This window comes from Ranitomeya imitator, chromosome 2 (assembly GCF_032444005.1).
Source record: "Ranitomeya imitator isolate aRanImi1 chromosome 2, aRanImi1.pri, whole genome shotgun sequence".
In the NCBI taxonomy this organism is placed as follows: Eukaryota; Metazoa; Chordata; class Amphibia; order Anura; family Dendrobatidae; genus Ranitomeya; species Ranitomeya imitator.
Window position 1 is genome coordinate 555,928,039 of NC_091283.1, and position 127,409 is coordinate 556,055,447.

General features: G+C 43.5%; 1 protein-coding gene across 5 annotated transcripts; it reads right to left on the bottom strand.

The window, feature by feature from the left end:
- Positions 1-17,134: 17,134 nt before the first annotated feature.
- RBM12 (RNA binding motif protein 12) lies at positions 17,135-116,135 on the bottom strand. Of its 5 annotated transcripts, XR_011318403.1 has the most exons (5): positions 115,944-116,102; positions 105,506-105,588; positions 93,960-94,103; positions 27,641-27,774; positions 17,135-19,254 (listed from the first exon to the last, which is right to left on the bottom strand). XR_011318403.1 is itself a non-coding variant. In XM_069751993.1 (3 exons), exon 3 carries the CDS (start codon positions 94,078-94,080, stop codon positions 91,246-91,248), a length of 2,835 nt encoding a protein of 944 aa, XP_069608094.1. In that variant the 5' UTR covers positions 94,081-94,103; positions 105,506-105,588; positions 115,944-116,135; the 3' UTR covers positions 91,093-91,245. The 5 variants fall into 5 exon arrangements, 2 of the variants coding, with proteins under 2 accessions (XP_069608094.1, XP_069608095.1); XR_011318402.1 differs by lacking the exon at positions 27,641-27,774 and having other exon boundaries at positions 115,944-116,094; XR_011318401.1 differs by lacking the exon at positions 27,641-27,774 and having other exon boundaries at positions 93,915-94,103; positions 115,944-116,094.
- Positions 116,136-127,409: the final 11,274 nt, after the last annotated feature.

Below are 127,409 nucleotides of genomic sequence, written 5' to 3' on the forward strand. Positions count from 1 at the left end.
TTAGTTGTGTTTAGGATAGGATCAGGTATTGCAGTCTACAGAGTTTCCACGTCTCAGAGCTTGTTCTATTGTTTTTGGGTTATTGCCATATCACTGTATGTGCGCTGATTACTGCACACTGTGTTGCCTGATAGCACAGCATAACAAGTCCTGCCTTAAAAGGAGCAGCTAACATCGGTTTAGTGATTGATCCATTAACACAGGTGTGGGTGTTGATGAGGACAGGGCTGGCGATCAATCAGTCATGATTAAGTAAGAATGACATCACTGGACACTTTAAAAGGAGGCTGGTTATCTCTAAAGAAACATGTGCAGCCATCATTGCACTGCACAAAAATGGCCTAACAGGGAAGAGTATCGCAGCTACAAAGATTGCACCTCAGTCAACAATCTATCGCATCATCAAGAACTTCAAGGGGAGAGCTTCCATTGTTGTCAAAAAGGCTCCAGGGCGCCCAAGAAAGACCAGCAAGCGCCAGGACCGTTCTTAAAACTGTTTCAGCTGCGGGATCGGACTACCAGCAGTGCCGAGCTTGCTCAGGAATGGCAGCAGGCTGGTGTGGGTGCTTCTGCACGCACTGTGAGGCGGAGACTCTTTGAGCAAGGCCTGGATTCAAGGAGGGCAGCAAAGAAGCCACTTCTCTCCAGAAAAAAACATCAGGGACCGACTGATATTCTGCAAAAGGTACAGGGAGTGGACTGCTGAGGACTGGGGCAAAGTCATTTTCTCTGATGAATCCCCTTTTCGATTGTTTGGGACATCTGGAAAACAGCTTATTCGGAGAAGAAGAGGTGAGCGATACCACCAGTCTTGTCTCATGCCAACTGTAAAGCATCCTGAAACCATTCATGTGTGGGGTTGCTTCTCAGCCAAGGGAATCGGCTCACTCACAGTCTTGCCTAAAAACACAGCCATGAATAAAGAATGGTACCAGAATGTCCTCCAAGAGCAACTTCTCCCAACCGTCCAAGAGCAGTTTGGCGCCCAACAATGCCTTTTCCAGCATGATGGAGCACCTTGCCATAAAGCAAAGGTGATAACTAAATGGCTCATGGAACAAAACAGAGATTTTGGGTCCATGGCCTGGAAACTCCCCAGATCTTAATCCCATTGAGAACTTGTGGTCAATCATCAAGAGACGGGTGGACAAACAAAAACCAACAAATTCTGGCAAAATGCAAGCATCGATTATGCAAGAATGGACTGCTATCAGTCAGGATTTGGTCCAGAAGTTGATTGAGAGCATGCCAGGGAGAATTGCAGAAGTCTTGAAGAAGGGTCAACACTGCAAATATTGACTTGCTGCATTAACTCATTCTAACTGTCAATATAACCTATTGGTAGTCATAATATGATTGCAATTATATTTCTGTATGTGATATAAACATTAGACAAACACTAATAAAAAACAGAGGGCAGCAGATCATGTGAAAATATAATTTTGGTGTCATTCTCAAAAATTTTGGCCATGACTGTACAGGACGAGGTAGCGGGCGAAGAGGAGGACGAGGAGGATGATGGGGATGAGTATTTTTTGAATGAGGAAGCTTCTCCGGGGCCAATAGAAACTGGTGGCATTGCAAGGCTGGGTTCAGTTTTTTTTTAGGGAGACAAGTGACGTGGATTTGCCTGAAACTGCCCCTCAACCCAGCACAACCGCAGATTTGACAACTGGAAGTTTGGCCCACATGGCGGATTATGCCTTACGTATCCTCAAAAGGGACCCACGCATTATTAAAATGATGACCGATGACGATTACTGGTTGGCCTGCCTCCTTGATCCTCGCTATAAAGGCAAATTGCAAAAACTCATGCCGCATGAGAACCTCAAACAAATATTAGCAACCAAACAAGCAACTCTTGTAGACCGTTTGATTCAGGCATTCCCAGCACACAGCGCCGGTGATGGTTCTCACACGAGCTGCAGGGGGCAACAGGGCAGAGGTGTTAGAGGTGCACAAATCAGAAGTGGCGTTGGACAGAGGGGTTTTCTGACCAGGTTGTGGAGTGATTTCGCAATGATCGCAGACAGGACAGGTACTGCAGCATCAATTCAAAGTGACAGGAGACATTTGTCCAGTATGGTTACTAACTATTTTTCATCCCTTATCAATGTTCTCCCTCAACCGTCATTCCCATTTGATTACTGGGCATCCAAAATAGACACCTGGCCTGAATTGGCAGAATATGCATTGCAGGAGCTTGCTTGCCCAGCAGCTAGTGTGCTATCAGAAAGAGTATTCAGTGCTGCTGGTTCAATATTGACCGAAAAAAGGACTCGTCTGGCTACCCAAAATGTTGATGATCTAACCTTCATTAAAATGAACCACTCATGGATTTCGAATTATTTTGCCCCACCTTTCCCGGCTGACACCTAGCTTTCCTATAAAAAGGTCTCGCTTGTGGACTGGTCTTACTGACTGTTCCAATCTCTTAATTTGCAGCAGCTGTTTGTCCAGCATACGACATGTTTACACCTCCCTAAATGGGCTAACTCACCCCACGGGGCCGTGGTCTCGATCCTTTAGTCAGTGCCAGTTGTCCACTGTTTTTGGAGGATTCACATCTCTTACTGGTCTCTCCTGTTTGCTGAGCTTTTCAACAAAGATAAGTCCTGGCTTTGTTTTTGCTGTCCACATGCTGTGGGCCTTATAGTTCAGTGCATTTTCATGTTTTGTCTTGTCCAGCTTTGTCTGTGAATGATTTTTTGCAGCCAAGCTGTGTCTCTGGAGATGCAGATATATCCTCCATGTCTTTAGTCAGATGTGGTAATTTGTATTTTCTGTGGTGGATATTTTCTAGTGTTTTAATACTGACCGCATAGTACTCTGTCCTATTCTTTCTTTTTAGCTAGTATGGCCTCCTATGCTAAATCCTGATTTCATGTCTGCGTATGTTATTTCCCTCTCCTCTCACAGTCAATATTTGTGGGGGGCTTTCTATCCTTTGGGGATTTTCTCTGAGGCAAGATAGTTTTCCCGTTTCTGTCTTTAGGGGAAGTTAGTTCTTAGGCTGTGTCGAGGGGTCTAGGGAGTGTTAGGTACCCCCCACGGCTACTTCTAGTTGCGCTGCTAAGTTCAGGGTTTGCGGTCAGTACAGGTACTACCTTCTCCAGAGTTCGTCTCATGCTGCTCCTAGGCCACCAGATCATAACAGTACAACTGGCCAACAATGAGTTAACTGCATCTCAGAAGAAGGGAGGAAAGGTTTTGAGCCTTTTTTTTTTCCTTAGCCTATACTGTCTTTTCCTCCCTCTTAATCTCTGGGTGGCTACGGAACCTAGTAATAACATGAATGTTCAGGAGTTAGTTTCTCGTGTGGATCAGCTTGCTGCTAGGGTAGAGGGTATTTCAGATTATATTGTTCAGACTCCTGCCTTAGAACCTAAGATTCCCACTCCTGATTTATTCTTTGGTGACAGATCCAAATTTTTGAGTTTCAAAAATAACTGTAAACTGTTTTTTGCAGAGACCCCGGTCCTCTGGTGATCCTATTCAGCAGGTTAAAATCATCATATCCCTGCTGCATGGTGACCCACAGGATTGGGCATTTTCCCTGGAAACTGGCAATCCTGCTTTGCTTAATGTCGATTCTTTCTTTCAAGCATTGGGGTTATTGTATGATGAGCCTAATTCTGTGGATCAAGCTGAGAAGATCTTGTTGGCCCTGTGTCAGGGTCAAGAAGCGGCAGAATCGTCTTGCCAGGAATTTAGAAAATGGTCTGTACTGACTAAGTGGAATGAGGATGCCTTGGTGGCAATTTTCAGAAAGGGTTTTTCTGAATCCGTTAAAGATGTTATGGTGGGGTTCCCCACGCCTGCTGGTCTGAGTGATTCTATGTCTCTGGCCATTCAGATTGATCGGCGCTTGCGCGAGCGCAGAGTTGTGCACACTGTGGCGTTGTCCTCTGAGCGGAGCCCTGAGCCTATGCAGTGTGATAGGATTTTGTCTAGAGCTGAACGTCAAAGATTCAGGCGTCAGAATAGGTTGTGTTTTTACTGCGGCGATTCTGCTCATGTTATTTCTGATTGCCCTAAGCGTACAAAGAGAATCGCTAGTTCTGTTACCATCAGTACTGTACAACCTAAATTTCTGTTATCTGTGACCTTGATCTGCTCATTATGATCATCATTTTCTGTCATGGCATTTGTGGATTCAGGCGCCGCTCTGAACTTAATGGACTTAGAATTTGCCAGACGTTGTGGTTTCCCCTTGCAGCCTTTGCAGAACCCTATTCCTTTAAGGGGCATTGATGCTACACCGTTGGCTATAAATAAACCTCAGTTTTGGACACAGCTGACCATGCGCATGGTGCCAGCCCATCAGGAAGATTGTCGTTTTCTGGTGTTGCATAATTTGCACGATGATATTGTGCTGGGTTTTCCATGGTTACAGCTACATATTCCGGTGTTAGATTGAAGATCTATGTCTGTGACTAGTTGGGGTTGTCAGGGAGTTCATGGTCATGTTCCTTTGATGTCAATTTCCTCTTCCCCCTCTTCTGAAATTCCTGAGTTTTTGTCAGATTTCCAGGATGTATTCGATGAGCCCAAATCCAGTTCCCTTCCACCGCATAGGGACTGTGATTGTGCTATTGACTTGATTCCAGGTTGTAAGTTCCCTAAGGGCCGACTTTTCAACCTGTCTGTGCCAGAACATGCCGCCATGCGGAGTTATATTAAGGAGTCTTTGGAGAAGGGGCATATTCGGCCATCTTCTTCACCATTGGGAGCAGGTTTTTTTTTGTTGCCAAGAAGGATGGCTCCTTGAGACCCTGTATTGATTATCGCCTCTTGAATAAGATCACGGTCAAATTTCAATACCCTTTGCCTTTGCTTACTGATTTGTTTGCTCGGATTAAGGGGGCTAGCTGGTTTACTAAGATTGACCTTCGAGGGGCATATAATCTTATTCGTATTAAGCAGGGTGACGAATGGAAAACTGCATTTAATACGCCCGAAGGCCATTTTGAATACCTTGTGATGCCATTCTGACTCTCTAATGCTCCATCTGTGTTCCAATCCTTCATGCATGATATCTTTCGGAGTTATCTTGATAAATTCATGGTTGTATATTTGGATTTTTTCCGATGATTGGGAGTCTCATGTGAAACAGATCAGGATGGTATTTCAGATCCTCCGTAATAATGCTTTATTTGTGAAGGGGTCGAAGTGCCTCTTTGGAGTGCAGAAGGTTTCTTTTTTGGGCTTCATTTTTTCTCCCTCATCTATAGAAATGGATCCGGTTAAGGTTCAGGCCATTCATGATTGGATTCAGCCCACATCTGTGTAGAGCCTTCAGAAATTCTTGGGCTTTGCTAATTTTTATTGTCGTTTCATTGCCAACTTCTCCAGTGTGGTTAAACCTCTGACTGATTTGACGAAGAAAGGCGCTGATGTGACGAATTGGTCCTCCGCGGCTGTTTCTGCCTTTCAGGAGCTTAAACACCGATTTACTTCTGCCCCTGTATTGCGTCAGCCGGATGTTTCTCTTCCATTTCAGGTTGCGGTTGACGCGTCTGAGATTGGGGCAGGGGCCGTTTTGTCTCAGAGGAATTCTGATGGATCCTTGATGAAACCGTGTGCCTTCTTTTCTCGGAAGTTTTCGCCTGCGGAACGCAATTATGATGTCGGCAATCGGGAGTTGTTGGCTATGAAGTGGGCATTTGAGGAGTGGCGACATTGGCTTGAGGGGGCCAAGCACCGTATTGTGGTCCTGACCGATCATAAGAATCTGATTTACCTCGAGTCTGCCAAACAGCTGAATCCTAGACAGGCTCGATGGTCCCTGTTTTTCTCCCATTTTGATTTTGTGGTCTCGTACATTCCTGGTACTAAGAATGTTAAGGCGGGTGCCCTCTCTAGGAGTTTTTTTCCTGATTCCCCTGGGGTTCTTGAGCCGGTCGGCATTCTGAAGGAAGGGGTGATTCTTTCTGCCATCTCCCCTGATTTACGACGGGTTCTTCAGGAATTTCAGGCTAATAAACCTGACCGCTGTCCAGTGGGGAAACTGTTTGTTCCTGATAGATGGACTAGTAAAGTGATTTCTGAGGTTCATTGTTCTGTGTTGGCTGGCCATCCTGGGATTTTTGGTACCAGAGATTTGGTTGGTAGGTCCTTTTGGTGGCCTTCTTTGTCGCGGGATGTGCGTTCTTTTGTGCAGTCCTGTGGGATTTGTGCGCGGGCTAAGCCTTGCTGTTCCCGCGCTAGTGGGTTGCTTCTGCCTTTGCCGGTCCCTGAGAGACCTTGGACGCATAGTTCTATGGATTTTATTTCAGAGCTTCCGGTTTCCCAGAGGATGTCTGTTATCTGGGTGGTTTGTGACCGGTTTTCTAAGATGGTTCATTTGGTACCTTTGCCTAAATTGCCTTTCTCTTCTGATTTGGTTCCGTTGTTTTTGCAGCATGTGGTTCGTTTGCATGGCATTCCGGAGAATATTGTGTCCGATAGAGGTTCCCAGTTTGTTTCTAGGTTTTGGCGGGCCTTTTGTGCTAGGCTGGGCATTGATTTGTCTTTTTCTTCCGCATTTCATCCTCAGACAAATGGCCAAACCGAGCGAACTAATCAGACTTTGGAAACTTATTTGAGATGCTTTGTGTCTGCTGATCAGGATGATTGGGTGGCTTTCTTGCCATTGGCCGAGTTTGCCCTTAATAATTGGGCTAGTTCTGCTACCTTGGTTTCGCCTTTTTTTTGTAATTTTGGTTTTCATCCTCGTTTTTCTTCAGGGCAGGTTGAGCCTTCTGATTGTCCTGGTGTGGATTCTGTGGTTGACAGGCTGCAGCAGATTTGGGCTCATGTGGTGGACAATTTGGTGTTGTCTCAGAAGGAGGCTCAGCGTTTTGCTAACCGTCGTCGGTGTGTTGGTTCCCGGCTTCGGGTTGGGGATTTGGTCTGGCTGTCTTCCCGTCATGTTCCTATGAAGGTTTCTTCCCCTAAGTTCTAGCCTCGGTTTATTGGTCCTAATAGGATTTCTGAGATTATCAATCCAGTGTCTTTTCGTTTGGCCCTTCCAGCCTCTTTTTCCATCCATGATGTTTTCCATAGATCTTTGTTGCGGAAGTATGTGGTGCCTGTTGTTCCCTCTGTTGATCCTCCGGCCCCGGTGTTGATTGATGGGGAGTTGGAATATGTGGTTGAGAAGATTTTGGATTCTCGTTTTTCGAGGCGGAAGCTTCAGTATCTGGTCAAATAGAAGGGTTATGGCCAGGAGGATAATTCTTGGGTTGTTGCCTCCGATGTTCATGCTGACGATTTGGTTCGTGCCTTTCATTTGGCTCGTCTTGATCGGCCTGGGGGCTCTGGTGAGGGTTCGGTGACCCCTCCTCAAGGGGGGGTACTGTCGTGAATTCTGCTCTTGGGCTCCCTCCGGTGGTTATGAGTGGTAGTGCTGCTGTTTTCCGATCGCAGCATTTATCAGGTGTGTTCACTTTTTGCAATTTGGACTCAGCTATTTAGTCCTGATTGATCCTTTAGTCAGTGCCAGTTGTCCATTGTTTTTGGAGGATTCACATCTCTTACTGGTCTCTCCTGTTTGCTGAGCTTTTCAACAAAGATAAGTCCTGGCTTTGTTTTTGCTGTCCACATGCTGTGGGCCTTATAGTTCAGTGCATTTTCATGTTTTGTCTTGTCCAGCTTTTTCTGTGAATGATTTTTTGCAGCCAAGCTGTGTCTCTGGAGATGCAGATATACCCTCCATGTCTTTAGTCAGATGTGGTAATTTGTATTTTCTGTGGTGGATATTTTCTAGTGTTTTAATACTGACCGCATAGTACTCTGTCCTATTCTTTCTTTTTAGCTAGTATGGCCTCCTATGCTAAATCCTGATTTCATGTCTGCGTATGTTATTTCCCTCTCCTCTCACAGTCAATATTTGTGGGGGGCTTTCTATCCTTTGGGGATTTTCTCTGAGGCAAGATAGTTTTCCCGTTTATGTCTTTAGGGGAAGTTAGTTCTTAGGCTGTGTCGAGGGGTCTAGGGAGTGTTAGGTACCCCCCACGGCTACTTCTATTTGCGCTGCTAAATTCAGGGTTTGTGGTCAGTACAAGTACCACCTTCTCCAGAGTCCGTCTCATGCTGCTCCTAGGCCACCAGATCATAACAATTAGGCCTACAAGTTGGGTCTGGGTTGTAGAGACGGTGTCTGCCGCTCCAAGGTGTTCTCCTGGTTGCCTTTCCTGAGCTTCAATCTTCAGGCTCTTGTTAAATAGTTTTTTAATCAAACAACTGCAGTGGGGCTACTAGTTTGGTTGGGGCCTACTAACAGTGTCTGCCGCTCCAAGGTGTTCTCCTGGTTGCCTTTCCTGAGCTTCAATCTTCAGGCTCTTGTTAAATAGTTTTTTAATCGAACAACTGCAGTGGGGCTACTAGCTTGGTTGGGGCCTACTAACGGTGTATGCCGCTCCGTGCTGTTCTCCAGGTTTCCTGTCCTGAAATTCCATTTTCAAGCTCTTGTTAAGTAGTTGTTGAAACAACACTGCATTTGGCCTACAAGTTGGGTCTGGGTTGTAGGGACGGTGTCTGCCGCTCCAAGGTGTTCTCCAGGTTGCCTCTCCCTAGCTTCTATCTTCAAGCTCTTGTTAAGTAGTTGTTGAAACAACACTGCATTTGGCCTACAAGTTGGGTCTGGGTTGTAGGGACGGTGTCTTCCGCTCCAAGGTGTTCTCCAGGTTGCCTTTCCCTAGCTTCTATCTTCAGGCTCTCGTTAAATTGTTTTTAATATAACACTGCTTTTGGCCTACTTGTTTTGTTGGCCCACTAACGGTGTCTGCCGCTCTTTGATGTTCTCCTCCACTGAACAAACCAGTGCCGCCTGTTTACTTCTGTTACCAATTTTGAACTGCATTTAGCCCACTTTATTCTTTGGGCCTATATCTGTGTTTCCTCCTCATCCTGCCCATTGCCCAGCCAGTGATAGATGAGTCTGCTGGTACATTGACCCATAACGCAACATTCCCCGTGCACGCTACACAGCAAGATTGTGACCCTGCTGAAAGTCAGGTTCCCCTTCCCACATACCATACCACCTTACACGGGGACAAAGAGGAAGGTGCAGATGAAAGTGCAGGTTCCTTCATCAGGTGGGGGGAGGAATACTCGGCGACGTCACTGGCACAGGGCCCCTCATAGTACGCAAAAGTGTCGCTGCCAGTGGGAGGCGCCCCCGCCGTGCAAACACACCGCCGTACTTTGAGGGGCCCCTGTGCCAGTGCCAACGAGTGGGCCCCCCTGCTTGCTCAGGATCACAGCACTTGCAAAGTTTAAATACTTACCTCTCCCTGCTCCACTGCCGTGACGTGGTCCAGATTTCCTGGGCCCACTAAATACTTGAACCAGCTCTACCCCCCACAACTTTAGCCAAATGACCCCCAATTTCCAATGCCTTACTATTATAATAAGGTAAATTAAGATTGACAAGCTTCAGTAACAAGAATGGTTGTTTTTGCCATTAAAATGGGCACTGTAGGTGTTTTCCTGGCCTCCACTCACTGCCGACTATGCTCCCCCATTGACTTGCATTGGGTTTCGTGTTTCGGTCGATCCCCGACTTTTCGCGATAATCGGCCGATTCCACTCGACTCGACTTTTGAGATAGTCGGATTTCGCAAAACCCGACTCGACCCTAAAAAACTAAAAGTCGCTCAACCCTACCCGGCACTGCCGCCAGCGGTTCGGACAGGAGTGTTCAGCTGCATAGAAATACATGCAGCCGCACACTCCGGTCCTGAGTGCAGTGGGCAGTGCCGGGTATTGAGGCGAGAGACTAGCACGAGTTTCTCGCATTGCAGTTGCAAGTGTGACACCGGCCTAAGGCCATGTTCACACTATGCGGTTTTTACTGCGGAACCGCGGCGATTTTGCCGCTGAGGGTCCGCAGCTGTTTTCCATGCAGGGTACAGTACAATGTGGAACCGCAGTGCACATGATGCGGAAAACCCCCCAAAAAACCGCGCAGAATTGCTGCGGAAAAAAAGAAGGACCATGTCACTTCTTTGTGCAGAATCGCAGCAATTCTGCACACATAGAAATGCATTGATCCGCTTACTTCCCGCATGGGGCTGTGCCCACCATGCGGGAAGTAATGCGGATGTGCGGGTTATACCCGGGGTGGAGGAGAGGAGACTCTCCTCCAGGCCCCGGGAACCATATTTGTATTAAAAAAAAAAAAAGAATAAAAATAAAAAATCATGTATACTCACCCTCGGAAGTCTCAGCGCTGCACGCGGCCGTCCGGTCTCAGGTTTGCTATGCGACCAGGACCTTCGGTGACGTCGCGGTCACATGACCGTGACGTCACCGAAGGTCCTGGTCGCACAGCATCTTTGGAACCGGACCGCCGCCTGCAGCGCCGAGGAGATCGGGACGTCGGAGGGTGAGTATGTCATCATTATTTTTAACACTACTATTGATGCTGCATATTGCTGCATATGCAGCATCAATAGTAGGGGTAAATCCCGCAGCGGAACCCGCAGGACAAAACGTGATAAATCTGCAGGGATAACCGCAGCGGGTTTGCCCTGCAGATTTATCAAATCCGCTGCGGGAAAACCCGCAGTATAAAAAAGGAACGTGTGAATGTGGCCTAACAGTACTTTATTGCTACTTACAGATACCAGAGACATCAAGGAACATGGACTACATCAGAGGAGCTTCACCGGAACCTATTTTCATTAAAAAAAAATTGGCAAACGAGAGATAATGTGAGGGTCTTTATCCAAATTAAGTGTTGCTTTTTTTTTTGGATTACTGGGTTAGTAATGGGAGTGTCTCATAGATCACACTCCTTTACTGGAACCAGATGTTGATGCCAGTTGACATTACACAGCTGACATCAACCTCAAAAAAATATTACCCCGATTGCCACCGCACCAAGGCAATTGGGAAGATCAGAGCAAAACATCAGAATTGGCGCATCTAATGTAATGCGCCAATTATGGGTCAGCTGCAGGCTGGTATCTTTAGGCTTAATAGGGGCAAATATCCATGAACCAACCACACCCGACCCACGTTTTGCACCACACCAGAATGAGCATTGGGTATGGTGGGTCCCCGGTTACCGTCTACAGGTAATTATACCTTCCTCTGTTCTCGGCTCACATGGTAGGCACTTGCCTGTGCCACACGCCGGAACACCAATATTTATAGATTCTATTTGTTTCAACTTTGCTCTTGTATTACACGGTGTCTTGGCTGTGGGTCCCCCAATTACCTTTGTATTTGTTTATACTGAGGAAAATTTATTTTCCCTCTAATATGGCATTTGAATAATGGTATGTATGTACATTTGAATAGTATTGTACTGGCACAGGAAATATATGCATACATTTGTATCTTGGTGATTGCTTGTCATTTACTGCTTGTGTTCGCTGAATCTAATTACACCAAGGAGACCCAGTTTCTAAGGGTTACTAACTTTCTGGGTGTACCCACCTACTTGTCTGTACAAGTGAAATTATTTATCACTTTTTACCTTGTTTTTATATCATGTTGTCAATAAAATTAACTATATTTTAATTGGTTATTTGACCGTGTCAAGCTTTTTTCTGGTGTTCTTAGTATCTTTTGCTTTATGGTTACGTGTGCATAGAGGATAATTTTGGTGTTTCTTAATTTAATAGGTTAAAGATTAAAAACACCCTTTTTGTGCCCCGTGAAAGGCAGTAAAGGGTGCAACTTTATAATATTTTTGGGGGGAGGGAGTGGGCGTACATTAATCTAAGCTCTTTTTCATATATTAACTCTCACTGAACTGCTTACAGAGGACAGTGTTGAGCTTCGCATCACCGAGTCTTCTATAAGACCTGATGCGGCTGGCCAATTACAATAATGACAGTAGCCAGCATGGTATTACTCTGTATGGCAGACAATACCTACATGTTTATTGGCTAACAGCCAAAAAACATGCGAGGCGGGGACTCTTCCATGGCGCCTGAGCACCTGCGATCCTCAATAGAGTAATAAGTATACCCGAGCACCACGCTGCTCAATCGAGTATTGAACAGTGGCGAGCATGATCGCTTATGAAACTGAAAGGGATAAGATACAGATTAAAATTAGAAGAAAATTTTTGACAGTGAGGCTGATCAATGAGTGGAACAAGCTGCCACGTGAGGTGGCGAGTTCTTCAGTGGAAGTCTTCAAAGGCTGGACAGACATGTCATGAGATGGTTTAATGATCAGGGGGTTGCATTGATCAGGGGGTTGGACACGTTGACCCTCGTGGTCTCTTCCAACTCTACATTCTATGATTCATCATTAGTTGATTACAATCTACAATTGTTTTCCTATATGCTTCCTGTAAGACACTTTTGGCATAACCCCTTAGGGTATGTGCACACGTCAGGATTTCTTGCAGAAATTTTCCTGACAAAAAAATGGACATTTCTGCCAGAAATCCGCATGCGTTTTTTTTTTCTCGCTTTTTTTTATGCGTTTTTGTGCATTTTTTCCCAAATGCATAGAATAGCGGGAAAAACGCAGAAAATCCGTAAAATTAATGAACATGCTACTTTTTTTTACCACGATGCGTTTTTTTCGTGGAAAAAAAACGCATCATGTGCACAAAACATGCAGAATGCATTCTAAATGATAGGATGCATAATGTATGCGTTTTTAATGAGTTTTTATAGCGTTTTTACAGCAAAAAAACCTGAACGTGTGCACATAGCCTTAAAACCTGTTTTGTAAGTCCTTTGCTTGCTGATCAAAGGACCTTGTATTGTAGCAATTTCTCTATGCCCCCATGTACTGGCCCTTGGGTAATTCTCTTGAGGGGGGATGGGTGATTTTATTTCTTTGGATCGATATATGCAAGAAAGGTAATTTAACTGGATCTGCTTCAAAGATGAAATGGAGACCAAGGTTATTCACATTGAGTCTATTAACAAAATTACTTAAATCGGCCATGCTACCCTTCCATATAATGAAAATATTGTCTATATAGAATCGTCCCATTGGTGCACTATTGGTATTGGGGATTGGTGTATTGCATAAGAGAAAAAAAAAAACTTTCCTCCTTCCAGCCCAGGAGCAAATTAGCATATGAGGGCAACCCATTGCAGTGTCCCTGAGCTGGTGGAAGTATTTCCTGTCAAAAAGAAATATAGTTTAGGTAAGGCAGAACTCAAGTGCCTTTAGGACAAAGTTGTTATGGCTACTAAATTAAAAAAAAAATCCACAACCATTAAACTTTTTTTGTGCAGAATAGAGGAAAACAGTTTCAACATCAATGCTCCCTAGTATCATCCTAATCAAGGGTAATCCCACCTGTTTTGTCTAGAAAATCAATTGCTTCACATGTTCAGGATTGCATCAGGATTTGGTCAGGATTTTATGCAGGTAAAATCCTGACCAAATCTGCACCTGAGGTCACTGGCAGGTCACCTGCGTCGTCCTTGCGCTGTTTCAGCAATGTAAAGACATACTGCGTTCTTAAAAGACGCGCCGCATGTCCGTTTCCGCGGGTATGCCGCATGCATCTTTTATTGCATAGTGTAGACAGGATTTCATTAAATCCCCTCCACTATGCTGTAACATCTGGACGCTGCGTTTTTGACACTGCGGCTCAACGCAGCGTCAAAAACGCAGCGTTTCCTGAATGTGGAAACATACCCTTACATGCACATAAGTTGACACAAATGGGTTTGAATGGCTACTAAAGGTTACATCCTTACATGTGACCTGTTTGCTTGCAATCAGTGTGTGTGCATAAAAGCTGAGCAAGTTTCTGGGATCCAGACAGACTCTCGCATCTTTTATTCAGCCACTGACATTTCTGGATTGTAAGTCATGGGTAAAGCAAAAGAATTGTCAATGGATCTATGGGAAAAGGTAGTTGAACTATATAAAACAGGAAAGGGATACAAAAAGATATCCAAGGAATTGATGATGCCCGTCAGCATCGGTTAAACAGTGATTAACAAATGGAAAATCAGGGGCTCTGTAAAAACAAAACCACGGTCAGGTAGACCAACAAAAATGTCATCCCCAACTGCCAGGAATGTTATTCGGGATGCAGAGAAAAACCCACAAATAACATGAGCTAAAATACTGGACTCTCTGAAAACTAGCGGTGTGGTTGTTTCAAGATGCACAATAAGGAGGAACTTGAAGAAACATGGGGTACATGGTCGAGTTGCAAGAAAAATGGGATGCATGGTCGAGTTGCCAGAAGAAAGCCATTACTGTGCAAATGCCACAAACTATCTCATCTACAATACCCAAAACAGCACAGAGACAAGCCTCAAAACTTTTGGAACAAGGTAATTTGGAGTGATGAGACCAAATTAAACATTTTGGCCACAACCATAAATGTTACATTTGGAGAGAGGTCAACAAGACTTATGATGAAAGAAACACCATTCTTACTGTAAAGCACGGAGGTAGATCATTGATGCTTTGGGGATATGAGCTACAAAGGCACAGGAAACTTGGTCAAAGTTGAAGGAAAGATGAATGCAGTACATGATTGCTAATTTGCCGATAATCAGCCCGGAAGCTGCGCATGGGACGTACTTGGAAGTTCCAACATGACAACAAACCAAAACACAAGGCCAAATCAACTTGTCATTGGCTACAGCAGAATGTGAGCCTTCGAGGGCAGGGTCCTCACTCCTCCTGTACCAGTTATGACTTGTATTGTTTAAGATTATTGTACTTGTTTTTATTATGTATACCCCTCCTCACATGTAAAGCGCCATGGAATAAATGGCGCTATAACAATAAATAATAATAATAACAACAAGGTTAAAATTCTGGAGAGGCCATCTCAGTCTCCTGACCTCAATATCATTGAGCCTCTCTGGAGAGATCTCAAGCGCTCAGTTCATGCTAGATAGCACAGGAATGTACAGGAACTGAATGCTTTTTGCCAAGAGTGGTCAGCTTTACCATCTGAGAAAATAAAGAACCTCATCCACAACTACCACAAAAGACTTCAAACTCATTGATGTTAGAGGGGGCAATACAGGGTATTAAGAAATGGGGTATGTAAATTTTTGATCAGGGTCATTTGGATGTTTTGGATTGCCATTATGATTTAAAAAGAGAAAACACAGTAGTTTGACAATAAATGGCTTCACCCAACACCTAACCGTGAGTGGAGAAAAAGTTTTGGTGTTATTCATATTCTCTGAAAAAAAGCCAAGAAAGCAAAAGTTCTGCCGGGGTTATGTAAACTTTTGAGCACAACTGTACAAAAATGTCCAGGTACCGAGTTAGACTATTAACTCCTGAGACAATTGGTTGTCCCTTTAGCTGCTTTGTATCCTTATGAATGATTGGGTAACCAATAAAATGTGGCTATAGCCGAACGTTGAAGAATTTTAAAAAAATCACGCTCATTCTGGTCAATGACGTCCTTCTCCAAACTTGTATTCACATGTTCTTTTAGATTAGACAAAAATAGTTTGAGACGATTGTAGGCTAATTTCTGATAGCCCATCCCTGCATCTAACAAGGCATAACACAAAGCAATAATCAGAAGTGGTCCATGATTACATTTCCACTTTTGTTAGACAGCTTAATGGTAATCTGATGGTCCTTTTCATATTTACAGACATTGCAATTCAGTTTTAGATAGATTGTGTAGTTTTTGCCTTTATTTCACCCAATTTAATGAGGTCTTTGGAAACCAGATTAACAAATACATCAATAGAGCAGATATCGATTCTGTTCTGGAGGCATTTTAAGACTTTCATTTTGAGGTCTGTAAAAGCACGATCACGCTTGTCATTAGTTTCATTTCCTTAGGTTATAAATAGTGTTGAGGGAGGGTGCTCAGGTGTTATCAGTATCGCAGTAGTTCAAAAAATATGTTCGTGCCCCCACAGCTGCATGATTCTGGTAATATCCCCCCTTCACTTGCCCGGTTGAAGACTTTCAATCCCCCTGAAGCGATGAAGATATGCCTGATGCTCGTGAAAGTCTATAAAGTGACTAGCCAATGGTTTCAATTTGGTGACCTTATCCGAGTCATCTTCACTGATTTTGTCCGCTGCTTTGATATCCTTAAAGTGTTCATGAATTTGTACTCTAAATTCCCATGTCGTCATACCAATATAATGAAGACCGCGTGGGCAGGTGGACAAGGAGATAACATAGGACGTTTTACAATTACTGAAATGCAATATCTTGAAATCCTGTTCACCTTCTGAATCCACAAAAGTATCAGTTTTTTGGATAAATTTACAAACATTGCAAGTACCACAACTCCAGGACCCTCATTTGACCCTTTGAGCCAAAAAATAAATTTGGAAGGGACAGCAATTTGACAGCTACCTACCGTAGTTTCTGTTTTGTTTGGCAGTGAGGCATGGTTATTAACGCTGGATAATATCTAGCATACCCTCCCTTAGCTACACTAATATGTGCTCTATTTACACTTATGTATATTTATATTCTTGCCTTTAGATGAGGTAATTCGAATGCCTCTGGTCAAGAGTTCTCGCCTCACTGATGTCCCAGCAAGTGGCCATTCTGCACGTTTGCGCACGCGCTGTCTTCCTGACGGGAGTGAGGCGCTTGCCTTCCACAAAGCCATGAGCTTGAATATCAATGAGAGTGACGTCAATCGCGCATGTGCGATACAATGGATACAGCACTATACCAAATACCTCACGTGATTATTACATTCCCGAACCAGTGATACACACCCTCTCATCTAGCACTATAGTTGGCTGGCCATTATGATATAATCATGTCTACCTCCACCGTAATACACGTTTCATGATGAAGACATAACGAAATGTGCGTTGGTTTCACTGCAGCAAACCGTGATTTATATATGTAAGTGTAACATTCACTCTAGCCTTTCTTTCTGCATAGTTGGGAAGATTTATCCAGTGATACTTCTCTACACTTGGACTTTATTACAATTTTATCCATTAAGCCCTGCATCTGTAACCACTGGTGTATATATTTATTTCTCTGCGTCTGTGCTCAGGAGCCTTGGTTTAAACTATTTTTTCGTTCATTTTTACATCTTTTACCCATAAAACAAGATTTGTTTACTCTCAGGAGTTCTTTCCACCCTTTCTTGTGATATTTGACCAATTTGAAGCGATAATTGGTGTGATAAGACTCCCTTTAAAAGATATATACTGTATGTACTTTAAAAAACAAACAAAGAATCAAATACAAAAAACATATTAAACTTTATTACTTCAATTACATAATTAAACTTCTCCAAATTGTAAATATATTAGTAAATAAAGTACATAAAACATGTACTATATTAAATGCAACCTAACATGAAAATCCACTTTTAGATATTAAATACTTACTGTATCTCCATACAAAAACCCTCCATATTCTCTGTTGAAGGTCTAAATGAGTTATGTCTGAACAGTTTTGTGCAAAATAATAGAAGTATGTTTAAAACAACTGAGAAAAAGCTAAATTCTTATAATGGCATTTATTTCCGTAAACACAAAAGGCACTAGGAGTATTGCACATTCAATTCCAAATGAAAACAAGAGAAACTATCAATTTTTAAACTAAAAATGAAGAAAAAAAATAGGTAGTTAAAAAAAAGTGCCTGCATTTTCACTTATAATTGCAAATATTTACAGTCTAAACTGAAACTTGTTTGTTACAGACTTAGCTTGTCTTTAAATCACAGAGTTAATATTTAGTTGTATAACCTTTACTTCTGATAACTGCTTTACATCTGTGTGGCATGGAGTCAACTAACATCTGACACCTGCAAACAGATATTCCAGCCCAAGCTGACTGGACTACATTCCACAGTTCTGTCACAGTCTTAGGTTTTGTATCAAAAACAGCATTATTGATGTCACTCCACAAATTTTCAATTGGATTGAGATCTGGGGATTGGGCTGGCCACTTCATAACATCAATCTTGTTGGCCTGGAACCAAGATGCTGCCCACTTGCTGGTTCGTTTACGGTCGTTGTTCTGATGGCATATCCATTTCAAGGGCATTTCTTCTTCAGCATAATGCAACAGGATCTCTTCCAGTATTTTGATATATTCAAACTGGGCCATGGTACCTGATATGCGAAAAATGGGCCCAACTCCATAGTATGAGAAACACCCCCAAACAATTATGCTTGCACCTCCATGTTTTACAGTCTTCATAGTGTACTGTGGCTTGAATTCAGTGTTTATAGGTCGTCTCAGAAACTGTCTGCAGCTTTTAGACCCAATAAGAACAATCTTGCTCTCATCTGCCCATAGAATGTTGTGCCACTTCGTTTTAGGCCAGTTAATGTGTTCTTTGGCAAATTGTAACCTTTCCAACACATGTCTTTTTTTCAGCAATGGTACTTTACCAGGGTTTCTAGCAAATAGTTTGGCTTCACGTAGGCGTCTTCTGATCGTTGCAGTACTCACAGGTAACTGAAGATCATCCTTGATCTCCCTGGAACTGATCATTGGGTGCTTCTTTGCAATTCTGGTTATTCTATGATCTATGCGGATGGTAGTATTTCTTTTTCTACCACGTGTTTCAGGTGTTGTTTGCCATTTTAAAGCATTGGAAATCATTTTAGCTGAGCAGCCAATTATTTTCTGTACTTCTTTATATGTTTTCCCTTCTCCAATAAACTTCTTGATCAAAGTTCTTTCTTCTTCGGTACAATGTCTGGAACGACCCATTTTACTCACTGAGCAAGGGCAGGTAGAACATTTGGTGCCTTCCCTCTTGAAATGATGCCAATAATCCACACCAGTTTCTTCACAAAATGAATGACCTCAGTAATTGAACTCTACACTGCTATTAATTAGAATATCTACCTTTCAATAAAAGGGTCAATTATATCCTAGTAACAGCGTGCAGGTCATGACTGTTCATTCTGTTTGATGCCCATTACCCGCCTACACCTACAGTAGTCATGAATGTTTTTTCCCCATGTTGCAGGATTGCTGGAGCGGCAAAACAGAAGCTGCAGAGGTCAGGTGACTAGGGGTCCAGAATAGAAGAAAAACAATAGGTGGGTCACCTGTGCTGCTGATTGAGATCCAAAAGAATGGTCCGGAATACAAAGTAGTCTTGATGCGGTTTTCTTTTCAACAGGTTTTGAAGTCTTTAGACATCATAAGGATATAACCACATGTATAAGGGGTCAGTTTTGTTACTGCTGCTGGACCAGCTGCTGCCTTTTATTATTTCAGTCCTTGGCTCCACACTGTTGACTTTGCATTTTGACTGGAGAACCCCATTACATTTACAGAATATTCCATTCAATGATGAACTGCCAAATGTTGGACAACCATAAAATACCGGTAGAAAACCTGTAAATACATAAATTTAAAAAAAATCAATGAGCATAAAATCTAAGCTGTAGGTGCTGAAACTGCTGTAAAGGGCTTTTTTTTTAATATTTAAAGGGCATCTGTCAGCAGGACCAAACCTCCTAAGCTGTCTTTATGGGCATGCAGGTCGTAGACCGTTGAATAAAACGACACCTAGATATCTGCAATCCGCTGTTAAGCAGTTTAGATCTTTGGTCCGGACACTGATCTCTGCATGGGAATCTGCACCTGCGTACAAAGCATCATTTAAACTACAGGGGCATTACTAGAGTGAGTTATGTAGATGAGGCGAGTGGGTTGTCAGCCATTACATGTCTCACTGGTAAAGCCCTCTTTCATTTAAAATAAGCTATGGAGGGAGATTCTCTAGGACTTTGTGTCCAGTCCATAGAACTGATCAGCTCATTTATATTAATAAAAATTTGGATTTCTCTGCAATAAGACATCAGATCACATGTCAACATATTTTATTAAATTTTCATGCCCATGTAGACTGATTAAGAGGGCTGATACAACTACCATTCATTGGGGGTCCACAAACTGTCTCTTTAGTGATGTCAGCAACCAGCACAGCTCAATTCCCTGAGTGGTGGCCATTCTTGGGTACTGCAGTTCAGCACCTATTCACATAATTTAATTTTACAATATTAATAAAAAAAATGTAAACTTTCATATGAATTTAGAACAATGCAGAAATTAGTATAAATATAATTTATGTTACATCAATATAACACCCTTATTAAAAAAAAAAAAAAGTGACAACCAAGGTATTCTAGAGCTGATAAATCAGTAACCTCTCATGTCCTTTACACATATTAAACTACTTGCCCTTTCATAAATGTTATTCAGACTTTTTTTTACTTACTAATTATTGATCATTTATGAAAAAGTCATCCTTGGAAAAGAAGTGTGGAAAAATAGAGGAGTCAAATCTTTGGCTGACTTTTTTCTCCAGCCCTTGGACCCCCCAACATTCCAATAAAGAACCTATACTAAATGATGTTATCAAAATCTTAAGCCAGGAAACCCCTTTAAAATTTAAACTTGAATTCACTTAACATTTTTATTATGGTAATGCTTTTAATTCTAAGAACTTTCTATTGACAACTGCCACTAGATATACCATATATACTCGAGTATAAGCCGAGATTTTCAGCCCATTTTGCGGCTCTGTATCCAGCGTCCTCTAGCTGTGACGCTCAGGTTACAGGGCGCGGTGACGTAGTCCGTGTACGCCCTCTGCTGAGCGTCAGTGCTGGAGACGGAGCCGCACGAGGAGCAGGTAAATATTGAAAGCGCCGGCGTCCTGAGCGAAGAGAGGTGAGTATGTGATTTTTTTTTTTATTGCAGCAGCAGCATTATATATTGGACAGCTTTATATGGAGCATCTATGGGGCAATAATCAATGGTGCAGAGCATTCTATATGGCACAGCTTCATGTGGAGCATCTATGGGGCCATAATGAACAGTGCAGAGCATTATATATGGGGCACAGCTTTATATGGAGCATCTATGGGGCCATAATGAACAGTGCAGAGCATTATATATGGGGCACAGCTTTATATGGAGCATCTATGGGGCCATAATGAACAGTGCAGAGCATTATATATGGGGCACAGCTTTATATGGAGCATCTATGGGGCCATAATCAACAGTGCAGAGCATTCCATATGGCACAGCTTTATGTGGAGCATCTATGGGGCCATAATGAATGGTGCAGAGCATTATATACGGGGCATAGCTTTATATGAAGCATCTATGGGGCCATAATGAACGGTGCAGAGCATTCCATATGGCACAGCTTTATGTGGAGCATCTATGGGGCAATAATGAATGGTGCAGAGCATATGTGGCACAGCTTTATGTGGAGCATCTATGGGGCAATAATGAACGGTGCAGAGCATTCTATATGGCACAGCTTCATTATGACCCCATAGATGCTCCATATAAACGGTGCAGAGCATTCTATATAGCACAGTTTTATATGGAGCATCTATGGGGCCATAATGAACGGTGCAGAGCATTATATGTGGCTCAGCTTTATATGGAGCATCTATGGGGCCATAATGAACGGTGCAGAGCATTCTATATGGCACAGCTTTATGTGGAGCATCTACGGGGCAATAATGAATGGTGCAGAGCATTATATGTGGCACAGCTTTATGTGGAGCATCTATGGGGCCATAATGAACGGTGCAGAGCATTATATGGGGCACAGCTTTATATAGAGCATCTATGGGGCAATAATGAACGGTATGGAACATCTATTTTTATTTTTGAAATTCACCGGTAGCTGCTGCATTTCCTACCCTAGGCTTATACTCGAGTCAATAAGTTTTCCCAGTTTTTTGTGGCAAAATTATGGGGGTCGGCTTATACTCGGGTCGGCTTATACTCGAGTATATACGGTAGTTTGGACATTAGCCATCTACTGGTGGGTTATTGCTGAGCAATTTTTTTTCTTTTTTTCGTTAGATCAGGACGACAGGAGAAGAGGTGTTAGCAGATGCTAACAGAAGTGCACTCCAGGGAGATTTTTGGGCAGCAACATCCCATGTGACCAGGAAGTGAAGACACTATAGCAGCAGAGCAGTAATGAGAAGAAAAATCACACTGGAATAGGGATTACTAATTAAAATAAAGGTACATCATAGTATTTTCTCCTCTATTTATGGAATAAGCCCTTTAAAAATTATCAAAATGAAATAGCACAAAATCATAAAACAATCCTTCTATATTATTATTACACTGCACCCACACATACAAATGATACACCATTTGAAAGGTAAACTTAACCCCTTCAGCAAAAAAATAGCCAAACAAACCACACATCCACGATGTGATCACAAAATACAGCCTGAAAGGGACCGGACAGGTTCTGAAACCACAGATTTTCCATATTATTGGACAGTCATTGAAAGGTTGATCTTCCTTCTAAGGTTGCAGCTTATTGGTGACCTGGAGTCACCTCTGGTTTCAAGTAAAAAAAACTGCAGTATTGACATACGGTAATTCAGACTGTACATTGTTTCCCGATGGGACAGATTGGTGGAAACAACCTTGCAAAAATTGAAAAAATAAAATCCAACCGTAGGGGAAAAAAGGTAAAATAATCTGCAGATATTACTTTTTTTTTTTTTTTTAAAGGGATATTCCCAATTATTATACAATACGCCCAGTTATGGGGTCATTCTCCTTCATCATTTTTACTGTCAAAGTGGCACTGCTGTACAGGGAGCTGCTCCGTTCACATACATAGGGCTGTGTTGCACTTCCCTACACTGCAGATAGATGGCAGTACTGCTGTGGAGGGGAAAAAATGCTGCTGCCCCTGACAATCAGACCCCTTCTGATCAGTAAGGGTGGGATCAAAAATCGGTCCATTTTACACGGATGAGAATCCCAGAAATGTTCCCTGAACAGTGATCCGTATGTCAAACGTGTGCAGTGTGAGGATTCAATTTTCTCACATGTAAGCATCCGTGTGACATCTGTTGGATCCATGGGCTCAAATATTCGTGAAAATTTATATATATATATATATATATATATATATATATATATATATATATATATATATATCAGAGAGACGCATACCCCTCTGTGTTCATCATCTCATTGAATACATTTATATTTGACCAGCTTAAATTTTCCTGAAATTGCCTGCGCCCCTGACAACCAATGTGCGAACATTTTGCACGGGCCAACTAGTTTTAAAGTATTAATACAATTTTCCAGGCACATCATGAACCTAAATACATTTGAACCTCGCAATTTTTATGTGTTGTCCATAAATGCATGCCTACCAATATGCTTTCATCATTAGTACAGTCATGGCCAAAAGTATTCACACCCCTGCAATTCTGTCAGATAATACTCAGTTTCTTCCTGAAAATGATTGCAAACACAAATTCTTTGGTATTATTATCTTCATTTAATTTGTCTTAAATGAAAAAACACAAAAGAGAATAAAGTAAAAAATTGATCATTTCACACAAAACTCCAAAAATGGGCCAGACAAAAGTATTGGCACCCTCAGCCTAATACTTGGTTGCACAACCTTTAGCCAAAATAACTGATCAACCGCTTCCGGTAACCATCAATGAGTTTCTTACAATGCTCTGCTGGAATTTTAGACCATTCTTCTTTGGCAAACTGCTCCAGGTCCCTGATATTTGAAGGGTGCCTTCTCCAAACTGCCATTTTTAGATTTCTCCACAGGTGTTCTATGGGATTCAGGTCTGGACTTATTGCTGGCCACCTTAGAAGTCTCCAGTGCTTTCTCTCAAACCATTTTCTAGTGCTTTTTGAAGTGTGTTTTGGATCATTGTCCTGCTGGAAGACGCATGACCTCTGAGGGAGAACCAGCTTTCTCACACTGGACCCTACATTATGCTGCAAAATTTGTTGGTAGTCTTCAGACTTCATAATGCCATGCACACGGTCAAGCAGTCCAGTGCCTGAGGCAGCAAAGCAACCCCAAAACATCAGGGAACCTCCGCCATGTTTGACTGTAGGGACTGTGTTCTTTTCTTTGAATGCCTCTTTTATTCTCCTGTAAACTCTATGTTGATGCCTTTGCCCAAAAAGCTCTACTTTTGTATCATCTGACCAGAGAACATTCTTCCAAAACATTTTAGGCTTTTTCAGGTAAGTTTTGGCAAACTCCAGCCTGGCTTTTTTATGTCTCGGGGTAAGAAGTGGGGTCTTCCTGGGTCTCCTACCATACAGTCCCTTTTCATTCAGACGCCGACGGATAGTACGAGTTGACATGGTTGTACCCTCGGACTGCAGGGCAGCTTGAACTTGTTTAGATGTTAGTCGAGGTTCTTTATCCAACATCCGCACAATCTTGCGTTGAAATCTTTTGTCAATTTTTCTTTTCCGTCCACATCTAGGGAGGTTAGCCACAGTGCCATGTTCTTTAAACTTCTTGATGACACTGCGCACGGTAGACACAGGAACATTCGGGTCTTTGGAGATGGACTTGTAGCCTTGAGATTGCTCATGCTTCCTCACAATTTGGTTTCTCAAGTCCTCAGACAGTTCTTTGGTCTTCTTTCTTTTCTCCATGCTCAATGTGGTACACAAAAGGACACAGGACAGAGGTTGAGCCAACTTTAATACATGTCATCTGGCTGCAAGTGTGATTTAGTTATTGCCAACACCTGTTAGGTGCCACAGGTAAGTTACAGGTGCTGTTAATTACACAAATTAGAGAAGCATCACATGATTTTTCGAACAGTGCCAATACTTTTGTCCACCCGCTTTTTTATGTTTGGTGTGGAATTATATCCAATTTGGCTTTAGGACAATTCTTTTTGTGTTTTTTCATTTAAGACAAATTAAATGAAGATAATACCAAACAATTTGTGTTTGCAACCATTTTCAGGAAGAAAATGAGTATTATCTGACAGAATTGCAGGGGTGTTAATACTTTTGGCCATGACAGTATATAAAAAAGCACAAATAATACAAAATACGGCTATAACCTCATCTCTGATCACATATTATATGCAAAAAAAAAAAAAGGTTAATTTGTAAAAGCTCAAAAAGTCACATTACAATTAATACATCATTTACCTTCTAAATAACACACCGCACAAAGCTGCAACAGAACAGTTGTCATCAAATCCAAATGTGCACATACATTACACAACTGGGATAAAACAGAACACCAGTCTGGAATGCAATAATATCTACCCATGCAAAAGAGGTGTATATATTGCAGAAGAAATGAAAAAAACAAGTGCTATCACAAAAATCAGCTAGATGCATGGAAGCGAGCGTTATCTACAGAAGCTAAAATGTGTATATGACGATGCTTACTTAGCATGCCTTCATTTTCTCTGATCTGTGAAATCAGATTTGATATCAACTTTCTAAAACTCATTACCACATGAAAAATACAAAAGTAGCAAACAACCTCTTAGTAACATACACATCAAACCAATACAAACCCCAAAATTTCATAGATTGTTTTAGGTAGGTAGCCAGTGTCTTTCAATCAATAAATGCAAAATTGAACTGCCTGGCTCATTCAGTTCTTGCGTCTTAGGCAGACCTTTTAAATTAGCGGTAGTTTGATGCCAAGACATGATCGATGGGTGCTGAGGTTTTGGCCGAGAAGCAGTGTCCACTGCACTCTCAAAAATCATTTTCACAAGAAGATTTTCTTCAATAATGTATACATATTCAGGTAAGGTGAATCAGATAAGACTAAAGGTGAAAAAAATAACCTTTCAGCCCATCAGGGGTCTTAGTCAGAGGTCACAGAGTATCTGAATCACATAAATGCAGAGTTTGGAGACACAGACGTGTATGGTTGATGTAATCCGTTCAGCTAAGAATCAAAGTGTAGTAATGCAGGCTAGGGTTGAGCGAAACGGATCGTTCATTTTCAAAAGTCGCCGACTTTTGGCAAAGTCGGGTTTCATGAAACCCGACCCGATCCCCGTGTGGGGTCGGCCATGCGGTACGCGACTTTTGCGCCAAAGTCGAGTTTCGTATGACGCTCTTGGCGCCATTTTTTCGGCTCCGGTTGGAAAGACAATCTGATCCAGTGACCATCTCCGAACCATAGATATGTTTGGAGAAAGCCAGGTTTGGGACCCGCTGGTCGCCTGGGTCAATGGAGATGGTCAGATAAGCCAGGTGGTGGTGGCTTTGGACCTTGTATGGACTCTATGGATAGTTCTTGGTCATCTCCCTATGCTTGTCGTTACCTCTTCTCTGTGTGTATCACAGGTGGAATAGCGACCCTGGGAGCTGACATCATGTCATACTGGAATTACGTGAAGACGCAGTGATCTTTTATATGCGCTCATGTGGCTTTGGACCTTGTATGGACTCTATGGACAGTTCTTGGTCATCTCCCTATGCTTGTCGTTACCTCTTCTCTGTGTGTGCATCACAGGTGGAATAGCGACCCTGGGAGCTCTGACATCATCTCATACTGGAAATACGTGGAGACGCACTGATCTTTTATATACGCCCATGTAACCAAGCAATCCCAGCCATGGTGAGATTGTTCTGTTTGCTATTGTGTGTTGTGGTTCAATAAAGTATTGCCACACTGTTTTACCTTAACCCTGTGTTGTCTGTGTAGTGTATTGCCCACTGGGAGATAGAGCGGGCGTTCAGTGGTATGAGCCGTGGTCCATGCAGTCTTGCTAAAGACAGCCGGGCCAGCGGACGAGAGCACCCACTGACCCAGTTTCTCCACAGTAATTTTTTTTTTTTTTTTTTTAGTATTGCCAACTTGCTTCCAGATCACGTCAGTCTGTTATCAGTTGGCTAAAACAACCATTCTCTGTTAATTTTTTCCAAAAAAACACTGTGCACACAAGCATATCAATACATGTACTAGATGTGTAACTAGAACTAAAGATGGGATCAGACTGCATTCCGAGAAATTAGAAAACCGTTTCCCAGACTGTCATGACTCCTTTGCACGAGGGTCTACTGCTGAAGTTAGTAACCTCTAAACACACTGGACCGTATGCATTTAACAACTAGTTCATAGAAATCTTTTACAAAACCATGAACCAGACCACATCACAAAAATCTGGATGCTCTAGGCAACCAGTCCAATTTTTTTTTTTAAATGACATAGATCATTATGAGGACTAAGCCTAGGGTTGCAAATGCACTGAATAATACACAGAAGGGGCGCACATGTGACCAGAGCAGTAGAATGCATGTCATGTGCGGACTCCAGCCCACTGCAGAGACGGTTGGTTGGCATTATAGAACTTACAGAAACCTGCTTAGAGAATTTTCAGTGACAACAGAAAGCAATTTAGGCTGCCTGCTGGGATCTAATAGGCTTGCAATATAGATCTTACGGTGCATTGTTTCAAGATATCATTAGTTTAATAGACAGTTGCAATTCTCTGTATACCCATATTGAAAAAGCTATAGGCAAAATGTAATTATGGTCATTTTGTGCTTTTAGTCCGTCAAATTTTGTAGACAATTTTGATTAAATTTTAATCTTTTCAATCCAGTTTCTGAGTTACATAAAGTAATGCTCAGAATCAAGGTGTATAGAGCCTAAGCAGTCTGACATTTATACATTCCGAGGACGTCAATCTTTAGCCCCCAGAGCTTTTCTCAGTTTTGTGTTTTTGTTTTTCACTCCCCTTCTTCCCAGAGCCATAACTTTTTTTATTTTTCTGTCAATATAGCCATGTTTTTTGCGGGAAGAGTTGTACTTTTGAACAGCACCATTGGTTTTACCATGTCGTGTACTAGAAAATGCGAAAAAAATTCCAAGTGCGGTGAAATTGCAAAAAAAGTGCAATCCCACACTTGTTTTTTGTTTGGCTTTTTTTTACTAGGTTCACTAAATGCTAAAACTGACCTGCCATTATGATTCTCCAGGTCATTACGAGTTCATAGGTGAGGGCTTATTTTTTGCGCACCAAGCTGACGTTTTTAAGCATAACATTTTGGTGCAGATCTGATCTTCCCGAAAAGTGAAAGTGATGCAGGTCTCTGAAAATAGAAAGAAAAACATTTTTCCTTACAAATTTCTGAATTTTTTTTCCACCACTTAAATTAAAGGGAAGGTGCCACCAGTTTTCTTGTATTTTGTTTTTTTTTTTTAAATTAAGCTTAACATAGTAATTAAAATGTATTAATGCAATGTTTGCACTGTTTGCAAACATTTCTATATGAAAAATATATATTTTTCTACAAATATACATATTTACCACTAGGGGGAGCATTTTCCGTTTTAGACCTCAAGCAGCTATAGTAAGATTTAGCAGCTCTGCCCCAGGGATATTAGACCACCCAAAAGGGGAGGGAAATGGTGATGTCAGCAGTTACTGTCCCAAATTTTCTGCTAACAGTAAGAATGAAGAGCAGCATCACAGGGCAGCACCATTTTGTGTGTGACTGCCCTGTGACCTGCTATCACCAGCAGTTACTGCATCAGAGGCACAGCTTGGTTACAGAGGAGCAGAACACAGTGGGCTCAGCAGCATTTTTTGCGAATAACATTCTTGCCACCCCCCTTCCCCCAACTTAATCCCTGTCCTGTCAGCTGCCCTGCTCTCTCTCTCCAGGTGTCACCTCCCTCTCTGCAGGCTGTGAGTGCAGCTTACAGGAGATCACAGGGACTGTGTGTGAGGGGGAGGCAGAGACACAGCAGGAGAAGCACACAGGGCAGCATGTGAGGAGCAGAGGATGTGTGCCCACTGTGCCCAGGACGTGCCTGCCTGGAGTACAGAGGAGCAGTGAGCGCTTCTTCTGTCCTGCGATAGAGAGTAAGTGGAGCTCGGCACATAGCACAGGGCTATAATAAAATGGCAGCCAGTCACACCTACAGCAGTGAGTTGTGCAGCCCACAGAGGCGTGCCCAGCTCACTGCTAATGCTGCTGCAATGTTACAGATAGGAGATAATAGACCGGCGCTGACCCTATGTCCATGGGGTGCCGTAATCTGACACTGATAGTGCCCTGCTACTGCTGCAAAACCAAGATGTCAGCCCCCAGTGCATTCTTTAACCCCTCTGTGACCTTAGACGTACTATCCCGTCGAGGTGCCCTGGGCTTATCTGACCCTGGACGGGATAGTACGTCATAGCCGATCGGCCGCGCTCACGGGGGGAGCGCGGCCGATCGCGGCCGGGTGTCAGCTGCTTATCGCAGCTGACATCCGGCACTATGTGCCAGGAGCGGTCACGGACCGCCCCCGGCACATTAACCCCTGGCACACCGCGATCAAAGATGATTGCGATGTGCCGGCGGTGCAGGGAAGCACCGCGCAGGGAGGGGGCTCCCTGCGGGCTTCCCTGAAACCCCCGGAGCAACGCGATGTGATCGCGTTGCTGCGAGGGTCTCACCTCCCTCCCTGCTCCCTCCAGGCCCGGATCCAAGATGGCCGCGGATCCGGGTCCTGCAGGGAGGGAGGTGGCTTCACAGAGCCTGCTCAGAGCAGGCACTGTGAAGGCTGCAGCGCTGCATGTCAGATCAGTGATCTGACAGAGTGCTGTGCAAACTGTCAGATCACTGATCTGTGATGTCCCCCCCTGGGACAAAGTAAAAAAGTTAAAAAAAAAATTTTTTCCAAATGTGTAAAAAAAAATTTAAAAAAATATTCCAAAATAATGAAAAAAAAATATATATTATTCCCATAAATACATTTCTTCATCTAAATTAAAAAAAAAAACCAATAAAAGTACACATATTTAGTATCGCCGCGTCCGTAACGACCCGACCTATAAAACTGTCCCACTAGTTAACCCCTTCAGTAAACACCGTAAGAAAAAAAAAAAAAAACGAGGCAAAAAACAACGCTTTATTATCATACCGCCGAACAAAAAGTGGAATAACACGCGATCAAAAGGACAGATATAAATAACCATGGTACCGCTGAAAGCGTCATATTGTCCCGCAAAAAAAGAGCCGCCAGACAGCATCATCAGCAAAAAAATAAAAAAGTTATAGTCCTGAGAATAAAGCGATGCAAAAATAATTATTTTTTCTGTAAAATAGTTTTTATCGTATAAAAGCGCCAAACCATAAAAAAATGATATAAATGAGGTATCGCTGTAATCGTACTGACCCGAAGAATAAAACTGATTTATCAATTTTACCAAACGCGGAACGGTATAAACGCCTCCCCCAATAGAAATTCATGAATAGCTGGCTTTTGGTCATTCTTCCTCACAAAAATCGGAATAAAAAGCGATCAAAAAATGTCACGTGCCCAAAAATGTTTTCAATAAAAACGTCAACTCGTCCCGCAAAAAACAAGACCTCACATGACTCTGTGGACCAAAATATGGAAAAATTATAGCTCTCAAAATGTGGTATTGCAAAAAATATTTTTTGCAATAAAAAGGGTCTTTCAGTGTGTGACGGCTGCCAATCATAAAAATCCGCTAAAAAACTCGCTATAAAAGTAAATCAAACCCCCCTTCATCACCCCCTTAGTTAGGGAAAAATAAAAAAAAAATGTATTTATTTCCATTTTCCCATTAGGGCTAGGGTTAGGGCTAGGGCTAGGGTTAGGGCTAGGGTTAGGGCTAGGGTTAGGGCTAGGGTTAGGGGCTACAGTTAGGGTTGGGGCTAAAGTTAGGGTTTAGATTACATTTACAGTTGGGAATAGGGTTGGGATTAGGGTTAGGGGTGTGTCAGGGTTAGAGGTGTGGTTAGGGTTACCGTTGGAATTAGGGTTAGGGGTGTGTTTAGATTAGGGTTTCAGTTATAATTGGGGGGTTTCCACTGTTTCGGCACATCAGGGGCTCTCCAAACACGACATGGCGTCCGATCTCAATTCCAGCCAATTCTGCGTTGAAAAAGTAAAACAGTGCTCCTTCCCTTCCGAGCTCTCCTGTGTGCCCAAACAGGGGTTTACCCCAACATATGGGGTATCAGCATACTCAGGACAAATTGGACAACAACTTTTGTGGACCAATTTCTCCTGTTACCCTTGGGAAAATACAAAACTGGGGGCTAAAAAATAATTTTTGTGGGAAAACAAAAAGATTTTTTATTTTCACGGCTCTGCGTTATAAACTGTAGTGAAACACTTGGGGGTTCAAAGTTCTCACAACACATCTAGATAAGTTCATTGAGGGGTCTAGTTTCCAATATGGGGTCACTTGTGGGGGGTTTCTACTGTTTAGGTACATTAGGGGCTCTGCAAACGCAATGTGACGCCTGCAGACCAATCCATCTAAGTCTGCATTCCAAATGATGCTCCTTCCCTTCCGAGCCCTCCCATGCGCCCAAACGGTGGTTCCCCCCCACATATCGGGTATCAGCGTACTCAGGACAAATTGGACAACAACATTTAGGGTCCAATTTCTCCTGCTAACCTTGGAAAAATACAAAACTGGGGGCTAAAATATAATTTTTGTGGAAAAAAAAATATTTTTTATTTGCATGGCTCTGCGTTATAAACTGTAGTGAAATACTTGGGGGTTCAAAGCTCTCACAACACATCAAGATGAGTTCCTTAGGGGGTCTACTTTCCAAAATGGTGTCACTTGTGGGGGGTTTCTACTGTTTAGGTACATTAGGGGCTCTGCAAACGCAATGTGACGCCTGCAGACCATTCCATCTAAGTCTGCATTCCAAATGGCGCTCCTTCCCTTCCGAACCCTCCCATGCGCCCAAACGGTGGTTCCCCCCCACATATGGGGTATCAGCGTACTCAGGACAAATTGGACAACAACTTTTGGGGTCCAATTTCTCCTGTTACCCTAGGGAAAATACAAAACTGGGGGCTAAAAAATAATTTTTGTGGGAAAAAAATGTTGTTTTATTTTTATGGCTCTGCATTATAAACTTCTGTGAAGCCCTTGGTGGGTCAAAGTGCTCACCACACATCCAGATAAGTTCCTTAGGGGGTCTACTTTCCAAAATGGTGTCACTTATGGGGGGTTTCAATGTTTAGGCACATCAGTGGCTCTCCAAACGCAACATGGCGTCCCATCTCAATTCCTGTCAATTTTGCATTGAAAAGTCAAACGGCGCTCCTTCCCTTCCGAGCTCTCCCATGCGCCCAAACAGTGGTTTACTGCCACATATGGGGTATCAGCGTACTCGGGACAAATTGGACAACTTTTGAGGTCCAATTTCTTCTCTTACCCTTGGAAAAATAAAAAATTGGGGGCAAAAATATAATTTTTGTGAAAAAATATGATTTTTTATTTTTACGGTTCTGCATTATAAACTTCTGTGAAGCACTTGGCGGGTCAAAGTGCTCACCACACATCCAGATAAGTTCCTTAGGGGGTCTACTTTCCAAAATGGTGTCACTTGTGGGGGGTTTCAATGTTTAGGCACATCAGTGGCTCTCCAAACGCAACATGGCGTCCCATCTCAATTCCTGTCAATTTTGCATTGAAAAGTCAAATAGCGCTCCTTCCCTTCCGAGCTCTCCCATGCGCCCAAACAGTGGTTTACTGCCACATATGGGGTATCAGCGTACTCAGGACAAATTGGACAACAACTTTTTGGGTCCAATTTCTCCAGTTACCCTTGGTAAAATAAAACAAATTGGAGCTGAAGTAAATTTTTTGTGTAAAAAAGTTAAATGTTCATTTTTATTTAAACATTCCAAAAATTCCTATTAAACACCTGAAGGGTTAATAAACTTCTTGAATGTGGTTTTGAGCACCTTGAGGGGTGCAGTTTTTAGAATGGTGTCACACTTGGGCATTTTCTATCATATAGACCCCTCAAAATGACTTCAAATGAGACGTGGTCCCTAAAAAAAAATGGTGTTGTAAAAATGAGAAATTGCTGGTCAACTTTTAACCCTTATAACTCCCTAACAAAAAAAAAAATTGGTTCCAAAATTATGCTGATGTAAAGGAGACATGTGGGAAATGTTACTTATTAAGTATCTTGTGTGACATATCTCTGTGATTTAATTGCATAAAAATTCAAAGTTTGAAAATTGCGAAATTTTCAAAATTTTCGCCAAATTTCCGTTTTTTTTCACAAATAAACGCAGGTACTATCAAAGAAATTTTACCACTATCATGAAGTACAATATGTCATGAGAAAACAATGTCAGAATCACCAGGATCCGTTGAAGCGTTTCGGAGTTATAACCTCATAAAGGGACAGTGGTCAGAATTGTAAAAATTGGCCTGGTCATTGACGTGCAAACCACCCTTGGGGGTAAAGGGGTTAAACTCACATAACACATGAACTCTGTTTCACATGCATTTCAAACTTGCTTATAGCAACATGCTATGCTACATTACAATGATTTATTAATGACCTACGAACGCGGTACCTTCCTTTTAAACTTGTACATATTTGGCTATTTGGTATCTGTGTACTTGTACCAACCCGGAGAATCATATTGCCAGATCAGTTTTACCATTATAGTGAACATGGCAAATAAAAAAAAATTGTGAAATTGCACTTGGAATTTTTTCCCAGTTTTCCAGTACACTATGTGGTAGAATGAATGGAGTCATTCAAAAGTACAACTCATCCCACAAAAATCATATTGATGGAAAAAGAAAAAAAAAAGCTATGACTTTTGGAAGAAAAAACAAAAACGAAAAACTGAAATCATCCACAATTCTATTTAAAGAAAAAAAAAGTACACTGATCAAATACTCATTTAAAAATGGTTTACAATTAAACATTTGATAATATCATATGAATCACATCTGCCACATCTTCACCCTCATCAACTGATGAAGAATTTAATTTCAAAAAATATTTGGATCACAAGGACCGTGCAAAGCGTTCCCGCATAGAAGAGTCATCCCCATCAAAGAACACAGCCAGTACATTTCAGCAGAATTTTTCATGTGCACTAAAAGATATAGAGAAATTTGACCGTTCATCAAAAATAACAGTGCAACAAGCGATTCCTCTGTATCCTGACATTGTCAGAGATGTTGCCCGAGTGGTTACTGCTTTGCCACCAACCCAAGTTGGTGTAGAGAGGCTGTTCTCTGCTCTCAAAATAATTAGATCAGATTTGAGGGCATCCATGAAGGAGGATCTGACAGAGGCAATGCTTTTTCTGAGGACAAATTTATAGATTTCTTCTTATTAACTGCATAACAGTGTTTATTGCATATTTACTTACAAGAGTTTATAAAAGTTTATAAAAGTTATTTGCTATATTCTAATTGTATTCTAATAAATATAGTTTTTGCTCTAAGTGGTCTGATTACTTATATGATGGTGAGAAACTGAATAAGCACCATGTTAATATTTGACAACAGTAAATTTATTGTTACAAATTGGCCATTTATGAAGGAGTCGGAGCCGGAACCTGATAAAATCCAGGAGTCGGAGTCGCAACTGTGGCTTACAGACTTCCACAGCCCTGGTTTTAGCACTTGAGTTGAGTTGATATTTAGTCTTTTCTGTTTATTACGGTGCTGGGTATTTAGACTACTGTTAATTAACCCTAATATCTATACAGAACAGTGTTTCTCAACTTCAGTCCTCAAGATCCACTAAGGGTATGTGTCCACGTTCAGGATGGCCGGCGGTATCGTCGGAGCGGCAAACCCGCTCTGCGGTAAGCCCCGTCCCCTTTCTGGGACGCGATGATGCCGGATGTGTTCACTGCACACATCCGGGATCATCGCTCCCCACCATAGGGCCCTGTGCTATATCTTGCGGCGACGCTGCGTCGCCGCAAGATATATGGACATGCTGCGATCTGAAAAGACGCGCATGTCCGGAGTCGCAGGGCCGCCGCGTGCGTGTTACCACGCATAGTGGAGACGGGATTTCATTAAATCCCCTCCACTATGCTGTAACATCTGGACGCTGCGTGTCTGATGCTGCGGCTCTATGCAGCGTCAGACACGCAGCGTTTCCTGCACGTGGAAACATACCCTAACAGGTCAGGTTTTCAGGATATCCTTAGTATTGCACAGGTGATAATTTCATCACCTGGTCAAGCTTTAATTCAATCACCTATGCAATACTAAGGATATCCTGAAAATATGACCTGTTGGTGGGTTTTGAGTTGAGAAACTATGATATAGAGTGATGCTAAATCATATAAATATGTGCACTGAACTTTAGGGCAATTTAACAACATGAGAATAACTGTTTAACACAGGAAAACCAAGTCAATTGCAAACTTGCTTATTCATCCTATCTACTACCATTCACCTGCAATGAGGGCTTTAATGTTACAATGTAAAGCTTCTTTCAGTGAAGCTTGGCCACCAGTTCACAGTATTTACATTTCAGGAGAGGAGTTAACCCCCAACATTCCAGACAGCTCTGTCCAGCCCATTGATTTCTATGCAGTAGTTAGCTGTCCACATCCATCCCCTTCGTCTTCTGACATGGCTGTTAACAGTTCTGTAGAATTTACAATCCATACCACCCACCTTCTAGCACCAACAGTCTCCAGAGCAGACACAAATTTTGGTTTCACAAAGTTTGAGGCTTTATTTTTTATAGTGGCAATATACATTAACTCTAGATTGTCAATAAAAATGATCAGATGAATTCCACTAAAATGCAGCTTTTCCCTGCTATGAAAATTAACTAAAGGTACCTTCACACTAAACGATGTCGCTAGCGATCCGTGACGTTGCAGCGTCCTCGCTAGCGATATCGTTCAGTTTGACACACAGCAGCGATCAGAATCCTGCTGTGATGTCGTTGGTCGGGGCTAGAGGGCCAGCACTTTATTTGGTCGCTGGCTCTCCCGCTGACATCGCTGAATCGGCGTGTGTGACACCGATTCAGTGATGTCTTCGCTGGTAACCAGGGTAAACATCGGGTTACTAAGCGCAGGGCCGTGCTTAGTAACCCGATGTTTACCCTGGATACCATCCTAAAAGTAAAAAAAACCCAAACGCTTCATACTTAGATTCCGCTGTCTGTCCTCGGCGCTCTGCTTTCCTGCACTCACTGTGTGCACAGCGGCCGGAAAGCAGAGCGGTGACGTCACCGCTCTGCTCTCCGGCCGCTGTGCTCACAGCCAGAGCAGAGAAGCAGAGCGCCGGGGACAGACAGCCGAAGGTAAGTATGAAGCGTTTGTTTTTTTTTTACTTTTAGGATGGTATCCAGGGTAAACATCGGGTTACTAAGCGCGGCCCTGCGCTTAGTAACCCGATGTTTACCCTGGTTACCGGCATCGTTGGTCGCTGGAGAGCTGTCTGTGTGACAGCTCTCCAGCGACCAAACAGCGACGCTGCAGCGATCCGGATCGTTGTCTGGATCGCTGCAGCGTCGTTTAGTGTGAAGGTACCTTTAGTCACAAAAACATTTCCATCAATTTTCAGCCCTGCCACAAAATTACCAGCTTAAAGGGACACTGTCACCTGAATTTGGAGGGAACAATCTTCAGCCATGGAGACGGGGTTTTGGGGTTTTTGATTCACCCTTTCCTTACCCGCTGGCTGCATGCTGGCTGCAATATAGGATTGAAGTTCATTCTCTGTCCTTCATAGTACATGCCTGCACAAGGCAAGATTGCCTTGCGCAGGTGTGTACTATGGAGGATAGAGAATGAACTTCAATCCAATATTGCAGCCAGCATGCAAGGAAAGGGTGAATCAAAAAACCCCAAACCCCGCCTCCATGGCTGAAGATTGTTCCCTCCAAATTCAGGTGACAGTGTCCCTTTAAAGGGAACCGATCATGTAAAAAAATTAACTAACAGCCGACTCTGAGCCAGTTGTCAGTCAGTGCCGGGCATTGTTATAGCCTCCGCTCACTATGCACTGAATGGTGATTGAAGCAACGCTGGCCGCACCCGTATGACTGAAAGCTCGAGGCTGCTGGGGAGTATAAAGTAAATTTCCACCCGGCAGCTAGGGCTCTCATCAGGGCACCAGTCTTCCTCAGAATGCTAATCACGTCATATCTATAGCTTAATAGCGATTTTTTTTTTAAATCACTTCAGTGATCTCTTTTTTAGCTCAGGAGAAATGTTAAAGACAATAAGGCAACTGATATCACACAATCAGCATGACAGAGTGATAAGAGTACACTGCAAATTGAGATCTGGTTTGGCTCTTATCCTAAAGGTACCATCACATTTAGCGACGCTGCAGCAATATAGACAACGATGCCGATCGTTGCAGCGTCGCTGTTTAGGTCGTTGTGTGGTCGCTGGAGAGCTGTCACACAGACAGCTCTCCAGCGACCAACGATGCCGAAGTCCCCGGGTAACCAGGGTAAACATCGGGTTACTAAGTGCAGGGCCACGCTTAGTAACCCGATGTTTACCCTGGTTACCATTGTAAATGTAAAAAAATAAACAGTACCTACTCACATTCCGGTGTCTGTCCCCCGGCGTCAGCTTCCCTGCACTGTGTCAGTGCCGGCCGGCCGTAAAGCAGAGCACAGCGGTGACATCACCGCTGTGCTCTGCTTTACGGCCTGCCGGCGCTGACACAGTCAGTGCGGGAAGCTGACGCCGGGGGACAGACACCGGAATGTAAGTATGTACTGTTTTTTTTTTTTTTTTTAACTTTTACAATGGTAACCAGGGTAAACATCGGGTTACTAAGCGCGGCCCTGCACTTAGTAACCCGATGTTTACCCTGGTTACCAGTGAACACATCGCTGGATCGTTATCACACACACCGATTCAGCGATGACAGCGGGTGATCAGCGACCAAAAAAAAGGTCCTGATCATTCCCAGCGACCAACGATCTCCCAGCAGGGGCCTGATCGTTGGTCGCTGTCACGCATAACGATTTTGTTAACGATATCGTTATGTGTGAAGGTACCTTAAGTCATGTGACAAGGCTCGTTAAAGGGTCGACATTGACTGTTAGGATTGCCACTTCCAATAGGTGGCACTAGAGTTCTAGTCCTCTTCCTTTCTGAAGAGACAATTTGCAAGAGTAGACTGGTTACATTAAAACTGGGCTGGTGCTGGCGTCTTTTCTTAACCATGGCTAACTTGAAGATAATGTGTGCAGTCAGTACTTTCCATAAAAAGGGTTTGCTGCTTTTAATATTGCCCCTCTATCAACTATTTTTCTGATAGTCATGAACTTCAAAGAGGTTGAATTGGTGTAAAAATGGCAAGAAAGTCCAACAAGTTTAAACCAACCAAATTATTATATATCACTATAAAAAGCCAAAATATATATCTATCCCTCTACATATATCACATATACACAACCAATTCTAAATCCCATTAAACTTATCTTTTTTTATTCTAAATTAAAAATAGGTATACACATACAACATACAGATTGCTAACAGTAAGATTACAGAAAAAATATAAATTACGATACAACACATGGTCAGAGCAGGGAGGGGGTTGTGGACTAAAGGCCCCTTCACATTAAGCGACGCTGCAGCGATAACGACAACGATCCGGATCGCTGCAGCGTCGCTGTTTGGTCGCTGGAGAGCTGTCACACAGACCGCTCTCCAGCGACCAACGATGCCGGTAACCAGGGTAAACATCGGGTTACTAAGCGCAGGGCCGCGCTTAGTAACCCGATGTTTACCCTGGTTACCATGCTAAAAGTAAAAAAAAACAAACACTAGATACTTACCTACAGCGCTGCGCTCTGCTTCTCTGCTCTCCTCCTGTACTGTCTGTGAGCCGGAAAGCAGAGCGGTGACGTCACCGCTCTGCTTTCCGGCTCACAGCCAGTGCAGGAGGAGTGCAGAGCACAGCGCTGGAGGACAGACGGCTGTAGGTAAGTATGTAGTGTTTGTTTTTTTTTACTTTTAGGATGGTAACCAGGGTAAACATCGGGTTACTAAGCGCGGCCCTGCGCTTAGTTACCCGATGTTTACCCTGGTTACCAGTGAAGACATCGCTGGATCGGTGTCACACACGCCGATCCAGCGATGTCAGCAGGAGTCCAGCGACGAAATAAAGTTCTGGACTTTATTCAGCGACCAACGATCTCCCAGCAGGGGCCTGATCGTTGGTCGCTGTAACACATAACGATTTCATTAACGATATCGTTGCTACGTCACAAATAGCAACGATATCATTAACAATATCGTTATGTGTGAAGGTACCTTAAATCTGTCCTACCTAAACTGCCTCACTGACCGAGGAGGCTGGCACCATAGTATGGTACAACATGGTGCCCCCACTCAACAGCAGCTATCCCTATGTTTTTCTGTGCACAGATTAGAATTAACTATGCCAAACATTTGGTGGAGGTTTAGGCTATGTGCACACGTTGCGGATTAGGCTTAGGAATTTCTGGTGTGGATTCTGCATCTCTTGGCAGAAAACGCAGGTGCGAATTTGATGCTTTTTTGGTGCGGATTTTCTGTATTTTTTACCCCTGCGGATTTCAATAATGGAATGGGTACAAAAACGCTGCAGATGCGTAAAAAAGTAGTAACATGCTACTTCTTTTAATCCGCGTTTCCGCACTGAATTTTCCGAACCATTAGCACAGATTTTTTTTACCGCAACGTGTGCATATACCCTTATAGCTATAGGTTAGAAGATAATAATGACAGAATACCTCTCTAATTATTTTCTACCCTATTTCTACAAACCTGAACCAGCATAGGTAACCCCTTAACACCTGGAGCTTTTTTCAGTTTTGCATTTTTCACTCCCCTTCTTTCTAGAGCCATAACTTTTTTATTTTTCCGTCAATATAGCCATGTGAGGGCTTATTTTTTGCGGGACGAGATATATATTTGAACGAAACCATTGGTTTTACCATGTCGTGTACTAAAAAACGGGGAAAAAATTCCAATTGCGGTGAAACTGCAAAAAAAAGCGCAATCCCACACTTGATTTTTGTTTGGCTTTTTTGCTAGAGTCGCTAAATGCTAAAACTGACCTGCTGTTATGATTCTCCAGGTCATTACGAGTTCGTAGACACCAAACATTGTGTAGGTTCTTTTTTATCTAAGTGGTGAAAAAAAATTCCAAACTTTGCTAAAAATAGAAAAAAAATTGCGCAATTTTCCGATATCCGTGGCGTCCCCATTTTTCGTGATCTGGGGTTGGTTGAGGGCTTATTTTTTGCGTGCCGAGCTGAAGTTTTTAATGATACCATTTTGGTGCAGATACAATCTATCTCCCGTTATTGCATTTTAATGCAATGTCCCTGCGACCAAAAAAAACGTAATTCTGGCGTTTTGAATTCTTTCATCGCTACGCCGTGTATCGATCAGGTTAATCCTTTTTTTATTGATAGATCGGGCTATTCTGAACGCGGTGATAACAAATATGTGTAGGTTTGATTTTTATTTTGTTTTACTTTGAATGGGGCGAAGGGGGGTGATTTGAACTTTTATAAATTTTTTAAAACATTTTTTTTTTAAATTTTGCCATGCTTCAATAGTCTCCATGGGAGGCTAGAAGCTGGCTCAACTTGATTTCCTCTGCTACATAGGAGCGATGCTCAGATCGCCTCTATGTAGGAGAATTACAGCATTGCTATGAGCGCCGACCACAGGGTGGCGCTCATAGCAATCTGGCATCAACAACCATAGAGGTCCGCAGGACGCACCGATGACCCCCGATCATGTGATCCGTCCGGATGCGCTTGTTTGGTGCCGCTGTCAGAGTTGTAACAGCAGCATTTAACTAGTTAATAGGTGCAGGCGGATCACGATTCTGCCCGCGCCTATTGGGGGCATAAACCAAAACAGCTGACATGTCCCGGCTTTGATGTGGGCTCACCGCTGGTTCTGCCATCGAACGTACTATTCCATCTGATGGCAGAAAGGGGTTAATAACGTTAGAATACCTTGCGTTACACACCAATAGGGGGTGTTTTTACTACTGATGTCAGTTATATGTACATTGGACATGACTAGTTGAAATTCTGATACTGTACTCATCAGCAGACACAGAGAGCCTTTTCCTATGTTGGATATTTTTTTGCAAGGTAACTCCTTATACAGACAGGATACAATAGCAGCAGGGGTATAGAGGGATAGCCGCCGAAGAGTGTGGGCACCATTTCGTACCATATTAGGGTGCCAACCTCTGCAGTCCAGAAGGGAATTTGGGTAGGGTGAATTTAGTCCACAACCCCATTCCCTGCGCTATGAACCAGTGTTGTATCGGAATTTATATTTTTTATGCAATCTTAATGTTTGCATCTGTATATTTCACATGTATACCTATTTTTAATCTAATTAATAATTTTTATGCAGTTTAGAATTGGTTGTACATATAAAGTCCAACAAGTCTTAGGAACATCTCTGAAAGAGATGGCTACACCATTCTCTGCTCAGGGATGGTAATAAGCAGGTATCAGTGCATCTGCATGCATAGTGAGGAAAAGACTTTCAGAAGCTGGCCTGGTGTCTGGAATGGGAGAAACACTGTAGGCAAACAGAGCACAAGACTATAGTGCGATACAGTTATCTATAATATAACGCTGGGAGCGTCACTCTGTCCGAAGCCTTTATAGACTGCGCAAGCGCAGTCTGGACCCCACAGAGTGACGCTCCCAGGAGATCGCGGTATGCGTAAACACTGAACGCACACCGCGATCTCCACCGGAGAGGCAGGGACGCGCCAGGAGGGTAAGTATTACATTCACCTGTCCCCCGTTCCAGCGCTGCATGCGGCTCCGTCTCCCGTGTCCTCTGCCTGTGACGTTCACAGTTCAGAGGGCGCGATGACGCGCTTAATGCGCGCCGCCCTCTGACTGAACAGTCACAGCCAGAGGAGCCGGAACACGGAGCGGACGCAGCGCTGGATCAGGGCCAGGTGAATATAGCAAGTGCTGGGGGGCCTGAGCTAGCGGCGACTCCAGCACCTGACCACCACAGCGCGCCGTGTCCCCGCCTGCTCAGGCCCCCCAGCACTCGGTGCCCAGTGACGATAGGCGAGTATGGTATTTTTTTATATATATCGCAGCAGCATACGGGGCATATACAATGGAGCATCTTATGGGGGCCATCAACCATAATGGAGCAGTGTACGGGGGCATATACAATGGAGCATCTTATGGGGGCCATCAACCATAATGGAGCAGTGTACGGGGGCATATACAATGGAGCATCTTATGGGGGCCATAAACCATAATGGAGCAGTGTACAGGGGCATATAATATGGAGCATCTTATGGGGGCCATCAACCATAATGGAGCAGTGTACGGGGGCATATAATACCATGGAGCATCTTATGGGGGCCATCAACCATAATGGAGCAGTGTACGGGGGCATATACTATGGAGCATCTTATGGGGCCATAAACCTTTATGGAGCAGTGTACGGGGCATATACTATGGGGCATCTTATGGGGGCCATAAACCTTTATGGAGCAGTGTACGGGGCATATACTATGGAGCATCTTATGGGGGCCATAAACCTTTATGGAGCATATGGATGAGGGTTGCAAATTACAGAACGGTGGCGCAGGATGGGAGCAGCACATGACAGAACGGGGGCGCAGGATGGGAGCAGCACATGATAGAATAGGGCAGCACATGACAGAACGGGGGTGCAGGATGGCAGCAGCACATGACAGAACGGGGGCGCAGGATGGCAGCAGCACATGACAGAACGGGGGTGCAGGATGGGAGCAGCACATGACAGAACGGGGGTGCAGGATGAAAGCAGCACATGAAAGAACGGGGGCGCAGGATGGGAGCAGCACATGACAGATCGGGCGCAGGATGGGAGCAGCAAATGACAGAATGGAGGCGCAGGATGGGTGAAGCACATGTCAGAATAGAGGCGCAGGATGGGTGTAGCACATGTCAGAATGGAGGCGCAGGATGGGTGCAGCACATGTCAGAATGGGGGCGCAGGATGGGAGCAGCACATGTCAGGATGGGGGCGCTGGATGGGAGCAGCACATGACAGGATGGGGACGCAGGATGGAACAGCACATAACAGGATGGGGACGCAGGATGGAGCAGCACATGACAGGATGGGGACGCAGGATGGAGCAGCACATGACAGGATGGGGACGCAGGATGGAGCAGCACATACCAGGATGGAGACCATATACCAATATAAATGCTCGCCACCCGGGCGTAGAATGGGTTCAATAGCTAGTAAAAATATATTAAAACCTTCTAATCTGCTCAACTTAGCGAATTGTGTAGACACAACTCCTGTGAAAGCTCAATAACTGTTACTATTGTCCCGTGGCGGGAGGATGAACACCAGGATGATTAAAGGAAAAGACAATTCACGGTTTTGGGCTGCACTAGCCGAAATGGTATTTTATCGAATGTACAGAAGAAGTGGTTTTCATTCCACAACGCATTCCCATGCCGGACTGGCATCTCTCTCAAGTGTAAAAACCTACTGTACCTATACCAGTGTCAGGACGGACAGCAAAAAAATCAAGGACAGACATTTGTCAGGAAGTACAGGGATTGGACTGCAGAGAACTGGGGTAATGTAATTTTATGTGATAAATCCCCTTCATATAGTTTGAGACATTTGAAAGGCTGAATGGAGAAGAAAATATGAGTTCTGTGCAATGGAATCAGTCAAATCAACCTGAGATAATTCATGTGTGGGCTCACTCATAATTCCGCCTAAGACCACATGAATAAGATTGGGGCCTAAATAACCCCCCAGAGCAACTTCTCCCAACCTTCCAGGAGCAATTTGGAAATTAAAGATTTTTTTCTAGCATAATGGAGACTATGTCACAAGGCAAAAAGTGATAACTAATTGGTTCAGTGAACCAAATATCGAAAGTTTGGATCCATGGTCAAGCATCTCCACAGCTCTCGATCCCAATCAATTTTAAAGAACCATAAGCTATGTGCACACGTTGCAGATTAGGCTTAGGAATTTCTGGTGCGGATTCTGCCTCTCCTGGCAAAAAACGCACCTGCGGATTTGTTGCGTTTTTTGAGCGGTTCCGCAGCGTTTTTGCTAATATAGGTAATATACTAACCTCTTATGTGGTATATCTTGCTTAATCAGTTTTTGCCCTCAGTCCTCTTCTATTGTTTTTAAGTTATTTCCATTTTGCAAAGTAAATAGTATATATAGTATATAGCTCTCATCTGGTTCATACTGCTCGAATCACAGTTACATGAATCAGACACAGGTTTTGTTAATGCAGTCATGTAATATTTTATTTAAACACTGCAGTTTAAAAAAAAAAAAAAAAATACATGGCGTGAGGAAACATGACCTGACTGAAATATTCATTATGATTCTCCTTTCTCCCATTGAGAAATGAAGTAGAGGTACAAATGCTCAACCTATAGTTAAATATTTAGAATTGAGAGTCCTCAGTGGTTGATACCTTTTAATGGCTAACTGAAAAGATGGTAACAAATTGCAAGCTTTCGAGACTACACGTACCAAGATCTTTCCTGTATCAACCTATAGTTGGAACCTGTGGGGGTCTCTGCAGCCAGACCCTCAGTGATCATGACGTTGGATAGGGTATAACAACTTGCACTATTCGTACAAACTTTATACGTCACACCCAACTTACTGATTTATTAGATCAAAACATTGATAAAAAAAATTAACACCAATTTGACGTCAGCTGATCCCAATGGCAACACATGCCACTTTCTGCAGGATAGTCCTACCACCTTACATTGTGGAGCATAGGGGAGAGACTCATTCTTGACTCCTCTGGATAAGTTCGATTTCGACATGTTAAAAACTTTCTCCTCAAGCAAGAGAGGCAATCGTCAAAGGTGTGTGGCTGCGGCTTAGGCCGGCGTCACACTTGCGTATTGCATCCGATGCGAGATCATCGGATGCGATATGCTAATGACACTTGGCTCCTGCTCGCACAGGGAGGATCGGAGCACAGCTGCGGAGGAGGCGGAGAAATGAATTTCTCCATCTCCTCCATTGCTGGGGTCCGCTTATAACGCACAGCACTCGGATGATATCTGAGTGGTGTGCGCTGTCTCACTCGCACCCATTGGCTTACATGGGTGCGAGTGAGCCAAGTTTTCCTCAGTCCGAGACAATCGAGTCTCGGACCGAGGAAAACGGCCGACAAAAAGTCGGCTGCTGGGAGCTGCAACATAGCTTAACATTGGTCATTTAAAACGCCAGTGTGACGCCGGCCTTATTCCTCTCTCTTGGGTTATCGATGGGGAGAGAATATGGATGGTGGAAGAACTCTCAGCCAACAGCCACCTTTATATGTATTAGGCGATCCAATACCATCATGACAGGGAAATGATCAGAATTAACCCCTTAACTCAGTTTTTTTCGGTTTTGCGTTTTTTGCTCCGCTTCTTCCCAGAGCCATAACTTTTTATATTTTTCCGTCAATGTGGTCATGTGAGGGCTTTTTTTTTTTTTTGGCGGGACGAGTTGTACTTTTTACTATGTTCACTAAATGCTAAAACTGAGCTGCCATTCTGATTCTCCAGGTCATTACGAGTTCATAGACCCCAAACATGTCTAGGTTATTTTTCATCTAAGTGGCTTAAAAAAAAAATTTAAAAAATTGCACCATTTTCCGAAACCTGTAACATCTCCATTTTTCGTTATCTGGGGATGGGTGAGGGCTTATTTTTTGTGCACTGAGCTGACATTTTTAATTATATCATTTTGGTGCAGATAAGATCTTTTGATCGCCTGTTATTGCATTTTAATGCAATGTCGCAGCAACCAAAAAACATAATTCTGGCATTTTGGCTTTTTTTCTCACGCCATTTAGCGATCAGGTTAATCCTTTTTTTTGATAGATCGGGCGATTCTGAACACGGCGATACAAAATGTGTGTAGGTTTGATTTTATTTTGAATGGGGCGAAAGGGGGGTGATTTGAACTTTCATACATATATATTTTTTTTAACTTTTGCCATAGTCTCCATGGGACACTGGAAGCTGCCACAACCCGATTGACTCTGCTACATACAAGCAATTATCAGATCACCTCTACATAGCACTTATTCACTTGCTATGAGTGCTGACCTCCAGTTGTCATGCCAACACATCGGTGGTCCACAATCACGTGATGGAGGTCACTGGTGTGCGTATTTCCACTGCAATTGCTGGAAGCACTTGTTAAATGCCGCTGTCAGAGTTTGACAGTGGCATTTAATGGGTTAATATCCGCGGGTGGATCGTAATTCCGGGCACATGTCAGCTGTTCAAAACAGCTAATATGTGCCAGGAAAGATGTGGGCTCAGCGCCGGAGCCCACATCACGCCCACTATTACGCCCGATGTCAGAAAGAGGTTAAAGCTACTGATAGAAGTGCCTGGCTAAACATGTATGAAAGACAGTTATTATATACTAGATGGCAGCCCGATTCTAAAGAATCGGGAGTCTAGAATCCATATATACTTTATTTATTCAAATGTAAGAATAATACAATCTACAATATAACGCTGGGAGCGTCACTCTGTCCGAAGCCTCTATAGACTGCGCAAGAGCCGGCGCAGTCTGGGCCTCACAGAGCGACGCTCCCGGGAGATCGCGGTGTGCGTTCACACTGAACACACACCGCGATCTCCACCGCAGAAGCAGGGACCACCAGGAGGGTGAGTATCGACCTATATTCACCTGTTCCCGTTCCATCGCTGAGCGCCGCCATCTTCCCGGTCTTCGGTCTGTGGCCTTCAGTTCAGAGGGCGCGATGACGCGCTTAATGCGCGCCGGCGCCGCCCTCTGACTGAACAGTCACGGCCAGGAGACCGGGAAGATGGCGGCGCTCAGCGATGGAACGCCGGACAGGTGAGTATAGTAAGTGCTGGGGGGGCCTGAGCTGGCGGCGATACCGGCACCTGACCCCCACAGCGCGCCAGTGTCCCCGCCTGCTCAGGCCCCCCAGCACTCGGCGCCGAGCGGGTCAGAGGCAGTATGGGGACGCAGGATGGAGCAGCACATGACAGGATGGGGACGCAGGATGGAGCAGCACATGACAGGATGGGGACGCAGGATGGAGCAGCACATGACAGGATGGGGACGCAGGATGGAGCAGCACATAAGGATGGGGACGCAGGATGGAGCAGCACATAAGGATGGGGACGCAGGATGGAGCAGCACATAAGGATGGGGACGCAGGATGGAGCAGCACATGACAGGATGGGGACGCAGGATGGGAGCAGCACATAAGGATGGGGACGCAGGATGGAGCAGCACATAAGGATGGGGACGCAGGATGGAGCAGCACATAAGGATGGGGACGCAGGATGGAGCAGCGCATGACAGGATGGGGACGCAGGATGGGAGCAGCACATGACAGGATGGGGATGCAGGATGGAGCAGCACATGGCAGGATGGGGACGCAGGATGGAGCAGCACATAAGGATGGGGACGCAGGATGGAGCAGCACATAAGGATGGGGACGCAGGATGGAGCAGCACATAACAGTATGGGGACGCAGGATGGAGCAGCACATAAGGATGGGGACGCAGGATGGAGCAGCACATAAGGATGGGGACGCAGGATGCAGCAGCACATAAGGATGGGGACGCAGGATGGAGCAGCACATAACAGGATGGGGACGCAGGATGGAGCAGCACATAAGGATGGGGACGCAGGATGGGAGCAGCACATAAGGATGGGGACGCAGGATGGAGCAGCACATAACAGGATGGGGACGCAGGATGGAGCAGCACATAAGGATGGGGACGCAGGATGGAGCAGCACATAAGCATGGGGACGCAGGATGGGAGCAGCACATAAGGATGGGGACGCAGGATGGAGCAGCACATAAGGATGGGGACGCAGGATGGAGCAGCACATAAGGATGGGGACGCAGGATGGGAGCAGCACATAAGGATGGGGACGCAGGATGGAGCAGCACATAAGGATGGGGACGCAGGATGGAGCAGCACATAAGGATGGGGACGCAGGATGCAGCATGAACATAAGGATGGGGACGCAGGATGCAGCATGAACATAAGGATGGGGACGCAGGATGCAGCATGAACATAAGGATGGGGACACAGGATGCAGCAGCACATAAGGATGGGGACGCAGGATGCAGCATGAACATAAGGATGGGGACGCAGGATGGGAGCAGCACATAAGGATGGGGACGCAGGATGCAGCAGCACATAAGGATGGGGACGCAGGATGCAGCATGAACATAAGGATGGGGACGCAGGATGGGAGCAGCACATAAGGATGGGGACGCAGGATGGAGCAGCACATAAGGATGGGGACGCAGGATGGAGCAGCACATAAGGATGGGGACGCAGGATGCAGCATGAACATAAGGATGGGGACGCAGGATGCAGCAGCACATAAGGATGGGGACGCAAGATGCAGCAGTACATAAGGATGGGGACGCAGGATGCAGCAGCACATAAGGATGGGGACGCAGGATGGAGCAGCACATAAGGATGGGGACGCAGGATGCAGCAGCACATAAGGATGGGGACGCAGGATGCAGCAGCACATAAGGATGGGGACGCAGGATGCAGCATGAACATAAGGATGGGGACGCAGGATGCAGCAGCACATAAGGATGGGGACGCAGGATGCAGCAGTACATAAGGATGGGGACGCAGGATGGAGCAGCACATAAGAATGGGGACGCAGGATGCAGCAGCACATAAGGATGGGGACGCAGGATGCAGCAGCACATAAGGATGGGGACGCAGGATGGAGCAGCGCATGACAGGATGGGGACGCATGATGGAGCAGCGCATGACAGGATGGGGACGCAGGATGGAGCAGCACATGACAGGATGGGGACGCAGGATGGGAGCAGCGCATCACAGGATGGGAGCAGCGCATGACAGGATGGGGACGCAGGATGGGAGCAGCGCATGACAGGATGGGGACGCAGGATGGGAGCAGCGCATGACAGGAAAGGGAACGCAGGATGGAGCAGTACATGACAGGATGGGGACGCAGGATGGAGCAGCGCATGACAGGATGGGGACGCAGGATGGAGCAGCACATGACAGGATGGGGACGCAGGATGGAGCAGCGCATGACAGGATGGGGACGCAGGATGGAGCAGCACATACCATGATGGAGACAATATACCAATATAAATGCTCGCCACCCGGGCGTAGAACGGGTTCAATAGCTAGTTAATAAATAATAGTAAGAAAGAACAAAAAATGGCTGCACTCACCAGCTCTTGACAATTCTTGTTATTTAAGGTACAGTTACACAGAATCCATGAACATGCTTATGAGGGGAGGGATGAAAGACATCAGACGACAACTTCTCCTCTGTACTCTTGTTAGCACGCTGTTTGCGCTTACGTGCGGCATCGGCGGCTTTTCGCTCTGCATCATTACCATACTTTATATCAGACCTGATCTTACGTGCGCCATCAGCAGCTTTGGGCTCTGTGTCATTAGTATACTTAACAGTATCCAGGCGCTTGCATCTATCCTCTGTACTCTTGTTAACACGCTGCTTGCGCTTACGTGCGGCATCGACGGCTTTTCGCTCTGCCTCATTACCATACTTTATATCAGACCTGATCTTACGTGCGCCATCGGCAGCTTTGGGCTCTGTGTCATTAGTATACTTAACAGTATCCAGGCACTTGCATCTATCCTCTGTACTCTTGTTAACACGCTGTTTGCGCTTACGTGCGGCATCGGCGGCTTTTCGCTCTGCATCATTACCATACTTTATATCAGACCTGATCTTACGTGCGCCATCATAAGCTTTGGACTCTGTGTCATTAGTATACTTAACAGTGTCCATGCGCTTGCATCTATCCTCTGTACTCTTGTTAGCACGCTGTTTGCGCTTACGTGCGGCATCGGCGTCTTTTTGCTCTGCATTATTAGTATACTTTCTATCAGACCTAATCTTACGCGCGCCATCAGCAGCTTTGGGCTCTGTGTCATTAGTATCCTTACTATTAGAGCTCATGTTGGCTAAGCTAAACAGCTTTAAGCGTGGTGGTGGCAAACAACAGGTTAATAAGAGGCAGTGTCAGGTAGTAGGAAAATAGCCAGTTAATAATAGGCAATAGTTCTTTGCAGGAATGCAGATATTAATAAATAGGCAGTTTATATTGCAGAGAAATTGCTGGGCAATAATGGACAATGTCCTTATGTGGCAAATAATAGAGCAATATACCCAATGTGGCAAAGAAGAGGTTAATAAACGGCAGTCTCTCAGTATAACAGTCAGTGAATAATAGGCAGTATATGGAGAAAACACCAAACAAAAGTTCAAAATTGGTGTGAAAATGTCACTGAACCACTTCACAACTAAATATATATAGTTTTGGTAAATGGTATTATCATTTTTTTGACGAAATTCGGCAGGAGCTTGAAGAGCAACGTCACTGGGCCCGCCTCCACGCAGTAGAAACTTGCTGTGAGGTAAAAATTCAAAAATCACACCAAAATGGCGGGCGGAGTGTGTCACAGTACGGCACGTTTCTGATTGGTCGCTCGCAGCAGGCGGCAACCAATCAGACACTGGACACTGTTGACGTCACTTATCTCCGGACATTAGCTCCGGACATTAGCTCCGGACAGGAAGTTGGCACAAATTGCAGGAAGTAGTATTCTAGGCAATTATATATTAGATGAGGCTGGTTTCACACTTGCATTGAGCAGAGCTGCGGAGGGCTGCGTACTTCCTCCCTTAAGCCCCAACCACTGCCGCACCTCTTCCATCCAGCTCTGCCTACGTCTCCATGCGTGCTTATGTTTAACATTGGGTATGCAGACAATGCGGATGCGTCCGCATGCGTCATTTTGATGCTGTGCCAAACTGCGTTGAACCTAACATGTTGCAGTCGGCGCAGCATCAAAACGAAGCATGCGCATACATCCGCATGGCCTGCGTACCCAATGTTAATAGGTAAGCAGGACGCATGCAGATGTAGGCGGAGCTGAATGGAAGAGGTGCAGCAGTGGGCGGGGCTTAACAGAGGAAGTACACAGCTCTGCCCTACACAAGTGTGAAACCAGCCTTAGCGACAGGTTCACATGACTTTTGCCTCTATTTTGAGTAAAAGATCTTGGGTAGTGGACCTTATTTTCACAAAATGCTGCAGCCTCTAACCACTTAAAAACTTAACCAATTAGATTTGCGTTTTCATTATATTCCTCTTCTTCCAAGACCCCTAACTTTTCCATCAACTTAGCTGTACTTTTTCTGAATGCCTGCAAATTGAGATTCTGATTTGGCATTTATCCTAAGTCATGGGCAAGGCTCATTAAAAGGTCGTTATTGACTTTGGAGTGCTACTTCCAATAGGTGGCACTAGAGTTCTAGTCCTCTTCCAGTCTGAAGAGACAATTTGCACATTTAACTTCTTAGAGGAGCATTGCATGGCTTTTAAAGGGACTCCGTCACCTCAATTTGGCGGGATATTAAAATGAGTTGTTACCGAGCAGATGGGTGGCGTATCCTCGTAATTTCTCCACCCTGTCCATCCCTTTTTTCCGCAATAGGTTAGTGCATAAGAGTATACGTGCGCCACAGTTGACACGTGCGCAATGCAATCTTCGGTGGCGCACACACAGTATGCTTTGCCCTACTGCGGGCAAAGCCGAACAGCATTACTGTTATAACTCCCTAACAAACAAAAAAATTTTGGTTCCAAAATTGTGCTGATGTAAAGTAGACATGTGGGAAATGTTACTTTTTAAGTATTTTGTGTGACATATCTCTGTGATTTAAAAGCATAAAAATTCAAAGCTGGAAAATTGCGAAATTTTCGCCAAATTTGTTTTTTTCACATATAAACGCAGGTAATATCAAAGAAATTTTACCACGAACATGAAGTACAATATGTCTCGAGAAAACAACGTCAGAACCACTGGGATCCGCTGAAGCGTTCCAGAGTTATAACCTCATAGAGGGACAGTGGTCAGAAATGTAAAAATTGGCCCGGTCATTAACGTACAAACCACCCTCGGGGCTTAAGGGGTTAAAGTTGTGGTACAATAGTTTAAAGAGAACCTGTCAGCAGGATTGTGCTCAATATCCTACAGGCAGTGTCAGGTCGGCGCCGTTATACTGATTAAAATGATAACTTGGTTGGTGAAATCTGTCTTGTGGTTGTTGTTTAATCTATATTTTCAGTTTTATGTTAATGATATGCTCGTGCTCCGGGGCGGCCTGTGGGGGGTCTTCATGTGGTGTTCTGATTAGCTATTCATAATGAAGACTGCCGACATTATATTTCCATAATGATTATCTGTGCATACCTAAAAATAAAAATAAAATAAAAAACCTTCTGCAGCATAATTGCATGTTTCATATCCCAATGTGTTATTGATGCTATTCAGCTAGAAAAAAAAAATCAATTTGAAAATGGCGCCTGCGCAGTAGCAGCTGCTGGTGTATATTGCTGTAATCCAAGAGCTGCTATTGCGCAGGCGGAGCCATCTTAGGCTGGTTTCACACTTGTGTTAGGCTGGTTTGCGTATGGCTGCGTACATCCTCCGTTAAGCTCCGCCTACTTCGGCATGTATACCAATCTTTAAATTGGGTACGCAGAAACATGCGTTGTATGCGGTTGCGTCCGCATGCGGCGTTTTGACATGCCCGCTGACCGCAGAAGAACGCAAAAAGTTGCGCTACTGTGCGGTCGGGGGGCACGTCAAAACACCGCATGAGGACGCATCCGCATACAACGCATGTCCCTGCGTACCCAATGTGAATGATAGGTACGCAGGAAGACGCAGAAGTAAGCTGAGCGTAGGCAGAGGTTAACGGAGGAACTACGCAGACATACGCAGACCAGCCTAACACAAGTGTGAAACCAGCCTTACTGGAGAAGAAAAAAATTCCTCCTCCAAGATGGTGCCGCCTGAGCCTGCACAGTAGCCTTAGAGCTGCTACTGCGCAGGCAGCGCCATCTTGGAGGAGGAATCTTGCTGAAAAGATTCAACAGTCACAATTTAATGTAAGTCTATGAGAGCCAAAATGTGGCTCTCATAGACTTACATTGAGATGGTTACCAATACCTAACTTTCGGTCAGTCAAAAGCTGCGGTCACAACATGGCGGCACAGGACAGAAGTGGTGACAGGAAGAGCTTTAGACGAAGGATGGCAAGCATAAGAAGTACCGTATATAAATGTAATATTAACAAGGACTTGGGTGAGGCTTGCTACATATTGAGAATTGCTTTAGGAATCTGTCCAATCCTTACATCATGCAGATTGTTAAGTGATTGAGATAGATACAATGTAATGTTTCAGTTTTCTCTTGGTAATATGATGTGTACAAGGCTGAGCTAATGGTTTACAGTGGAGTTGGGAGTCAGGTTATTCTCAGGTGAAAGAAATCCACATCAGATTTCTAGCAGGGGATTTCTTCTCCCTCCACTTTTAAAATATATGGTGTTGTGAGAGAAACTATATACAATATATATACATATTTAAGGTGATGTAAACTTGAGTACTGTGTAGTGAATTTGGAAAAGAAATCTCCTTCAACTTAATTTAGTACATGGAATATTAAGTACACTGTGCACTTATCTCTATAAATTAGAGGAAGATCTGTCACCAGTTTTATGCCTTTCATGCTGAGAGCAGAAGAAAATAGTTACCTGGTACTGATTCTAGTTCTGGGCCACTTAATAGGCTTTTTTGCATTAGTGTTAATATCAATGTTAACTGCAGCAGACCTGACAGTCTTCTTAAAGGGAATCTGACAGTTGGATAAACTTGGTTGCAAATATTAAGGTTTCATATATACTTTCTATGACCTATATGTCCGCTTATGAGGGTAGATTCTATTGACAGATACCCTTTAGTATTGTTTTCAATAAAAAAAAGAATTTAGATCTACACAACTAGTAACACGAGTAGAATGAATAGATAATACACACGCGCTACCTCAAACAAAAAGAAAGAACCCTCAGCTGCAAGGAAACGAGGCAGGGAGGTGCCACCCCTGTCAATGAACTACCAAGAATAATAAAAGCTATAGAATCCGCGCTGAAAGGGTAAAACAGATGGAATAGTTATAACTGTGAAGAACTAATGTGATATGGGGACACACAAAACATACTATATATGCCTACACACCCCCACCTATAGCAGAACAATCCCACCTCAAATAGACCGGGACCGGAGCCTGAACTAGTAGCCACACCGATACTAATAAACACACGGAGGGACTCACCAGCAGGAGATGTCGCGCCGTATATCGTGGTGGGTGCAGTCCAGTCAGGAAAAGAGGATCCGGCGTGTGGAGACGCTTGCGGGAAGGTGGGCAGGCAGAGGCGATAAGCCGCAATGCAAAAGAGCAGTACGGAGGCTGCGTAGAGCCAGGAAAAGCCCCGGCCGGTGGCTTCCCTGGATACGAGCGGGAAAGGGGAAAGTAGCTGGCACAGGGCTCAGCGTGTGACGTCACAAAGTCAGTACGGGGCAGCGCAGAGACCAAAAGCCGACGCGTTTCGAAGGAGTGGCGTCCTTCTTCATCAGGGTTACCGGTCTCTCGATGCACCCGGACATATAAGCCCCAAAGATGTCAATCAAAATTGCAAGCCTGCCCTTTTAACCCATTGTGCTGGTGACTGCTACAGTAATACTAATTGCAGAGCCACAGAAAACCGCAATGCCATGGATAGAAGTGAAAATAAAAATGCTAATACATAAAATATGGTACACGGGCAAGTGTAAAAATATTAATTGAAAAAACTTGCAGATATATATAAAAATATGGATGTACTAGTATCAATTTAAATTATGAACGTACTATACTCGTTAAAATGGGAACAATACAGCTACCACTGACTAAACTAACACATAAATAATAAAAGCAAGCCTTTAATAAATAGCAGATAAAAAAACAGTAAGTGCGGAGCATAAAAAGAGAAAAACAGATATGGACTATACCAGACAAAACCAAAAAGGAAAACAAGAGGGGAAGGTGTGAATATTAAATAATACAAAAATGCTAAAAAGGTGCTAAAAACGTATTAAAAGAGTACTATGGGGGTACTAGAAAAGGAAAAGGATGGGGGGAGAAGAACGCGCTACCCCATTACATAGTATACTACAATGAAACTATGCCTAAATATATATGGCCTGAATTACCCGACCTTGTTCCAGCTAGGATAAACATAAAAATGAGTAGGGACCAGTAACAGGAGTGGTCAAAATAGCATTAGAAAGCAAATATTTCTAGCCCATGATTGAGGCCTTTGGGGGCAAGGCTATCCAGGGTAAAGATCCACTGGGATTCAGACCTGGACATAGCTTTTATTAAATTGCACCCTCTTGAGCTCTGTCTGATCCTTTGAATACCCAAAAAGGTAACACACTTAATAGATTTGTTGTGCCTTTCACTGAAGTGGCGCGAAAATGGATGACCCATAAAACCTTTCTTAATATTCATCAGATGTTCTTTGACCCGGACCATAAGGGGCCTCTTAGTGCGGCCTACATACAGTTTTTTGCATGGACATTCGATGAGATAGATAACCTTAGTGGTGGAACAAGTAATGGTATCTCTGATGTTAAATTCATTCATGGCGTCGGAGTCAGTGCAGGTAGAGCGGTATCCCTTCCCGGAAGATGTGTGCCGACACCCAAAACAAAACCCACAGGGTGTAAAACCTGCCCTACTGATACCAGAGGCACCAGCCGCGTGTATGTCATGAGAGGCATGTTTAGTAGTGGGAGCTAAAATGTTACCCAAAGATTGGGCCTTGGTAACAAAGGTTACCCTAGTTCCCTGTTGGAACGAGCAAAGAAGGATGTTATGGAGATTCCCAGAGATTCTTTGATACATGGAATTAAACCCACCAATCAATCTAATACCATCCATGATCAAATCCGGCAGTTACCGTTTGTCACCCAATTTCATATAGGGCATACCAAATTCAGATCTATCATCAAGAAACACTGGTCCGTGCTCCAAAGGGACAAGACTATAGAGGAGCTTCTGCCGGATATACCCAGATTTGTGTTTAGCAAGGCCCAATCTTTGGGTAACACCGGTCTGTCTCACCGCTCTGCTTTCCGGCTGACCGGCGCTGACAGTGCAGAGGAAAGCAGAGCGCCGGGGGACAGACAGCTGAAGGTAAGTATGTAGTGTTTGTTTTTTTAACGTTTACGCTGGTAACCAGGGTAAACATCGGGTTACTAAGCACGGCCCTGCGCTTAGTAACCCGATGTTTACCCTGGTTACCGGGGACCTCGGGATCGTTGGTCGCTGGAGAGCTGTCTGTGTGACAGCTCTCCAGCGACCAAACAGCGACGCTGCAGCGATGAACATCGTTGTCGGTATCGCTGCAGCGTCGCTTAGTGTGACGGTACCTTTAGCCTTTGGGTGACCTTGGTTATTAAAACCTGAGCGTTCAGTTAGGAGAGTCTGGAATTCTCCATAATGGTTGCGCAACATATACTATTCTCCCCAGTCACCTTGAGCAAGTGTGTCAATGCTCAATTCTGAAGTCCTACTCTTAAACAATTCACTGTCATTAACCGATAATCCTCATAACTGGATATCCAAAAAATTTCAATAACAAAGTGTAAAAGTTAATCAAGGAAGAGAAAAGAAAGGAATGATGGCAACAAATAAATTCATCAGGCAAACCCTCAAATGTAAGCAAGGCATGACATACAAGAAACCACTACTCTGCAATAAAAAAAATTGCCTGGAAAACTATAACACCAGATTGCTAGAATAAATGTGACCGATTTACAGGATATGAAATTCTTATCTTGGAATGAAAACTTTCATTTATAGCAGACTTTAGGTAACAGGTCTAGAATAGCTCAGCTCTTCAATGAAAGCATCAATTCAACACAATGTTACAAATTCTACAGTAATGTCTATGCATTAAGGACAAGAACCCTAAAAACACAAGGTTATTTACCAGAGAGAACTCTTAAATAAAAGTTAAAGATAACCATTTGTTTCTTAAAATGTTTCCCTGCCACTAGTTTTTCAATATTTTGCACCTTTGGTAGCCAGAGTTTTCTTACTTTTGATGTGCACAAAAAAACTAAATTGCTAATTTATAAATTGCTATTACACTTGCTATACCTATATATTTTCTAAAAGTAGAATCCTGCCATATTGTCAAAATGCCACTCAGCACTTTATATATGCAGACACCTTTTGAATTGAAATTTTGTTTAAAATGCATAAACAATGATATTAGTAGCTAAAGGTATGGCCCAAATACAGTTATTAGATTCATCACAGGTCCTTAAAATAAATGTTTAATTAAATCAACTGGAGAACAAAAATATGTTTTAACGTTGGAAAATTCAATTCTGGCATTTGTCACTTTACTCTAATTTTAGGTTGATCATTTTTTGTTTTATAAAGTCAAAACATAAGATTTCCCCCCCAAAAAATTGCACTTTCTAAACTTTTAAATGTATCTGGCCTTGAAATAACCCTAACCTACAAATCAATAAATTGACATTTCCCTTGTATACTTTATATTCTCATTTGTTACATTAAACAGCTTACTGGTTTAGCAGCACTTTCTTTTTACGTTTTCAAGCTACTTTTGCAAACCTTTTTGCTTGGGGACAAATTCGCTCTTCGGTGCATTAAAAAAAGGCCAAGATGCTAAAAACCTCACACAAAGTTACACAAAAAAAAAAGAAAAAAAAATGACTTATATTATTCAAAATAATATTTAGGAAGCTTGTTAATCCTTTGTGTTATAGCATTAACCCCTTCCCGACATGCGCCATATATATTGCTCTGCGGGAGGTGCATTCCGGCAAAGACCTGTATACGTACGGCACTGCGATCGTGCGACCTCACGCTGAGTGCTGTGGTGATCGCGTGTGGGTGTCAGTTCTGAGCGAGAGCTGACACCCCGCAGCAACACCCACAGGCATTTAACCCCTCTGATGCCGCTGTCAGTAGTGACAATGGCATGGAGGAGCATCGCGCAGGTAATCAGTTCCCTGTGCACTTCTATCAGGACAACGTAATGCAATAGAGTTGTCCTGATAGACCCCCGACCCAAGATGGCTGCGGGGTCCTGCAGGGAAGGTGTCTTGTCATCTGCATGCTCCTGATCTGACGCTCTGCAGTATAAGAGTATATATATACACATATAATTTGCAGCATTAGGAGGTCACCTTCACTAAACAAACCAGCTATTTAACTCCAAAACATCCTAACAGGCCAAGTTACATGTTAACATAGGAACCCTTCTTTGATATCACCTTCACAATTCTTGCATCCATTGAGCTTGTGAGTTTTTGGAGAGTTTCTGCTTGTATTTCTTTGCATGAAGTCAGAATAGCCTCCTAGAGCTGCTGTTTTGATGTGAACTGCCTCCCACCCTCACAGATCTTTTGCTTGATGATACTCCAAAGGTTTTCTATAGGGTTGAGGTCAGGGGAAGATGGTGGCCACACCATGAGTTTATCTCCTTTTATGCCCATAGCAGCCAATGACTCAGAGGTATTCTTTGCAGCATGAGATGGTGCATTGTCATGCATGAAGATGGTTTTTCTCCTGAAGGCACGTTTCTGCTTTTTATACCATGGAAGAAAGTTGTCAGTCAGAAACTCCGTATACTTTGCATAGGTCATTTTCACACCTTCAGGAACCTTGAAGGGCCCTAACAGCTGTTTCCCCATGATTCCTGCCCAAAACATGACTCCTCCACCTCCTTGCTGATGTTGCAGCCTTCTTGGGACATGGTGGCCATCCACTACTCCATCCATCTGGACCATCCAGTGTTGCTCGACACTCATCAGTAAACAAGACTGTTTGAAAATTAGTCTTCATGTATGTCTTGGCCCACTGCAACCGTTTCTGCTTGTGAACATTGTTTAAGGGTGGCCGAATAGTAGGTTTATGCACCACAGCAAGCCTTTGAAGGATCCTACACCTTGAGGTTCGAGGGACTCCAGAGACACCAGCAGCTTCAAATAACTGTTTGCCTCTTTGTAATGGTATTTTGGTAGCTGCTCTCTTAATCCTATGAATTTGTCTGGCAGAAACCTTCCTCATTATGCCTTTATCTGCATGAACTCTGTCTGTGCTCTGTTTCCGTCACAAATCGCTTCACACTATGATGATCACTCTTAAGTTTTCATCAAATATCTAATGTTTTCATACCTCGCCCAAGGCATTGCACTATTTAACGCTTTTCAACAGCAGACAGATCCTTTTTATTTCCCATATTGCTTGAAACCTGTGGCCTGCTTAATAACGTGGAACATCATTTTTAAGTAGTTTTCCTTTAATTAGAATCACCTGGAAAACTAATTATCACATGTGTTTAAGATTGATTTCAGTGATCCATTGAGCCCCGGGACACAATACCATCCAATGGTTTATTTGAAAAACAAAACAATTAAATCTTTAAGACACTTAAATACAATTTGCATAATAATTCGGGACACAGTGTATATATAGCGTAAAAATATATATTTTTAAATTCCCTAAATAGAGAAAAAAATATTTTACCTATAAATACACTATAAAGACAGATGTAAATAAAATGGTACCGCTGAAACGTCATCTTGTCCCGCAAAAAAACCAAGCTGCCATACATCAGCAGAAAAATAAAAGTTAGAGCTCTCAGAGTAAAGCAATGCAAAAATAATTATTTTTTCTATAAAATAGTTTTTATTATGTAAACACCAAAAGTTAAAAAAAGATGTAAATGAGGTATTGCTGTAATCGTACTGACCCGAAGAATAAAGCGGTCTTACCAATTTTACCACAAGCGGAACGGTATTAAAAAACAAACAAAAAAAAAGCAATTCTTGAATGAATTGCTGGTTTTCCTTCATTCTGTCTCCCAAAAATCAGAATAGAAAGCGATCAAAAATGTCAAGCGCCCAAAAATGCTACCAATAAAAACGTCAGCTCATAAAAAACAAGCCCTTACATGACTGTTGGCCGAAAAATAAAAAAATTATAGCTCTCAAAATATGGTGATGCAATAAAAAGCGTCATTTAGCGTGTGAAGGCAACCAAGCATAACAATCCGATATAAATCGGTATCGCTGTAATCGCACCGACTAAGAATAAAGTCACCTAATCGCGTATACCGTACGAGGAACGGAGTAAAAAATACATAAAACCAATTCTGCACATGCTGTTGATTTTTTTTCATTCTGCCTCCCAAAGATTGAAGTAAGGCTTTCCATGTAAATCTCTGAAATACGTGACTCAGACAGAACCTCTGGCGGAAGATTCTATATGAGGCAGAGGGAGGCACTGTGGACTCCGTCTGACCCGTGATCCGGCGGTGTCCGTCCTTTTAGGATTGCATAAAAGTGCCGTCGACCAGTTTTGAGCGCTTCAGAAAAGGACATTGCTGAACAGAGGCCAGATAGAGTCCAGAGTAACTGCTGCTTCATTATAGTGAATGAATCCATCGGAAGTTTCATCTGTCACGTCACTTGGAGATTTAGATGGAAACCCAAAAGTGCTCATCGTAGAGCGCCGGATAATTGTGATCCCAAATCTTATGCAAAATGTTGCCAATAAAACCTTCAACTCAATCTGCAAAAAAAAAAGGAAGTCCTCACTCAGGCATGTCATCTGTTAAAGGAAATATAGGGGGCTTCCATGTTACTGGTAGCACAAAGGTTCTAGAAAAAGCAAAATAGCTCCTCACTCGCCAAAAGAAATTCAGCAAATTCTGTGCTCCCAAATCCAAATGCCTCCCTCCCTTCTGAACCTGTGTTCCTAAACAACATTTAGTGCCCATGTTTGGCATTTCTGTAGTGATGAGAGCCCACCTAATTTACAGGTGTGTGTCTCCAGAATACAGGCTGGGCATAATGTACTGGTCACTGCAGTGTACTGGTCACTACAACAGGACATAAAAAAAAACTAAATTTTAGCATAAGTGAAAAAAATAAAATTTGTCGCCATGTTCTGAGACCCACTATATTTTCATTTTTCAGTTGATGGAATTACGCGAGGGCTTGTTTTTGACACTCTGCACTCATGTTCTGATTTATACCATTTTCGGGGAGATACATTTTGACTGCTTTGTATTACATCCTTTTTTTATTATGGCAACCAAAAAACAACTGCAACTCTGGCAGTTTGATATTTTTTCCTCTTTAGAATGTCCACCATATGGGTTTATAAATTATAGATTTTGATAAAACTTTTAATGAAAGTTATTGTTCTATTTAGAATTCATTTTTAAACATTTTTTTCTATATTTCTTTTAAAAATGTTTATACTTTTTAGTCCACCAAAGGTGGCCCATGGAAACCCATCCGCATCTGTGATCATGCCATAGTCATAGGGGACAACGGCCATCTGGAACGGTCTGTTATGGGCGCTGTCAAACTGACAGCAGCAATTAAGGAGCTAACAGTGTTAATGCCGAGAACTGGTTATGGATGACATGTTTATTGGTACCATTTGAATGTATTTTTTACCATTTATTTGTTTTTTTTATGTGAATTATGATGTTCAAAAGGCAGAATAAATTGTTAGTCATAACAAATTTGTAGTTTATTCATGTTTAATCACTTTCTTAACCCCTTAAGCCCCGAGGGTGGTTTGCACGTTAATGACCGGGCCAATTTTTACAATTCTGACCACTGTCCCTTTATGAGGTTATAACTCTGGAACGCTTCAACGGATCTTTTCGATTCTGACACTGGTTTCTCGTGACGTATTGTACTTCATGTTAGTGGTAAAATTTATTCGATATAACTTGCATTATTTGGGAAAAAAACGGAAATTTGGTGAAAATTTCGCAATTTTCCAACTTTGAATTTTTATACCCTTAACCCCTTTCTGCCATTAGACGTACTATTGCGTCAATGTGGGGTGGGCTTTACTTCCCAAGGACGCAATAGTACGTCATATGCGATCGGCAGCGCTCACGGGGGGAGCGCCGCCGATCGCGGCCGGGTGTCAGCTGTTTATCGCAGCTGACATCCGGCACTATGTGCCAGGAGCGGTCACGGACCGCCCCCGGCACATTAACCCCCGGCACACCGCGATCAAAGATGATCGCGATGTGCCGGCGGTACAGGGAAGCACCGCGCAGGGAGGGGGCTCCCTGCGGGCTTCCCTGAGCCCCCCGCAGCAACGCGATGTGCTCGCGTTGCTGCGAGGGTCTCACCTCCCTCCCTGCTCCCTCCAGCCCTGGATCCAAGATGGCCGCGGATCCGGGTCCTGCAGGGAGGGAGGTGGCTTCACAGAGCCTGCTCAGAGCAGGCACTGTGAAGGCTGCAGCGCTGCATGTCAGATCAGTGATCTGACAGAGTGCTGTGCAAACTGTCAGATCACTGATCTGTGATGTCCCCCCTGGGACAAAGTAAAAAAAAAAAATTTCAAATGTGTAAAAAAAATTAAAAAAAATATTCCAAAATAATGAAAAAAAAAAATATATTATTCCCATAAATACATTTCTTTATCTAAATAAAAAAAAAAAAAACAATAAAAGTACACATATTTAGTATCGCCGCGTCCGTAACGGCCCGACCTATAAAACTGGCCCACTAGTTAACCCCTTCAGTAAACATCGTAAGAAAAAAAAAAAAAAAACGAGGCAAAAAACAACGCTTTATTATCATACCGCCGAACAAAAAGTGGAATAACACGCGATCAAAAAGACAGATATAACTAACCATGGTACCGCTGAAAACGTCATCTTGTCCCGCAAAAAACGAGCCGCCATACAGCATCATCAGCAAAAAAATAAAAAAGTTATAGTCCTGAGAATAAAGTGATGCAAAAATAATTATTTTTTCTATAAAATAGTTTTTATCGTATAAAAGCGCCAAAACATAAAAAAATGATATAAATGAGGTATCGCTGTAATCGTACTGACCCGAAGAATAAAACTGCTTCATCAATTTTACCAAACGCGGAACGGTATAAACGCCTCCCCCAAAAGAAATTCATGAATAGCTGGTTTTTGGTCATTCTGCCTCACAAAAATCGGAATAAAAAGCGATCAAAAAATGTCACGTGCCCGAAAATGTTACCAATAAAAACATCAACTCGTCCCGCAAAAAACAAGACCTCACATGACTCTGTGGACCAAAATATAGAAAAATTATAGCTCTCAAAATGTGGTAACGCAAAAAATATTTTTTGCAATAAAAAGCGTCTTTCAGTGTGTGACGGCTGCCAATCATAAAAATCCGCTAAAAAACCCGCTATAAAAGTAAATCAAACCCCCCTTCATCACCCCCTTAGTTAGGGAAAAATTTAAAAAATGTATTTATTTCCATTTTCCCATTAGGGCTAGGGTTAGAGTTAGGGCTAGGGTTAGGGCTAGGGTTAGGTTTAGGGCTAGGGTTAGGGCTAGGGTTAGGGCTAGGGCTACAGTTTGGGTTGGGGCTAAAGTTACAGTTAGGGTTTAGATTACATTTACGGTTGGGAATAGGGTTGGGATTAGGGTTAGGGGTGTGTCAGGGTTAGAGGTGTGGTTAGGGTTACTGTTGGGATTAGGGTTAGGGATGTGTTTGGATTAGGGTTTCAGTTATAATTGGGGGGTTTCCACTGTTTAGGCACATCAGGGGCTCTCCAAACGCGACATGGCGTCCGATCTCAATTCCAGCCAATTCTGCGTTGAAAAAGTAAAACAGTGCTTCTTCCCTTCCGAGCTCTCCCGTGTGCCCAAACAGGGGTTTACCCCAACATATGGGGTATCAGCGTACTCAGGACAAATAGGACAACAACTTTTGGGGTCCAATTTCTCCTGTTACCCTTGGGAAAATACAAAACTCGGGGCTAAAACATATTTTTTGTGGGAAAAAAAAAGATTTTTTATTTTCACGGCTCTGCGTTATAAACTGTAGTGAAACACTTGGGGGTTCAAAGTTCTCACAACACATCTAGATTAGTTCCCTGGGGGGTCTAGTTTCCAATATGGGGTCACTTGTGGGGGGTTTCTACTGTTTAGGTACATTAGGGGTTCTGCAAACGCAATGTGACGTCTGCAGACCATTCCATCTAAGTCTGCATTCCAAATGGCGCTCCTTCCCTTCCGAGCTCTGCCATGCGCTCAAACGGTGGTTTCCCCCAACATACGGGGTATCAGCGTACTCAGGACAAATTGGACAACAACTTTTGGGGTCGAATTTCTCCTCTTACCCTCGGGAAAATACAAAACTGGCGGCTAAAAAATAATTTTGGGGGGAAAGATTTTTTTTTTTAATTTTCACGGCTCTGCGTTACAAACTGTAGTGAAACACTTGGGGGTTCAAAGCTATCACAACACATCTAGATGAGTTCCTTAGGGGGTCTAGTTTCCAAAATGGTGTCACTTGTGGGAGGTTTCTACTGTTTAGGTACATTAGGGGCTCTGCAAATGCAATGTGACACCTGCAGACCATTCCATCTAAGTCCTCATTCCAAATGGAGCTCCTTCCCTTCCGAGCCTTCCCATGCGCCCAAACAGTGGTTCCCCCCCACATATGGGGTATCAGCGCACTCAGGACAAATTGGACAACAAATTGTGGGGTCGAATTTCTCCTGTTACCCTCGGGAAAATACAAAACTGGGGGCTAAAAAATAATTTTTGTGGGAAAAAATTTTTGTTTTATTTTTACGGCTCTCCATTATAAACTTCTGTGAAGCCCTTGGTGGGTCAAAGCGCTCAGCACACATCTAGATAAGTTCCTAAGGGGGTCTACTTTCCAAAATGGTGTCACTTGTGGGGGGTTTCTACTGTTTAGGTACATTAGGGGCTCTGCAAACGCAATGTGACACCTGCAGACCATTCCATCTAAGTCTGCATTCAAATGGCACTCCTTCCCTTCTGAGCCCTCCCATGTGCCCAAACAGTGGTTCCCCCCACATATGGTGTATCATCGCACTCAGGACAAATTGGGCAACAAATTTTGGGGTCCAATTTCTCCTGTTACCCTCAGGAAAATACAAAACTGGGGGCTAAAAAAATAATTTTTGTGGGAAAAAAATTTTGTTTTATTTTTACGGCTCTGCATTATAAACTTCTGTGAAGCACTTGGTGGGTCAAAGTGCTCACCACACCTCTAGATAAGTTCCTTAGGGGGTCTACTTTCCAAAATGGTGTCATTTGTGGGGGGTTTCAATGTTTAGGCACATCAGTGGCTCTTCAAACGCAACATGGCGTCCCATCTCAATTCCTGTCAATTTTGCTTTGAAAAGTCAAACGGCGCTCCTTCCCTTCCGAGCTCTCCCATCCACCCAAACAGTGGTTTACCCCCACATATGGGGTATCAGCGTACTCAGGACAAATTGTACAACAACCGTTGGGGTCCAATTTCTTCTCTTACCCTTGGGAAAATAAAAAATTGGGGGCAAAAAGATAATTTTTGTGAAAAAATATGATTTTTTATTTTTACGGTTCTACATTATAAACTTCTGTGAAGCACTTGGTGGGTCAAAGTGCTCACCACACCTCTAGATAAGTTCCTTAGGGGGTCTACTTTCCAAAATGGTGTCACTTGTGGGGGGTTTCAATGTTTAGGCACATCAGTGGCTCTTCAAACGCAACATGAGGTCCCATCTCAATTCCTGTCAATTTTGCATTGAAAAGTCAAACGGCGCTCCTTCCCTTCCGAGCTCTCCCATCCGCCCAAACAGTGGTTTACCCCCACATATGGGCTATCAGCGTACTCAGGACAAATTGTACAACAACTTTTGGGGTCCAATTTCTTCTCTTACCCTTGGGAAAATAAAAAATTGGGGGCGAAAAGATAATTTTTGTGAAAAAATATGATTTTTTATTTTTACGGTTCTACATTATAAACTTCTGTGAAGCACTTGTTGGGTCAAAGTGCTCACCACACCTCTAGATAAGTTCCTTAGGGGGTCTACTTTCCAAAATGGTGTCACTTGTGGGGGGTTTCAATGTTTAGCCACATCAGGGGCTCTCCAATCGAAACATGGCGTCCCATCTCAATTCCAGTCAATTTTGCATTGAAAGTCAAATGGCACTCCTTCGCTTCCGAGCTCTGTCATGCGCCCAAACAGTGGTTTACCCCCACATGTGGGGTATTGGCATACTCAGGACAAATTGTACAACAATGTTTGGGGTCCATTTTCTCGTGTTACCCTTGGTAAAATAAAACAAATTGGAGCTGAATTAAATTTTTTGTGAAAAAAAGTTAAATGTTCATTTTTATTTAAACATTCAAAAAATTCCTGTGAAGCACCAGAAGGGTTAATAAACTTCTTGAATATGGTTTTGAGCACCTTGAGGGGTGTAGTTTTTAGAATGGTGTCACACTTGGGTATTTTCTATCATATAGACCCCTCAAAATGACTTCAAATGAGATGTGGTCCCTAAAATAAAATGGTGTTGTAGAAATGAGAAATTGCTGGTCAACTTTTAACCCTTATAACTCCCTAACAAAAAAAAATTTTGTTTCCAAAATTGTGCTGATGTAAAGTAGACATGTGGGAAATGTTATTTATTAAGTATTTTGTGTGACATATCTCTGTGATTTAATTGCATAAAAATTCAAAGTTGGAAAATTGCGAAATTTTCATAATTTTCGCCAAATTTCCGTTTTTTTCACAAATAAACGCAGGTACTATCAAATAATTTTTACCATTGTCATGAAGTACAATATGTCACGAGAAAACAATGTCAGAATCACCAGGATCCATTGAAGCGTTCCAGAGTTATAACCTCATAAAGGGACAGTGGTCAGAATTGTAAAAATTGGCCCGGTCATTAACGTGCAAACCACCCTTGGGGGTAAAGGGGTTAAATCACAGAGATATGTCATGCAAAATACTTAATAAGTAACATTTCCCACATGTCTACTTTACATCAGCACAATTTTGAAACCAAAATTTTTTTTTTGTTAGGGAGTTATAAGGGTTAAAAGTTGACCAGCAATTTCTCATTTTTGCAACACCATTTTTTTTTTTAGGGACCACATCTCATTTGAAGTCATTTTGAGGGGTCTATATGATAGAAAATACCCAAGTGTGACACCATTCTAGAAACTGCACCCCTCAAGGTGCTCAAAACCATATTCAAGAAGTTTATTAACCCTTCAGGTGTTTTACAGGAATTTTTGGAATGTTTAAATAAAAATGAACATTTAACTTTTTTTCACACAAAATTTATTTCAGCTCCAATTTGTTTTATTTTACCAAGGGTAACAGGAGAAAATGGACCCCAAAAGTTGTTGTACAATTTGTCCTGAGTACGTTGATACCCCATATGTGGGAATACACCACTGTTTGGGCGCATGGCAGATCTCGGAAGGAAAGGAGCGCCATTTGACTTTTCAATGCAAAATTGACTGGAATTGAGATGGGACACCATGTTGCGTTTGGAGAGCTCCTGATGTGCCTAAACATTGAAACCCCCCACAAGTGACACCATTTTGGAAAGTAGACCCCTTAAGGAACTTATCTAGATGTGTGGTGAGCACTTTGACCCACCAAGTGCTTCATAGAAGTTTATAATGCAGAGCCGTAAAAATAAAAAATCATATTTTTTCACAAAAATGATCTTTTTGCCATTTTTTTTATTTTCCCAAGGGTAAAAGAAATTAGACCACAAAAGTTGTTGTGCAATTGTTCCTGAGTACGCTGATACCCCTTATGTGTGTATAAACCATTGTTTGGGCGCATGGCAGAGCTCGGAAAGGAAGGAGCGCCATTTGACTTTTCAATGCAAAATTGACTGGAATTGAGATGGGACGCCATGTTGCGTTTGGAGAGCCCTTGATGTGCCTAAACATTGAAACCCCCCACAAGTGACACCATTTTGGAAAGTAGACCCCCTAAAGAACTTATCTAGATGTGTTTTGAGAGCTTTGAGCCCCCAAGTGTTTCACTACAGTTTATAACGCAAAGCCGTGAAAATAAAAATTCTTTTTTTTTTTTCACAAAAATGATTTTTTAGTCCCCAGTTTTGTATTTTCACAAGGGTAACAGGATAAATTGGACCCCAAAGGTTGTTGTCCAATTTGTCCTGTGTACGCTGATACCCCATATGTGGGGGGGAAGCACTATTTGGGCGCATGGCAGAGCTCGGAAGGGAAGGAGCGCCATTTGGAATACAGACTTAGATGGATTGGTCTGCAGGCGTCACATTGCATTTGCAGAGCCCCTGATGTACACAAACAGTAGAAACCCCCCACAAGTGACCCCATATTGGAAACTAGACCTCCCAAGGAACCTATCTAGATGTGTTGTGAGAACTTTGAACCCCCAAGTGTTTTACTGCAGTTTACAACGCAGAGCTGCGAAAATAAAAAAAATCTTATTTTTCCCACAAAAATGATTTTTAGCCCCCCACATTTTTATTTTCCCAAGGATAACAAGAGAACTTGGACCCCAAAAGTTGTTGTCCAACTTGTCCTGAGTACGCTGATACCCCATATGTTGGGGTAAACCCCTGTTTGGGCGCACCGGAGATCTCGGAAGGGAAGGAGCACTGTTTTACTTTTTCAACGCAGAATTTGCTGGAATTGAGATCGGACGCCATGTCGCGTTTGGAGAGCCCCTGATGTGCCTGAACAGTGGAAACTCCCCAATTCTACCTGAAACCCTAACCCTAACACACCCCTAACCCTATTCCCAACAGTAACCCTAACCACACCCCTAACCCTGACACACCCCTAATTCTAATCCCAACCCTAATCCCAACCGTAAATATAATCCAAACCCTAACTTTAGCCCCAACCCTAACTTTAGCCCCAACCCTAACCCTAACTTTAGCTCCAACCCTGGCCCCAACCCTAACTTTAGCCCCAACCCTAACTTTAGCCCCAACCCTAACCCTAACTTTAGCTCCAACCCTAACCCCAACCCCAATCCTAGCCCTAACCCTAGCCCCAACCCTAACCCTAGCCCTGATGGGAAAATGGAAATAAATACATTTTTTTAATTTTATTATTTTTCCCTAACTAAGGGGGTGATGAAGGGGGGTTTGATTTACTTTTATAGCGTTTTTTATATCGGATTTTTATGATTGGCAGCCATCACACACTAAAATACGCTTTTTTTTATAGCAAAAAAGTTTTTGCGTCTCCACATTTTGAGACCTATAATTTTTCCATATTTTGGTCCACAGAGTCATGTGAGGTCTTGTTTTTTGCGGGACGAGTTGACGTTTTTATTGGTAACATTTTTGGACACGTGACAGTTTTTGATCACTTTTTATTCCGATTTTTGTGAGGCAGAATGACCAAAAACCAGCTATTCATGAACTTCTTTTGGGGGAGGCGTTTATACCGTTCCGCGTTTGGTAAAGTGGATGAAGCAGTTTTATTCGGCGGGTCAGTACGATTACAGCGATACCTCATTTATATTATTTTTTTATGTTTTGGCGCTTTTATACGATAAAAGCTATTTTATAGAAAAAATAATTATTTTGGCATCGCTTTATTCTCAGGACTATAACTTTTTTATTTTTTTGCTTATTATGCTTTGTGGCGGCTCGTTTTTTGCGGGACAAGATGACGTTTTCAGCGGTATCATGGTTATTTATATCCGTCTTTTTGATCGCGTGTTATTCCACTTTTTGATCGGCGGTATGATAATAAAGCGTTGTTTTTTGGCTCGTTTTTTTTTCTTACAGTGTTCACTGAAGGGGTTAACTAGTAGGACAGTTTTATAGGTCGGGTCGTTACGGACGCGGCGATACTAAATATGTGCACTTTTATTGTTTGTTTTTTTAGAGAAAGAAATGTATTTATGGGAATAATATTTTTTTTTTAATTTATTTAGTAATTTTTTTTTTACATATGTGGAATTTTTTTTTTACTTTGTCCCAGGGGGGGGGGACATCACAGATCACCGATCTTACAGTTTGCACAGCACTCTGTAAGATCGGCGATCTCACTGACATCGCTGCAGGCTTACAGAGCTGCAGGCGACCCGGAAGTGCTCCCTGCAGGACCCGGATGCAGCCCCGCGGCCATTTTGGATCCGGGGACTGCAGGAAGAAGATGCTCGGTACACGGTGAGTACATCACCGTGTACCGATCGTCTCAGGGAAGCACGCAGGGAGCCCCCTCCCTGCGCGATGCTTCCCTGTACCGCCGGCACATCGCAATCATGTTTGATCGCTGTGTGGCGGGGGTTAATGTGCCGGGAGCGGTCAGTGACCGCTCCTGGCACATAGTGCCGGATGTCAGCTGCGATAGTCAGCTGACACCCGGCCTGACACCCGGCCGCGCTCCCCCCGTGAGCGCGGCCGATCGCATATGACGTACTATCCCGTCACTGGGAATTAAGTCCCAGGTCACCTGGACGGGATAGTACGTCATATGGGATTAAGGGGTTAAAATAATTTTTTTTGTTTCTAAAGGTTATCATGTACTGACATATTATAAGAGACATTTTTTCCCCCATTAACAGTGTGTGAGGGCTTAATTTTTACATAATGAACAGTAGTTGATCAAGTGAGCAAATCTCATGCACCATTGGTTAATTCTGTGCCAACTTGGTGTGATCTCTCAATAGGTCCAGAAAATAGCTAAAGTTCCAAATAACCCCCGACTGCGAAAATAACTGATTAAAAAAAAACAACACACCTTTTATTCCATCTTTAAAAAAAAAAAAAAAAAAAAAATTGAACAGCAACAATAAAAATATAAAGGCAAACAAGGTAACATTTCTACTATATTTGGCCTTTTACAAGCCAGAAATAGCCAAAAATTATTTTTGGAGCCTCATATTCCTTGGAACTTATGATAAATGGTAGTATTTAATGGATCTATTTTAGGATTTAAGAGACTATCACTTTTTATCTAAAGGTACCGTCACACTAAGCGACGCTGCAGCGATACCGACAACGATCCGGATCGCTGCAGCGTCGCTGTTTGGTCGCTGGAGAGCTGTCACACAGACAGCTCTCCAGCGACCAACTATGCCGGTAACCAGGGTAAACATCGGGTTACTAAGCGCAGGGCCGCGCTTAGTAACCCGATGTTTACCCTGGTTACCAGCGTAAAAGTAAAAAAAAAAAACAACACTACATACTTACCTTCCGCTGTCTGTCCCTCGGCGCTCTGCTTCTCTGCCCTGTGTAAGCACAGCGGCCGGAAAGCAGAGCGGTGACGTCACCGCTGTGCTTTCCGGCCGCTGTGCTTACACAGGGCAGAGAAGCAGAGCGCCGAGGGACAGACAGTGGAAGGTAAGTATGTAGTGTTTGGTTTTTTTTAACTTTTACGCTGGTAACCAGGGTAAACATCGGGTTACTAAGCGCGGCCCTGCGCTTAGTAACCCGATGTTTACCCTGGTTACCAGCGAAGACATCGCTGAATCGGCATCACACACGCCGATTCAGCGATGTCAGCAGGAAGTCCAGCGACGAAATAAAGTGCTGGACTTTCTGCAGCGACCAACGACATCACAGCAGGATTCTGATCGCTGCTGTGTGTCAAACTGAACGATATCGCTAGCCAGGACGCTGCAACGTCACGGATCGCTAGCGATATCGTTAAGTGTGACGGTACCTTAAGGTAAGCTAGTTTTAGCTCAGGACATTACAGATAACATGAGCGAGTATCGTCGGCTCCTCCTTATTTGGCTCGCTGATAGAGCTTACCGAATAGCTGCAGCGGGAACCCGGATACCTTGATCACTCCCGACAATCAGGTGTCTGGCGCCACAGCCAATTAGGTGTAGAGGCTGTATGACAGTCACAACACACAGGCTCTCCATGCATGTGTTGTGACTGTCACACAAACGCGACAGATGCAGCTGTGGTGCCAGACATCTGATTATTGGGAGCGATCAAGGTATCCGGGTTCCCACTGTAGCTATTCAGTAAGCTCCATTAGTGAGCCGAATAAGGAGGGATCCAATGATATTCGCTCATGTCTAAATACAGATGAAGTGGGGACAATTTTTATTTTCCTCAAGATTTTAAAATATAAACCCTGCTACTATGTAAAAAATGGAAATAGCTTTTTATGTTTCTTGGCATGGTCTAAAGTGTCAAGAGGAGACGACACGTGTCAGCTCTATCGTAGCTTCCCCCCTTCACAATGGCCAAAGTCAGGGACTACATTGTGACAGGCTGTAGCTCAGTCTGAATAGCAGTTGCAACAGTGATCCAGCTCAAGATATCACGTGTTAAAATTGGAGTCAAGGGTAACAGCTAGACACATACAAGCCAGACATCTCAAGCTAGGTTGAGCCTGCAGCGGTAAGAACCTCAGCTTCAATTAGCCCAGGAACACTGCAGAAGCTGCGACCCAGGCTGAGATGTGGCCACTAGTGACCAGCACTTATACATCCTTTGACAACATTGGCAAGAAAAGGATCGGATCAAAGGTGTTTCCAACTATCACTTTAACAAATGTATTGGCAATATGACTTTGTGGCACTAAGTATTACAGGCTTTCCTCCTACTGAACAGCTCTACTATTCTCAAAGTGGCTGCTGATGTAGAAGCATTGAAACCGTTCACTGAATGAGGACCTACAAAACTCAGAAAATAATCCACCGTATTACAACACTATCATTAATGGGGTAGACTAGTATACTATAACCTTTATTAATAATGTTTAAGGTACTAAATAACAAGGCGACCGTGCTTTCTTCAATCAGTCCAATAGAACAGATTTGGGATCATATTATGGCCAATGATATACAGTAACTAAACATGTATCATCTCATCTTCCATATACTTTTGTTATTTATTTCTAATCAGTCACCATATACCGATATAGTTGTGAGTTAAACTGGTTATAGAAGAAGACAGGTCCCATATATTTTAACCAATACCTTATTTAACTCCCTTAGGGAACTTGCGTTATGCCCCTGTATTATAAGAATACCAATATTGGTTTCCCATTATATCCCTACAGGGTTAAAGTGCTAATCAAGTGGCTTGGTCCTCAAAAGGACCTCAGTAAACCTGACAAAAATATAATACATGTGTAAACCTAAAACACTCCTATCTGAGCTCATTCACTGGCATAAGAATAGTTCCTAAGGCCGGGGTCACACTTGCGTGTGCAATGCGGGAAACTCGGGTGAGTTTCTCACCTCAATACCCGGCACCGGAGCATGCGGCTGCATGTATTTCTATGCAGCCGCAAGCTCCGGTCCAAAGTGCCGCCGACAGTGCCGGGTATTGATGAGAGTTTCTCGCATTGCACACGCAAGTGTGACCCCAGTCTGTGTAAATCTGTCACTATTATATAATTCACCTCAGGTAAAGAGAGTTAAATAAGGCTTTGATTAAAATATATGGAACCAATCTTTTATCACTACTATATTGATATATGGTGAGGGATTAGCGATAAATTACAAAAGTATATGGATACATATTACTGTAAATCTTTGTCCACAATCTGTTCCCAAATCAGTTCTAGTGGACGGATTGTAGAGAGCACAGTGGCTTTTAGAATTTTAAACATTATTAATACAGGTTATATTTTTATACTAGTCCACCCGATCAGTGATTGTGTAGAAGCACTTGATCATGTGTTTGCCTCTGCATCCTCCAATAGAAAACAAATACACATGAGAAAATGGTTTACAAGTCTAGGAGAATAACACATCTTAAGGAAGTTGAAATAATGTTGAATCATCACTGCTTGTAGTGACTGTGCAGCGGTCTTTCACGTTTCTCATCCAAAAACTGAAATCATTTAACAGCTAAAGGTTTTTACAAACAAAGCAGCAAAGACCAGGGTGATCTGGACAGCAAAGTGGCTCGCCTTGCAGCGCTGGAGCCATGGATTCAAATCCAACCAAGGACAACATCTGCACGGAGTTTGAATGTTCTTGTGTTTCCATTGGTGATCTCCAAGCACTCCAGTGTCCTTCCACACGCCAAAGACATGCTGATAAGGAATTTAGAATGTAAGCACTCATGGGGACAATGATGATGCAGTCTGTAAAATGCCAAGAAATTATTGGCACGGTGTATTGAAAGTATGAAGGCCCCATTCTCTCCACAGTGCCAGTATAAATGCTAGTAGTGGCAACTAGTTTCTGAATATCATTTTCAAGGTACTGGAGGGCAAGCAACGGAGTTCCTTCCTGTGCCCCCTAAAACATATTTTACCTCATTAAAAAATCAGCCAAAACACTAGTTCACAAGGCAAATCATGAGACTTAATATTTAGCAGGTGCCGGGAAAGGTCAGAGAGGCCCGGCACCTGCGCACTGCAGTACTTTGCTCTGTCCTCAACAGGGAGACAAAGTACGCCTGTGCCGGAGACGCAGCGTGAAGACAAGAGGACGTCATCGTAAGAAGATGGGAGGCCCCGGACCGCGACGCCCATCGGACCGGGACCGCCCCTGGGTGAGTATAATCTAACCTTTTTTTTTCTTACCTTTCAGGATACATCAGGGGCTTATCTACAGCATTCCAGAATGCTGTAGATAAGCCCCTGATGCCAGTGGCCTTATCTCATACGATTTTTGGGGTGACAGATTCCCTTTAATTGGATGCTATTATAGCTTCTACCATGGCAAGCAGTTTGTGCACTGTGTATGCTCTCATTTTCATGTGCATTTGGATTTTTAACTTGTAATAATGAAGTTATTGTATTTTATTTATTTACTGGATCTCTTCGTACGGCTACTCTGTTAGTTCCGAAATTGTGATTATTTGAAGTGAAGTGCCAGTCATTTTTTCATCATCTGGACACCCCTTAGACTTATTTCCCATAGGGAAGGCAACAACGGTTTATTAGTCTGTTTTTTAATCATTGTATACATTGTGCTAAACAAGCACTGTGTATACAGGAACGGTGCTTCCTCCAGACCCAGTGGAAGGGAGCTGAAACCACTGGGCCCCAAGAGACCCAGAAAGCTCTGCTACCTCTGAAACTAGGGTTAATATACTAGTCCAGGGCCCAGGGGAAAGTAAAAAAAAAAATAAAACATTTTTTTTTTTTACTTTCCCAAGTGTTGACATGCCTCCCAAAAGGTGGCATGACCTCTTTTTTTTTTGCTTGTTTGGAGAGGGGGTGAATGCAGCACAATATGTGAAATAAATGTAAAAGATCATTTAAAGAAGTAATACATCTAAAAAGCGAACACGCATATCTATGCCACTGCCAATTCAAATTGTTGTTACAAGCTTTGCTCCAGTACAAAATTAAACCACTGAATCAAAATAAAATAAAAAATTTTTTAATACCAAATCATACATAATGTGACTGGTCAGGAACAGGGGTAAATGGCCCAGTCCTGAACTGATTAACCCCTTTACCCCCAAGGGTGGTTTGCATGTCAATGACCAGGCCAATTTTTACAATTCTGACCACTGTCCCTTTATGAGGTTATAACTCCGAAACGCTTCAACGGATCCTGGTGATTCTGACATTGTTTTCTCGTGACATATTGTTCTTCACGATAGTGGTAAAATTTCTTTGATAGTACCTGCGTTTATTTGTGAAAAAAACGGAGTTTGGCGAAAATTTTGAAAATTTCGCAATTTTCAAACTTTGAATTTTTATGCAATTAAATCACAGAGATATGTCACACAAAATACTTAATAAGTAACATTTCCCACATGTCTCCTTTACATCAGCATAATTTTGGAACCAATTTTTTTTTTTTGTTAGGGAGTTATAAGGGTTAAAAGTTGACCAGCAATTTCTCATTTTTACAACACCATTTTTTTTTAGGGACCACGTCTCATTTGAAGTCATTTTGAGGGGTCTATATGATAGAAAATGCCCAAGTGTGACACCATTCTAAAAACTGCACCCCTCAAGGTGCTCAAAACCACATTCAAGAAGTTTATTAACCCTTCAGGTGTTTAATAGGAATTTTTGGAATGTTTAAATAAAAATGAACATTTAACTTTTTTACACAAAAAATTTACTTCAGCTCCAATTTGTTTTATTTTACCAAGGGTAACAGGAGAAAATGGACACCAAAAGTTGTGGTCCAATTTGTCCTGAGTACGCTGATACCCCATATTTGGCAGTAAACCACTGTTTGGGCGCATGGGAGAGCTCGGAAGGGAAGGAGCGCCGTTTGACTTTTCAATGCAAAATTGACAGAAATTGAGATGGGACGCCATGTTGCGTTTGGAGAGCCACTGATATGCCTAAGCATTGAAACCCCCCACAAGTGACACCATTTTGGAAAATAGACCCCCTAAGGAACTTATCTAGAGGTGTGGTGAGCACTTTGACCCACCAAGTGCTTCACAGAAGTTTATAATGCAGAACCGTAAAAATAAAAAATCATATTTTTTCACAAAAATTATATTTTTGCCCCCAATTTTTTATTTTTCCAAGGGTAAGAGAAGAAATTGGACCTCAAAAGTTGTTGTCCAATTTGTCCCGAGTACGCTGATACCCCATATGTGGCAGTAAACCACTGTTTGGGCGCATGGGAGAGCTCGGAAGGGAAGGAGCACCGTTTGACTTTTCAATGCAAAATTGACAGAAATTGAGATGGGACGCCATGTTGCGTTTGGAGAGCCACTGATATGCCTAAGCATTGAAACCCCACACAAGTGACACCATTTTGGAAAGTAGACCCCCTAAGGAACTTATCTGGATGTGTGGTGAGCACTTTGACCCACCAAGGGCTTCACAGAAGTTTATAATGCAGAGCCATAAAAATAAAACAAAATTTTTTTCCCACAAAAATTATTTTTTAGCCCCCAGTTTTGTATTTTCCCTAGGGTAACAGGAGAAATTGGACCCCAAAAGTTGTTGTCCAATTTGTCCTGAGTACGCTGATACCCCATATGTGGGGGGGAACCACCGTTTGGGCGCATGGGAGGGCTCGGAAGGGAAGGAGCGCCATTTGGAATGCAGACTTAGATGGAATGGTCTGCAGGCGTCACATTGCGTTTGCAGAGCCCCTAATGTACCTAAACAGTAGAAACCCCCCACAAGTGACACCATTTTGGAAAGTAGACCCCCTAAGGAACTCATCTTGATGTGTTGTGAGAGCTTTGAACCCCCAAGTATTTCACTACAGTTTATAACGCAGAGCCGTGCAAATAAAAAATATTTTTTTTTCCACAAAAATTATATTTTAGCCCCTAGTTTTGTATTTTTCCAAGGTTAGCAGGAGAAATTGGACCCTAAGTGTTGTTGTCCAATTTGTCCTGAGTACGCTGATACCCGATATGTGGGGGGGAACCACCGTTTGGGCGCATGGGAGGGCTCGGAAGGGAAGGAGCATCATTTGGAATGCAGACTTAGATGGATTGGTCTGCAGGCGTCACATTGCGTTTGCAGAGCCCCTAATGTACCTAAACAGTAGAAACCCCCCACAAGTGACCCCATATTGGAAACTAGACCCCTCAATGAACTTATCTAGATGTGTTGTGAGAACTTTGAACCCCCAAGTGTTTCACTACAGTTTATAACGCAGAGCCGTGAAAATAAAAAATCTTTTTGTTTTCCCACAAAAATTATTTTTTAGCCCCCAGTTTTGTATTTTCCCAAGGGTAACAGGAGAAATTGGTCCACAAAAGTTGTTGTCCAATTTGTCCTGAGTACGCTGATACCCCATATGTGAGGGTAAACCCCTGTTTGGGCACACAGGAGAGCTCGGAAGGGAAGGAGCACTGTTTTAGTTTTTCAACGCAGAATTGGCTGGAATTGAGATCGGACGCCATGTCGTGTTTGGAGAGCCCCTGATGTGCCGAAACAGTGGAAACCCCCCAATTATAACTGAAACCCTAATCTAAACACACCTCTAACCCTAATTCCAACGATAACCCTAACCACACCTCTAACCCTGACACACCCCTAACCCTAATCCCAACCCTATTCCCAACTGTAAATGTAATCTAAACCCTAACCCTAACTTTAGCCCCAACCCTAACTGTAGCCCCAACCCTAACCCTAGCCCTAATGGGAAAATGGAAATAAATACATTTTTTTTTATTTTTCCCTAACTAAGGGGGTGATGAAGGGGGGTTTGATTTACTTTTATAGCGAGTTTTTTAGCGGATTTTTATGATTGGCAGCCGTCACACACTGAAAGACCCTTTTCATTGCAAAAAATATTTTTTGCAATACCACATTTTGAGAGCTATAATTTTTCCATATTTTGGTCCACAGAGTCATGTGAGGTCTTGTTTTTTGCGGGACGAGTTGACGTTTTTATTGAAAACATTTTCGGGCACGTGACATTTTTTGATCGCTTTTTATTCCGATTTTTGTGAGGAAGAATGACCAAAAACCAGCTATTCATGAATTTCTATTGGGGGAGGCGTTTATACCGTTCCGCGTTTGGTAAAATTGATAAATCAGTTTTATTCTTCGGGTCAGTACGATTACAGCGATACCTCATTTATATCATTTTTTTTATGGTTTGGCGCTTTTATACGATAAAAACTATTTTACAGAAAAAATAATTATTTTTGCATCGCTTTATTCTCAGGACTATAACTTTTTTATTTTTTTGCTGATGATGCTGTATGGGGGCTCGTTTTTTGCGGGACAATATGACGCTTTCAGCGGTACCATGGTTATTTATATCTGTCCTTTTGATCGCGTGTTATTCCACTTTTTGTTCGGCGGTATGATAATAAAGCGTTGTTTTTTGCCTCGTTTTTTTTTTTTTTTTTCTTACGGTGTTTACTAAAGGGGTTAACTAGTGGGACAGTTTTATAGGTCGGGTCGTTACGGACGCGGCGATACTAAATATGTGTACTTTTATTGGGTTTTTTTTTTTATTTAGATGAAGAAATGTATTTATGGGAATAATATTTTTTTTTTTTTCATTATTTTGGAATATTTTTTTAAATTTTTTTTTACACATTTGGAAATTTTTTTTTTTTAACTTTTTTACTTTGTCCCAGGGGGGGACATCACAGATCAGTGATCTGACAGTTTGCACAGCACTCTGTCAGATCACTGATCTGCCTTACAGTGCTGCAGCCTTCACAGTGCCTGCTCTAAGCAGGCTCTGTGAAGCCACCTCCCTCCCTGCAGGACCCTGATCCGCGGCCATCTTGGATCCGGGGCTGGAGGGAGCAGGGAGGGAGGTGAGACCCTCGCAGCAACGCGATCACATCGCGTTGCTCCGGGGGTCTCAGGGAAGCCCGCAGGGAGCCCCCTCCCTGCGCGGTGCTTCCCTGCACCGCCGGCACATCGCGATCATCTTTGATCGCGGTGTGCCAGGGGTTAATGTGCCGGGGGCGGTCCGTGACCGCTCTTGGCACATAGTGCCGGATGTCAGCTGCGATAAGCAGCTGACACCCGGCCGCGATCGGCCGCGCTCCCCCCGTGAGCGCGGCCGATCGGCTATGACGTACTATCCCGTCCAGGGTCAGATAAGCCCAGGGCACCTCGACGGGATAGTACGTCTAAGGTCACAGAGGGGTTAAAGTGGCCTTCCCGTGTTTAAAAAGTTTGATCTATCCATAGAACTGCTGTGACACCCTATATTCCACAAGATTGGGGGACTTCAGTTCTCGGTTTGAATTCAGTGGCATTGTGCATGTTCAACCACTGATCCATTCATTCAACACTAATGAATTTACAACATCAAGAAGTCTTAACAGTTATAGAACTCACAGGATTGGCAGATAGGTTAACATCAGGCAAATGATGAAAAATTTAAAACAATTTTCAAAACATCTTAATTTATGCAATATCAAGAATGTGCACTACATACAGGAATATACACACTTACATGCCTTGGCATTCTGTTAATGAGGTTATTGAAGGGGTTGTCCATATTTTTTCAAAAGCCTGCAGTCACACAGTGACTGCAGACTTGTGACTACTCACAGGACATGCGGCACATGTTTGGAGGATTTAATGGAGGCAAGACCAAGCAGTCATGTGACCACAAGTACTTCGATTTTACATCCATGGCTGGCTCAATTCAGTTGTATTGCGTGAGGCCGCGGAAGTGTAGTGGTAATGTGGCCGACAACACATACTTTGTCACAGGACCACCCAGTCTCACAGCGTGCCGTCATCAAGATCCGCAAGTAGCAACTCCCTTTGTAATTACCGACCAATAACATCTCATATGTGCTCAAAAGGAGACAAGTCTGGAGATGCTGTAGGCAATAGTAGCACGTTTAGACAACTCAGGCATCTTACAGTAGCACAAGCAATATGTAGTCTTTTGTTGCCCTGTTGAATAACCAGACCCTGTGAAATTTTGGATGAATGGCTGTACCAAATCAATGTAACTCAGCGCTGTAAGTATACCTGGATTTAAGGCTGGAGGAGAGACAGGCTAATACATATTAAGTCACCTTACATAATTCCAGGAGCAGCCACTGTTACATTCTCTTGTTAAGGCCTCCTCATTGATCTCACATCAGCCCTCTTAAAAGACTTATAATACAGATCAAGACTGCAACGGGAGCCTATCTTCTTCAGCATGGAGTCCTTGGACGCAATGATAGCTGGAGATTGGTCTGCAGTCCAACTGGGTAACAGGATAAACAGGCCTCCATGAGGGAACATCATACCTGTTCTACTCTCAGGATGGTGTGGGATAGCATAATGTATGAGCGACAGACAACCCCTCTAGTCTTTACTCCAGGTACACATACAGCCCAGCATGCATTGGAGAAATTGCCATACTCCTGGTTTTCCCGACTCCTTCAAAGTGTCCCAGGCACATTTTCTTCCCCCCACCCCAACACCACCAGGGCACATGATGCTCATGCTACTGTGAGCGGCCTGCATGGACTAAACTTATGAACAGCAATACCCCCTGTCTTGTCTCCCATGAAGCACAAGGGAGCTACCAGCAGAAGATCTTGAAGTGCCCAAGTAGATTCAGCATGTCATATTCCTCAGACAGCCATCATTGATAACCTACCAAGGCGTGTATTTCTGCGTGTTGCTCATAATCAAAAAGTTTGTTGTTTGCATTTTATTATTTGCCCATCATTAACATATCTATCAAACCTGTGATTTTAATTCAAACTTTTCCTCCTAGGTGTTGAAATTTTGAGACTGAAGGAGATAGCCAAGAGCCCATTTGGACCCTCAACGATATTGAAGTTATAGTGAAGTAGTAAGATGCTCATAATACTACTTTTTATGTAGGTACTAAGACTACCAAAATAATTCTATAAAAAGGTTAAATTAATCTTAGATTTTCAATGATGCATATATTTATATATAAAAACAAAAAAAAAAAAACACACATCTCTACATAAAAGGTTGAGAACCAGAATATTGTGTCCTAAGAAATCTTTGTCTAAGGGACAAAAAAAAACCAAAAAAACAACTTAAGGCTATGTGCACACGATGTGGATTTGTAACGTTTCCGCAGCGTTTTTTCTGCCCAGAAATGCTCCAAAAACGCAATGTATTACTTAAGCAATGTTAATCAATGACATTCCTGAAGTGTTGTGCACACAATCTGGAAATTTCCATCCATAGTTGCAGCATTTTATTTTCTGCAGCATGTCAATTCTTTTTGATCTGCAGCATTTCTGCACCAAAAAAAAAAAAAATAAACCAACATATACTCCCTGTTCGCCTTAGTCCATTTAATACAGAGTTTCCCACGTTAATCTCACCCGGCCGCCAGTGATACACTGCAGGAGCGGTCACCTGTCAGTGTATCACTGAGCTGCCGTGAGTGTTCACTGGAGTTCATCAGCTATCAGCTTCGGTGCTCTCACTTACGGCACCGCAGCGTGGGAAAGTTCTCACATAGCGGTAGTGCTGCAAGTGAGAGCACCTGATGAACTCCAGTGAACTCTCATGGCAGCTTAGGCCTCTTTCACACTTCAGTCTTTTGGCGTCAGTCTAAAACCGCCATTTTCCTCAAATAACGGATCCGTCATTTTTTTGACGGATCCGTTATTTTCCCATAGCCTTGCATTAGTGACGGATTGTGACGGATGGTCGTCCGTTCCATCCGCCATGCGACGGATCCGTCGACATTTGGCGGACGTTTTCTGAAAATAGACGGACATTGGAACGTTTTTTGTCAACGCCGAAATGGCGGATCGCGACGTATCCGTCGCGTCCGCCATTCCATAGAATGGGCGCCTATGGGCGACGGATCCGCCGCAACCGTTTTTTCGGCGGATCCGTCGCCCCAATCCGTTTTTTCAATTGCGCATGCTCCAAAAAGTAGATACTTCTCCCAGACAACCCCCAAGTAACGGATCCGTCAAAAAAACGGATCCGTTAGAACCGTTTTCGCAACAATTGTGACGGAACCGTCAATCCGTCACTATGTCGGTAGTGACTGACGCCAAAAGACTGAAGTGTGAAAGAGGCCTTAGTGATACACTGCAGGAGCAATTACCTCCTGTCAGTGTATTGCCGGAGGAAGACAGGATAATATTATGCGTTGGTTTAATATTTTATTTTTGTTGCAGAAGATGAGGGCGTCGGGTATTAGGCATTCAAGCATGGTAAATTTAGATTCAATAAAGGAGTCTGTGTGGTTATTTCAAATAAAGGACTTTATTCTGGCTGTGTCTTTACTTAACACTAGCTATTGAACCCGTTCTACGCCCGGGTGGCGAGCATCTATATTGGTATATGGTCTCCATCCTGGTATGTGCTGCTCCATCCTGCGTCCCCATCCTGTCATGTGCTGCTCCCATCCTGCGCCCGTTCTGTCATGTGCTGCTGCCATCCTGCGCCCCCTTCTGTCAAGTGCTGCTCCCATCCTGCGCCCGTTCTGTCATGTGCTGCTGCCATCCTGTGCCCCCGTTCTGTCATGTGATGCTCCCATCTTGCGCCCCATTCTGTCATGTGCTGCTCCCATCCTGCGCCCCCGTTCTGTCATGTGCTGCTGCCATCCTGCGCTCCCATCCTGCGCCCCCGTTCTGTCATGTGCTGCTGCCATCCTGCGCCCCCGTTCTGTCATGTGCTGCTCCCATCCTGCGCCCCCGTTCTGTCATGTGCTGCTCCCATCCTGCGCCCGTTCCGTCATGTGCTGCTCCCATCTTGCGCCCCCATTCTGTCATGTGCTGCTCCCATCCTGCACCCCTGTTCTGTCATGTGCTGCTCCCATCTTGCGCCCCCATTCTGTCATGTGCTGCTGCCATCCTGCGCCCCCGTTCTGTCATGTGCTGCTACCATCCTGCGCCACCATTGTATTATATGCCCCCCATAAGATGCTCCATTATATATGGCCCGCATGCTGCTGCTGCTATATATATATATATATATATATATATATATAAAAATACCATACTCACCTATCGTCGCTGGGCGCCGAGTGCTGGGGGCCTGAGCAGGCGGGGACACCGGCGCGCTGTGGGGGTCAGGTGGAGTCACCGCTAGCTCAGGCCCCTAGCACTTGCTATACTCACCTGTCTGTCCCGTTCCAGCGCTGCGCGCCGCCATCTTCCGGCTCCTCTGGCTGTGACTGTTCAGTCAGAGGGCGGCGCCGGCGCGCATTAAGCGCGTCATCGCGCCCTCTGAACGTCACAGCAGAGGACCCGGGAGATGGAGCCGCATGCAGCACTGGAACGGGGGACAGGTGAATATACTTACCCTCCTGGCGGTCCCTGACTCTCCGGTGGAGATCGCGGTGTGCATTCAGTGTTTACGCATACTGCAATCTCCTGGGAGCATCACTCTGAGGCCCAGACTGCGCCGGCGCTTGAGCAGTCTATAAAGGCTTCGGACAGAGTGACGCTCCCAGCGTTATATTATAGATATGACATAACATGGTGATATAACATAGGACTCGTGATAGGTGTCTCCATTACTAACCTGTGGGCTTGATATCACCTGACAATACAAAGGTGACATCAACCCCACAAATATGAACCCCACTTGCCACCGCTACAGGGCAAGTGGGAAGAGCAAGGTTAAGTGCCAGAATTGGCATACCTATAAGATGCACCATTTCTGGTACGACTGATAGCAGATGTTTTTAGCTTTGGGGGGATGCAATAACCATGACCCCTTCCCAGGCTATATAAGCCTGCAGCTGTCTGCCTAGCCTTTGCTGGTTCAATTTCATAGGGGAATCCCACATCAATTTTCTTCTAGGGTTCCCCTGTAAACTAGCCAGTAAAAGCTAAGCAAACAGATGTGAGCTGATATTAATAGCCTGGGAATATTTGGCTATTGGCTCCTTCACAGAATATTAACATCTGCCCTCAGCCATCGGTTTACCCTTTACTGGTTATTAAAATTATGCAGGAGCCTAAGCAATTTTTTTTAAAATAAAAAGATATTGCATTTCACGCAGATTTCTGACAGTTGCTTTTTTGTTACAGCATATGTAGGTTAATTATGTTAATGCTCCTATATAGGCTGGTGTGTGTGTGTGTGTGTGTGTGTGTGTATTTATTAATGAGGGTATCTGGCTGAAGAGGTTTAACCCCTTAAGCCCCAAGGGTGGTTTGCATGTTAATGACCGGGCCAATTTTCACAATTCTGACCACTGTCCCTTTATGAGGTTATAACTTGAACGCTTCAACGGATCCTGATGATTCTGACACTGTTTTCTCGTGACATATTGTACATCATGATAGTGATAAAATTTCTTCGATAAAACTTGCGTTTATTTGCAAAAAAAATGGAAATTTGGCAATAGTTTTGAAAATTTCAGAATTTTCCAACTTTGAATTTTTATGCCCTTAAATAACAGAGATATGTCACACAAAATACTTAATAAGTAACATTTCCCACATGTCTTCTTTACATCAGCACAATTTTGGAACCAAAGTTTTTTGGGGGTAGGGAGTTAAGGGTTAAAAGTTGACCAGCAATTTCTCATTTTTACACCACCATTTTTTTTTTTTAGGGACCACATCTCATTTGAAGTTATTTTGAGGGGTCTATAAAATGGAAAATAACCCAGTGTGACAATTCTAAAAACTGCACCCCTCAAGGTGCTCAAAACCACATTCAAGAAATTTATTAACCCTTCAGGTGTTTCACAGGAATTTTTGGAATGTTTAACCCCTATCTGACCTCGGACGGGATAGTACGTCCGAGGTCAGATCCCCTGCTTTGATGCAGGGCTCCGCGGTGAGCCCGAACCAAAGCCGGGACATGTCAGCTGTTTTGAACAGCTGACATGTGCCCGTAATGGGCGCGGGCAGAATCGCGATCTGCCCGTACCTATTAACTAGTTAAATGCCGCTGTCAAACGCAGACAGCGGCATTTAACTACCGCATCCGGCCGGGTGGCCGGAAATGACGTCATCGCCGACCCCCGTCACATGATCGGGGGTCGGCGATGCGTCTCCATTGTAACCATAGAGGTCCTTGAGAAAGTTGTCCAATTTGTCCTGATTACGCTGATACCCCATATGTGGGGGGAACCATCGTTTGGGCACATGGCAGAGCTCGAAAGGGAAGGAGCGCCATTTGGAATGCAGACTTAGATGGATTGGTCTGCAGGCGTCACATTGCGTTTGCAGAGCCCCTAAACCTAAACAGTAGAAACCCCCCACAAGTGACCCCATATTGGAAACTAGACCCCCCAAGGAACTATCTAGATGTGTTGTGAGAACTTTGAACCCCCAAGTGTTTCACTACACTATAAAGCAGAGCCGTGAAAATAAAAAATCATTTTTTCCCCACAAAAATATTTTTTTAGCCCTCCAAATTTTTATTTTCCCAAGGGTAACAAGAGAAATTGGACCCCAAAAGTTGTCCAATTTGTCCTGAGTACGCTGATACCCCATATGTTTGGGTAAACCCCTGTTTGGGCGCACGGGAGAGCTCAGCAGAGAAGGAGCACCGTTTTACTTTTTAAACGCAGAATTGGCTGGAATTGAAATGTGACGCCATGTCGCGTTTAGGCACATCAGGGGCTTTCCAAACAGTGGAAACCCTAACCTTAATCCTAACCCTAATGGGAAAATGGAAATAAATGCATTTCATTTTATTTTATTATTTTTCTCTAACTGATGTGGCGTGATGAAGGGGGGTTTGATTGACTATTTAGAGCGGGGGGTAGCGGATTTTTATGATTAGCAACCATCACAGACTAAAAGACGCTTTTTATTGCAAAAAATATTTTGTGTCACCACATTTTGAGAGCTATAATTTTTCCATATTTTGGTCCACAGAGTCATGTGAGGTCTTGCTTTTTGCGGGACGAGTTGACGTTTTTATTGGTAACATTTTCGGGCATGTGACATTTTTTGATCGCTTTTTATTCAGATTTTTGTGAGGCAGAATGACCAAAAACAAGCGATTCCTGAATTACTTCTTTCTTTTTTTTTGGGGGGGGGGGGGGTTTATATTGTTCCTTGTTTGGTAAAATGGATAAAGCAGTTTTATTCTTCGGGTCAGTACGATTACAGCGATACCTCATTTATATCATTTGCTTATGTTTTGGCGCTTTTATAAGAAAAAAACTAATTTATAGAAAAAAATAATTATTTTTGCATTGCTTTATTCTGATGACACTAACTTTTTTATTTTTTCCCAGATGATGCTGTATGGTGGCTCGTTTTTTGCGTGACAAGATGTTTTCAGCGGTACCATGTTTATTTATATCCGTCTTTTTGATCGCGTGTTATTCCACTTTTTGTTCGGCAGTGTGATAAATAGTTTTTTGCCGCTTTTTTTTGTTTTGTTTTTTAACAGCGTTCACTGAAGGGGTTAACTAGCAGGACAGTTTTATAGGTGGGGTCGTTACGGACGCGGCGATACTAAATGTGTACATTTTTATTATAAAAAATGTATTTATGGGAACAATATATATATTTTTTCTTTATTTAGGAATTTTTTTTATTTATTTATTTTTACACATGTGAATATTTTGCTCTGAGCAGGCGCTGGTAGGCCACCTCCCTGCAGGACCCAGATGTAGCCACACGGCCATTTTGGATCCGGGGCCTGCAGGGAGAAGGAGGTAGGAGACCCTTGGAGCAACGCGATCACATCACATTGCTCCGAGGGTCTCAGGGAGCCCCCTCCCTGTGCGATGCTTCCCTATGCTGCCGGAACACTGCGATCATGTTTTATCGCAGTGTGCCGGGGGTTAATGTGCCAGGGGCGGTCCGTGACTGCTCCTGGCACATAGTACCGGATGTCAGCTGCGATTGTCAGATCGCATATGACGTACTATCCCATCACTGGGAATTAAGTCCCAGGTCACCTTGACGGGATAGTAAGTCATATGGGATTAAGGGGTTAACAAGGAAATTACAATATATATCTATCTAGATATCTATACCTAGATACAGTGCCGGTAAAAAAAAAATCTTTACACTTGCGCAGCAAAAAAAAAAACTTTACATGTAAAATCCACATCATAATTTCACTTTTTAAAAGTGTACACAATGGGGGAGATAATAAAAAACTGTCTAATATTAAAGCTGGCTTTGTTGCAAATATCAACCAATCAACGCTCAGTTTTCACCTCTCTGGCTAAGCGAAAGCTGCACTCTGATTGGTTGTTATGTGCAGCCCAGCCAGTTTTGCTATTAGGCAGCCTTTTATTTTCTCCCTCAGTTTATTATCTCCCACAATGGGACGAAAGAAGCTTAAAATGGAAGAGAAATCCCGTGCCTTGACTCTGCTCGAGAAAGGGGATTCGGTGATTGCTGTAGCTAGAGATCTGGGAGTGTCAAGAGAAGCAATTTATCAACTGAAGCGGTCGGCGGCATCATTGCCTCCTGGGATGGTACCGCAGAGGAAGTCAGGCTCTGGCGCACGTAAGAAGACTTCACCAAGGACTGATAAGCTTCTGAAGCGTGAAGTGATGTCACATCCTTCTATAACTGCCGTTGAACTAAAAAACAAGTACCCTATGCTCCTCCAGAACATCGCAACTAGGACAATTCGTCATCGCCTGCAGAAGGACCTGGGTCTACCAAGTTGCCGTGCGGCAAAGAAGCCCCTGCTCACAGCAGCAATGAAGAAGAAAAGGCTTGTCTTTTGTAAGAAATATCAAGATTGGTCATCTGAAGAGTGGAAGAAAGTGATGTTTAGTGATGAGAGCACTTTCAGGCTGCTCAGGGGAGGCTCAAAGGTTGTGCGTCGTCCGAGTACCGTGTCACGGTATGACCCAAAATATACAGTACTAAAGGAGGTGCTGAAGACACTGTGGGTAAACATGGACTCCACATACTTAGCTAGCCTTGCAGAATCCATGCCTAAACGACTGCAGATGGTGATAAAATGTAAGGGTGACATGACAAAATACTAATTATAATAAAATATCCACAATAAAACACTTGAAACCACTTGAATATTAAGATTTTGTGGTTTCATTGAACTTGTAAAGATTTTTTTTTGCCGGCACTGTATCTCTCTCTCTCTCTCTCTCTATATATCTTTATTTAGCGCTATGGATTTGAAAAACTGCATAAAATCTACATAAAACGGCGTGGAATTTCCACTGCACTTTCTGCCATGAGATGCAGAAACCACGTTGATATTTCAGCAAGCAAATCCGCAACGTGTGCGCATAGCATAAATGTTTTTTCTTATATAGCAAGTCCAAAGACCCAATGATGTCACAATTTTTCTTTAGAGCTGCAGCAAAACATATTGTGCAGGTCAGGTTTCTGTATCTAGTTTTTATACATTTGAAACAAAAATCCAATTGAAGCCATCTGGAAAGCATTCAAACCCAATACAAGGCAAAATGACAATTTTTTTTTGTTTTAAGAAAAGCATTTTGCAAGTTTTTTCTAAATTTACAATAAAGGGAAAACAAAAACCCACACCTATCATACCTTTATTTAAATGTTTCATACTGCTGGTCAGGAACACCAAACAAATTTTATACTCATCTGCATGTCAAACAGAACCACTCTCCCCCCAAGGGGAAAAAAACAAACAACAAAAACACTTTATTTCACATTTTATATATTTACAAAATCAGTATTTTTTTAAAACCCAGAATTCAACCAGTACTGGAGTATAAAGCAGATATATTCCATATTTGAGTGTAAGATACTAAAAGTAAAATGACGCATTATTGAGGATTCAAAACATTTAACAAAACATTTCTCAGTATCGAATTCCACACATGCAACCTTTTAAATACAGATATTTTTACACACTTCGCTCTGAAACAGCTAGAAATCACAAAGTTATGCATTTTGTTCTTTGTAACCACTTCTGCAAGCTATAAAATGTCACTTGAAAAAGGAAGTCATTGGAATCATGAACATTACGATGGTCACTTAAATCAAGATGTTACTCCAAAATGAATCACAGCACACGAGATATCTAGACAGTAAACATCATGAACAGCCATGCTGTGCAACTTAAGGATATAACATTTATTAAACCAGGTACAATTTTGATCAATGCACATTTCTCATTCAGATGTCAACTTTTGGGCAGCAAATCCACTTGATACGTTGCAAAGCATCACGTGAGCTGTATAGAGGAAAAGTGATAAGCCCCTCTTCCTTCAATCTGTACAATCTTCTCAATAGAAAACCAAAGCAGACTCCACCTTGTACTCAAACCTTCACCAAGAGGAAATACAAATCTTATAGGAACTTGTCAAGTTGTACATGATCTCCGATCTACGGACAGCATATTATAAAGAGCAGTTAAACACTCATGTATAGTTTTGTAAAAGATTCACCAACTTTATTAAATTTACATCCCCGCTCTAGCTGTGTTTAGAAGTCCAGTTGGCAGCGTTGAGTCAGTGATTGACAGTCTTGCCTTTATGACTGTGCATACAGAGGTAGAAGTGTGATCCAGTATGACTGAGATGTATACCGTATATCTAATAGAGAGATCTATCCAAAAGGAAGTGATCATCACAAAACCCATTTAAATAAGGGGTTATATGCATTTCAAAAATTTGCATTTTCAGATCACAATCTTAAAAAAATGGTAATCTTGCAATTTTTATATTAACCATTAGGACTGTTTAGACTCCTTTCTTGTCCTTTCAGGACAACGTTTTCGCTTATCAGCAGAGACATAATTAGAATGGAAGATAACCCCTCTATACACACCAACATTCACAATTGGCAATGTCAAAACTGACACTGCTCTCTCTTAAAAGGGACTGTCAGCACAAAATGACCGTTCAAACCAAGTACAGGCGCTCTGTGCTTAACAGCAGGGCTAATCATTTATATACACACCTTCCGACCCGCTTGGTTTTTAATCTATCTCCACCCTCCTCTGGCTCTATGAAGCCAAAACTGTCAAAGAAGTGGGGGTGGAGAATGAGCAAAAATAAGCAACTGGGAAGGTGTATTTAAATATGTGGCCATGGCGTGATGCACCAAGCAGCTGGACTTCGTTTGCACAGTCATTCTGTGACAGAGTCCCTTTAATGTCCTATTCACAGGCTCTGATATATCAATACAAAAGATGATGCTGAGGTCTGCCCATTGTGGCTATATGTTGTTTCCTGAAGCAACAAGATGTAAAAGTCTAAAAAAAAAAATGTTCCAAGAGCCAGTGCAATGCATAAAAAACCCATTGCCGTTTTTTTAGAAGAATTTAAAACACAAAAACCCGATTTAAACAATCCGTCATCCTTTGACGATAGCTTCACTTTAAAAAGGAACCTATCACCCCCAAAATTGACGGTGAGCTAAGCCCACCAGCATCAGGGGCTTATCTACAGCATTCTGGAATGCTATAGATAAGCCCCCAATGTAGCCTGAAAAATGAGAAAAGAGGTTAGATTATTCTCACCGAGGTGTGGTCCCGGTACAATGGGTGTCGCGGTCCGGGGCCTCCCATTTTCTTACGATGACGCCCTCTTCTTGTCTTCACGCTGCGGCTCCGGCGCAGGCGTACTTTGCCCTGTTGAGGGCAGAGCAAACTACTGCAGTGCGCAGGTGCTGGGCCTCTCTGACCTTTCCCGGCACCTGCACACTGCAGTACTTTGCTCTGCCCTCAGGGCAGACAATGAACGCCTGCGCCGGAGCATGACTACAAGAAGAGGACGTCATCGTAAGAAGATGGGAGGCCCCGGACCGCGACGCCTATCGGAACGGAACCGCAGCGGGACCGCCCCTGGGTGAGTATAATCTAACCTCTTTTTCTTATCTTTCAGGATACATCGGGGGCTTATCTACAGCATTCCAGAATGCCGTAGATAAGCCCCTGATGCCGGTGGGCTTAGCTCACCTTCGATTTTGGGGAAACCTTTAAGCAGTGAAACAAACAGGGATCTAAAATTATAAGTTACAATGAATCTTTTCCCACATACATACACATTAATCTGTGCAGCTTTTCATGCTCTATAACATGGTGTCCACAGCTAGAACTGCATGTACTGTCAGGTTCCCATTAAGCGTTTTATTTTGCAAACCAATGGAATAAAAGTTTTGCCACCAACTCATTCACTTATGTCTTGCCCATTCAGCATTCAAAAGGCAAGACTGATAGCAAATTAGAAAAGCAGATTGTTCTTTTTACAAAGTGTTCAACTCAACAGAACAGCATTAAACAGGCTCAATGTAGTATTAGGTCTCCACAAAGTAACAGTTACAGAAAATTAAAAGGAAAAAAAAAAACGCTTTATGTATTCACACTGAGAAGCTTGTGGCAAAGTTTGTATTCCAGAACACAGGAAGTTATTTCTGCTGTACAGTAACCTCATTTGCAACATTTTAGGCAGCATTTTGGTAATGAGCATTATTGCATGTATAACAAAACAAGTCAGCATTATCCATACATTTCTCAAAATTATAATATTTACTTTTGTTCCCGCAAAATGTTCGGCAAACAATACATTTGAACGTAAAAGAAAATGTGCCTAAATCAGAAACAACACTGGCAGAAAGACAAGTAAAAAACAACCAACAGTTGTCTCATCAGGTGTAGAAATAACCAAAGCTTCTACTAAACATTGATTTATTCTGCAAATACATTATACATTTTACCTAAGTCAACATTATACAGACTTGCAAAATGTAGATGCTTTGCCCTGTAAATGTACATCAGTCACAATACAAAATATAGTGTGTTCAAATATATATGTAGCAATGTGTTAACCTAAAACAAGTTTTACTTTTCTTGAGCCCATTGGCCGGTCATTTAAATCAACCACAGCGGCCATTGCCTCATCACGAGATTCAAACGCAACCATGGCTTCTCCAGTAGGCATACCCTTTTCGCTAAACTTTAAGCACACAGAACCGGGTATTAACTGGTAACCATAAAAGAAATCAAGTATTTCATCTACAGTAACTGTGAAAGGCATATTTTGGATCCTAATTACTGTTGGACCTGGTTTTCCAGACCCATTTCCAAAACCAGGAGGTCCACTAACTGGCAAATTTGCTGGACCAAAACCAGGAGGGGGATTCATACCACTTGGGCTACCTGGTATATTTGGTGGTGCTGGGTTAAAGTTAGGAGGGGCATTTGCATTAGAAGGTCCACTTGGAAATGGTGGAGGACCAGCTCCAAATCCTGTGGGGGGGACATTAAAAGGACTTGGGCCACTTGCAAATTCTGGAGGATCAACTGGTGGGTTTTTCACATTTGATATTCCAGGTGGTGGTGGTGGTGGTGGTCTTGGATCCACAAATCCAATTCCAATTGCAGGTGGTGGAACTGGGGGAGCAAAAGTACTACTACTTGGTCCACTAAATTTACTAGGCATAAGAAAGTTCTGACCATTGTTGTCATTTATGTTACTGTTCATAAAGGAAAATTCTTCACCACTGGGACGAATTGACTCTGCTATATTACTAAAGTGTTGCATTTTGAAACTCTTCCTGCCTATTATTGGAGGATTGATCTCAATTTCTTTCCTTTCTTCATTATTCACCACACGTAAAAAAGCATCTCTCCCATTTAACTTCTTACGATTTAGGCGCTCGGATTTACGAGCATCATCTTCACTCTTATACTGAACAAGTGCCTGTCCCAAACCATGGCCATTATTATCTGTCAAGACATGTACACTGCTCTCATCCACAGCAATACCTTCTAGATTAAAGAACATAAATACATCTTTTCTAGAAATGCTGTACGGCAAATTTGAAAGATGAGCCCAGAGTCTGGGGCTATGCTTATCCAACTCCAAGTCAAGAGCAGAATCTTTATGGTCACCATAATTAAAACTCTGCATTTTTTTACGAATGGTTTCTATTTTTTCTATCATTTGACTTTTGGAAACTGGGTGTACTTGAATAAATCGATTGCCCATATACTGCTTATGTCGATTTAGTGCAGTTTTATAATCTGCCTCATTACTAAATTCCAGAAAACCTTCTCCGGTTGCTTTACCATTGGGCGCGTAAACTATATATATGCTGTCTTCAATAATGTCCAGTTTCTTAAAAAAATCTATCACATGTTTGTTTTCTGCCTCATAAGGAAGGCCTTTCAAATAAATGCAGAAACCACGCTCGTGTGGGGACCTAGAACGGGAACGTCGCCGACCACTAGGCGATTTGGACCTGCCCATTGATGGTGTCATCATATGCAGTGGCCCATGGTGTCCAGGCCCATGTTGTCCAGGCCCATGTTGTCCAGGCCCATGTTGTCCAGGCCCTTGGTGTCCAGGCCCATGGTGTCCAGGCCCATGGTGTCCAGGCCCATGGTGTCCAGGCCCATGGTGTCCAGGCCCATGGTGTCCAGGCCCATGGTGTCCTGGCCCATGGTGTCCTGGCCCATGGTGTCCTGGCCCATGTTTTCCCACATGTCCACCAGACATCACCCACTGTCTTTCACTCGCTGGGGCAACTTCAATAAAACGCTGTCCCAATAGCATCCTATTCCGTTGCAAAGCTTCATATGTATCATGTGGAGTCAGAAGCTTAACCAGTGCCCCACCTGTTGGGCGACCCATATGATCTTTCAAAATAACCAGTCCATCTATACGCAAACCATGAAGAAATTCCTTTACATCATTTTCTGATACAGGGATAGACAAACCATGAAGAGCCACATATGGGTCATCATGGTTAAGAGGAGGAGGTGGTGGTGGTTTCATTAAATTTTGAGAGGTCAATGGCATTGGATTTATAGGACCGAGAAATAATGGGTTGATATTACTATTCATCTGGGACCCAGAACCATTCATCCCTGTAGGCAAGGGACCAACTGGCGGTGCATTTAAAGGTGGTATTCCAGTCAAAGGAGGAAGAGTAGACAACGGTGGTACAGGTGGTACTGGCGGTATGGGGGGAACAGGAGGTAAGGAAGACACAGGAGGGGGAACAGGTATAGGAGGTATAGGAGGTATAGATGGCATTGGTGGGAGGGTTGGTATTGTTGGCATTGGAGGGATTGGCGGTGGTGGCACAGAAGGCAGCTGAGGAGCAACACTGGGCATAGGGGAAGTAAATGTTGGATTGCAGAAGGGTGCACCTAGACTTGGTGGAGCATTTCCAACACTGGCTGTTGAGAAAGTTGTGACATTCTTACTGCTATCAACTGCAGTGGCAACTGTAGAGACTGTGCTAGTAGGGGGACTGCTATAATTGGGAACAGTTGTAGGCATGTTAACTCTGCTCATTACAGAGGTAGTGTTCATTGCTGGATTTGGTGGAGGCCCAGGGCGGTTAGAGTTTGCTGGTGGGATATCAACATTTGCAGTCTCAAAGCGTCTGCGACTAAGTTCAATCATGTTCTGCATTTCAGTCTTACTGCTTAACAACAGTGACACTTTTGACCCTTTGATTGTACCACCTGTGCGCATCATACCAAGTCGTGCATCTTCATCGGTGGCAAAAACGATGAAAGCCTCACCCTGCTCTCCCCCTACAATATGCACGCCACCATCAGGAATGGTTAGTCCAGAGAAGAAGTGCCGAATATCCATGGTCCCTGCCACTATAGGCAGACCTTGCAAGCGGATGACCACAGCCATGCTGCGTTGAAAAAAACAATCACCTGCAGATGAAAAAAGCAACGACTACATCAGACTTAGGATTTGAACAAACTTCCATCAATTAGTTTCCCCACCCCCTCCCATTTTGTTTTTCTCTCCAGCATTGTTCCACCCAAATGAATACAGATTCAATTAACAGAGCACAATATATAAAGATAAGGGAACATATGCAAACTCAATCAATAACATTTTAATTAAATGAGTTTATGAAATTACACAGGCACACTAGATATAGGATTGTCAGCTTCAGACTAGTTTTAAAACACAGGCTTTTCATAACTTTTCTCCTTGTGATGGAGCCCAGCAGATGTTGCAAAAACAGAGGTAACTTGGCGATATTTAACCAAATATTGCAGTCATTCAACTTGATAAAACCCCAGCACCACATGAAGCCATACATTGTATAGGAACTACCGATACTTCTTTTAATAAAAGTCTGACTAGTACTTTTAGAAATGGTGAAACAAGCAAACGTGGATGTATTTACTTTCTAAAAAAAAAAAAAAAAATTGGAAATGACAACTAAAGTCTGATTTGTTGCTATGGGCAACTAGATGCCCATTCCGTTCCACTAGTCTTGATACCACTTGAACACAGAAAAGGGTTTAAAGAGGTTGTTCAGACTTCTAATGAGGACTTGTCTTCAGGACAGAGCATCAATGTCAGATCACATTGATCAGCTGTTATTGGCTCTTGTACTTCCTTAATGTTAAAGGGGCTGTCCAGTCAAAACTGATAAGTCTGCAGTCACTCTGCATGACTGCAGACTTATGAATGCGGGGATTCACCAGTTTCAGACCCTGAACCGGACGTTATGTATGCGTTATACAAACCCCTGGCCTCGCTCTCCATACACTTGTATGGAGCAAGGTGGCGCCCTCTAGTTAGACATGGCCACTGGCCGGCTGTGTCACTAGACAGGACACGGCCTCAGCTCTATACAAGTGTATGGAGCTAGGCCATGTCCACTAGTCGGGGGTATGTATAACTGATGCTTAGCCGCCTATCAAGGGTCTAAAACTGGCAAATCCCAACATTGCACAGTGTGTGCGTTGGGGGTATTCATAAGACTGCAGTCACACAGTGTCTGCAGACATATCGGTTTTGACCGGACAACCCCTTTAACAATGAATAGAGCCACAAAAGCACAACTATGTTCATAGTTTACTGGTCATAGGCGACAACTGCAACTCAGCTCCTTCAGAATTGAAGCAAAGCTGTAATACCAAGTAAATGCCAGTACACAGTGAAGGGAGTTGTGCTGTTATGGCTCTGTTCACCGCTTGCACTTAGCTACTGGAGCAGATGAAACCAGCTAATATTTAGTGATGTCATACCCCATCCCCCAGTCTTCTACTGCTGACCTTTACTTATACCTACAAATGTTTTCAAAAGGAATCAAAATCAGATTAATAGGGGGTGCAATACCAATAAGTTAACAATGTCGTAAGCAGGGAAAACCACGTTAACATTGAAACTAGCAATTGGTAACATGCAATGCGACATTTTTTCTGCAAAATGGGACAGGTGTCAAACTTGGAATAACATGTGGCATTTTCACATTTCTATTTATTACATCTCACTGCCATAGAAATACATCAATAAAAAGTAAAACTGATCATAAAAGTTGGATATTTAAAAAGAACCCCCAGAAAAAAAAAGCTGAAAAACACCCAGATTGAAAGTAACTTCTTCTACAGGATTGTTTGATTTTCAGACAGCAGGATGAGGTCAAGCGGGCTGTTACGCCGTTTTCTTAAGTCCTAGAACTTATAAGGGAATCTGTCACCAGGTCTGGCCAATAAAAGATACGGCCATCACCTTTCAGGGCTGATATACAGCATTCTATAATGCTGTATATCTGCCCTAAATTCAACCTGTAAGACAAGAAAAATAACTTATACTCACCTGCAGGACGGTCCAGTCCGATGGGCATCGCTGGTCTTGGTCCAGCGCCTCCATTCTTGCAATGCCGCCCTCCTGCTTGCTTCGTGTGGATGATGCGTCTTCCCGGCACCGCGCTCCTGCGCAAGCGTACTTCTCTGTCCTGTTGAGGGCAGAACAAAGTACTGCAGTGCACAGGTGCCAGGAAAGGTCAAAGAGCCCTGGCGCATGCGCACTTCAGTACTTTGGTCTGACCTCGACAGGGCAGAGAAGTATGCCTGCGCAGGAGCGCTGTGCTGAGGAGACTGTGTGGATGACGAAGGGATGCATAAGAAGAAGGGAGGCGCCCTGAAAGGTGGTGGCCGTATCTTATCGGCCAAACCTGGTGACAGGTTCACTTTAATAGAAGTTATGAGAGAAAGTGAAGCAAAGAGAGCGCAAGGCAGCCTGGTCTCCTGTTTTCAGAGCCTTGACCTCTTCAGATATGGCTGCTTAAACCATGAGTAGCTCAGATGAGGATTACCTTTACACAATTTTTAGTCTTGAAAATTCCCTATGCTCACATATTGCATTTTTGCTGCCTTTTTAATCAAATTTTAAGCTGCAATTAAATGCCTTCATATGTGCTATATACACTTTATGCACCTTGTGAATATGCTGTCCATATAGGAGATAGAGATACATGTCTACATGTCTTCCCCTTTTTATTTTTTGTACAGGCATTTGCCTTATTATAGGTATTGTTCTAATTGTTTTTAGATGTTTTTAATGTTTTTGTCCTGTGTTTTCACCTTAATAAAGCTGTGTTGTTCTTGCACAAATCCATGCTGTTTGGTGATCCCCATTTCATATGGCCTCTGCTGTCTTGTTTTTGTGCATACTTGTCTTTCTGAGGTCAAGGTTGGATCCCAGCTTTTCATGTTCTGTGGTGCCCCCGTAAAGTAATTATCCCAAATTTTAAGCTGCGTTTCACAGTATTAGCAAAATGAAATGAAAGATATATGCTCAGATTGTTTTTTTTCTCGTGACTGAATTAGAAAACGACTTTTTTTCACCAGTAGAAAGCAATGAGTAAGTGCAAAAACCTAATAAGAAATTGCACTTTTTGGGGGCCCAGGGAAGTCAACAGAAAAAAACCTGCAGCAAAAACGTAACGTGTGAACACAGCCTTATATGGTTAGTCTCAACATGTATCCCCAGCAGCTCACAGCTATTCAGTCTCTTTACTGCCTTGTGACTTTGGGTGAGCATAACTCAGACAAATCTGGTTTACTAAATTCATCCTACTGTTGAGCATCAGCTTACTACTGTAAAGGTACCTTCACACATAACGATATCGTTAAGGATATCGTTGCAACGTCACGCTTTTTGTGACGTAGCAACGATCCCGCTAACGATCACGTAATGTGTGACAGCGACCAACGATCAGGCCCCTGCTGGGAGATAGTTGGTCGCTGGGGAATGATCAGGACCTTTTTTGATTGCTGATCACCCGCTGTCATGGCTGGATCGGCGTGTGTGACGCCGATCCAGCGATGTGCTCACTTGTAACCAGGGTAAATATCGGGTTACTAAGCGCAGGGCCGCGCTTAGTAACCCGATATTTACCCTGGTTACCATTGTAAAAGTAAAAAAAAACAAAAAACAGTTCATACTCACATTCTGATGTCTGTCACGTCCCCCGGCGTCCACAGGGTTAAAACTGCTTTCGGCAGCAGCGCTGCTAATGCACGCGCTGCTGCCGAGAGCTTCCCTGCACTGACTGTCAGTGCCGGCCGTAAAGCAGAGCACAGCGGTGACGTCACCGCTGTTACTGCCGGCACTGACAGTCAGTGCAGGGAAGCTCTCGACAGCAGCGCGTGCATTAGCAGCGCTCCTGCCGAAAGCAGTTTTAACCCTGTGGACGCCGGTGGGGGACGTGACAGACATCAGAATGTGAGCATGTACTGTTTTTTTTTTTTTTTTTTTAACTTTTACAATGGTAACCAGGGTAAATATCGGGTTACTAAGCGCGGCCCTGCACTTAGTAACCCGATGTTTACCCTGGTTACCCGGGTGCTGCAGGGGGACTTCGGCATCGTTGAAGACAGTTTCAACGATGCCGAAGTCTTTCCCCGGATCGTTGGTCGCTGGAGAGAGCTGTCTGTGCGACAGCTCCCCAGCAACCACACAACGACTTACCAACGATCACGGCCAGGTCGTATCACTGGTCGTGATCGTTGGTAAATCGTTTAGTGTAACGGTACCATAACACTTTAAGGGACTATCAGTGGCTTGTTCTCAAGTCAACACTCAAACTATTTGCATATAAAGAAAACTGCATTTGAACAAGGGCACAGATCAAGTGAGAAGAAAATAGAACTGCTCTGGAAACTACAAAGCTGAGGGCCAAGGGCTTGTGATTTGGCAGGATTGCAAATAGATAGCAGCTCTGGATAAAGAGCTGACAAAGAGGGAAGTGAGCAACAAGCTGAAAATGTAAGAAAAGCTCTCATTGGAGAAAAACTAAAAAGGATAGAAAAAGTTAAGTCATTTACAAACTTGCTTATTTTCATACTAACTATACTAATTTCATATCAGCACACCCCTTTAACAACTATCAAGGTAGGTGTGAAAAAAATCCTTAACACAACAATGTGATGTAATACGTATCCAGCGATGGATCACATGCCACATATAGAAGTGCCCAAGCTTCAAACAAGACTGAGCTATCGATTTACAACTCACTCTGTAATTTAGTAGGTTTTAATACCCAATATGAGCAGAGTTGCTTGAATAGAATCCAAATCTATCACACAACCAAATTTGAGCTCCAATTTTGCTGTAAATATAATTTGCGCATTGCATGCGATTTGAATTGAAGACCATTGCAAGTGTCAAAAGGAACTTTCAACCTGCTCTCTCCGCTCTTTACACTCTACTGAAACTGCCCTCACTAAAGTTTCTAATGACCGAATAACAGCTAAATCTAATGGTCACTACTCCATGGTAATTCTCTTGGATCTCTCCGTAGCATTCGATACTGTGGATCATCAGCTCCTCCTCAATACGCTCCGCTCCATCGGCCTCAAGGACACCGTTCTCTCCTGGTTCTCCTCCTCCTCTCACCTTCCCCTTACTGTTGGGGTTCCTCAAGGATCAGTTCTAGGCCCCCTCCTCTTCTCTTTGTATACTGCCCCTATTGGACAAAATCAGTAGATTTGGTCTCCAGTACCATCTCTATGCTGACGACACCCAATTATACATCTCTTCTCCTGTTATCACGCCGATGTTTTTAGAAAACACCAGTGATTGTCTTACCGCTGTCTCTAACATCATGTCCTCCCTCTATCTGAAACTGAACCTGTCAAAAACTGAACTCCTCGTGTTCTCTCCCTCTATTAACCTACTTTTGCCTGACATTGCCATCTCCGTGTGTGGTTCCACCATTACTCCAAAGCAACATGCCCACTGCCTTGGGGTCATCCTTGATTCCGAGCTTTCATTCACCCCCCACATCCAATCACTGGCTCGCTCTTCTTATCTGCACCTCAAAAACATTTCTAGAATTCGCCCTTTTCTTACTTTCGACTCTGCAAAAACTCTGGAGTCACACTAGCGAGTTTTACGGACGTATGAGTGCAGAAAATACGTCCGTAAAACACGCCTAACAAACGTCCCAATTATTCTCTATGCCCCTGCTCCTATCTGCCGTATTTTACTAATCAGTATTATACGGCTTTCTACGGCCGTAGAAACATGCTGCGTTTGTCACCGTATTGCGCAAAAAAAACGCCAATGAAAGTCTATGGAAGCCAGAAAAATACGGATTACACACGGACCAGCAGTGTGACTTGCGAGAAATACTCAGTGGTGTTAGAGAGAAAAGCCGGCAATTCAGTGCGGTGTACAGTAAAATCACACTGACAGCTTACATTAGAATAGGTAGAATAAATGTGTACACATAGAATAGATATATATAGATATATATGTCAGTGAGACACATATATGTATATATATTATTACTTCATACAGCGCTAGATAGCTTTAAAGCCGGTAATTCAATTACCGGCTTTTGCTATCTCCTTCCTAAACCCGACATGATATGAGACATGGTTTACATACAGTAAACCATGTCATATCACTTTTTTTTTGCATATTCCACACTACTGTTAGTAGTGTGTGTATGCAAAATTTGGCCGTTCTATTAAATTTACGGGTTAAATGGCGGAAAAAATTGGCGTGGGCTCGCGCGCAATTTTCTCCGCCAGAGTAGTAAAGCCAGTGACTGAGGGCAGAAATTAATAGCCTGGAGAGGGTCCATGGTTATTGCCTCCCCCCCCCCCCCCTGGCTAAAAACATCTGCCCCCAGCCACCCCAGAAAAGGCACATCTAGAAGATGCGCCTATTCTGGCACTTGGCCACTCTCTTCCCATTCCCGTGTAGCGGTGGGATATGGGGTAATGAAGGGTTAATGCAACCTTGCTATTGTAAGGTGACATTAAGCCAAATTAATAATGGAGAGGCGTCAATTATGACACCTATCCATTATTAATCCAATACTAGTAAAGTATTGCACCTCCTCATCCCAGCACCTCCTCATCCCAGCACCTCCTCATCCCAGTACCTCCTCATCCCAGCATCACCCCACCTCTGCCGACACCTTGCCTCCTGTGACCCTGCTCTGCCACCGCCAGCCCTCAGGTAAGATACTGTAAATTCGGACAATAAGACGGACCCCCATCTTATAAAAAATCATTTTTTCTGCAATTTTCACCCAAAATTTGGGGTGCGTCTTATAGTCCGAAAAATACGGTGTATATATAGATATATAGAGATAGATATATAGAGATAGATATATAGAGATAGATAGATAGATAGATATAGATCTAATATATAAAGCTGAATGTGTGTGTGTGTGTGTGTGTGTGTGTGTGTGTGTGTGTGTGTGTGTGTGTGTGTGTGTGTGTGTGTGTGTGTGTGTGTGTGTGTGTGTGTGTGTGTGTGTGTGTGTGTGTGTGTGTGTGTGTGTGTGTGTGTGTGTGTCCGGGATTGGCATCTGCACCGTCGCAGCTACAGCCACAAAATTTTGCACGGTCACACGTCTGGACCCCGAGAGCGTCATAGGCTATGTTGTGAGGCGAAATTTTAACCCTGTGCGTTCCAATTCACCAAACAATTTTGCCCCTATCTACATAATGGGGAAAAAAGTGAAAGGACAAGTGTTGGAGGCGTGGCAGCTACAGCCACAAAATTTTGCACAGTCACACGTCTGGACCCCGAGAGCGTCATAGGCTATGTTGTGAGGTGAAATTTTAACCCCGCGCTTTCCAATTCACCAAACAATTTTGCCCCTATCTACATAATGGGGAAAAAAGTGAAAGGAAAAGTGTTGGAGGGGTCGCAGCTACAGCCACAAAATTTTGCAAAGTCACACGACTGGACCCCAAGAGCGTCATAGGCTATGTTGTGGTGAAATTTTAACCCCGCGCTTTCCAATTCACCAAACAATTTTGCCCCTATCTACATAATGGGGAAAAGTGAAAGGAAAAGTGTTGGAGGCAAATTGACAGCTGCCAGATGTGAACAAGGGGGACTTAAAGAATGAGAGCGATGGCGCCAAAGAGTATATACCGGACAGTTGCTAAGGTGGGGCCCCGACATGGGATACTCACCACACACGGGGATATGAACACACACAAAATGCGCCACACCCTACCCGATGCTTGAACACATATTACCCTCAGCACACATTTCACCACACATACACCAACCTCGCCACATAAAAGTCGAAACACAAAAGTCGCCGCTCAAAACTCGCCATGCGCAAAACTCACCACATGCAAAAACTAGGCTCACGCAAAACTCGCCACAAGTGCAAAACTCACCTCATGGAAAACTCACCACACGCAAAACTTGCACACGCGCAAAAATTGCCACATGCACAAAAGTTGCAACACATGCAAAAGTTGCCTCACACAAAACTTGCACATACTCAAAAGGCACCACACATAAAACTCGCCACGCGCAAAAACTCGCCATGCGCAAAACTTGCTGCACACAACTTGCTGCACTAACCTGTCACATGCAACTCGACACACAAAAAGTTGCTACACGCATGTTGCCACACAATCATCTCACAAAAGTCGCTACATGCATGTCGCCACACGCAACTCAACACACACAACTTGACAAACGAAACTCACCCTAAAACACACTCAAGTCTGGTATTATCCTTCAAAAATAAAAATCTGATTAATAAGCAGACAAACTACAAGAGCAACAAATGTACCATAGAGGAAATACGGCAGCTGTCAGTCACATGACCTGTCTATTATGTGTATGTGTGAGCTAATATATACTGCCAGGGGGAGGGCTTCCTGTTGGCTGGGGATTTATCAGGCTGCCAATTTAGCTTACAAATACTGAGGTAAAAATACTGAGTAAACAACGTGTGAACGAGGTCTAATACAGGAGGAGATGACACACAGGTATATTCTATATACAGGGGAGATGACACACAGGTATATACTATATAGAGGAAGAGATGACATACAGGTACATACTATATACAGGAGGAGATGACAGATATATACTATATACAGGGGAGAAGACACAGGTATATACTATATACAGGAGGAGATGACATACAGGTATATACTATATATAGAAGGAGATGACATACAGGTATATACTATATATAGGAGGAGATGACATACAGGTATATACTATATACAGGGGAGATGACACAGCAGGTATATACTATATACAGGGGAGATGACATACAGGTATATACTATATACAGGAGATGACATACAGGTGTATACTACCGTATATATAAGGGAGATGACAAACATGTATATACTGAGGTGAAAATGAGAGGTGTGAGGTGAAAATGAAAAGGTGTGAGTGCAAAATGAGAGGAGTGAGGGAAAATAGTGGAGTGATCGGAAAATGACAGATGTGAGGTCGAAATGACAAGTGTTAGGGGGGGAATGAGAGGAGTGAGGGAGAAAATGAGAGATGTGATTGGGAAAATGAGAGGCGTGATGGGAAAATAAGAGAAGTGAGGTGCTATAACTAACCACAGATATTTACTATGCCCAGGCAACGCCGGGCTCTTCAGCTTGTATACACATATATATAGATATACACATATATAGATATACACAGTATATATATGTGTGTTTTTTTTGTTTTGTTTTTTTTTTTACACATGGATCCCTTGTATAGCCGTATAAAACACGCAGTACGGATGCCATACGGATTACAAACGGAGGATGCCATGCGCAAAAAAACGCTGAAACACCCTGCCTACGGAGGAGCTACGGACCACTATTTTGGGGACTTTTCAGCGTATTACGGCCGTAATATATGGACCGTATTGTCTTACGCTGAGTGTGACTCCAGCCTCACGGTTTCACTTATTCATTCTCGTCTGGACTATTGTAACTCTCTACTAATAGGCCTCCCTCTTACCAAACTCTCCCCGCTCCAATCTGTCCTGAATGCTGCAGCCAGGATCATATTCCTCACCAACCGTTACACCGATGCCTCTACCTTGTGCCAGTCATTACACTGGCTACCCATCCACTCCAGAATCCAGTACAAAACTACTACCCTCATCCACAAAGCACTCCATGGCTCAGCACCACCCTACATCTCCTCTCTGGTCTCAGTCTACCACCCTACCCGTGCCCTCCGCTCCGCTGATGACCTCAGGTTAGCATCCTCAATAATCAAAACCTCCCATTCCCATCTCCAAGACTTTACACGTGCTGCGCCGATTCTTTGGAATGCACTACCTAGGTTAATATGATTAATCCCCAATCCACACAGTTTTAAGCGTGCCCTAAAAACTCATTTGTTCAGATTGGCCTACCGCCTCAACACATTAACCTAATGATCCCGATGTGGCCTATCATAAAAAAAAAAAAAAAAAAAAAAGCTCCTCGTATCATGTTCTCATACACTTTATGCAGTTAATAGCCCTCTGTGTCTGTACTGTTACATACTTAGGCAGTTATCTGGTTCATGCAGCTTTACATGAACACCCGAGCCTTACACTATGGGTGGTCCGAATAACTAAAGCAATTGTTACCATTCACCTCTCGTGTCTCCCCTTTTCCTCATAGTTTGTAAGCTTGCTTGGTATCTATTTTGAACTGTGATTTCTGTTATGCTGTAATGTTTATTGTCTGTACAAGTCCCCTCTATAATTTGTAAAGCGCTGCGGAATATGTTGGCACTATATAAATAAAATTATTATTATTATTAACCTGCAGAAGAAAATCCAACAAATCACAGGAAATCACATTCCAATGTTGAAATTTGTTACTAAGATTTCAGTGTGGTGCTACATGTCATTGTGTAACCCTAGCCTAAATCAGATTCTGTCTGCATTATTGCAGCTGTGTATATTTACGTAGAATTGAGGCAACATTTCAGATTAAAATATTCTTTGAAAAGAAGGCCAAGGATCCAGCATCTCAGATGATTTATTCAAGAAAGGTTCTCTGAGGCTTCTCCCCCGCACCGAACAGTCTATTCCTATGTATGTGTACATAGAGACACCCATCAGTGAAGTGGTGCGGGGCAGGGATATGCCGCCAGGGATCTTCCTTAGGGTATGTGCACACGTTGCGGATTTCCTGCGGATCCGCAGCGTTTTTTGCAGTGCAGAAACGCTGCAGATCCGCAAGTGATTTAAAGTACAATGTAAATCAATGGTAAAAAATAAAATGCTGTGCTAATGGTGCGGAAGATTCCGTGCGGAAACGCTGTGGATTAAAAGAAGTAGCATGTTACTTCTTTTTTGCGGATCTGCAGCGTTTTTGTACCCATTCCATTATAGAAATCCGCAGGGGTAAAAAAAGGCAGTAAGGCTACGTTCACATTAGCGTTGCGCGCCGGTGCGTCGGCGACGCAACGCGCGACGCACCAAAAACGCGCGCAAAAACGCTGCGTTTTGCGACGCGTGCGTCGTTTTTTGACGAAAATCGGACGCACGAAAAATGCAACTTGTTGCATTTTCGTGCGTCCGACGCTAGCGTCGAAAACGACGCACATGTCGAAAAACGCTAACAAAAAAACGCACGCGTCCCCTATGTTAAACATAGGGGCGCGTCGCCGCTGCGTCGCCGACGCAACAGCGACGCACATTAGCGTAACGTAGCCTAAATCCACAAAAAATCCACACAAAAAAAACATGTCAAATCCGCACTTGCGTTTTCTGACAAGAGATGCAGAATCCACACCAGAAATTCCTAAGCCTAATCCGCAACGTGTGCACATAGCCTTAGTCTAGTCTTTAAAGACAGTCCCTGGCTAGCTTTTCAAAATAGGTTTTCTCCAAAATGCCAAAGCCTTTCACAGTAAAACATACTCAGCGACAATAATTCACCCAGTATCTGATTAATGCTGTTTAAGCACCATAAGTCTCATGACATTTTCTCTTCAAAAAAAGAAACAAAGCTACTGATAATGAGGATACAGTGCTCAAATTGCAGAATTTTTAATAGTGAATGGTTAAACAACTTACCTGCAGAAATTGTGAATTATTTTTCTCTTTATTATTTAGAATCCAATGAATCCTGTTGACAGTCAATAAAAAAATCTTTATGACTGCAAAAAAATGAAATTAAAGGCAGACATGAAAATCAAACAATAACAATTTCATAGAAGATGCAGTAAGTACTGGGTATTCCAGCAAAATATTCCCTGCCTTTGTGGCAGCAACTCTCCAGTACGTAGAACACAGTGCCAAAATAGGAATAAAGAGTTAATGTGAAAAATGGATAATGGTAAACATTGTTAAAATTGAAAGTGCAAAATAACTGGTTATCCAGACATGGGATATACACATCTAATTTCTATAGGTTTTGCTTCATACTGCAGGGGTACACAAACAAATGCAAATTTAGGAGTCAATAAAGGATCTCAACAATTTAAAAATTCACCTTAACAAGAAATAAAAATTCCGAAAAAGATAAACAAAAGACACATTAGACAGATAGGATTCATGACTCTTTGGACCTGTCCAATCCAGCAGTACTGTGACAGAGCTCGCTGGATGTAATGCACAAGGAATCCCATCCTTTAAAACATCAGTTGGTTATTTCACATTTACAATACAGCTGAAGACATGCTTACAACATCCACTTAGAAAGATAATTTCAAAATATATGTATTTGACCAAAAAGGTTTCTGTTTCTTTACAAGGAAAAAAACTGCATGCATCATCGTGTAATAGCTTTCTGTGTGAAAGATTACAAAATCCATATAACTTCTCATCCTTATTGGCAACACAATGCCAATTCAGGGCAAATAGCCCACTAAATGCCACAGAAACCAATAGAGCGAGCTCCTGAATGATAAATCAGCAATGCAGGTAATATACGGTATATACCGTATTTATGTTGTTCAACAGTATGTTTACGACAAATGGCTGCATTAACAAAAAAGAATAGACGACAACTGTAATGGTATATAGTAAGGATCATACACCATTCTCCAAACAAACTACATGTGTGTAAATTCAGTTTTATCAGTTACACACTAACCAGTGTTTTCCTGAAATATAGTCCACTGCTTCTTCCAAAACAAATGCACAACACAAATTTTACTTAGGAGAAATATCTCTTTCCCCAAAATGCAACAGCTGCAGTTAAAACACAAACTGCACAAAATGATCATGGAAATAAAAATCAATGCTTACATGAAATGTTTTTTTTTTTTTTTTTAATCAGAACACAAAAAATCTTTCCATTTGTACCAAGAACAGAATCATTTCTATTAATTAGCATCAAATCATATTACACATTTCCAGGCATCCATTTATAAGCAGTGATCCACACTACAACAAGCAATCGCAATATGTTTGATATAAGCATGGTCCAGTAGATATACCATGCTTGATTTTGTTTTTAGCACGGGTACTTAAAATGTAGATTTAGATAGTAATTGAAAGGGAAAAAAGTAACAGAACGATGAAATACACAAATATTAAAAATAAACATACTTGTAACTCCGAGCAACAGATGGAATAGATTTTCTCAAGGGAACTTGACATTCAATTCAGAATTCTGGCATAAATTGCTTTGAAAATATGCTAAATTTCAGCGCAACTACGAGTTGTGCAAACACTTTCTGACGCCATTTCCCCCCAGCTCTGTCAAAATTGTTGGAGCTGGTACGGGAACAGGGGCGTGACGCCACAGCTAGTTTATTCTACGACGAGCTGCGGCGTTCCAGTCACTGGAATAATATTTCTGGCATGGCATACATGGAGGTGCACACACCACTCATCAGGGGTCCAGTCATGAACTGTCATGCAAATGTTCATGAATCAGGAGTGTCTTAACACCACCATGCTCCCTCATCAAGACGAGCAAGAAAATAATTTTGACGAATCAGAGCCATAGTTTGAAATGCAATTAAGGACCATAGCAAGAAGGGTCAGCTGTGGTTCCTGCTGGACTCTCCAAGCCCTGCTATCTGTGACTGAAAGGTCTCTCCCTATGCACATACATTAAAGAACTGTCAACTGTAAAATGTCAAGGAGAATATAACTGGCTCTTCAGCGATTCTTTTATTTGGAAACACCAAAGCGCGTGCAGACAAGCCGATTCATGCTATCCTTGCTTTGGCAGCATGGTCAACCGACAGTTTCAATTTAATGCATACAAATAGCTGCTTTTTCCAAATAGACTATGCACTGCTAAATTTACTGAACTGGCCATAGGGACAACCAAGAAATTTCAAAAAGTGTAGCATAATGGCGTGTTACATTTAGCAAAAATAATTTATGTTAAAGCAGACCATATTAATATACTGAGGTGTTTGTGCTTAGGATGTTAAAGGGCTTGACCAGGCTTGGGGCTCAACTTGGCACAGTGTGCGCTATCAGGATTCTATGGTGATGGGAGAGAAGTTATGTGACCGCAAGTGTGCGATTTGCATACTTCAAGGCACATTTCCAACTAGGCCATGTGCATCTAGTCGGCAAAAGACCGCATGTATGTGAATCGCATTCTTGAAGTCACATGCCCGCTAGTTCCCGGCGTATCCTGACAGTGCGCACTATGAAGATTCACAAGTCTGCAGACATGAAGCCTGGACAACCCCTTTTTAAATAAAGACCACAAAAATAATTCCAATGCTCTTATTAGGGAATGAGCCTAAGCAAAGCTAAAATGTAGAGTAATAATAAATCAAGAATATATATAAATAAGGCATTGTTTTGAATCTCAAACTTAGAAAGTTACATTGACTCATCGTCTGGGAAGAATACAACCAAGTATTTTAAAAGATTAAATATTGTTATCACGGTTGAAAAATGTAAATGAGCCAAATACAACCCATACAACAGACCCAAATCATCCCCTTTTTTTTACCAGCCTAACATTTAGCAGACCAATAATGTTTACATATGCAGAATCTAAAGAAAAAATAAAGTACCAAAGAAATCAATGAATCATCAAGGTAAATCATAAGAAATAGAAAGAATTGGAGCACTCACCCAGATCCTTCTTGATGTGCAATTTTATTCCATGGTGAAACATGACATCAAACCATATTAAAGTGCGGATAGCAGGGGAGCTATGCAGATGAGAGAGCCTGACTGACTACCACCGTTTCGCGCTTGCTTAGCAGAATATACGGGACCCGTAGAAGCACTAAGCAAGCGCAAAACAGTTGTAGCCCTTCAGGCTCTTTCATCTGCATAGCTCCCCTGCTACATGCACTACGCACTTTAATATGGTTTGATGTCACGTTTCACCAAGGAATAAAATTGCACATCAAGAAGGATCTGGGTGAGTGCTCCAATCCTTTTAATTTTTATGATTTACTTTGATGTTATCTATGTGAATGCACCACCCTACAGAGATCCTAAGGAGGCATATTGAGGTGTGAACCAGAGAACGTTGCATATTTTCAGCAACTGATGCCTAGTTCCCTTTTTACAAATCAATGAAACACTTGTAATATATTAAAATGTATTATTATTTCTTCACGCTGCGGTGCACATTTAATGGAGACAAGAGGTAAGGAAAGTAAACAAGAAATGATCTCAGTTCTGCTACTTACTACACAATATGCTAATACGCAAAAAAAAGGCTTCATACACAAAAACTAATGCGGGCAAATACGCCAGAGCTGCACCCCATCACCAAGACAGATTACTTTCATTATCTAATTTGCTCTGTAATCCAAGGAAATAAAATCGTTATCAGACATTTTAAAGCAGATCTATAACCGGATTTCACAACACAAACCAGGTACATTATTAAACAGATGTCTTAGACATGATGAGACTCATGAATTTAAAAAATATATATATATTTATATCCATGTCCGAATGGTTGCATTATCCCGAAATTAAAGATGACGATTTTATGAGTCCCGCTATAAAATAAAATCTCACTAGTCCAAGAGTGTTCAGCTTTAAGTGTACATCGGTATATTTTTCTCTTAAACGCTCCAGTGTTTCAGGGTAGGTAAATTTGAAAAGCTTGTTTGGATCCATACAGATACCAGACTAGTTCCGTGCTGCCCCATGCAGACTTCTCGCCACCTCGATACAGGTGACTGACAGGTCACCCCTAATGTACACACATGGCAAAAACACTCCAATTTACAACAGAGGAACAGGAAAATACCGGACGGGGCAGTGCAAGACTAGACAGGCATCTCCCCTGGCTGGCTCTTCAAATCATTTTGTCTGCATTTCGGGGGGGAGGGGGGGACAACAATACATACGTGGCTGCAATCATGAAGCTTGGGCAGCATGATTCAACCGACAGGCTCCCTTTAGTATACAACATGGCAGTTAGGCTAGGTTCACATTGCGTTAGTGGGTGTCCGCTAACGGACTCCGTTACATGGTGCAATTGTCGGAATTAACGCTATGTAACGGATCCGTTAGCGCATCCATTGACTGCAATTTGCTAACGGATCACTAAAGCATCGCTAATGTATGCCATTTTTGGCATGCGTCAGCGATGTGCCGTTATTTTCGGACGGACCTCGAACGCTGCTTGCAGCGTTCAGGGTCCATTCTTCACTAGCGCAGATCGGGCATCTGCGCTAGCGGGATTGCCAAATGCGATCCCTTTTTGGACATTGCGTTAGCGCAATCCGTTAGCGTATCCGCTAAACGAATTGCACTAACGCAATGTGAACCTAGCCTAAGGATCCCGCCTTACACACTGGACACGCTAATGTGCATTTGCATCTTTAGTGTATATTCACATGCTGGCGCTCATTTGTTATTTTACAAACACGCCTCGGGTCGTGAGGAAAAAAAAAAATGCAGCATGCGTTAGTCTGGTCCAATTAATGAACCAGACTACTGCATGTAAATAGTCAGCAGCTCCTGCACCTCTTTGGCCAAACACATGGAACCGGTCATATCCGCAATATACAGACATGCGTGGTTCATAACATTCAGCGCTCGCTTGAACTTAGTTGGCTATACACATCTGTAGATGAGCTTCAAGTTAAGTTATATGCCACTGTCAATCTCCGACAGCAGCATTTAAAGGGAACCTGTCACCAAGTTTGGACGATAAGAGATACAGCCATTACCTTTCAGGGCTGATATACAACCTTCTATAATGATGTCTATCTATCCCCTAACCCGACCTGTCAGCGAAGAAAAATAACTTTTATTATACCACCTGTGGGGCGGTCCGGTCCGAGGGGTGTCGCTGGTCTTGGTTCGGCGATTCATCTTCTTACGATCCCAGTCCTCCTACTTGCTTCTTGTGGATGATGCGTCCCTTCGTCATCCACACAGGCTCCTCGGCACAGCCCTCCTGCACAGGCGTACTTCTCTGCCCCGTCGAGGGCAGAGCAAAGTACTGCAGTGCACATGCGCCGGAGGCTCTTTGACCTTTCCCAGCACCTGCGCACTGCAGGGCAGAGAAGTACGCCTGCGCAAGAGCGAGGTGCCGAATCATCAACACAAAGCAAGCAGGAATGAGGCATCGCAAGACGGAGGCGCCGGGCCAAGAGTGACACCACTCAGGTTGGACTGCCCCGCAGGTGAGTAAAATAAAAGTCATTTTTCTTCTCTTGCAGGTCGGGCTGGGGGCAGATGTACAGCAATATAGAATATATCAGCCCTGAAAGGTGATGGCTGTATCTCTTATCAGCCAAACCTGGTGACAGGCTCCCTTTAACACATGCTAAACAAAAGAGTGTCAAAAGACACACCCATCAGCACCCTTCATGTGATTGAGGTGCACTGATGGATTGTCATGACAGTCAGATGTCTGCATAAGGCTACGTTCACATTAGCGTTCCGCTAATGTGCGTCGCTGTTGCGTCGGCGACGCGCCCCTATGTTTAACATGGGGGACGCGTGCGTTTTTTTTGTTGCGTTTTCCGACACGTGCGTCGTTTTCGACGCTAGCGTCGGACGCAAGAAAATGCAACAATTGCATTTTTTGTGCGTCCGATTTTCGTCAAAAAACGACGCACGCGTCGCAAAACGCAGCGTTTTTGCATGCGTTTGCGCGCTTTTTAGGTGCGTCGCGTCGCCGACGCACCGGCGCGCAACGCTAATGTGAACGTAGCCTATGACCCTCATGCTTTGAATTGTAAATCAATGTACGCCTGTCTCCATTCCGGCTACACAGAACATGATTTATGTTACACATAGCAGCACTGAAGCACAAGCAATCGGATAATCCCCGTTTCAAGTCTCCTAAGCCTAAGGGAACTATTGATGCAAGTAAAAAACGAATGTTTTTAAAAATATTTAAATTAAAAAAGTAAGTTCAAATCACCCTTTTACCTCATTCAAAATAAAAATTGAAAAAATACATGTATTTGGTATCGCTTTGTTTAGAATTTTCGGATCATGATATAAAAGTAAATTAATCTGATAGGTAAACGGTGTAACGAGAAAAAAAAAACCACACAATTACATGTTTGGTCACCACAGCATTGCAATAAAATGCAACAACAAGCGATCAAAACATTATATTTACCCCAAAATAGTAAAAAATGTCAGCTCAGCACACAAAAAAACAATGGAGGGCAGGAATGACTTCAGTGGAAATAGCCATGTTTTTATTTTGAATAACCCCTTTACATAAAATGAGTGAATATATATGCATGTGTAGTGTGATTGTATTAATATGCACACCTACTGCAGCCTTCTGCAGGACAAAGCACCATTAGGATATGTGCACACGATGCAGATTTTGCTGCGGACCCGCAGCGTTTCAGATGAGTTTACATTACAATGTAAACCTATGGGAAACAAAAAACGCTGTACACATGCTGCGGAAAAAAAAGCGCGGAAACGCAGCGGTTTACATTTTGCAGTATGTCACTTTCTGCGGATTCAGCAGCGGTTTTACAGCTGCTCCAATAGAAAACCGCAGTTGTAAAACCGCAGTGAAATCCGCAGAAAAAACGTGGTAAGTCTGCAGCAAAAACACAGCGTTTTTGCCCTGCAGATTTATCAAATCCGCAGTGGACCATTCTACGTGTGCACATAGCCTTATGCGCCGTTTCTCTATTATGTCAGAGCTCTGCAGATCTCCGGCTCACTCTGCACAACCCTGGAAGTGGTTTTACAACGTAAAGGTACCGTCTCACAGTGGCACTTTGGTCGCTACGACGGCACGATCCGTGACGTTCCAGCGATATACTTACGATCTCGCTGTGTCTGACACGCTACTGCGATCAGGGACCCCGCTGAGAATCGTATGTCGTAGCAGATCGTTTGAAACTTTCTTTCATCTTCAAGTGTCCCGCTGTGGCGGCATGATCGCATCGTGTAACAAAGGTGTGCACGATATTGTATACGATGTAATGGGTGGAGGAGCTTGATACATAGAAGCGCACGACTTCAACATCGCAAATACGTCATGAAATTATCGCTCCAGCGCCGTGCATTGGGAAGTGTGACCGCAGCCTACGACGCTGGAGCGATAATAGAGCAACGCTGGAACGCCACGGATCGTGCCGTTGTAGCGACCAAAGTGCCACTGTGAGACGGTACCCTTACTCTATTGAGCGTCAAAACAAAAGCTTCATAGGTTTTCAGTGTAAGAGAGACTTCGGAATCACACAAAGAGCATAGAGTGAACTAGCCAGTCTGAATAGTGGTGAGGTCACTTAGAACATCACAGAGAGCAGCAGTAGGCAAGTGCATTAATACACTCACACTACATGCACACATTTAAAAAGGGGTGTCCAGTTTAAAAAGACTGTGTCTGCAGACTTGTGAATCTTCCCAGAGCATGCACACACTGGGAAATGTGAGTAGTCAGCCATGACAATTCCTTCAATATGGGATGGGAATCATTCTTTAAAGGGGTTCTCCACTACTTGGACACCCCTTCTTGATCTAAATGTTTGGCCCAGATAAAACAAAGCCTATACTCATCTCCTCTGCCAGCGCCGTTCCTGCAGTATTGGTACTCAGTCCCGGGGCTCCTGTGAGGTTGTAAGACATGTGGTGCCCGGCAGCACCCAATCAGCGCTGGCGTCACTGTCCTCACCTGCTGTTGAAGTGAACATGAAGAGGAAGTGCGGGATCTCCAACTTCATTTTCATGTTCAATTCGCACAGTGACGCCTGTGCTGATCACCAAGTATCATGCAACTACATGAGAGCTCCAGGACCGCGAGTATAGGCACGGAACGAGAGTATAGGCTTTATATTATTGAGACAAAACATTTAGATCCAGAAGGTGTTGCCCTAGTAGTGGACAAAGCTTTTAATAAATGAGGGGCGTCTGGTAACTAGCATGTGCTGACGTCAGAGGATTGCATTTGTGGAGTAATATATGCCATAAGGGTAAGTTCACACAGGGTGTTTTTGCTGCTTTTTTTCTGCAGCAAAACCTGATCTTCTTGGCAGGAAAGAAGCTGCAGCAAAAACGCAGGTTTAGGGGTTTTTTTTTGTTGCGGACTTGGTGCTTTTTTTTCTCCCTTTGTCCATGCTAATGTCCTTGACTTTTCAGCAGCAAACGCAGCAAATGGTACCTGCGTTTTTGCTGCAATAACGTTGAAAGAAGTGACATGCTCTATGTCCAAAATACGCAGCAAAGCACAAAATCCTGATGACACAAAAAACAATGTGTGTGCATGAGATTCTGAAATCGCATAGGCTTTGCTGGTACTGTAAAAAGCAGCTGAAAATTAGCATAAAAAATGCAGAAAAAAAGCGCCCTGCGCGAATTTTATGAGTGGACGTAGCCACGCCCCATCCCACTCCCCACCCATACTGGTGTAGGTGGGCAGGACTGGGTAGGCTACTTTCCCACTCCCCACCCATACTGGTGTAGGTGGGCAGGACTGGGTAGGCTACTTTCCCACTCCCCACCCATACTGGTGTAGGTGGGCAGGACTGGGTAGGCTACTTTCACACTCCCCACCCATACTGGTGTAGGTGGGCAGGACTGGGTAGGCTACTTTCCCACTCCCCACCCATACTGGTGTAGGTGGGCAGGACTGGGTAGGCTACTTTCACACTCCCCACCCATACTGGTGTAGGTGGGCAGGACTGGGTAGGCTACTTTCACACTCCCCACCCATACTGGTGTAGGTGGGCAGGACTGGCTTAGGCTACTTTCACACTAGCGCCGGTCCTTCGCAGTGTGTCAGGCTGACGTACCAACGCATCCTGTGACAACGCAGCACAATGAGGGCAGCGGATGCATTATTACAACGCATCCGCTGCCCCATTGTGAGTTGCGGGGAGGAGGGGGCGGAGTTCCGGCCACGCATGCGGGGTTGGAAATGGCGGACACGACGCACAAAAAAAAGTTACATGTAACGTTTTCTTGTTCCGACGGTCCGCCACAGCACGACGGTTGCGACGTGTGGCAATGCGTCGCTAATGTTAGTCTATGGGGAAAAAAACGCATCCTGCAGCCAACTTTACAGGATGCGTTTTTTTCACCAAAACGACGCATTGCGCCGCTAGTGTGAAAGTAGCCTTAGGGTATGTCTCTACGTTCAGTATTTGCTGCGGACTGGACGCTGCGTACAGCCAAAGCGGCCAGATGTTACAGCATAGTAGAGGGGATTTTATGAAATCCTATCTCCACTATGCATTCAAAGACGCAGGTGGCGGCCCTGCATAACCGCACATGCGGCACGTCTTTATAGACCCCAGCACGTCTATTTATGTTGCAGGGTCGCTCAGTCTCCGCAAGATAAATATCACCATCCTATGTATAGGACGCGGTGATTCTGCACGGTTCAATGAACACGTCCGGAATCACCGCGCGTACAAAAGCCGGCAGCGCTTTGGATGGAGCTGCGTCCAAAGTGCTGCAAACACTGAACGTGGAGACATACCCTTATTGCTGCAAAAAATACCTGCTGTGTTGTGCATAGTGACTTATTAAGGAGTTTACATCAGATTTCTGGTATATGCGCATTAATTGTCGCCAAAAGACTTTTGCTAAATAACACGGTCAGGGGAACTATAACTGCCTGTAATGGCACAGATGCAAGTGTCATTCTTTTTACTCCGCTTCTTCTCACTTTTCGTAGAGAGCAGTAAGAGTATTAGGGGCCTATTTATTAGGTCAGTTTTCCCCAACCTGTGTCTCACCAGCTATTGAGAACCACAACTCCCAGCATCCCCGTAATGGCATCTGGGAACAGTAATGGTGCCTCCCCTCCGAAAACAACATAATGCCACATTAGGTCCTACTTGGTCAGTCACAGAAATGAAACGTGACAAGTAACAACCGCTCAAAACCCAGCACACAGTGCACCAAGCTGGTGGGATATGCCGCCATATACTGGGCAAGTGCAGGAGCACTAGGTGTGCAGCCTGACAGACCCGAGGCACAGCCTCCTGGAGGACGCCGGACATGAGGAACGTTATGGAACACAGTTATGGCCAATACATGGCACCGCGCGCCCAGCCGAGGCCTCCTCCCGGGCCATGCATCCATCCTTCCCTCACACTCCCCCTCAGTGCGCCCTGGCGTCTCTTACCGCTCAAATCTTTTTATGAAAGGAAAATAACTATGACATAAACCGCAACAGGTAAGACGAGACGAGATGCGGCGCTGTACGCCCTCCCGGTCTCGTCTCTTCGTGTGACGCGGTATCGCTTTCTTTCTTTCTTCAGCAATAGCAGCCGCACAAAATGGCGGCTGCAAAGAGGTGTGACGTCACCCAGCGCGCAGCTTCCATCTCCGCTCAGGGGGCTGAGCCTGTGTCCCGCCAGCCTGAGGGAGGGAATGATGGCGCCCTGCTCTTGTGTACACTCAGTGTTTTGCTTCGCTCGCACTCTTCTCAAACCACATGGAGACTGATAACTCCTAGAAGTGCATTGTGACTGCAGCATTCACGAGATCTGTGTAACGATAAAACGTCTAATTAAATCGGATACAATTGTATTTGCAAATAAATAAAATGGAGTAATTGTCATGTAGCGAATTTGCATTTCTATTGTCAGGTAAAAAAAAAAAGGCCACAGTCACACGTATCAAACTCGGGCCTGTAATGGCCGTATAATACAGATGTGAGGGCCTGTCACGTCCGTATAATGCAGATGTGAGGGCCTGTCATGTCCGTATAATGCAGATGTCACGTCCGTATAATACAGATGTCACGTCCGTATAATGCAGATGTGAGGGCCTGTCATGTCCGTATAATGCAGATGTGTGGGCCTGTCACGTCCGTATAATGCAGATGTGTGGGCCTGTCACGTCCGTATAATGCAGATGTGAGGGCCTGTCATGTCCGTATAATGCAGATGTCACGTCCGTATAATACAGATGTCACGTCCGTATAATGCAGATGTGAGGGCCTGTCATGTCCGTATAATGCAGATGTGTGGGCCTGTCATGTCCGTATAATGCAGATGTGTGGGCCTGTCATGTCCGTATAATGCAGATGTCACATCCGTATAATGCAGATGTCACGTCCGTATAATGCAGATGTCACGTCCGTATAATGCAGATGTGAGGGCCTGTCACATCCGTATAATGCAGATGTCACGTCCGTATAATGCAGATGTCACGTCCGTATAATGCAGATGTGAGGGCCTGTCATGTCCGTATAATGCAGATGTGAGGGCCTGTCATGTCCGTATAATGCAGATATGAGGACCTGTCACGTCCGAATAATGCAGATGTCACATCCGTATAATGCAGATGTGTGGGCCTGTCATGTCCGTATAATGCAGATGTGTGGGCCTGTCATGTCCGTATAATGCAGATGTCACATCCGTATAATGCAGATGTCACGTCCTTATAATGCAGATGTCACGTCCGTATAATGCAGATGTGAGGGCCTGTCACGTCCGAATAATGCAGATGTCACGTCCGTATAATGCAGATGTGAGGGCCTGTCACATCCGTATAATGCAGATGTCACGTCCGTATAATGCAGATGTCACGTCCGTATAATGCAGATGTGAGGGCCTGTCATGTCCGTATAATGCAGATGTGAGGGCCTGTCATGTCCGTATAATGCAGATATGAGGACCTGTCACGTCCGAATAATGCAGATGTCACATCCGTATAATGCAGATGTGTGGGCCTGTCATGTCCGTATAATGCAGATGTGTGGGCCTGTCATGTCCGTATAATGCAGATGTCACATCCGTATAATGCAGATGTCACGTCCTTATAATGCAGATGTCACGTCCGTATAATGCAGATGTGAGGGCCTGTCACGTCCGAATAATGCAGATGTCACGTCCGTATAATGCAGATGTGAGGGCCTGTCATGTCCGTATAATGCAGATATGAGGACCTGTCACGTCCGAATAATGCAGATGTCACGTCCGTATAATGCAGATGTGTGGGCCTGTCATGTCCGTATAATGCAGATGTGTGGGCCTGTCATGTCCGTATAATGCAGATGTGTGGGCCTGTCATGTCCGTATAATGCAGATGTGTGGGCCTGTCATGTCCGTATAATGCAGATGTCACATCCGTATAATGCAGATGTCACGTCCGTATAATGCAGATGTCACGTCCGTATAATGCAGATGTGAGGGCCTGTCACGTCCGTATAATGCAGATGTCACGTCCGTATAATGCAGATGTCACGTCCGTATAATGCAGATGTGTGGGCCTGTCATGTCCGTATAATGCAGATGTCACATCCGTATAATGCAGATGTCACGTCCGTATAATGCAGATGTCACGTCCGTATAATGCAGATGTGAGGGCCTGTCACATCCGTATAATGCAGATGTCACGTCCGTATAATGCAGATGTCACGTCCGTATAATGCAGATGTGAGGGCCTGTCATGTCCGTATAATGCAGATGTGAGGGCCTGTCATGTCCGTATAATGCAGATATGAGGACCTGTCACGTCCGAATAATGCAGATGTCACATCCGTATAATGCAGATGTGTGGGCCTGTCATGTCCGTATAATGCAGATGTGTGGGCCTGTCATGTCCGTATAATGCAGATGTCACATCCGTATAATGCAGATGTCACGTCCGTATAATGCAGATGTGAGGGCCTGTCACGTCCGAATAATGCAGATGTCACGTCCGTATAATGCAGATGTGAGGGCCTGTCATGTCCGTATAATGCAGATATGAGGACCTGTCACGTCCGAATAATGCAGATGTCACGTCCGTATAATGCAGATGTGTGGGCCTGTCATGTCCGTATAATGCAGATGTGTGGGCCTGTCATGTCCGTATAATGCAGATGTGTGGGCCTTTCATGTCCGTATAATGCAGATGTGTGGGCCTGTCACGTCCGTATAATGCAGATGTCACGTCCGTATAATGCAGATGTGAGGGCCTGTCACGTCCGAATAATGCAGATGTGAGGGCCTGTCATGTCCGTATAATGCAGATGTCACGTCTGTATAATGCAGATGTGAGGGCCTGTCACGTCCGAATAATGCAGATGTGAGGGCCTGTCATGTCCGTATAATGCAGATGTCACATCCGTATAATGCAGATGTGAGGGCCTGTCATGTCCGTATAATGCAGATGTGAGGGCCTGTCACATCCGTATAATGCAGATGTGAGGGCCCGTCGTGTCCGTATAATGCAGATGTGAGGGCCCGTCACGTCCGTATAATGCAGATGTGAGGGCCCGTCACGTCCGTATAATGCAGATGTGAGGGCCCGTCACGTCCGTATAATGCAGATGTGAGGGCCCGTCACGTCCGTATAATGCAGATGTGAGGGCCCGTCACGTCCGTATAATGCAGATGTGAGGGCCCGTCACGTCCGTATAATGCAGATGTGAGGGCCCGTCACGTCCGTATAATGCAGATGTGAGGGCCCGTCACGTCCGTATAATGCAGATGTGAGGGCCCGTCACGTCCGTATAATGCAGATGTGAGGGCCCGTCGTGTCCGTATAATGCAGATGTGAGGGCCCGTCGTGTCCGTATAATGCAGATGTGAGGGCCCGTCGTGTCCGTATAATGCAGATGTGAGGGCCCGTCGTGTCCGTATAATGCAGATGTGAGGGCCCGTCACGTCCATATAATGCAGATGTGAGGGCCCGTCACGTCCGTATAATGCAGATGTGAGGGCCCGTCGTGTCCGTATAATGCAGATGTGAGGGCCCGTCACGTCCGTATAATGCAGATGTGAGGGCCCGTCACGTCCGTATAATGCAGATGTGAGGGCCTGTCATGTCCGTATAATGCAGATTGAGGGCCCGTCACGTCAGTATAATGCAGATGTGAGGGCCTGTCATGTCCGTATAATGCAGATGTGAGGGCCCGTCACGTCCGTATAATGCAGATTGAGGGCCCGTCACGTCCATATAATGCAGATGCAAGGGCCTGTCACGTCCATATAATGCAGATGTGAGGGCCCGTCTCTTCCGTATAATGCAGATGTCACGTCCGTATAGTGTAGATGTGAGGGCCTGTCACGTTCATATAATGAAGCTGTAAGGGCCCGTCGCGTCCGTATTATGCAGATGTGAGGACCCATCATGTCACTAGATAGCAGAAAAGCCGGTAATTCAATTGCCGGCTTTTCCTATCTCCTTCTCAAACCAGACAGGATATGAGACATGGTTTACATACAGTAAACCATTTCATATCTCTTATTTTTTTACATATTCCTCATTAGTAATGTTACAAGTGTACGTGTGTGAAATTTGGGGGATCTAGCTGTTAAAATAAAGGGATAAATCACGGAAAAAATTGGCGTGGGCTCCCGTGCAATTTTCTCAGGCAGAGTGGGAAAGCCAGTGACTGAGGGCAGATATTTATAGCCAAGAGAGGGAACATGGATATTGCCCCCCCCCCCCCCTCCCCGCTAAAAACATCTGCCCCCAGCCACCCCAGAAAAGGCACATCTGTAAGATGCGTGTATTCTGGCACTTAGCCTCTCTCTCTTCCCACTCCCGTGTAGCGGTGGGATATGGGGTAATAAAGGGTTAATGCCACCTTGCTATTGTAAGGTGACATTAAGCCAGGTTAATAATAGAGAGGCGTCAATAAGACACCTATATATTATTAATCCAATAGTAATAAATGGTTAATAAAACACACCCACATTAGGAAAAAAGTATTTTAATGAAATAAAGACACAGGGTGTTGTAATAGTTTATTATACTCACAATCCAATTGAAGACCCTTGTCCCCTGAAACAAAGTTAAAATAAAAAAACAACAATATCCCATACCTTCCATCCTTCAGTCTTGTCCCACGCTATAAATCCATCTGAAGGGGTTAACTAATTTTACAAGCAGGAGCCTGCTAATGCAGCCGCCCCTGCCTGTAAAAACCTGGGGAATGAATGGAAAGCAGGGGAATGTAGCTACCTAGACTTGCGGTGCTGCGCCCCCTGCTGGCATAACCTCAGATGAACTCGAGTGCCCGAATTTTTCAGAATATTTTCTCACGCTCGAGTTCATCTGAGGTTATGCCAGCAGGGGGCATGAATGAACATTGGGCTGTTTTAAAAAATAGCAGTGTCTACATTTATCTTTACAAACTCACAAAATGTACCTTTTGGGTGGATTTAGCATTCTTGTGAATCACTAACCTAATATTTAGTTGTATACACATCATGCGTAAGCTGATGCAGATAAAAAACCTCTGCATTATCATGCGTTTGCATGCTTTTTTGCATGCGGTTGCGGACAATACGCTGCAGACTCAACCGCGAATGTGAACCTAGCCTTACACAGGTGGTATGGACCTCGCTCTCCTCGATGGCGTCCTCCCCAATGCACATTTCAACATGCTTTATTCCAATAAATTAGGAGAATATCATTACCCTAAATAAATATAGATATATTTCAAGTAGGTACAATATAAATGTCCAAAAGAAAAAAAGAAACTACCATATTTTTCTGACCATAAGACGCACTTTTTTTCCTCCAAATTTGGGAGGAAAGTGTGGGTGTGTCTTATGGTGCGGATGTAGTATGTGGGGAGGGGGGCAGCAGTGAGTGGGATCGCACTGTTATCCCACTTCAGGGTGTCCCCCCTGCCCAGAATCAGTGCTGGGGAAACCATGTGGTCCCAATGATTAAGTGCAGTGAATATTCATTAGCTACTCCCCACCCACCTATCAGCTGAGCAGTGAGCCTGGAGAGGCAAATGAATACTGCACTTAAGCAGGGACGCACATGGCTTCCCCAGCCTGATTCCTGCAGCAGCTGGGGAGATCCGTGTGTCCGGGGCAGGAGGCAGCAGCAGCAGGGTCCGGGGGAGAGGAGATCACTGTACCTTCCTGGGCTGGAGCTGAGTGCTGTGCAGTGTGCACAAGGAGGACCTGTGATGATGTCAGAAGTGGGCGGGCTGGAGCATCACATGGCAGCACAGAGCCCTCCCTCTTCTTGACATCATCACAGGTCCTTCAGACTCCAACAGTAGAATCTGCTGGCTTCCATTACCTGTGCTGTGGAAAGGCAACAAGAGGGAGGGCTCCGTGTGCAGTCATGGGATGCTTTTACCTCACCACAGTGTGGCTGGCTGCCACAATTAAGAGGTTAGTCTTTCCAAAACACAATAAAGCACTCTGCCACTTCTTTAGTGAACTATAACTCCCAGCATGTCATAGGATCTGCAGGACATGCTGGGAGTTATAGTTCTCCCATTGGATTTTAAAGCAGCACTCCAGTGTTATTTTGCAGTGCTGGAGTGGTGCTTTAAATATAAGCCCTGTGCACCCATTCTTATACTCACCCTCCAGCATCTTCATATAGTACTGTACAGACACCACACTGGTCCCGCAGCTTTCAACATAATAACATATAATAGTACGTGGTGTTATTATATATAATAGTATGTTATTAAATATTTTACCACATTTTTTTGCTTCAAATATTTTTTTCCCTATTTTCCACCTCTAAAACCTGGGTGCGCCTAATAGTCCGGTGCATCTTATAGTCCAAAAAATACAGTACTTGAAGAAATTCTCTCCAATAATATATTAAAATCCATTAAATCTTTTATTTAAACACCAATAAGAACAGTACACAAAAAAGAAAAAATATATAAAAACAAGAGGGGCAGGTCAGTATATAAGATTTCTTAGTACAACAAGTCTCAACATTTTATAAATCCACAGCACTGGTTACTTAAAAAAATTTCATCAATAACTGAAGAGGGGAGAGGATAAACATATGGCCCTTTAATCTATTAACTTACATAAATAACATGTATCTTTAACCCCTTAGTGACAGAGCCAATTTGGTACTTAATGACTGAGCCAATTTTTGCAATTCTGACCACTGTCACTTTATGAGGTTATAACTCTGGAACGCTTCAACGGATCCAGCTGATTCTGAGATTGTTTTTTCGTGACATATTGTACTTCATGTTAGTGGTAACATTTCTTCGATATTACTTGCGATTATTTATGAAAAAAATGGAAATATGGCGAAAATTTTTAAAATTTTGCAATTTTCAAACTTTGTATTTTTATGCCCTTAAATCAGAGAGATATGTCACAAAAAATAGTTAATAAATAACATTTCCCACATGTCTACTTTACATCAGCACAATTTTGGAAACAAAATTTTTTTTTGTTAGGGAGTTATAAGGGTTAAAAGTTGACCAGCAATTTCTCATTTTTACACCTTTTTTTTTTTTTAGGGACCACATCACATTTGAAGTCATTTTGAGGGATCTATATGATAGAAAATAACAAAGTGTGACACTATTCTAAAAACTACACCCCTCAAGGTTCTCAAAACCACATTCAAGAAGTTTATTAACCCTTTACGTGCTTCACAGGAACTGAAACGATGTGGAAGGAAAAAATGAACATTTAACTTTTTTTTGCAAACATTTTAATTCAGAACCATTTTTTTTATTTTCACAAGTGTAAAAACAGAAATGTAACCATAAATTTTGTTATGCAATTTCTCCTGAATACGCCAATACCCCATATGTGAGGGTAAACCACTGTTTGGGCGCACCGCAGAGCTTGGAAGTGAAGGAGCGCAGTTTTACTTTTTCAATGTAGAATTGGCAGGAATTGAGATTGGACGCCATGTCGCGTTTGGAGAGCCCCTGATGTGCCTAAACAGTGGAAACCCCCCACAAGTGACACCATTTTGGAAACTAGACCCCTTAAGGAACTTATCTAGATGTGTGGTGAGCACTTTGAACCCCCCATGTGCTTCACAGAAGTTTATAACGTTGAGCCGTGAAAATAAACAAAAAAAAAAAAAAAAATCGCATTTTTTTCTACAAAAATGATATTTTTGCCCCCAAATTTTTATTTTCACAAGGGTAACAGGAGAAATTAGACCACAAAAGTTGTAGTGCAATTTCTCCTGAGTACGTCGATACCCAATATAAATGTAAACCACTGTTTGGGCGCACCGCAGAAATTGGAAGAGAAGGAGTGCCGTTTTACTTTTTCAATGTAGAATTGTCTGGAATTGAGATTGAGCCCCTGATGTGCCTAAACAGTGGAAACCTCCCACAAGTGACCCCATTTTGGAAACTAGACCCCCATGGAACTTATCTAGATGTGTGGTGAGAACTTTGAATGCCCAAGTGCTTCACAGAAGTTTAGAATGCAGAGTCGTGAAAATAAAAATAAAAAATTTCCACAAAAAAAGATACTGAAGCCCCCAAGTTTTTATTTTCACAAGGGTAACAAGAGAAATTGGACCGCAATAGTTGTTGTCCAATTTATCCCGAGTACACTGATGCCCCATATGTGGGGGTAAACCACTGTTTGGGCGCACGGCAGAGCTCAGAAGGGAGGGAGCACCATTTGACTTTTTGAGAGCAAAATTGGCTGTCGTGTTTGGAGACCCCTGATGTAACTAAACAGTGGAAACCCCCCAATTCTAGCTCCAACCCTAACCCCAACACACCCCTAACCCTAATCCCAACCCGATCCATAATCCTAATCACTAACCCTAACGATAATCACAACCCTTACCCCAAAACAACCCTAATGTCAACCCTAACCATAACCCTAATCAAAACCCTAAATCCAACACACCCCTAATCCTAATCTCAACCCTAACCTCAAACCTCACCCTAATCCCAATACACCCCTAATCACAACCCTAACCTTAACCCTAATCCCAAACCTAACCCTAATCCCAAGCGTAACCCTAATGCCAACCCTAACCCTAATACCAACTCTAATCCAAACTCTAACCCCAACTCTAACCCTAACTTTAGCCCCAACCCTAAGGCTACTTTCACACTTGCGTCGTTTGGCATCCGTCGCAATCCGTCGTTTTGGACAAAAAACGGATCCTCCAAATGTGCCCGCAGGATACATTTTTTTGCCCATAGACTTGTATTGCCGACGGATCGTGACGGATGGCCACACGTCGCGTGCGTCGTGCACTGGATCAGTTGTGTTTTGGCGGACCGTCGGCACAAAAAACGTTCAATGTAACTTTTTTTGTACGTCGCGTCCGCCATTTCTGACCGCGCATGCGTGGCCGTAACTCCGCCCCCTCCTCCCCAGGACATAGATTGGGCAGCGGATGCGTTGAAAAACTACATCCGCTGCCCACGTTGTGCACAATTTTCACGTGCGTCGGTATGTCGGGCCGACGCATTGCGACGGCCCCGTACCGACGTTAGTGTGAAAGAACCCTAACCCTGAATTTAGCCCCAACTCTAACCCTAAATTTAGCCCCAACCCTAACTCCAGCCCTAACCTTAACCCTAATTTTAGCCCCAACTGCTCTTCTCCTGTCGGCCGGCAGATGGCGATAGATGGCAGGCGCACTGCGCATGCGCCCGCCATTTTCTTTTCCCCGGCAGCCAGGAGGAGCAGCAGGAGGATCCAGGGACACCGGTAAGTATAATAGGGTCCCCGAATCCCCCTATTTCTCTGTCCTCTGATGTGCGATCACATCAGAGGACAGAGAATTACACTTTGATTTTTTTATTTTTTTTTGCGGTCGCCGGTAAACAGTTAATTACCGGCGATCACAAAACAGGGGTCGGTAAAACCGACCCCAATCATGTTCTTTGGGGTCTCGGCTACCCCCGGCAGCCGAGACCCCAAAGTCTCTCCCGGTGCCGGCCGGCGGGCGCACTGCGCATGCGCCCGCCATTTTGAAGATGGTGGCGCCCACCGGGTGCCACGAGGAGCACCGGGGGAGATAGGTGAGTATCGGGGGGCTATCTGGGACCCCTTTTCTCTGTCCTCTGATGTGCGATCACATCGGAGGACAGAGAAATTAAAAAGAGATCGCTTTTTTTTTGTTTTTTTTGCGATCGCCGGTAACGGTTAATTACCGGCGATCGCAAATGCGGGGTCGGTAAAAAAAAAACCCCGAATCATGTTCTCTGGGGTCTCGCCTACCCCCGGCAGCCGAGACCCCGGAGAAAATCCGACTCTGGGGGGCGCTATTTACTTTTTCCACAGCGCCGTTAATTAACGGCGCTGTGGTTTAAGTACCCCTAGCGGCCGCCGTTAAGAGGCGTATCGGCGGTCGCTAAGGGGTTAAAAGACTACTTCACAGTTCTATTTCCAAAGACCACATAATACTCTGTTGCCAATAATTGCAAATAAGTGGCACAATTCCTCAGAAAGCCTCCTCCACCCTTGTTTCTCAAAAAAAAAAAAAAGCACAATATATACTAACCAGTGCTCATATTCGGTATACTGATCCTGATCCTGCCACCTCACACTCCAATGTACGTTTCACTCATAGCTTCGTCAGGGAGTGAGATAATGGGAGGAACCACAGGGTTTATATCCGGTCTGTGCTAAAGCTTAGACCAATCCAGAGTGAGATGTGTGATTGGCGGCGCATCACATGTTGCCGCGGCAACGGCGCACCCACCACGTACCCCACAGCAGCGTCACAGTAAGGCGCCTTCACGCCGACCATGACGCAGCAAATGAGGCCGCGGCTAGGAACGCCCAGATGTGATTTTTTTTTTTTTTTTTTTTAAGTTAATAGATTAAAGGGCCATATGTTTATCCTCTTCCCTTTTCAGTTATTGATGAAAATTTTCTAAGTAACCAGTGCTGTGGATTTATAAAATGTTGAGACTTGTTGACCTGTATACTGACCTGCCCCTCTTGTTTTTATATATTTTTTCTTTTTTGTGTACTGTTCTTGTTGGTGTTTAAATAAAAGATTTAATGGATTTTAATATATTATTGGAGTGAGAATTTCTTCAAGTAGTTTCTTTTTTTCTTTTGGACATTTCAACAACGCTGCCTTTGTCACTTTACATTGTTTCTGACACTTTGTAATTGGCCAGGTTTACATCTTTTCGTTTATGGCCATTTTTCATCTGGGTGTGCAGCCTTGTTTTCAATGAACTTCTTGTGTACATTGATTTGGTTTTCCCATTGTAACATGTATACTACTGTAATTAATAAATATTACTGATTTTTTTCACCGCACTTTGATTGGACTTTATGGTCGGCTCTTCTCTTACGCGTTTTGTTTCTCTGTGATAACCCAACTGCCTTATCGATGTTATATAGTCCAGGTTCACGTTTGCACGGACATTACCTTTAAGGTACCTTCACACTGAGCAACTTTCCAACGAGAACGACAACGATCCGTGATGTTGCAGCGTCCTGGATAGCGATCTCGTTGTGTTTGACACGCAGCAGCGATCAGGATCCCGCTGTGACATCGCTGGTCGGAGCTAGAAGTCCAGAACTTTATTTGGTCGTCAGGTCGGCGTGATTCGTCATGTTTGACAGCAAAAGCAACGATGCCAGCAATGTTTCTTCATGGAGCTAACAACCAGCGAGAACGATAAGTACGTCACTGGATCGCTCCTGCATCGTTTTGGTGTTGCCGTGTTTGACGTCTCTATAGCGAAATAAACAGCGACGCTGCAGCGATCGCCTCGTTGTCTATATCGCTGCAGCGTCGCTGAGTGTGACGGTACCTTTAGTCACATGGTACTTTGATTCTTGTTACATATTGGTACCCTGCCACTGTGAGCATTCCTTTGTTTTTGTTTCATTGGTATTGTCAAGAGGAACATGAGAGACACCAGACCCAACAATGCTGACGAGATGAAGGCTGCTATAAAAGC

Excerpts from the sequence above, each read along its gene's own strand:
- RBM12 (XM_069751993.1), bottom strand. The coding sequence starts at position 94,080 with ATGGCTGTGGTCATCCGCTTGCAAGGTCTGCCTATAGTGGCAGGGACC.